The 128130-nt window shown below is 35.3% G+C and overlaps 6 protein-coding genes across 6 annotated transcripts in view; 3 read left to right on the top strand and 3 right to left on the bottom strand.

The window, feature by feature from the left end:
• Positions 1–15850: 15850 nt before the first annotated feature.
• Positions 15851–50117, bottom strand: LOC147070166 ((E3-independent) E2 ubiquitin-conjugating enzyme UBE2O). Its single transcript, XM_085950000.1, has 22 exons — positions 49870–50117; positions 49470–49697; positions 46330–46587; positions 42372–42615; positions 41170–41740; positions 40663–40803; positions 40085–40298; positions 39287–39507; positions 38216–38351; positions 37799–37885; positions 33347–33572; positions 32753–32883; positions 31589–31678; positions 31103–31262; positions 29628–30233; positions 28703–28823; positions 24878–24967; positions 23757–23929; positions 22929–23122; positions 21352–21549; positions 18920–19070; positions 15851–18099 (listed from the first exon to the last, which is right to left on the bottom strand). The coding sequence occupies exons 1-22, from the start codon at positions 50092–50094 to the stop codon at positions 17717–17719; spliced, it is 4848 nt and encodes a 1615-aa protein (XP_085806126.1). The 5' UTR covers positions 50095–50117; the 3' UTR covers positions 15851–17716.
• Positions 34221–37744, top strand: LOC147070167 (uncharacterized). The gene is made up of 2 exons (XM_085949956.1): positions 34221–35674; positions 36977–37744. The coding sequence occupies exon 1, from the start codon at positions 34599–34601 to the stop codon at positions 35247–35249; it is 651 nt and encodes a 216-aa protein (XP_085806082.1). The 5' UTR covers positions 34221–34598; the 3' UTR covers positions 35250–35674; positions 36977–37744.
• Positions 50118–50472: 355 nt separating the features above from the next.
• TBC1D16 (TBC1 domain family member 16) lies at positions 50473–82957 on the top strand. The gene is made up of 8 exons (XM_085950002.1): positions 50473–51628; positions 62850–63046; positions 69815–70076; positions 71354–71593; positions 72617–72761; positions 73971–74077; positions 79325–79506; positions 80499–82957. The coding sequence occupies exons 1-8, from the start codon at positions 50664–50666 to the stop codon at positions 80696–80698; spliced, it is 2298 nt and encodes a 765-aa protein (XP_085806128.1). The 5' UTR covers positions 50473–50663; the 3' UTR covers positions 80699–82957.
• Positions 82958–89456: 6499 nt separating this feature from the next.
• Positions 89457–96272, bottom strand: LOC147070164 (putative sodium-coupled neutral amino acid transporter 12). Its single transcript, XM_085950003.1, has 5 exons — positions 96043–96272; positions 92629–92841; positions 91753–92045; positions 90653–90861; positions 89457–90475 (listed from the first exon to the last, which is right to left on the bottom strand). Exons 1-5 carry the CDS (start codon positions 96088–96090, stop codon positions 89712–89714), a joined length of 1527 nt encoding a protein of 508 aa, XP_085806129.1. The 5' UTR covers positions 96091–96272; the 3' UTR covers positions 89457–89711.
• Positions 96273–100924: 4652 nt separating this feature from the next.
• LOC147070163 (uncharacterized) lies at positions 100925–105710 on the top strand. Its single transcript, XM_085949918.1, has 3 exons — positions 100925–101632; positions 102172–102702; positions 105657–105710. The coding sequence occupies exons 1-3, from the start codon at positions 100925–100927 to the stop codon at positions 105708–105710; spliced, it is 1293 nt and encodes a 430-aa protein (XP_085806044.1).
• Positions 105711–110852: 5142 nt separating this feature from the next.
• The window catches only part of Dnaaf5 (Dynein axonemal assembly factor 5), a 19283-nt gene continuing 2005 nt past the window's right edge, over positions 110853–128130 (bottom strand). The window contains exons 2-13 of the mRNA XM_085950001.1: positions 128035–128130; positions 127295–127437; positions 124768–124842; positions 123604–123761; positions 122829–123032; positions 121586–121733; positions 120612–120776; positions 119749–119940; positions 118826–118974; positions 117463–117655; positions 116849–117040; positions 110853–114373 (exon numbers count right to left, since the gene is read on the bottom strand). The exon at positions 128035–128130 is cut by the window's right edge and continues 88 nt beyond it. Coding sequence (XP_085806127.1) covers positions 114243–114373; positions 116849–117040; positions 117463–117655; positions 118826–118974; positions 119749–119940; positions 120612–120776; positions 121586–121733; positions 122829–123032; positions 123604–123761; positions 124768–124842; positions 127295–127437; positions 128035–128130 — 1846 coding nt within the window. The 3' untranslated portion in view covers positions 110853–114242. The remainder of the gene's footprint in view (positions 114374–116848; positions 117041–117462; positions 117656–118825; positions 118975–119748; positions 119941–120611; positions 120777–121585; positions 121734–122828; positions 123033–123603; positions 123762–124767; positions 124843–127294; positions 127438–128034) is intronic.

The raw sequence follows: 128130 nt of genomic DNA, 5'->3' as shown, positions 1-128130 counted from the left end.
AAAAAGGGTACAAATTTAAGTACCTACTTTTGTAAAAGCTAGATGGAGGAATTTCGAAAATAGAAATTCTGATAATGTAAGTCCAAGGACTCGTTTTCTCTCCTAATTTACAAATAAAAATTGTTCTTTAGATCTGTCAATTAATCTCGACAGATCAATATTAAATTACCCGAAATAGGTAATTTTCAAACTCAATAAATAAATACTTGTCATAGAAATCTAGACTGAAACTAATGTTATACCTATAAGTTGAAGTGTTCTATAAATGTAATTAAATAAATTTTAATCGTAACCACTTCCGGTTACCTACAGTTAGCACGCAAAGTTCTGCATAAAAGAAACGGACAAGCTCGATTTCTGCCATTCTCTTTATGCGCACGTAACTGATCGGTGGTTTTAATGATTCACGTTCCTATTACGCTTTATTTTTAGCGAAAATATTTTCATTTTTTCTTACCGCTAACCCGATAAATGAATTAGTAAATATTTGGACAATCTATGTCGAAAGCACTATAAAGACTTTTACGATTGTTACTAAACTCGTACCACTTATAGGTATTTATAAATTGCTTATTTTTATTCTATTAAATGATCATAATTTTCCGGAAAAGCCGGGAAATAAACGGCTTTTCTGTGATTGGTCCAAGACTTTGGCTTTTGGCTCTGTGGAGGAGGTAGAAAAATCTCTCATTGGACCATTTTTCGCGCATGTACACGCCCAGAAAAATCATGTGAGACCCTTAAGGTCCCTTTTTAACATAGTAAGTTGATAAAATCTATACTTCGATAACAAGTATTTGAACCTTTATACGTAAACGTAATCTCTTGATTAAAAATATAAGTAATTCTTTAGTTATTCAAGAAAACTTAAAATTAGAGTGGGGGGAATGACGTCAAAATCTCGGGTCTTCCCCATTGAAGGTCTATATAACGCTATACATTTCCATCTACTTCAGTCGTCGATTTTTCAATAGTGCCGAGAGGCTGTGCCCGAGAGCGATCTGAATTCGCATAGTTTTTAAATATTTTCTCGATATATTAGCGGAATATTCCCGACGCGTCACAGGTCTGACGTCATAGTGGATGACGTGTGATTCGAGCTGTCAGTTGATAATGTCAAACAACGCAGCGTCGCGTCATCGGTTTGCGATCTTATTTTCACAATCTCATTTTATAAAGAAACATAGTTTTCTAAAGTTTGTAATCGGCGGCTCATAGTCATAAGTGTGTAATCGTACATAAATAAATATAAATAATTATAATTAGTTACTTTTATCTAATAAATGAGTTAAATAAGTTTTATAAAATAATTAAGTAATTATTTGTAATTAAACTAAAGTGTGTAATTGTTAACAAACAATTAAATAAAATAAATTTATTTATCAAAGATAATTTAAACCGTATTACAGCGAGGAGTTTTTATTTTGAAAATAATCTGCGAAGTATTTTACGAAAAACATCTGATACTAAAGAGAGTGACAGATAGTCAGCTGACTTTGACGTTTACGTAAATATTTACGGAAATAAGTTTGAATTTGAAGTTAATTAAATAATTAACAACTCAGACCCCAACCTATTACTAGGTGGTGATTCTAAACAATATAAAGTTAAATAATATCGTTGTAGTGTATTCTAAAAGTGTCAGACAAGAACTTTAGTTGACCACCCTCTCCCAAATAGTTCTGAGCTAGCCAAACAAAGGTTCTTAATCGGTCTTAGGGCAGGACCGGTTGAAGATAAAGTACCTTTGGGACTATTCCGGGACCGGGGTATCGTCACTCAGGTACAATCAATCATGGGATCAGATCTGCTTCTGCAGACAGACAACAAAACAGTGGTGGCATAAATCAACAACGAGGGTGGTACAAAATCTGTCACCCTCCTAAACCTATGCCGACAGATACTAGTATTTACCAGTCTAGCCAACATCACGTTAACTGCTCAATACTTCAGCAGAAATTACAACTGCGTGGCAAATCGTCTCTCCCGCAGACAACTCATTCCCGAATGGCACCTCATCAACACCGCAACCACTCCCCTGTTTCAAAGATGGGGTGTTCCCGAGGTGGATTTATTCGCAAGCGAAACAGCACATGTCATTGCAACGTATGTGTCACGAGACGTGACAGACAGTGGCGCGCTGTTTCACGACGCCTTCAGCCGAGTGTAGGACTTCAGACTGGCGTGGATATTTCCCCCACCAAACATACTTTCACGAGTCCTAGCGCACCTGAACTCAGCAAAAGGGAAGTACTTACTAGTGGCACCGAGCTGGAAACAATGCTTTTGGGGAGTGGACTTACGAAAAAGGGCGATAGTACCTCCTTATACAATGCCTCACCTACATACGACACTAGTAGGTATGGAGACCAACCGTCCACCTCCAAGGACCCAGGACCTGTCCCTTTAACTATGGATAATTTCGGGTGGGGTGGAAATAACATCAAATTGAATGGTGGAAGAAAGGGCACTCCTTACTTCCAGATGGCGGCCTTCGACTCTAAAAACTTACAAACCAGCTTGGAACAAATGGAAGACAATGACATGGGTAACATGAACCTAATGGATCATAATAGCCCTCAACCAATGTAATTGGCCAGATACCTAGACTACATGCACAACATGGAGGGTTTGTCGTACAACACCATCCTGGTGCATAAGTCAGCCATAGCCACATTTTTCAAACCGATTATCATTGTAGATATCAGCATCAACGTGGTAGTACAACACAATATGTTACAGGCAATTTCGGTACATGAAACGAAACCCGTCAAACCACCGGTTTGGGATCCAGGACGAGTGGTAGATCATCTTAGGAAAACAACACCGGTGGAGTACAACCTATCTCGCAGGACAGCTACCTACTCGGCTGCTTCTCGCATCGGGATGGAGGGTTCATGACCTCACACTACTCAGTAATAGTAGACAATGGATTAGTGGATAAAAGTGACCACATAATTGTATGGCCAATGTTTGGCGCAAATACAGATACCGCCAAGCATCGTCAATCGGAATGGAAGTTAGCGCTTCCACCTGTCAAAACATCGACCAAGTATTCTGGTTACGGAAACTCGTCTGCATGTCAAGCCCATGGAGAGGGGAAGGTGGGGATATTTCGGAATCATTTATATCTTCAAGAGGATCACCAAAACCAACCACCAGGACAGTTATAGGGAATTGGATAAGGCCAGTACTGTTGGAAGCAGGGGTACAAGAACCACCAGGCAGTGTCCGCCCAGTGGTGGCTTCCTTAAACTGTAAATATACCCAATAGATGATATCTTAAAGAGAGGTAACTGGCGTAGTGAGTCGACATTTCACGACAACTTCCAGAGAACGATGGATACACCACCATCAGAAGGGGAAAAGAACCCATTAACTTCTCTATTCAACCATATACATGGAAAGTCACGATGGTCTATACCTCGTCAATGAATCATTGTCACACATACAGGAATTTGGCATACCCAACACCAGGTGATAACAAACAGATATCTCAAGGACTTCAAAGTCAAATTCGAATAATGAAAGGAGTTTTACCTACCAATAAAACTCTTATTATTCATGTTGACTTTGAAGTCCAGGTAACTTCTACCTGGTTCCTTGAGTCATATCATAATGAAGACAAAGGGATCCCAAACTCCATACATAAAAAATGGACGCGCGGGTATGACCAGTAAATAGAAACGGAGGAATGACAAACGACAAGAAAAAGGAAAATAAATTAGTAGAATATAACCTCACGTGAAGAAGAAAGAGCAAACCCTATCTCAAGGACTTCAAAGTCAACATGAACAACAAGAGTTTTATTGGTAGGTAAAAGTCCTTTCATTATCATCATTTCAATCACTACTTGATGAAGGCGTCTCATGCTATTTTGTAAAGTATATTAGTCTATGGCTATTTAAATTCTTCTAAAAGTTTGGTCTTAAATTGCCATGAACTTAATTATCTCATCCGTAGGTATAGATAGATAGATTAAAGCCTCATAAAATAGTTATAATTTTTTCAATAACTTATCTTCTAATGTAATTTCACTAAGTACTTAGGTACCAACTTTTGGAAATAAACCCATTAGGTACTGTCATCTTCCTCCATTTACGAAAGTGAAAAGATGCTGTCACTTTTTTTTTTAGGTTTTTCGTCTGGGTTCGGGACTTGGAGGCGGACAAATAATACACCGGAATTGGTCAGAAACGACGAGATTTATTTACGTTAATATCTACTAATGGTTACATTTTTATAATTTCTTTTATGCGTAGCGCGAGTTAATAATGTTTACTCTTTGACTGTCTGCACTCTGTCGCTCCAAAAAAAAAACGGCGGTACCAATACGGCATTGTCAATATTAAATTTTGGCTCCAAACATGTACAACGTTGCCAGTTTATTATTATTTATTTTCGTAATCAACCCTTACTATTTGTCGGCTTGGTACTGATTCGGCTTCTCCAGATTCACTGAGACACCCCAAATGGGGACCATTTGGGAGTGTAACAGTACCTATCTACGGCAGTGCTCCGCACAAAAAACATTTAACTTTCCTGCAAAATAAATATCATCAATACTTTCATACAATCAATACGACTGGATTGGAAAACCTTTTGCAACCAATGCCGAAAATTCTATAGGAACGCTTTCCCTATAAATTCAATAGGAATTTGTTGAATTGAGAAATGACGGAACGCTAAAACTGAACTTCGCCAATGTTCCATTGGCTATTTTCTGGATTTCGGTTAATAAAGAACAATATCCTCAGATTTTCGACAAGGCTATCGCAGTTCAGCTTTCATTTTCTATGACATATATAGGGTGAGCAAAGTTTTTCAACTCAAGTTATAATTAAAAATGATAAGCAGTCGTGCTCGAAGGGTCTTGACCAAGAACTTCAGGTTGCTCTTTCAAATTTAATATCAAGCCAAAATATATAAAACTTTATGTTCATTGAAACAAGCTCAGGTATCACATTAATTAGTTATTATATTGATAAAACAAATAATGGAAATGTACATTTAGTTCTTCCTCGTGTGTTACTTACATGTTACGTATGTATATTTAATTAAATATCAAATAAAAAACATAAACTAATGTAATTTTGGTGCATAGCCCCCACAAGGGGGGGGGGGCGGCGTGGCAGGTCAACTAGATAAGTGAGATAAACAAAAATTTGCTCTACTAGTAAAAAGAGCTATTTTCCTACGCTGATATTATTATTTTTTAATACGAGATTATGGGATGTAATTTTTTATTATTGTGTCAATACTCGACAACTAACCATAATTCAAGTGGATGTATTAATAAATACAAAAAATCAGCAAACATACTGTTACCCCCTAAAGCATGGCATCCTCCGAGGATCCAAGGCCATGAGGCCTGAATCATCATTTGGCGAATTCATGCAGACATGAGCAGATCGACTGCGAGACAGAAATTTCTAGCCCGTAAGCTTAGATGTATGAAATGGTCACCCTTTTGCAACTTCAACAAAATTTAATAGAATCATTCTAGCCCTTAATATAAATAAAATCCTGCATTTTTTTATACCTACATTAATTCTAGAAGCAAGCCAAGTAAAACCTAGCGTCATTATAAATTCTATACTTATTCAATTTTAAAAATACTTACAAGCAAGCTGTAATTTTAAAGCCAATAAATAGCAAACGATTTTGTAGTTACCTATATAACTTAAAACAATCGTCAGCGCAACACTTATTATTACCTAAAATAATAATTATTAATATAATTTTTTAATATTATTACATTAGCCTTCATCCAATTTTGACCAATATTAAAATTCGTATAAGTAAGTACTTATATAAATATTGGAAGCAAAGTTCCCAGCCATGCAATGTACCTAATACCTAGAATAGCTAGTATATTTTTAGTCTTAAGTCTAAACTGATTTGAGATTATTTGTAAAAATATGTCTGATTGATTTTACCTAGTAAAGAAATGCTTGAGCGTAGTAATTATAATCTCAAGAAATGCACAGCCCCTTTCAAAGCATGTACCTAGAAATCCTCAGAAATATGAGACCCAAGGTACCTACAAGCCAGGTACATATGCCAGAGGGTGTGTAGGCTGTCTTTTTGTCATTTTTCAGTGATAGAATTGTGAATTATTTGTTGTATTATTACCTACTTTGATTTTTGGAGATGATCCCAGCCCCTAGAAGATTCATTTGGGTTTCGGTCTCCGCCAGATTAAATTTATATATTTTATTAATATTTCGTTAAATGTTTTATACGCTGTAACTTCACTGTAAATGTATTCCGAACAATAAAAAGCACTGTTTTCGCCGTCAATCAAACACGCATGTCCCCAAGCCAGCAGACGATAACCTTGACCTTACTTCACCACATGGGGGTCCAGTGCAACCTACGCCCCCCCCTCCTTTCGGAGGTGACAATACAATGAAAACCATTAATTTGGATTTTATTTTATCCATTTGGAAAATGCTTAAAGATAGGTAGGGGGGCCACTTCAGGATGTGGGGTCCAGGTTTTGGTGTATAAATTGTTTTACGTGTGGTGTACCGTGAAGTTCTGGGAAGAACATTTTTGTTGACTGTTCATCAATAATCTCTTTTTCGACTACCATATTCATTAGACGTATATTTTGCATGATTAATTATAATAAAAACGTTTTAAGGAAACAAGGCGAATATACGCTCTTACCCCCCCCCCCTCCACCCTCGCATTTGGGGTAAGAGCATCTAGTTAAATTATTTATCATAATTATTACCAGTCGAAGAATATATCAACATCAGGATAATATAATATTTTAAGTGCAACATTTTGATTGTTTATGGTGGTAAATTTCCTTAGGGAACAGAAGATATTAAATAAAATCAAAAAAGTTGGGGAAGTGCGGCATATGTAGCACTATTGTCCGGCAACTTCATCTTGGCTACGTGGCAAATCTGTGAACTACGTACAGCTAATCGAATTTCCGGTTTCAAATTAGGAACGCCCCCAAATTTTTCATTACATTTTTGACACTTCGTATTGGACGCATCTATCAATTTACGTAATTTGAAGCTTTTTATATTCAAAAGATGTCTAAAACAATACGAAATGATGTTCGAATTATTATCAGTAAACTTTTGATTTATTGCGAAGAAGAAAAAGAGTCGTATTTAAAAGGCGAGCTTATACAATACTTTCAACAAGCCCATTTGACGGGTTCCTGTCATATCAGGTATGTCAAAATTCAGTGTTGTAATACTAGAAATATTTCCCCAAATACTGGAAATTATGTTTGTATATTATAAATTTATGTGTATCGTAATCTATTTTATTAATATTTTTAGACGTATAATAATTAAGTATAAATGATCATTAGTTAGTTAATGAATTATCCTATTTTTTCCTAATTATTTTCCTAATTTTTAAACCGATAAGTAGGTACATATTGTTTTAAAATTTATGTAAGGTGGATATAATTTAATTTATAGAAAATTATTTTCACAGTATGTGTTTCTACAACAATTTTACTAAAAATACGATATAAAGACATCATTTGTAAATTATAAAACATGTGATTGGGTCATCAATATAATATTGAATATGTTATATCTTTCACTTCTACTTTTTTACTCATAATTTGTGTTCTAGTTATTTAATTAATAAATACCTGCAGCAATATTATCAGTTAATGTGGGTTCAATGATACATTTCCTTCCAAATTCAATAATTACGCTGTATTAATTAACCTAATATAATAGTAATAATTAAGAGGTGAAATTATTTGAAAAAAAAATTCTATTGATATTTATTGAACAATAATTAGACTTATAAATTAATGTACTTATAAACTTACTGAGAATAGAATTGATATAAACTTAAAACCTAATTTCGCGGGATATGTTTTCTCAAAAAATGACAACACTGTGAAATATTCTATACGCGATAAGAGCGACTTCCTGTTGTTGCCTAAATAATGTTGTCGTACAGTAGTGATGTCACTGGTAAAATAAAATAGGTAACTCGTTATTTTTTAAATATTTTATTTGCTGAATAATTTGAGATTAAGGTAGGTACAATGTAAAATTCAACATGTTCACAGTACATAATCTAATATATAAAAATCAATATTTTTGTTTGTTTGTTTTTTCGTATTTTATGCGCTGCCATACCGTTCATCCGATTGCGATAAAACTTTGTAAACTTATTGTTTGCACTTGCGCGAAGAGTATAGGCTATATCTTATATATAAAAATGAATGTCTGTCTGTCCCGTATGTGTTTCTATACCATTCATCCGATTGCAATGAAATTTTGGTAAGCGGTTGTATGCACACCTGCAAATGTTTCTGAATTAGAAAAATCATCATCTTCTTCTTCTTCTTCATTCTATTTTCTTTTATTCGTATGGTTCCTATACCATTCATCCGATTGCGACGAAACTTTCGTCAGTTATTGTACGCATACCCCGCAAAGGTTTCTAAATTAGAAAAACCATCTAATTCTTCATTATATCTTCTTTTATTCGTATGGTTCCTATACCAATCATCCGATTGCAATGAAACCTTCGTCAGTTGTTGTGGTAACACTCGCATAGGTTTCTAAATTAGTGCAACCATCGCCTTCTTCTTCTTCTTCTATTCTATATTCTTCCATTCGTATGCGTTCCTATTCCATTCATCCGATTGCAATAAAATTTTCGTCAGTAATTGTGCCAACACCCGCGAAGGTTTCTGAATTAGTACAACCATCTTCTTCTTCTTCTATTCGTATGCGTTACTATTCCATTCATCCGACTGCAATAAAATTTTCGTCAGTAATTGTGCCAACACCCGCGAAGGTTTCTGAATTAGTACAACCATCTTCTTCTTCTTCTATTCATATGCGTTCCTATACCATTCATCCGATTGCACTGAAATTTTGATCAAGTGTTGTGCTCACGCCCGCAAAGGTTTCTGAATTGATACAACTATTTTCTTCTTATTTTTCTTCTATTCGTATGCGTTCTTATACCATTCATCCGATTGCGATGAAATTTTGACCAGTTGCTGTGCGCACGCCCGCGAAGGTTTCTAAATTAGTACAACCATATTCTTCTTCTATTCGTATGCGTTCCTATACCATTCATCCGATTGCAATGAAATTTTGATCAAGTGTTGGTCTCACGCCTGCAAAGGTTTCTGAATTGATACAACCATTTTCTTCTTATTTTTCTTCTATTCGTATGCGGTCTTATACCATTCATCTGATTGCGATGAAATTTTGACCAGTTGTTGTGCGCACGCCCGCGAAGATTTCTGAATTAGTACAACCATCTTCTTCTTCTTCTATTCGTTTGCGTTCCTATACCATTAATCCGATTGCAATGAAACTTTGGTGAGTTGTCGTGCGCATGCCCACAAAGATTTCTGAATTAGAAAATCATCTTCTTCTTCTATTCGTATGCGTTCCTATACCATTCATCCGATTGCGATGAAACTTTTGTCAGTCGTTGTATGCACACCTGCGAAGGTTTCTAAATTAGTATTATATAAAATACAAAGTTTTTTGTTTGTTTGTTTCATCCAATTTTGATTTTTTTTACTGCATATTAATAACATTAATAACGTTTTCATATTTTGGATTAGATTTTAATTTAGTGTTCTTTTGTTTGACCTTTACTCCTATTAGAATTGTTTTCATATTGCCATATTGTATTACACTGATATTTTAATATTAAAAAAATTATTACCTCTTATTATTTTTTTAAATATCTAAGATAAATATAACCACGAAGCGACCCTGTGCGAAGCCGGGTACTTCAGCTAGTATATTATAAAAAATGTTCTTTTTGATTTTTATTGTACCTAATTACACAGCCACCATCAAAACGCATTTTAAATATAAATTTTCCCCTTCGTCCTGTAGTAGGTGTCGGTAGTACCAAAATTATATGCTCATGGCTAATTTCGTATATATCCTCTACTTTAGGGTATGACAAATTATTGGCCCTCCCATGTGATTTTCTTACAAATTTTACAGTCCAATTTCATAATTTTTCCAATAAAATGTTTTTCACACTTTTTCGCAAGGCCACAAGTATTTCTTTTGGTTGACTCACTGGTGGAATTTAATGGAATATCAGCATTCCACATTTCATAAGTAATTACAACCCCTTCCTTCATTTGAAAATCGTCAAGCAAATTGTTCTAATAATCTTCTTCGAATATAAGACCTTTACCTATAAAAATCGACAACAGTTTCCTCTTCGGAAGAGGATTTCCATTCAGACTCACTCTCGCCTGATCCACTGGCTGTAACTGATTTTTTTTTTAATTTCTTAAACATTTTTTTTGTACAAACTTTTTTTTTTGTGTGAATTTTTGTCTATCTTCTTAAACTCTTTTTTTGGTTAACGGATGTTTTCAGACGGTTCAAAACATCGTCATAGGTAATTATTATTTCTGCTGCTTGATTTTTTAAATTTTACAGGATCCTCCCCTTTTATCTGCAAAAACAGTTTTTTTACATCAGTAGTTCCTACTGGCGGTTTTATTATTTGACAATCCAAAATTTGTATTCGCTTAGTAGATTTCACTGGTGTCATTCATTCATTAGAAGTAGAAGGTGCTTGAATAAATATGTTATTTTCCTCGCCAAATATTGAAGAATCTGTTGATTTTTGATGTGTTAATTCATCCGCAGATTGTGTCATTGCAAATGATCCCTGATCATTCAGTGCTCGTAATTAATAAGAGTTTCCGTAATATTTTTACTGTCAATCATAGGGTCAAACTTGTCTTAGCCTATAACATTTCGATTAAATGGCTGAATCCTCCCTTTTTATCATCTGGTTTTGATTATTTGGTAGTCAAGTTTTTTCTAGGTTTCTGCGATTATTCTTGAAAATTCATTTTTAGGCAGTTTTGAGCCTACGTGTATGTAGTCTTTGCCATTTCACCAATGATTCGTCCCAAGCATCTTTCAGGAGGCAATTTTAAAATTGTGACATTATTTGTTCTTGCTTCTTCTGTTAAGTTGTCAGTCAAGTGTGACGTATGACCTCATAAATCAATAATACAGGCCGAGATGCTCCTATTTCTGTAAGAAAAGAAAAGTGTTTTCGCTCTACTGAAAAGTTAACATTTTAGATTTAGTGTGTTATTCCATGAAGTACCTATTCGGTCATGTCGATATGTAATACGCACTGCACGGTAGGCATTTAATCTGTGGCCTTATATTTTAAGTAATGTACTGTATGAATCTAGAAGTTGTATTAAAAAATGTTTAGGTACCGTAAATTACAAATTCAATACATTTTTTATTGCAAGGAACTTCACTAGCCAAAAACTTGTCCATACAAAAAAAATAGAGTATATGGGGTAAGAGCATCTGACGCTCTTACCCCATGCTATATTTTTGGTGGGGTAAGTGTATCTAGTTCAATAAAACATAATCATATGCATTAATCATAAATCTTACAGTTGGAACACAAATCACAATATAAACAAAGGTAGTCACCAAATAACACCTTCTTAGCACGAAAGATTGTTGAGATACGATTGATTGAAAAAAACATGTCCAACTTGATTTTTGACTTCAAATGAACGTCAAACTCTTAGTTGTCATACTGGACACATCAAACATTATTATGATGCCATCTTTGGGTGATAGCATACATTTATGTATTTGTAATAGATTCCTATCGACGGCAGTAATTACATGCATTGCAGTAAAAAGTTATTTAACCTATATGCTCTTCCACCGTAGACGCACTTACCCTAACTATATTAGAAAAAACCTGTAGAAATATCAACACATTTTCTATATTAGGGTCATGGCCCCCTATCACTTGGGTTAAGGGCGGTGTCATGGTCTACAGCAGCGTTATTCCGCAGAACCCAATGGTTTTGTGAGATGAAATTAAGGGTATTATTCCCTTCCCCAAACATGCTAAAGCTCAATGCGGGATGCCAAATAAGGATGTTTAGTGTAAGAAAAATAAAATGCATTTTTTTATAACAGTTTCTTTTTTTATAATTTGTGCATATTACTTAGAATTACAACAACATGAATACCGGGTAATTTTACAGTTTTGAGATATTCATATAATTATTATTAGTCACAATTTTGCATTGAAATCTTTATATTAAATATATAATTAGAACCACAGAATTTCAATAATAATTTTCTTGCACTATAAGCGACATAATGTAGTTAATATACCATTAATATATTTTTTGACACAAGCAATTCTGCACCGCCGTGAAAATGATCACAATTTTGCCGATAATCAATTTTTATTATTACAATACAATGGATGAAGAAATATAAACATTAATAACTTAATAAACAGACAAAAAAGAATTATGCGCATTCAAACGGTCTACGAATTGACCATTTCGATTGCGTGGATAAGAAAAGATAAAGTCAAATACCTCATAACACTGACACAGGATAATGAAAACAAAATTTTAAGATCTTAAAATAAAGAAGTACTAATTTATTATCGATACCCGGCTCTCGATACGATTGTTTTTAATATAATTAATACAAAACACGGAAAACTTATGACACATTATTAGCTTATATATTTCACATAATTTAAATATACTACTTTTACATTATATAGTAGTTTTAGACGATCAGTATTTTAGCTTAATCGTTGAGATTGTTAATAGTGATCACAGTTTCGTCTTTTAATGTGTAATCAACTAAAACGGATGGTACATTTATTATACGTTTCTATTTACCGCAGGGTGCAATGCTAGAGCAATAATGCTGCGAATATCGTATATAAATATTGTCGAGTGTTAGTGTTATGTGATACAGTGTTGAAAACATCCTCGATAATGACAAACGTTTCCAATCCGGTTGTAAGGCCCCATCGTATACCTTCAACACCCCCTTCAGATAAGAAATTGATAGCCACCGCGATTCGGCGAGGTCTATTCGAACAGTAAAAAGAGTAAAAAAATATTTTTACTGCCTGCGTAAGATAATAAGATCAGTCCCATAATCTCTAAAATCACATACCTACTTAAATAAAACGCGTGGAGTGATATCTGCGTGTAATTTTTGCAGCTCTATTAATTACAATAATAATACATAATAATGATATCTAGATAGCTTCTTTATCGTTATCATTATTCACTGAAATAAATACTTAATAATTTAAAATCGATATTATAGAACGCTAAGAATAGTTTTATCCGCTATTTAAACTGACAATAATAATTATTTTATAAATAACATACAGAATTGACTGTCTTAGTGTCAGAAATTTCATTTTTAAAAATATACTCTTATATACTCTGAAATGCACACAATAATCTCACCTAGTAGGCAATGGATACAGCCGGCACGAGTAACTCTACTGTAGATCGTGGTGTTGCCAGTCAAACAAAAGTCACATCAGTTGAAACATAATACAATTTTCAGATATTCTTTGAAAGTTAGTCCAGTCACGAAACAATGACCAAACAAAATATGGCAAACAAATCCTACTACGGTTTACAGAAAATACTTCACATCGAGACCCACTCAAAAAAAAACTAGACCTCATCAATGACCTATGGATGGGTATGCTGGGCCTTGAAAGATGAGAACACTGAACATCTTTGAAAACAAAATATCGAGGTAGTACGTAGTGAGGAATGCGTGTTGTTTAATGACCCCCCATTGTATCACACATGAAAGCGGAGTGACTCCATTAAGAAGACCGTGTATCAAGGATGGAAGACGTCCAACCACTCAGGAGGTTACTATTCAATTGGTAGCCCAGATGGGAAAGGGGGGTTGGGAGACATAGACTGTGATGGTTGGGCTATGTCGAAATGGGAGTGGAGACATTTCCAGGATGCACCAGTGACTCAAATTGCATGTATTGCCAATTGTTGATGATGAAAGTTTAAAGATTTCTGGGGTCTAATGGTAGAAGTACCTATGTCAGATTAAGCACAGCTAATGTTTTGGCATATTTTATACATCAATAAATGTCTATGTTGAAGTAAATGATTTAGATGTAGAGATTTGACAAAAAGTTGTGTAATTATTAATGCCTTAACCTTCATCAAAATATGCATATTGTTCACAAATATGCATGATGTTCATGATGTATATATATGTGAAAGTTAATATGGTGTATTGTCGAAGAGAAAAAAAAAAGTTATCTGTACAATTGATATAATATTTGACATGAGCACTTTCTAGAGTTAGCCCTTGCATCTTATCCATAATATGTTCTCTTTCCGATAAGTCAGGTTCAGTATTTCATGCTATTTGGTGACAGTGGCCCATTTAAAGAGTATTATTTTTCTGCTGGTACACGTGACTTTTACGTGAACTGCGACAATGTATCACACTCAAACATTAAAATAATCTATATTTGCTCTACTCAATATAATTTCCGTCGGCTAAGCAATGCACGTTACCCAAGGGAAAAAATAAAATAAAACCAAATTCGAAAAAGAACCACCGAGTTAGTGTTCGAGATAATCAAGTACTATCTATTCTTACGTGGGTTATACAAATTTATTTTCCTGGAGGGAATATTATTTTCTAATTTTCTTACTCGATACACACATTCAGTAATGCAAAAACTTCAATGCAATATGTCATAAGTACTTTTGATGGCATGGTAAATATGGTTAGCGATGTCTGCGGTGACGCTTGATTGCCGGATACATATTATATTGCTTTCGAGACAAAACAGACTTAACACTATGGTATAATATATTAATTATTTACTGATGACAAATTGAGAGTACAAATTTGACAATATATTATTACAAAGTATCTTTGAGTAGGGTACAAAATTTACATCGACAATAAATATGTAGTACATATTATATATTATGTATTGTGACAATTATCAAAGAAAACCCTCCAACGCGCAGCTGCTACTTATTCCAAACATCACAAAAATGATTATTTGTTATTGGAGTACATTTTATCATACCCGTTTTTACCAGAATATAATAATTATAAGCATATTATAAAATGCTAGATCTCTCTCTCACTATTCTCTCTCTATACAAAAAAAGGTACATAAATATCTTTTTAATAAATAAAACTACACCTAATAGGGAACCCACTTCGAAAGCCTTAATTATGAAAACTCCTTGCAATTAACACTACGGGATTCATTATTCAATTTTTTATGTTGTTCAGATATGACATAATATAACATTCATTTTAATGATTAAATGCAACTTGATTCCTTTTACACTGAAGATTAAATTAATGCTACAGTCAAGAAATTAATACCCGCAGATATATGATGTATTAGCAAACAAGATAATCAGTTGAGTGCTATGAATGTAAATCGAATATTATCATTCGACAAGAAACACCGTATTGTCCTGAATACAAGGTGTTTCATGCATGTTGTATTCGATTTCTAATGTCTAGTGCAGACCGAGATAAATCTGTTCCTACAAAATCATTTGTTTGAAATATACGTGTATACTAACGCATGTCCACAGCTGCAACTATGCTATTAACTTAAATGACGTTTGGATAGTAGGTTAAAGGGAAAAGGGCTTCTCTCCAATTTTTGAAATGCACAAACGCAAGTCACTCATTGAAATGTTCAAATTAGACCAAATATAACTTTATTATTTTTAATTTAGACAATCGTCAAAGTAACTCAGTAATAAAATAAAACTTATGTCTCAATGTGTAAGTGATGTAGGGAAGCCCTTTTGCTTTTAACATACTCAATATCATACAAATTTGCGTGCTTTAACCGGATGGCTGCCAATAACGTCTTAAAGCGTGAACTTTTCTGTGAACGGAACGCCGCTCATACAAAAATGATGTCTTTGGACGCACCGCTTTAAACGGGATTTTACTAACGTAAATCAAATAATTTTAAAGATACAAATCATAAACGTTTTAATTTTTTTATGGATAAATGGCGGCATAATCGGCGCACTCTTCATTTATATGGTGAGTTTTTATAAATAAACTTTAATACAGTTTTTATTTTTGCAATAAAATTCGCGGCGTGCAAGGTACCGCCATACATACACCTACCGGCAGTTAAAAAGATAATAGACCACACATCGATACTTTCAATGAAACACTATGAAATTTTCCCAAACATGGCCACATTAGTAATTTCTTTGTCAGTATATTTTCACACGTTTATCGGAATAAATAAAAACATCGACATTTGAATCATAACATTTTAAATGTTCTTGTAGAAATGTTTGTTATGTAACAGTTTTTATACAATCTTGATTTGTTCACTGATAGATGTATTTCGGTTTGGACTTTGACGAAAACATAAACAGTTTTAGAAAACAGCTAAAGTAAAATTAGTCCAGCGTCTATATAAAAAGGTTTTAAGAAATACAACATTGCTAACAATCAGGATGTGAAAGATAACGTGGATGAAGAATACTGAGCAGTGACACAGCTGATAATTCAAGCGTACCTGAATGAAATATTATCTTTCCCATTTTGTTAAAATTGTTATATTCAGGACAATACGGTAATTATATTTACAATCCTACAAAGAACCAAAGATGAGAAAGCCTTTTCTTTTTATTTAATATTTTATATTAAAGTCGATTACGCAGATAGGCGAAAATGGCAGATAGATTGACGATGATAAAGCTGATCGATAATGACGCCATGAAAAATTCCCATATCTAGCAGTAGACAGTTTTAAGACGAGTGCGCTTGTAATTTTGTAATTGAGATCAAATAACTGTGAGCAACAACACATCATAATCATAAATTTTTAGCCGATCACAAAATAGAGAATACACCCTTGCAAACGGAGCTTAATATTGACTGTAGAATTTGTTAAAACTGTAAAATATGTGGAGTTGAGAAATATTACAAAATTCATTATGCAGTTTTTGACGGACAGTTATAAAAAAAATTGTAGCACAAACTATTCGCAATTAAATTATTGGCATACGCATGCGGGAATAGAAATAAGTAATTTGTTAGTATAATTCTTAGAATAGTAGCATATCATAGTGACATATAATAGAAAATCAATCATAAATAGGGTTGAGTTACATAAGATTTTAGGAATAATACGATAAACGGTAATGAATGTAAAATGTGTGTAAAATTTAGAAAACCATTTGAAATAATATGTGTTCAATTAACTGAATTATATCCATTAGTTACTATATTTCTTGGTTAATTGAGTTTTTTTTTAACTGCGATCAGAATTACAGAGTTCGAGATAAAATAGTGTGAACACTTATTTTGGTTCAAATTATTGACTTGAGTAAACCATCTATGAGAATTGCCTCTAAGCTATTTGTTAAAAAAAAACCTAATTTAAAATTTGGCCGAGCCACGGTCCCTATATTTATATCCAAAATATTTCAATGAATAACTAGATGAAAAAAATAGTGTCCAACACCTATGGTATACTTGGTGGCAGTTGAAATGCCAAATAGTGCACACAAGCGACAGAGTTTTCATAATAAGATGACTATGACTTAAAACAAGTACCTACATACTTGTTTAAAAATTATTCAAATAATATGTTTTGAATTATTTTTGAAAAAAGTTTAATCTAGATTTCTTCAAAACTAAGAATATGAAGCTTGTTTTATCCCGAGCTCTTTAATTCGACAATAGAGTGCAATCGATGGCTGTTCATTGGATACTGGCTAAAATTAAACAAACATATTGATTCCTGAATGTTGAAGTTTGCATACGAGATTTCCTCGGAGGGTAGCAAGGGCATTCGCGAATCGAGTACCGGTCCGTTGTGGAAGTTACTCGAGGCGGGACCGTGACTATAACGCTTTATCGAAAGCGATATTGGCACGCTTCAGAGCGTTGCGGTAAGACTGCAGCGATGAGCGAAGCGTTAGACAGAAACCGCGGCTCGCGGGGATGAGCGGGTACTCCGGAGGGCGAGGCTCCGTCCCCTGGCTCGTGCAATGAACGGAGTCGGGGGTGGAGGGCGTCTCGGGGTGGGTACGGTTATGCTCCTCCGAGGCGAGCATCCACCGCTCGAGGCGGTCGCACAGTCCTGCCGCGTGGCTCTTCTGGTGGGAGAGGATCTCTTCGCGGAATACTTCCGGAGGGTTGCCAATCAGTTTGGTGAGCGACTGTACCAACTTGAGGAGCACCATCTCGTTGTACATACGGGAGTTTTCATTGCCCTGCTGAGAACCTGCCAAAATAGATAAATAATGTTGGTGAAATTTTATTTTACTTTGCAATAGAATTTTTCATTGCTGTAGAATCGAAAAATGTTCCAGAAAAAAGCTCTTTTATGGAGATAAGAGCCTTTATTTGTACGGTGTGAATGTGTTGATAGGTCTAATAACATCAATTCTTAGGGCAGCTATTTGTATGTTTGGCTTTCTGTGGTAAATCAGGAATGTTTTTAAATTTTAGTTTGTTGGGAATTTACAAACATTTATTAAACATAAAAACATATTATACATAATCTGATTTACCACAAGAAACCCAAGCGGTCAACATATTCACGCACACACGGATATATTATGAAACTGTAGCTGATTATTATGAAGGTTTCTTAGGATTGGTGATTAAATCGGCTGCAAGTCACGTTGGATTACAGATAATGTGCTCTGAAATTTATTTCCCAAGGAGATAAAAATGACTTACAGAAGACAAAAATCAGTTTTATCATCATTAATCATCATTCTGCATTTAGATTTTAGATGTAAAATCGTGTAAAATCGCAAACCGCAGGGCGCCATTTGCATTTTTAGTGTTACCAATTCCACCATATTAAAAACACTTCGGATATTTACTATCAAAACCAACAGACTCTATCATAAGCTCCCTGACTATCCAACTATATGGTCCAAATCAAAGAGTTTCAATTATTACAAGAGGGTTTAATATGAACTTTTTGAAGTAGTGCGGTTGAATTGATGAAAAAAATTATTATGATAATAACTCCATTTCTGTAAAAGAAGGTTTCCTTCAATGTGTCCAAACTAATTGTGTCGAATATATACCTTTTTGCTTGTCATAGCCTGCCTCGTTGAAGTAAGGCTCGGCGCACAGGATGAGTCCTTGCAGAGAGACGATGACTTGCAGCAGAGAGCTGTCCCTTCCCCACAGCTCCACCCCGTGACCCGACCACGTCCCCAGCAGCGATACGCATACCTGAAACATTCATTCATATTTAACACATACTGAACATTACTCATATCTTGTAAACAAACACAGGGCAAGATATCGTATTTAAAAAATCAGGTTTTTGATGTAACTCGATTCTTTTTGACGGTTTCAATGGGATATGGCGATTATTGTCTTCCTATATTGTATTTTTCAAGGAACTATAATTCTTCCATCTTCCCTTATATTTTATTTCATGATCAGGATATTAAATTGAAAATTTTATTAGAAACATGATTCTTTGTGAACTGACAGTTCGAATTTATAACGTCACTTGCAATGGTGGCGGCTCTCGTGGTGCAGTGGGTAAGGCGCTGGCCTTCCGCCCGAGAGCTCTGGGTTCAATACCCGGTGAGGATACCAAAAATTTATGTGTTTTTGTCAAAGCCTGGGTGTTTGTGATTGTTCAAAATTACTAACAACCACCTTGTACGAAAAAGCAAGGACATGGTTATTAATAATTCTTAAAAAAAAAAAAAAATGGTGACTGAAACTGGACTTTTAAATACAGGACCATCTAGAATAGTAGTTCTCACGTGAAATTTAGCTGTGGCCGCACAATTGACATTGACAGTTCTATGGAAACGTCTCGTGGCCGCACCAAATTTCACTTTTGTTGTTATTTAAAAAATAAAACTAAATTTTATTTACTGAACAAATTGATCAATTTATTTATAGACAAGTCCATTTAATAAAAGACATTTGAACATTTTAGTAAATACCCCTATTTTCGAATGTGAGCCGCATGGGTGCTTCTAAGTATATATATGTCAACTGGCTTCGATAATTGTTTTTGTATGAAATGCATCACACTGAATGATCTTTCACAGTATACAGTAGTAGGAAAAATTGATAATAGTAATAAAGCAATTGTTGCTAATTCTTTGAATTGACTCGATTCTTGGTCAACGTATAACTTAGACCAAAATTTTTCAACCGTGGTATTATTAAAATGGTTTTTAAGTACTTGGTTATGACTCATTTCCAATAACTGAATTTTAACGTTAGCCCAGATAATTAAATTAAATACTGAAAATGATGGTGGCCGCAGCAAAATCCTCTGGTGGCCGCACATGAAAACCCCTGATCTAGAATCATTGCCATGGACATTGCATGACGTATAGTGCTAGTGTTGCCACCAGTTATAATAGTTTGTTATGTTTTTGTGGAATTCTTCCTTTTCAATGTAGAGACATCGCACCTCCAGAAGTACACTGTAGTATGTCAAAATCAGCCATTTTCCAGGAGAGCCGAAACAAACTTTTTGAACCATATTTACGGTACTTGATTTAATGTGTACCTAATGGCTTTACAAAAAAATATATCTTTCTATTGGCATTAATTTAAAGATTAAAGACAGTATTTTTTGTAAAAAAAAAATATTTTTGAGTTACTTCCTTGCTCTTCTAGGAAATTAAAATAAACTCTGGGCTCAACTGTCAAAATCAGTAGTGCTGCCACTTACTGAAAAATGAATTCCCAGAAGGACACTGGAGCAACTCAGTTAACTCAGTGTTCGGCTAGGAACTTGTTTTTTTGCTATAAAGATATTATAAGGACAATGAATGGAGTATCAGAGTTACTGGAGTGTTCTTCTCCTGAGATAGAGAAATAAAAATGTAATTGAATTGCATTCATAACTCAAAACAGCCAAATTCAGACATATGCCAGTGTACTTCTAGGGGTGCGACATATGCACATAATATAATGTTCTTTAGTCTATAATGTCAATTTTTAGCAATTTTCAGTTATTTATTTAAGAATACAAAACATTGTGGACATAACAAATCTAAATTCAAGACGTACACAACATGAGATTTACATTATAAGTCAAAAAACATTACCCTCACAAGAGGTTATGTATGGTACTTGACATAAAATAACACATTAAGTAACAAAGAGACTTCTAAGACGTCCTGAAAACACTTTCTTAACGTCAGTGGAATGTAAATTTACAATGTAAATATGAGATATTATGTTTCATTGTAGTAAGGGTCCAAATTTTATTAATGAGACTGTATTTAAAAAAAAAGTGACATAACTCATCTTTATTTGTACCTACAACTAATTATAAGTGATTTTATGAATTTGTTTATGTTAATTAAGAATTTCGACTAATGTGAAATTAATCCCCACTCCAAAATATATCTGAAACTGAAAAACCATTTTCCATTATTTAGTGTCTAAATGCATTACTATTCTCTGCCTCTCTGCCTAACGTAAATTTCGATGAGATCTAATTTAAAACTCAATGGATTATACTGTTCACCTTTCCGTCTTCATAGAGATTAGGATTCAGTCGATCGGAGCAATAGGAGATGTAGTGACAGAGGGGAGGTGCACGAGGGTACTCTCCGCCCAGTTGCACATCAAACAGAAAGAGACCGTCTTCGTAGGGGGTGTTGGCTGGACCGCCGATCATTATAGACAGCAGGTCCATGCGGTCTTCGTAGCCGCGTACCCACACCTGCAAATACATAATGGGCCAATATAGTTACAAAACTGAGAACCGCCGATTTGTTTTACTTAGGTATTTTACTCAACACTTGATGCCATGATGTCATGGTTATCTTAGATACAGACCCTTTCTTCTTCTTTCAATCATGTCCGATCCTAATAGGATCATATGGGCCTCCACAGAGTGGAGGTTTGTATTGACAGATTTTGTTTTCACGAGAAATGGATGTCAGCCACTTGCTCAACCTATTAGGTCAATACTCTGACTCATACACAACTTGAAAAACAATATGTGTACTTGTCAGACCCAGGATTCGAACCCGAGACCCACGACGCAATAGGCCAACGCTTAAGCCGTGCGGCCATCGTGGGTGTATAGACACAGATCCTATTTACATGTAAATGATTATTATTAAATTAATTACGTCTGCAATCCACTAGTTGCCGAATATCCATATCTGAAGATGTAGGTCACAGGTTCGAATCCTGTGTATGGCAAATTTGCACATTATTTTTTTAAATATGCGTTTCGATCGAGAGCATGTTCATAATAAATGTTGAACAATTTGTTAAGAATCATTTTATCGTTTAAGGGAACGTGGAAGAAACCTCCACGATGGATTAGAGCCTATTTAAAAATTACCGTCTCACCCCAATTACCCCCTTTGTGGCATATTGTATTATTATTGCTGTAATCATCACCAGTCACCATTATCAGCCCTGATTAATCATTGTTGGACGATTACTCTGCAAACTGATTCCACTATTCTTGGTCATTGGATTGCATTGGTATATACATCCACAGAATATTACATCAGAACTATTTCATCAAACAAGCGATCTTCAGGCTTACCTTTTCAATATTTCGTACCTCTTGGGTAACACTGGATGACTAGATTTGTCCGGCAATTGTCTTTTCTTCGAGTTATGTGTCCTGCCTATTAGGATTTTTGGCAACTCTATGATTCATTATATAACTATGTATTTAATTTCCTTTCATACAGCACTATTACTACTAGTTTCTGGATCTCTCTTTTACTGAGTCCATGTTTCACATGCATATCGTCTGCTTAACTTGCAAACTGCTCATCTACATTTTAGCTAAATGTTCAGGAGAGCATAAAACTAAATAAATTTGGGGTTAAACAATAATTTTAATTGTAGATACCGTACCTTAAATAAGTTCTGATACAAATTATTTTCTTTCTCCTGCCAACATTTAGTTTGGAGATAAGCAGTTTGCGAGTTAAGCTGAGTTAAGCGGATATTATGTGAAAACAGTGGATGAACACTTTGCATTTTAGACACAAGAAGACACTATACAGCCAACTAAAAAAACTCTCCAAATTTTATCTGCGGAAAATGTGTTGACGTATGCATAATAATTACCCCGGGCGGCAGATCGGAATTGAGGAGTTTGATCTCTCTACGGACAGCTTGGTGGAAGAGACGGGGTTCGCTGGGCTGCAACAGTGAGAGGCGGAAGCGGTGGCAGCTCGGGGCGCTCTCTATCACCACGAATCCTTCGCCAAACTCACCAACCGTTTTTGAACCACCCACCTCCTCCGAGTTTGAATCGCATTCTACAGCAGGAACAAAGTATTTATCTCAGAGAGGTCATTGAGGAAAATTAATAACAAAAACTTAACTATCATTTTTGCTCCTGTGCATATTGGCCACAAAGAGTGGAGGTTACAATAGAAAGGAAAATCACCCAGCCATTTATACATTAGTCACACCTACAGCAGACTAATTGCAATATACGGCAAGTGAGAATTCTTTATAATCGCGATTGATTTTTAATAACATATTTTTTGTCCTTCACTTATTTTGACATGTATCACATGCCAGGAATCGTCATGAGTGGAATCTCGTGTATGATCAGATAGCAGGGTATGTACCTAGGTAGTACTTTGATTCTTTTTTGCAACACAGAACAAATTTAATGTAATTTTTCCAGTTATAAAATATAGTAAAGTTATAAAATTACTTTTATTTTATTTAGCTTATTAAAAAAGTGTCTTCGCATTTTAAATTGATTGGTTTTTCAAATCCTTCATACTAAGATATTAAAATTTTGCTTATCGTGACCATGTCCAAAACTTATCCCTGTGTTAAAATCTTAGGGTCGACGTTTGTTTTCCAATTTTTACAATAAGTAGGTATAACTAAAAAGTAATTCTCAACCTGACAGACAAATTTCTAGCAATGCGATACCTTTACTCTCTTCGGGTTGAGGTGCTGCCATTTCCGCTGGCGTCTGATCTTTGGCGGTGGCCTCCACCGGGTTTGCGGTCGCTTCGTTTGTTTCCATTTTATTCTCTTTAGTATTTTCCCTGTCCGGTTCGCTCTTGACATCACTCATGTTGACCACCAGAGCGTCGTATTGTCTGAAATATCAAAACAAATCGAATATAGCCTCCGCGTAACGTACTACAGTTTCAAAAACTCTAAACATAGTCAGCCGTATCATAATAGTACACATGTTTTCAGTTTCAGGATGTTAATGAAGATATATTCAATTGAATAATAGAGAATATGTTTAAATATAATATGAAGCATGACGTCACTGTAACATTATACATAATGAAAGGACGAAAAATTATAGATATGTATTATGATTTCAAAAAAAATATCAGGGCTTGACTAAAACTTTTCCTGGTCATCAGTGCAATACACAGTCACATATATAATAGTCTTGTATGCATTTGACAAATGTAAAATTTTTAGTGATTAAAACACATGATTTATTAGTCATTGTAAAGAAGACAAACATTTAAATCCTGATTTATCAAATCATTGTGATTTTTTTATATAGGTATGTCAGTACACACATATTGAATGGAGTAGACTTTTCAGTAACATTGGTTATATTTCTGTGTATCTATGCAAAAAATAAACAGAAAAATGTATTTATTTTGCGACTATACAGTTACAAGAATCAAATTAAGAAAGGTATCTTCTGTCACCATTTAAATATTTAAAAATTAGATAACTTTCGAGCTTACCCTGACAACAGGTAAATTTTGCAAAATGTCAATGAAATTAATTTCGTTTACTGTCAATCTACAGTGTATAAAACACAAAACCAGTTTGCCTTTTCAAGCAGGCGTTTTCAATTGAGCATGTCCGCTGCATGACAAGTGAAAATGGTCAAGAGTAAAATTTAAAATACACGGAAGTATCACATACTGAAAACTATTCATATTTTACTTTCGTTGTTAACTGAGCAGGTATTTTCTTAAGATAACGTGTGATAAGTCTCAAGCCCCGATCGCAACAGTGATGATAGCAAAGTATACAAAAGTACAAAAGAAAAATAAAGACGGGAGGCTCACACAGAAAAGCGGTAAGGCAATGGAGTCCCTGAAGTATTTTCAACGCTCATTACTTTGTTAAGGAAATCAGCTAACACTAAGCATCTCCTCCTGAAAAGTAAAACAAAAAGCGATCTACATGCAATGTTCAAACAACACTATGAATACGTACGTACTCGTGAGATCGTGCATAGTAAAATTGCGATAAAATCTCTTCGGTAAATAATAAGAATGACGGGAATCAAAATGCATGATTGTAAAATGCATCAATTCATTTTGGAGACTGACCATTACATCTCTTGACACGGGGCCAAAGGCTAAGGATAATGAGCAATAAAACCGGTGTACGTATATGAACACCACTCTGGTCTTTGGCACCAGATCCAGTAATAGAAAGAGGTCATTTTCATGACCTCACTCTCAGTTATCGGAAATTAAAAATATTATTGACATAATGAAATAGAAAATAATGAATTGATAGTTTCAAAAGTTGTAGATCCCATGTTGTGGTATGAATTGAGTTAGCAATGTCAGTTTGTACAGCTTTTAAAGCTCTACAAGGTGACCTAATAAATTAGTTAATTAAAACAGCCGCGATAAACAAGTTTCAGTTTACATTCATGTTTCAAATTATGTCAACCCCAATTTGAAAATTTTCTAATAATTTTCGATGACATAATATTTATACTTTAACACATTCGCGGACATTTGTTAGCTAATACATGTTAGTGATATGACACATTTTAAAAATTAGGTTTTTTAAATTTTTAATTTAGATATATAGAAATGAGTTAAGTCTTAAGATACGACACTATCTGATGGAAATATGTTCGCACCGTGACGCAAGTATATAGGGAACACATTACGATGTACAGTACAACATGTCTATAGACGTTCTATCATATCACACTTAAAAAAAACGGTGTCTATAGAACATTAATTTCTTTGTTATTTACTTATTAGCCAAAGCTGTTATTTTAAGCTATAAAAAAGTGAGTAAACATCTTTTGAAACCATAAAAATGTGAGTTAACATCTTTTGACACTATAGGACTATATGTATTAGTCAATTATTAATGCCACACAACACTACCTTTCTCCCTTATCTATTCTCTTGCATAACAGTTATGTTATAACTCCCCAGTAGAAATTGAATAGTCAGTCCCTAGCCTTAGTCTAAAGATAATTAAAAACAAAATATGGAATAGTGAAATAATTACTTGAATCACAAAACGGTTAAGGTTGTGTCAATTTTCATTCCGGCTATTACTCCATTATCAAGACTGTACTATTAATCAATTTTTCATTGCTTGAATATTAATTTATCCATATATCATACAATCATTTATGATACTCTAATAGATTAATCAACACTTTATACCACCGCTTCTGCCAACGTGACATGCTACAGTAGTTGAGCGTTACGAACCATATACACTACATTGGCGTGGTTAGACACATGTAACTTTGCCACACAAAATAAATTTGATATGCAATGTTTGCTTTGAAGGTTTATGAACATAATATGATCGAAATATGAATTTACAATATTATAAATTCATATTTCGTATATTTCATAATTATGTATATACCTACCTAGTTTATGTAGGTACTTTCAGTAGGTAAAGTGTTAATAACAATGGTAATTTTTGGCTTGAACTGGTTTAAAAATGAAAATAGTACATATACTGTCAACTGTGTACGATTAGAGAGAAGGTGCCACTCAAAAGATACAGCAAACTTCTATTATTGATAAAAAATGTTATATACATGATAATGCACTGATAAGTTGGTTTGGTATGTATTCAGTGAAAGAAATAAATTGAAAATTAAGACAACACAATAATTGGAATTTCATAGCTGAAAATAATTGTATGTTCAAACTGTTCATTTGAAAGATAATAATTACAAGATAAAAAGAACTTTTTATATACCACGTTTTTAAATTTTCCGTTGAATCATATAAACTTGACAATTCTATGTATTAATATTTTTTTTTTATTTTACTTGATAGAAATACTGAATAAATATTATAGAATATTGAAATGTCATTTTGACATTTCATATTGACTTCCAGAGTAACGCACGTATATATTAATAATTTAGTTGCTAGGACCCCCTTAGCAACCGACAATAATAACTTTTCATACAAAACAGAATTAACTGAAAATGAATTCAATTCTGCTTAAAAATGGCTAAAAGTATTAAAAGAATGCATTGTCGTTGTGTTCCGATATTTTCTAAAATTTTCAAATGTCTAGCTAGTCGGGAAGTTAGTTAAAAATCTTCAATCGTCCAATACAAATCTTGGACAAACAAGAAAAAAAATGTACTGGACACACAAGAAAAAATCTGTACCGGACAAACGCGAGCTAATAAAAACGTGGTAAAAATTAAATTGATTACCAAAAACTCCAGGTATTTTAAAAATATTGAAATAAATCTACTTAAATAATAAATAATTATGAAGAAGCAGTGACATAAGGTGAGTCATTTCAGCTGAATAAAAATAAGTGATCTCAACACAAGCACAATTCTTGCACTAACTACAAAAGTGTCATGGAGATGATGAAATTCAGAAGAACGCTGTTAAATGATATCATATCGTTGTAATAAATGTTTTAAATTGATTTTGATATAATATAATAATTCGACCTTTAATTGGATCAGTTTTACAGTAGAATTAAACCTTGACATGTGGAAAAATCATTATAAAATATTATTACACCAATATATACAGCTTTTTGCTATAATGGTATTTTTTAAATTATAACGCAGTTCCTATTTCCAGCCTAATTTTTTTCAATATGCGGCCAATAAATATATTATGTATGCACGTGCATAACAGTATCTGGACAAATAAAATAAACAATTGGAAAAGGAAATACTTGACCAGATACAGAACAATAAGGATCCACGTGCGCCACGTAGGTCAAAATGGAGGTTTTATGGTATTTTCAAAGCATTAGCCTGAACATTCCTTAAACGTTGTACATAATCTATTTATATAATTTTGAAGTCTTATTATCCTTTATATTTATTTTAAACATTTGATGAGTGCATAAAGTATTTTTAATACATAAAATAGTATTCATTTAAACCTCTCGATCTAATGTTTTAGAATATAGTCATATTTCAGTACATACATGTGCAGTGGTGTTAAGATTTTTTAGGTTTATTAATTTTTAAATGCATTTATAAAACCATTAGTAAAATTCATTACCATTTAAATAAAAGAAAAATTTACGATAAAAAATTATGTTTATAATCTTTGAAATTTGACAAGAATTAGGCATTTTATTATTCAAAAAATGGACACGATTACTACATTTGACGATAATTCTTAAGATACTTATTAAAGCTATGTCTTTGACCATTCAAATGTGATAAAACATCCTGAATAATGATTGTTTTATAATAATAATTGTTGTAATTGTTGACCTAAGAATAAGGTAGTATTTTTTTGAAATACGCCATTTCTATTGGCATTTCCCAATGGTTAGGCTACAACATACGGCCAGAGCCATAAATTGACAAACTATAACTGAAGTAGGGGAGTAAGATCATGTTAACGCGCGTATTTGAACATGTAATGAACCGGAAAAAAAAATCATTTTTTTCACATAACAATGAAATATTTTGCATTGAGAAGGATTACATAATTATGATTTGTTAATTACAGGGTTATTCGTTGCGTTGTCTAATAATTGGGCTAAAGCCTACTTTTCACCGTAAATGTATCTAGACATTTCTTCGATGAGAATGAAAGGATTCAATGTTATCAGTTCTGCAATGTGCTGGGCGCCGGAATGTTCGGTCATCAGTTGCCGCTCGGTGGCAGACTTACCTGCTGACTTCCGCGCACGCCTTCATCATCTGAATGTTGATGAGGGAGCACAGTTTGAGGCACACGTTTCTTGTAGACAGTTGGGTGTCGGGGGACGAGTGAGTGTGGGCGGGGCGTGGGGCTGAAATTCACAGATTTATTTACTCAGTAACATGGATTGAATGTTGATAAAAATTAAATTTGGTTAAAACTCAATTTAAAGGAAAAAAAATAATGGGGCCAATTGCATTGTTTCAGAGGAGTAGCGTGTACAAAGTATGTCATATTTAGTAAATGCGCAGAATCAGATTTGAGTCCCATCCAGCACCATATTTTTCTTAAGGGTTTCCAAATTATGTATATTAAATATTAAGAGCGTATATAAGTGAAACGGCAAATAATTTTCAACACTATGTGGAACGAAATTTTGCGGCACGTTGCCATTCGGTGAGGCATATTCGGCCTGTTCGCACGTCAATTTCTTTTGTGATGGAGTCGGATGAAAATATTCTTAAATCGTGTAAAGATGACTAAAAAACGTTCCGCATGTACTTGAAAAAGAAAACATGTCAATGAATATACTATTATTATTACGAATATAATAATAAACATAACATAAAAAGGACGCATGTTGAACTTTTATGACAAATTATATTTCATTCGGCTAATGTCATTTTCACCCGCGACCCGCAATCCGCGCATCGCCTAGTCACGATCTTTTTAGACCATGCCTCAGCTGAGGTATTATAGCCTTAATATTTTCATGTTTTATCAAACTAATTTTTTATATTTTTATGTGTCACTTTCATTACATAATTCACTGATTCCCAAACATTCAATAGATATGAAATTTAACATATTATCACTATTAGCTCTACAGTGATCCTGCAACAACTGCTGTACTGATTGACTGCAGTGATTATTTTTATGCGAGTGACATACATACCTTTTAGGGCTCCAGTTGGGACGGAACAGTCTTGAGGCGGAAATTCAGCGCTCTGAAAACTGCTCTCGTAGTCTCCATTAGATGAGACGGTATTGTTGACCGACTGCGTTATGGACTGACATTGGCTCTCCATTCCAGAATCTTCATTCGCGACGGCCTTGTTCGCGGTGGTGGGGCTCTTTTCTTCCTGGGAGAGGTGAGCCACCAAGTCGCTTAGACTGCCGGCGGGGGTGGTGTATTTGCTGATAGAGCAGTCACTGGGAGACGAATGAAAGCGCATGGCGTTGCAAGCGTCGGCCGGATCTTTGAGGTTGGGACTCATAATCGTGATGGAGATATTGCAATTTTTTTCGCCGTCTACTTCCATACTTGAATACGTGCTGTCGATTGAACGATTTCTCACTTCATTCTCGCGCTTGACGCCTTCTATTGAGAATAAAACGTTGGAAAACTGATCGCCTACTAAACTTAGGTTACTAATTTCTACTTGAGGTATGGGTGACACGTCTAGATCTTTTTTCTTCTCCTTTTCTAACTTCGGGGAGCTCTCTTTCTGACCGTTGGCGACGGGACTCGTCGGATTTAAATCTTTTACAGGTTCGGCATCTGAAACAGGGAGATTTTCAATAATGAACAAACTGCATAATTCTGAATGAATTAAAATACCTTGGACAGATGATTTTTAGAATCACTCGAACAATATATTCGTGTTGAACCAAAAATATATGATAGCAAAATGAAATAATTATTTTTCGCATAATATATTTTTCACTAACGCCGTACCAAAAATTGTATCAATATTGTATCGTCGGTGTTTTGTAAAAAGGGCGAATCAACCATTTTGGCGAAATCGAGATTTTAATGAAAATAAAATATGTACCCCACTAGCTTTGTTGTGTAAAAACGGCGAATTTTTATCTCCACAGGAAAGTACTTAAAATCGATAATCGACTAAAATTAAATTATTTAAAATTACGAAATAAAAAGCAAATGTGACATATTAGGCCTTTTAAAATATTATATACTAATACCTATTATAATGACAGTATTCTTTTTAAGCTTTATTATAAACTTGTTAGATATTTATAATCATCTACAGGTAAAAAACAAATAAATGTCAAAAGTTAAAAATTCTCCGCCTGTAAAGTAGCGTTTTGGTTAATTCGCCCTTTTTACAAAACACCGACGGTATGTATGCCACAAACTCTTGCTGATGGGACTTTTGAGATGCCTTCAATTAAATTCTAAAATAATTAACCCCATAACTAACTCATTTCCAATAAAATCAAAGATGCTCTTTTGGCTTAGCAACCTTGTAAAATGTTGTTAAAATCTCAATTTTGTCAAAACTTCACATGCCTATAACTTTTATGCACAGAAACGCTGATATAATAAATATAAAAACATACGATTATCGGTATTTGTCAGTAGTGCTTTTTATAAAGTAAAAAGTCAATGATCGTGGGGAAAATCACCTTTAGCACTTCCGCTGCCAGTCTTGGAAAGGTCCATGACACCATCATCTCTGGAGAAGAGTCTCATGACTTGATTTTGGACTTTGCGAGTTCCGGACGCTACGCCCGCACCGCTTTCTCTGCTGCTTCCGCCACGCTCTCGCACCCTCTCCAGTAAACCCTGCAATAACATATTTTTCAATTATTACACCAAAGAGGCGATCTACCTGACAACTTACATGTCACATCCACTCTTTCTAGTTTCCTGCCCAAACCAGCAAACCTTACTTGTTATGCGGTGCAATAATTGTTTAGAATTGTTATTTTTTACAGGTTTCCTGAAAAAACCTTTACCATGAGCGGGCGAAATAGAAAAGTTGAAAAACAACAGTGTAAAATGTAGAACGATTATGGATTGAGTCATATAATTGCAGAGAAAAACTTTGTCAACCAATAAATTTTAAAATAGCGTATATAAAAAAATAATAGAGAAATACAGAAACTGACCTGGAAGTGATCTTCGTGAAAAAAAGACGTCCCCATGAGTTTGTCCAGAAACCTACAGTCTTTATAAAGATTCAGTAGTTTCCTCATGATCTGAAAGCATTAATATTATACTGACATTATTATAAAGCCAGGCAATAGCCATTGAAGTCAGTCAACATTCGCGCAGAGTTATTGGACCGGGCGAACTCTCAATCTTTACCACTTACCATTAGCTTTAGGCGAGGGTAGCAACTCCTATCATGTTAATTTGAATTTCGTAATTTGAACTTTCTTTGGATTCTAATAAATAAATAATGAGAGAGCTACATACTTTCTGGCAATAAACCTGTGTAAACCTGTGTAAAAGTGTAAGTAGATAGAGAATGCAGAAAATGTGACGCAGTAATTCATATAGGCAATGTTTGTTATTCCTGTGCATGTCAACCAATGACTGAATATGGTAATCCATCATTGTTGTATCTCATAATACTTAATTATTAATAGTCATTTAACAGATTTTTGCTAACATTTGTCAACGCCATGCAATAGTCATGAAATCATCCAAATTCTTCAGCAGCGACTAAATTAGCAGCCGTGAAATACACGATATAATATGGTTCCTTAAATCTTATATAATAGATTTAAAGCCGTTGAATTTTTTTCCATTGCATTCATTGTTTTCATTATTTATTGGGAACGCTTTTTAAGCCTTTCAATGTCATGCTTTGTTATCTTATTATTACAATAATTGTAATTACAGGTGTGAAAAATATTTAGTAAAAATATGCTCCGTCAAATGTCAGTTGGAAATGACAAAAATAAAAGGGGTCTCAGAATAATGCAATAGAATTGAAGAATTGATATAAATAAAAAAAACAATATGGCTATCAATAGTTACATATTATATATAAATATATAAAATCCCCTTACGATGGCCGAGCGGCTTATAATGTCGTGGATCCCAGGTTGGAATCCTGGGTGTGGCAAATACACATACTGTTTCTCAATTTGTGTTTGGAGTCAGAGTATAGACCTGATACGTTGAGCAAGTGGTTAACATATATTTTTCGTAAAAACAAACCTCCACCCTGTGGAGGTCCATATTATCCTATTAGGATCGGACACGATCAAAAGAAAGAAGATAATTGGGTAACGTACGTCACTAGGAAGTTGGAAGTCCATTACCTCTTGATTTTGAAGAGCAGGATTCTGGGAAAACATTTCTTCGAGTTTGGCCATAGCCGCTCGCCCTCTCTCTATATGTGCGGCCGCCCGTGGCTCAAGGCTCCGAGGCACTTTTGGAAACTCTCCTACACCTGAAACCACAATATTATTTAACGATATTGTTTGCACCAAGCAAATGCATAGACTTTGGGAAAGTACTTCTGCCACCCTCATCTTATATAATAATTTATGATTTTAGCAATGAACAACGATTGTGGTGATAACCCAACTTGTGGGAAACCTAAATTAAAATTGTTGTACATACGTACTACCACATGGCCGCGCGGCTTAAGCGTTGGCCTATTGCGTCGTGGGTCCCAGGTTCGAATCCTGGGTCTGGCAAGTACACATATTGTTTTTCAATTTGTGTATGAGTCAGAGTATGGACCTAATAGGTTGAGCAAGTGGCTGACATCCATTTCTCGTAAAAAAAAAAAAAAATCTGTCAATACAAATCTCCACTGTGGAGGTCCATATGATCCTATTAGGATTGGACATGGTCAGAAATATATATGATGTATGGAATGAATGAGTGTTGTAAGAGTGAGATTGTACCGGTTGAAGGGTGGGTGGCGGCAACATCTGAAGAAGGCAGCGCACCATCCACATATATATCGAAGTTGCCATCCAGCGATCCAAAGATCTCAATATTCCGTCCTGAAATAACTCCTTCCGTCTTGTCGACTCCTGAACCGCCCGAAGACTGGGTTTCCCATGAGTCATCTGAGCCAGTCCCGTCGTCAGCCCACAGGTCACCTTCGTCTGAATCATATTCGCCAACCTACAAATCAGTCATTATTGTATGTGTTACTAATGACTTTATTGCCTCTTGTCCACGTGTTAAAACTGTGAACTAACAATCCCCTCCAGTGCAACCAATCGCATTTCCGTTTTCAAATGAGGAATTTATCATTTCATTTTACACTCCCATGGATCTATCAATTTACGTAATTTGAAGCTTTTTATAATAAAAATATGTCTAAAACGATCAAGAGTGATGTTCGAATTATTGCTAGTAAACTTTTGGTTTATTGCGAAGAAGAAAAAGAGTCTCATCTAAAAGGTGAGCCGATACATTATTTTTAAACACGCCTCTAGCACGCATTACCGCCATGACAGGTACGTCACTGAGAAGTCTTCTACATGCTACTACAGCGACTTTTTGTTATCGCTGATTTCTCCAAATTTTCACCCTCCTACCCCCACCCTCCCATTTTTTTAATCGCGATTTTATTATTTTTGTATGAACAAATTTAACCGTCGTTCGTATTTCAAACAGAACGAAATTATTTATGTTGTTAAATGACAGATGGCGCTACGTCCGAGAAGAATTCAAGAGAAGCGCCGTGTCATTTTGACATTTCATTCGGCATATCACAACGCAGTGCGTGCAAAATTTTGTACGATTTATTTTAATTTATCTATTTTTATGTGCGTGTATCACAGTGCACAATGCCATCAAGATGCAAGGGGGGCCATTTGGGCCGTCGAACGAATAAAGCAACAAATATGCAAAATAGTAGAGCAGAAAGAACAGACGAACAAATCCAACAAGATAACAAAAACGTGCGTGTAAGCGTAAGTGTTGCGTGCATCCCAATCACAAGAGGCACGAGCTGAACGAAATCAACAACGACAATTGGAACGGAGACAAGCGCGCCGGTTCGTAGTTAATACACGCAGAGCAAATGACCGACAACGCCAATAAGTACATCAAATATTTACATCCGCTTCGTTCCTTCGTCTCGCATTCGAGCACGAGCCAGATATTGAATATTCTGCTCATCCGAAAGTGCTGATTGGTGCTATGGACAAAGAATGTTCCCATTGCCATGCGCTCAAATTCAAACATGAGTCAGCCGGGATGTGTTGCGCATCAGGAAAAGTGCAACTACCAGAAATTGAGATACCACCAGAACCATTGAACGGCTTGCTCATCGGCACGGTTTCAGATTCAAACCTGTTCCTGAAGTCCATTCGCACATTCAATTCATGCTTCCAAAAGACTTCGTTCGGAGCAACAGAAATAGTTCACAATACTGCGGCAAATGGTCAACAATTCCATTCTACGTTCAAAATCCAGGTATACCACAAAGTAGGCTCATTGCTGCCAATGCCAAACGAACCACATAAATTTTTACAAATCTACTTCATGGGCGGTGAGGACATCAATCATGTGGATGCACGTTGCGGCTACAATAGCCTCAATTCGCCTAATGCCAGGCGCATCGTCGGCGAACTGGATGCCCTGTTGAATGAGCACAATGAATTATTGAAATTCTTCAAAGCACACATGCACGAATTGCAAAGTGACAATCACGCTATTGTCATCAATCCTGATAAAACACCAGCTGGAGAGCACGTGCTTCGATTCAATGCGCCTGTTGTTGACGACATTGCTGGAATCATGGTTGGCGACATCGACGCGAGAAATCGTGATTCGAAGAAGAAACAATAATCTGGAGTTCATCGCTGACACACACCGTTCATACGACGCTCTCCAATATCCGCTAATTTTCTGGAAGGGACAAGACGGATATTGCATAAACATTAAACAACGAGATCCTGTCACAGGTAATTCATTCATTATGAACATCATTACTCATTTTGAATTGAGAAAATGAATGGTTGATGTTTTTTTGTTTTTATCGGCGGTCATCGTCTACAGCGCTCTATTCCTCTTTCTGTCATATATCCCATCCCCACACACTTACGATACATTCGTTATTTTTTATTTAACAACCAAAATATTCACTAGAAATAATTTATATGGCAGAACAACGTTTGCCGGGTCAGCTAGTTACTGTATATTATGCTGTATTGGTTAGGTTTAGCAGAGAAGTTTATTTATTTATCTTAGTGAAAACACTGTTAGATACGAGGGTGGGTCAATAATTCCTTAGAAAAAAGCATTAAAACAGGTTTTATTTTTGTATTTTTTTTTTATTTCTCAACATAATTTCCTTGGAGCTCAATACACTTGGTTAGACGTTTCTCAATTTTTTTTAAACCGTCAGAAAAATAAGTTTTCGGAAGGTCCTCAAAATAAGCATTTATCCGATCGATGACTTCTTCATTTGAAAAAAAAACGTTGTCCACTTAGCCATTTTTTTAAGTTTGGGAAAAGGAAAAAGTCACTGGGGGCTAAATCTGGCGAATACGGTGGGTGGTCGACCAATTCGAACTTCAATTTTTCAATTTTAGCCATTGATCGTAAACATGTGTGAACACGGGCATTGTCCTGATGAATGAAGATTTTTTTCCTGTTTAAATGAGGCCGTTTTTCTTCAATTTTGTTTTTTAGCTGGTCCAATAAAGATGCATAATAATCCCCTGTTATTGTTTTTCCTTTTTCCAAATAGTCAACGAAAATAATTTCACGTGCATCCCAAAATACAGTAGCCATAACCTTACCAGCTGATTTTACGGTTTTCGCCTTCTTTGGACATGGTTTGCCTTCGCAATCCACTGCTTTGACTGTTCTTTCGTCTCGGGAGTATAGTGGTGTATCCATGTTTCATCTACAGTCACAAAGCGACGAAAAAATTCATCCGGATTGCGTTGCATGAGCGACAACAGGGCTTTAGAGGCCACCACCCTACTGCGTTTATTGTCGACTGTGAGCAAACGCGGCACCCATCTTGCAGAAATATTTTTCATGCCCAATTTGTCATGTAAAATAGAAATGACGCTACCTTTTGAGATCCCTGTAACCTCAATCATCTCACTCAACTTTAATCTTCGGTCACTTAACACCATATCGTGGATTTTATTGATCATTTCTGGTGTAATCACCTCTACAGGACGTCCTGAGCGTGTTTTATCCTTTGTTGATGTACGACCACGTTGAAATTCATTTAACCAGTTATAAATAGTTGCAAGTGAAGGAGCAGATATGCCGTGAACTAAATCCAACTCATTTTTTATTTTCTTTGCTGTTAACCCTTTTATATTAAAATGTTTGATAACAACTCTAAACTCAATTTTCTCCATTTTCGATTTTTCCATTTTCCACAAGCAATTTTTTTTTTAAAATGTACGAGAAACACACAACAACCCGACCAATCTGATTGAAACTTCGCAGCATACTGAATCGGTAGTGCCGCTGCATGAAAACAAACCGCTTGCAGTACTAGTCGCGCCACCTGTCGGCTTCTCTAAGGACTTATTGACCCACCCTCGTAGATTATGAGGTGAAATTAAAAATTTGAATTTTACATCATAAATAATTCTAGTAGTCAAACGTCCACTCTACGATGGTTGGCGGCAAAAAGAAAAGTAATAGTTTGCAGTAGCTGAAAATAGTAGTTTGATGTCATACAGTGACATCTATGTTTTCCATTTGTAATCTAACATTACACTAGTACCAACAGTAGTTTAGAGGTAAACTGATTTAATAAATATTGTCATATTATTACTTTTTTTCATACATTAATATTGTATGTGAAATTTTAGTGTTAGGATATGGCTGTGAGACATGGTATTTATCCAAGACCTAATCTCGCCCACGGTGGCCGCGCGGCATAAGCGTTGGACTACAAAGCCGTGGGTCCCGGGTTCGAATCCTGGGTCTGGCAAGTACAAAAAAAATTGTTTTTCAATTTGTGTGTGTCAGGGTATGGACCTAATAGGTTGAGCAAGTGGCTGACATCCATTTCTCGTGAAAAACAAAAATCTGTCAATACAAACCTCCACTCTGTGGAGGCCCATATGATCCTATCAGGATCGGACATGGTCGAAAAAAAAAAAAAAAAAAATCTTGGACTGGTAAGACTGTGGTATTTATCCAAGACCTAATCTTAGACTGGTAAGACTGTGGTGCAAACACCTAAATTCATGAGCTGACACAATAATCATCAGTACTGAATGTGAACATGAATAGACTTGCCAGATGTCAAGAGTCAATTTGAAAATGGGACACCTGCATCCTTGTAGCACATCTGTATGGATTTTGGTGGGAAATGCTCTTGCTGGTGTGTATAATGTATAGATTTATGATAAAAATACCTTAAAGAGATCTTGAGGCCAGCACATGCTGCTGTGTCCATCCACCCACCAAACGTGGACTCTTCCCGATGGAAAATTGTCTATCACCTACAAGAAAAAAAATTGTATGTATTTTTTGCATGATAAATCAGTAATATAGTGGTAATGTTTTACAATAATTTAAGGTGTACAGATTCGATTTCTTCCCGTGCACAGGAAATGTGTATTGTCTATGACTAATACTTGTTAATTTATTGGCGTCTTCTGCAAATTGCAAAAGTTTTGAATTTCGTAATTGTAAACATATTTCATTAATAGTTAAAAATGCATGTTTGCTCAACAAAGTCAGTCCAAGTAAAAAATTTTAAATGTAAAGTCAGCAGTGCTTTCAAAATGGAATGAAAATTAACAGGGTGAGATGGAAACTATTATTGTTACCTGTCCCGCGGTACAGCTGGCTTCGGTTCCCGTGAAGTTGGCAACCCTGATTACAACAGTTCCCGGTCTGTATTGAAAATCCGGATGGTCTTTCAAATCGTATACGCTCACTTCACTCTCCGCAATCACTTTGGGACTAGAAAATGACAAGAAAAAATCAGTTTTAGAAAAATTAACAGAAATATATAAACATAATGGAACCACGATTTTACGTGTCTGGAATTCACATTTACCACTATTTGAGTGTAGTTACTGCAGTATTCAAAATTCAATTAAACTTAAATCTAATTTTTTAAAACATTCAATTCAATGCATGGGAATCATTTCTATTTATAGACATGTCTGCAGTGCTCAAGATCAAGGTTACAGAATGCGATTGTATGAGTTTACTAAAGAAATGGAAAATTCTTGAAAAGGTGAAAGAACATGTTGACATCTGATCTGATATGTGATCTGTTAACACTTTTCAATACCTCAATTTAATCAGTCGTTTTTCACTTTATATCTACAAAGAAGATGACATATAATATTATCTTCTTATAGGATAGTTGAAGATATAATACAGGCACAAACCGGACGGTAATTCCATTATTTGACATTTAATTGTCTACAATTAGTAAGCGTTCTTTCATTACATATTTCGCTGTCACGTGAGATTGTTGTGTATATGTAACGTAATTACATAAGATAATTAAATATTATGGATCTGTGAGTAACACTCAAAAACCGATTATTCTTAATTTCATATAGCACAATCTGATATTCAAGACTCGGGAAATTGACACTCGATTAACCTGTCAAGCGAAAATCAAAGAAATAAGAAAAAAGACTGAAAGAGGGAACCAAAAAAGTGTAATATTTCACAGTAAATAAAATCTAGTAAAATGAAACCAAATGCAAAGTTTGCTAATTTAAAAGTACGATAAAATCCTTTGGGAAAAAGTGTGATGTTTAAATAAAATAAAAATATGATGATTGATGATCCACATGTAAAAACGGACGTGAAAGTGAGAGAAAATATGACTTGACAAAGGTTGAGAGCCCGTGATTTAGAAATCGAGATGTACTAACACAGGTTCTTGGCAGCTAGTATACGTCCTGAACCATTTGACCACGGCAGTCCTCCCGTGGTGGTCTACCCGCTGCACCACTCCATAGTCGCGGTGAGATGGCGCACATTCACCGATGCCCATACCCCCCACCACAAAGTCACCCGGAAAGCATTCCTGCCCATCCAGGTGATGGATGGGAAATAGGTCCGTGGAGGGGATTCCTAATTCTATAGTGCCATCCTTAAATGTGATAAAAATAACACTAAATATTATTATCTTTGTGAATAACAGAACGTCTGTTAGTTTTGTAAACTCAGAGGCTGCTTCAATATCTGATTTTGACACTATGACTTCCAACACCCTAATTAATAAAACTTAAATATTAATAAAAAATAAGACTTTTGGTATTATACACCTTTCTTATACGTCCACTTCTGGAATACGTTTCTCTGATTTGGTCCCCATATTGTTCAAAATGGAATTATTAAGAGATGTTAACTCATTCTATCTCAAATAGCTCGACCATCGACATAAAGGTACAGTAAAACCTCGTTAATACAAATTCCATGGGACCGAAAATCGAGGAAAAATTCGAATTACGAATTATGAAATAGTGTACTTTATTACGATTTATTGAATATTTTTGTATGCCAGGGACTCTGAAATCATTTCGAATTATGAAATTCGAATTAAAGGTATGGTTTTATATGACAATAATGTTCAAGGGACTTTTTTTGGGAAAACTTCGAATTGCGGCGAATTTCGAATTATCAGTGTTCTTACTAATGAGGTTTTACTGTATGACTAATCAACATACCTGCCATACGACGTTGGCTTTACTAGTAGTGCAGAGGATCTCCACGACCAGTTTGTCACCGGGTTTGGGATGTGGCACGGCAGGTTCCTTCTTGGCACTTCTCTTGAGTCTCTTGCCTTTGAGGAATTTGGTAACTAGCTGCGGAGACTTCTTGCCGCGTCCCGATGCCAAAGAGTTGTTGCTGGACGAGCAGTGGGAAGACCATGTTGCGCAGCTGAAATAAATTTCATTACATTGCCACTTCGTAATATACAATACCATTAAAACTTAGCGCACACACAACCACTTTCCACTATAACCACTTTATTAGGTTATATTTCTTCATATAATAATTTCAGATATTATGTTCTAATGTACAAATATATAGACATAATATTACATACAGAGGTATCGTTTATTTCGCCATATTTGATTTTGTACAATGATATATTTATTTAATTATATATTATGCCAGTCTGAATAAAAACCAATTTTTAATTATTGAACATTGTAAAGTTAATGATGGGTAATTGAAGATTATGATTGTGACAAAAATGTTCTGTAATATGATTGTAATAATATGAAATAATATGATTTACCTGTCTGTATCGCTTCCATCCTCTGTGCTGGTGTTGTCCCAATTATCAGAGTCGTCGAGCTCTGCGTGATGCTCGTCAGCAGATTTGTGACTCCCATTCATCGCGGCCAAGTTATCATTTCCGCAATGAATTGAATTACATCTGATAGCAAAGAGTTTAAAGTCATTAACAATGATAATTAAAACCACTAACAACATATTCAAAAGATTCATGGAAAACGCCTTTTACAACTTAATTACACTAGCGAAATTGCATTCTCGCTACTGTTGCATGTAGGGAAATATTCGATGAAATATATTAATATGAAGTATTAAATAATGATCACAAATTATTTCAAAATATTGTGGAAAAATAATAAATTTCCATGTTTATTTTTGTAAAAAAGATATGATATTCTATGGAAAGCTTTTGCAAATGTCAATATACTGATATGAAAAATGTAAAAATATGGTCTTTAAGTGTGAAATACCTACATTCTTCAAATTCGATCAGGATAATTATACTCACAGTCTAGATTTGCGCAGTTTCTTATGCTTTTCGGAGGGGTCGGCATAGTCGGGTGAACAGGAGGGATCGGACGGACTGCTCTTTCCGTTCCAGGCTGAATCGGGAACGGAGAGTCGAGGGCCCATGTCTTCTGTCGGCTGCGGGCTTCCTGATGCCTCGCATCCTTCTCTACGGCCTTCCCCACCCTTGCATTCCGCTTTAGAACTGTTGCATTCGGCCGAATCGAAACTGCCGGGGCAGTCTTTGGCTATGGACTCACTATCCACGATGACAATATCTACATCCATCTTGGAGGGGCAACTCTTATCGTCGGTGCCGTCCTTGCAGAAGTGCTGCTTGTTTTCGAGGGCAGGCAGTGGTTGGGCATTGTGTGCGCACACGATCTTCCCGTCCCTGGCATGGACAGAGAGTCTCTTTTTGGACTTGGCAGAGAGGCGGTAGGTGTGCTTGCCGGCGGCGATCGCGTCTTGTGCCTGAGGATTGTTGGTCCCCGGATCTTTAGGGTTTATATCTTTTGCTTCTCTATTTCTGGGCGGTCTTGTCTGACGGCGGAGGGCTCTGTATGATTTACCTATAAAGTCATCAAAACAAATTGATATGAAATAGTCTTTTTTATTGGAGGCTTTACAATATATGGAACTACAGTAAAACCTTGTTAATATGAACACGGATAATTCGAAATTCGTCGTAATTCGTCGAATTTTTTTTCATTTTTCGGTCCCGTGGAATTCGTATTAATGAGGTTTTATTGTATTAATAAAGGTACTGAAACAAATGATTAAATTAGCTCCAAGAGATTTCATGTTGCAAGTTCATTTATAAGCAAGCTTCAGTTTGTGCTCCAAGATTTAATTAATAACTTAATCCCACGCCATATCGAGATAAAAAAGACTGTTACAAGCCTTAAAGTAGTATTTTTACAAAATAAATATGTCATTTAGATCAGTGGTCAATTCATTCGCTTGCGGAGCACAGGGTGCAAATGTCGCAGATATGATAAATTCTCTTCTGAGTAACGAACAATCATGTAAAATCAGAAATTGCAGTTCGTAAGAAAGTAGCCAGAGTACAAGCATTCAATTGTTACCAATTTAACCAAACTGAAACCATTTGAAATCGCAACTTAGTGTTATAGAATTTACCGCTTTATTAGTATATAACTTTTTGTTATTGAAGATATTATATAAAATTCAATTGCTAACCTTGGGTCTTCTTCCAGTGGGATTTAGTGCAGAAATTGTCATGGTCATTGAGGTTGAGGAAGTTCCTGGCGCCCACCTGGATGGTGCACGGCTCGAAGAGGTTGAGGAGACGCAGGCGCTTGAGGTCATCACCCTCCACTAGGAAGCGCGGCTGCTGCGGGGGGCCACTGTGTGACGACTCACCAAGAGCGCGGCATTGCCACTGCACGCCCACGCTCTCCGTTTCCACTGCCTCCACCGTGAACTGATCGATACGATACAACACAACAATATTATGTGTACATAAACAAGAAACCTCAGACACATTGCTACACCTTATTAATTGAAGTAGCATTTTATTCATTTGAACTACAGTGGAACCCTGATTTTATATGCCTGGATTGATGGCGCTAGTCACTAATGGCCTGATTTTGGGCACACAAATATGACTATGCCCTTGAACTGCTAAGCTCAATAAGATTTAAATAATGATTCTTTTATTTATTAACAAAAGTATAATTCAGTTCACAGAAACCCTACAACAAAGCATGGCCATAGAAGATGGTGAGCATCTAGAGTGGTACAATTCAACATATCGTCGCTTAACCTGATAGCTGCCCGTAACGTAACGTTTACGTCATGCACAGCGGCGATTCAGGCGCCCGTACCGTACGATATACGCCGAGCCGTTCTACGCGCTTGTATGAGTCAAATATTTATTTATTTAATTTTAAAATGTGTAACTACATTTCTGATCAGACCTTGCAAGCAAAAAACATTTGTACGGCGCATACATCGCGAGAATAAGGGAATTTCCCGAGAGGCCAAATCAGGGTTAGCTCAAAATTCCCCTGCACACTGGGATATCTTGTACAATAGGCAGTTGGTATGATTCGATAGTGATGAGTCAGTTGTCGCCGGAATATCATTTAGTCGGGATGCTAATTCGGAATGCTTTCTTATTCAGATTTGCGTTATAATTGGAATGTTTTCAATGTTTTTACATTGAAATTTAATTTCTATTGAGTGACCAAGTGTTTTTATTTATATTTCATATACAATTTGCGTATAAAAAAGTGTTATATTTACGAGTTTTGTTTTAGATTTTACCTACTAAACTTGAATGAAAAGAAAGATTTTCGATGTTTTTAGATAGAAATTGACAAAGAACTAAGTGTTGTGACTATTTTTCATTTGTATTTCGGATTCGATTTGCGTATACAAAGTGTTTTATTTACGAGTTTAGTTTTACAAATTTTATTATTCAAAATGGATGAGATCGACGAAGTTGGTGAAATCGATAACCTTATCGAAACAGTTGAATCTGAAGACGATGGAAGTGATGATTCGGATGTCGAACTTGAGGAAACTTTGGAAGTAGATGAAAGTGAAATTATCACACCGGAATCCACTGAAAGACCGACATTTGAGTGGAAATCGGATATGTTTGAGCCACACGCATTTTCCTTCGATGCTAACGTTTCGGGATGCAAAGCTGATAATTTGACTTCGGATGCACTCGAAATGGACTATTTCAAATGTTTCATCGATATTTCTTTTGTTGAAATGTTAGTCCGAGAGACCAACAGACAATTTGTATTTGCCACAAAAAATATCACAGTTTTGAGTGATCGTCTACGGCGATGGGTAGACTGCACAATTGATGATATGTACACATTTTTGGGGCTGTGTATGCTAATGTCAAGGAATTCACGGAATAAAATATCTGATCACTGGTCTATCCACAGATTGTTATTTTCACCATGTTATTCCGAAACCATGTCCAGGAATCGTTTCGAACTGATGCATCGAATGTTGCATTTTTGTGACAATGAAACGCAGGTTCCCGGAGATCGACTATATAAAATTAGACAGGTCCTGAAGGAACTGAAAATTTCTTTCAAGCAGTACATGTGTCTATATCAGAACATATGTATTGATGAGAGTCTTCTCCTTTTCAAAGGCAGACTTTTATTCCGCCAATTCATCAGGACGAAGGCTAGTCGTTTCGGAATAAAAATTTTTGTAATGGCTGATTGCAAAACTGGTTTTGTCTTAGATGTAATCATTTATACCGGAAAACAAACTGAAATTGAGAAAAATAATTACATCGGTATATCGGGCAACGTGGTGGTAACGATGCTTGGACCATACTTGGAACTAGGGCATACATTGTACATTGACAACTGGTACAGCAGCCCAACGTTATTCAAGTATCTTTATGATCACCGGACGAATGCCTGTGGAACCGTAAGGAGAAACAGAATTGGGATGCCCAAATTTACTAAGAAATTGAAAAAAGGGGAAACCGATACATTCCATACTGACGAAATTATGGCTTTGGCGTGGAAGGATAAAAAGGATGTTACAATGTTGTCCACAATTCACAACAATACTTTCAAACCTACTGGAAAAGTAGACTATAAGACTAAAATTCCGATTTCCAAGCCGGAATGCATTGTTGATTACAATAAAAACATGGGTGCTGTGGATCGTAGTGATATGATAATTTCTTCTGTAAATTCGACAAGAAAAACTGTCAAATGGTACAAAAAACTTTTTTTCCATTTGATAGATTTATCTCTGCTGAATGCCCATGTATTGTTCCAACAAAAAACTGGAAAAAAACAACCGCTGGGTGAATTTCAATTGAAAGTCATCGGACAACTGATCGAAAAACATAAGTTAGAACCAAAAACTCTTTTGAAGCGAAAAGCACCCTTACCCTCTAGGCTAACAGAAAGACATTTTTTGGGTAAAATACCACCTACTAACAATAAAATTAATGCGGCAAGAAGATGTTATGTATGTGCCAATACAAAAAATCAGAAAAGACGGAAAGAAACTAGGTATTTGTGCAAGCAGTGCGACATTGCTCTGTGTTTTGAACCGTGCTTCGAAATTTTCCATACACAAGAAAGTTTTTAGTGATTTTAATGTGTTTAGTATACTTCTTAGTGCTATAAGTATTTATGGTGACATTTTACAAAAATACTATAAAATTTATTTTTCAAAATACTTATATTAAAAAAAAAAAAAAAAATCAACTAATTCTTGTAAGTGCAGTGTTGTGACAACCCTACCATACCTGAAAATTTTCAGACATTTTCACGAAATTGTGTATGAAAAACTTTTTCCCCGAACTTCAATTGAGGTCTCATATATGTAAGTGCATTATATTGGACTTTTCACTATTCTTTTAATTTTTTTTATAATATAATTAATTCCTGGGCCCTGGGGAGTATACCTAGTACTTTCAGCTGGGCTGTTAAAAGGTTAAGAAACAACACCGCGGAAGTCAATTAATTAAAATTTTCAGGGGAAACAAAAAATGTCTCCAAAAATAAGTTGAAAGGTATCAATTTTCAATTTTTTGAGACGTTTTTTGTTTCCCCTAAAAATTTTTATTAATTGACTTCCGCGGTGTTGTTTCTTAAGCGACGATATGCTAGACGGGGCTGATGGTGTTTTTAAATACAACTACTATTCATCGTACCTCTGCGATGTTAGGTTTTTGACGGTAGCTGTAATAAAAGCACAAAACTCAACATAAAGCGGGAAATGATAATAGCTTTATCCGGTTTGATTCAAAACTTTTAGAAACTGTGAGATGGAACAACAGATGCACCGATTCCCTATTTTTCAACAACTAAGGGTTACACACGGCACTGTAATTTACGGCAAATTGACATGAACTACGGTAGTCCTTGCTTGATTCCAATTGGATACATTTAAAATCAAGTTGATGCTCCGCCGTCTACATTGATTTGCAGCGCCATGTGTTTTGGTCCTAAGTTGCGATTTAACTATGTCCCATATACACGATTAATGAGTTTATTGTTATAGGTTTTTATTACTGAGAGTGTGTAGATTGTACTTGTTGTATCGCCTAGTCTCACTCAGCACCCCTCCCAATCTTTCTTGTTTCCCGACCAAACTATCGAACCTTATTTTATAATGTGGTAAATCGACAAGTCACCTTGTGCTCCCGCATTTTATGTTTTCGAGCGGCCTTCATGTCTTTGGTGGTGTTGAGCCAGGTGGCATGATCCAGGGCTCCGAGGGGGCCGGCCACGTACTGACCGGGGAAGTACTCAGGGGCCAGGGCGTGCCCGCTCAGCCCCCGCCCCCCGCGCCTCCTCCGCGTCAGGCAGTCCTCCAGGGGGCAGGTGCTCACGTCGGGGTACTCGAGACGGGACCCGTCTGCGGATGACAGTCGCATTTTGCTGTGCACTATCTGTGAATAAAATTGAGAAGATTTTTTTACCAAGGCAAATTCATATTCTGGAAATGAACAAGTAGACTGCATGATAAACATCAAAAAAATCTCCATCCTGGATACATGTACACACAGCAACAATTGATTGCTATTTGAATCGATGACATCAGCTACATGCTTGAATATTAATGTTGTGAAACACTATAACGTTAGCTAGCACTTGAGGTGTGCAGATCCGATTTCTTTCCATGAACAGGTAGCAGGTGGGACTAAAGCATTTATTGTCTATGGTCACTATCACCAACAATGTTTGAATGAAGCTTGTTGCATCGCCTTGTCTTGCTTGCTGGTATGTTTCCACTTTCTTCTTCTCAAGCTATTGAACTGTGCACTTGCACTTACAGCTTGACTGGCGTGCCATCTGTATTTACGATCATTCAACAGCACAAAATTATAACATTTTCTTATGAATAAGGTGTCAATATAGATGGGGCGTAAAAATGCCAGTATATTTGTCAGTGGGAAATATCTCTCGACTTTAAATCAATGGGTCATTGACTGCTGAAATGTTGATTAATTTTTAATTACCACATTTAAATATCATGTTAATTATATTTAATGTCCAAGTAACGCAAACGCGCTAGTTGTGGTGTCAGCACTAAATGGGTTAAAATTTTAATTTTCACTTTTACATTATGTGTTTGGATCCGGAGTGTGTAGCTAACGAATTGAGCAAATGGCTAAAATATTTTTACTGAATAAGTGATATAAAAATATTTGAATCTCCAGTCTATAATAGCGCAATAGTGCTTGCACAGGTATAACCGAATGTGTGTAGTGAGGAAGTCTGAATCAGTTACATATTTTTTTTTGCATTTTTGAAAACATGGTTCAAGCGCAAACTAATCATCGATTATGCAGTTGCGTTTGTAGCCGATTACAACCAAAAAGTTATTATTGATTGACATAATTTTTTTTAAAATCTATTTATTTTACATATAATTTGTCATAATTATAAATTCCAAGCGTTCACGACATGATATAAAAAAAAAGTGTTAACAATATTGAAATAAAAATACAGGTAATGAATAAATAATAAAATACATGGAACCACACCGACTACCGTGTGAACTAGGTTGATAGACCCTATCTTAAAAACTCATAAAACCATGTCCATCTAAACTCACCTCACGTAAGTGGAATACATCAATATCTGAAGCGATTTGATTGAACATGGTTATTGCTCTTCCAATTGGCAGGTTAGTTCTGCATCTTGAGAGAACAAACAATGGCCACGATTTCTAAGATAATTATCAGATACACACAAGTCAATACTACCGAGAATGGCAGTTTCCATTTACACCGCATAGAAGTAGAAGTAAGAAGAAAAAAAATATGTACTTAGCTAAATAACGATCCCTTCTACAGTATGTAAGCATATGAGATGCCCGGGGTTCCAGCGGCTAGCTCAGGTGTCCATCGAACCCCGGATTCACAAAAAAAGATAAAAAAAAGGATTTATATATGTTGGTAAAATTAAATAAAACACTAAGTCTTTCTCGTGCGGTCTTAGCGTTATATATTTTAATATTTGGTTGGACAACGTTACTTTATAGTCCATTACATATTTTGTTTCTACAATTAGTTACGCAGGTCCGTACACGGTTTACAATGGACGCTTACTAATTTTTTTTTTTCTTTTTCAAATTCCCCGTACCCACGCCGTCCAGCAAAAAGGACTCTCGTGATTGGCCAAATTTTATCGCGTGATGCTTTGATTTGACGAATCACGAGGACCACCCCGGCGCAGGCGCGTGGATTTTAACGTTGCCGGCAAGCGCGGCAAAATTTATTATATATGAATACTTATATTTAGTCTTAAAATTATCTCTCTCATCCATCATCATTTAAACTTTTTAAATTAAATTAAATTTATCTTAATTACACCTCCGCCCAATATGTGATTTTCACACACCGGACGAAGGCCTTTACTTATGAATAAAAAATACTTACGTGGTTGAGCAAGGAATCAGATTAGATGTTTTATGAAGCCGTTTCTAGAGGTCAGGGTTACGTTTCGACTTATAGCTACTAAATGATTATTTTACACCGGGAGAAGCCCGCCTGTAACAGGGGTGTATCACATACCTAAGAGAAAATCAGTCAGATAAAGCTAGGGATAATATACATACAGCCGAAAGTAAAGGAGTCTCAAAAATTTCTCCTGGCCCCGCTCCACCATAAGAGCGTATTTCAACTGATGCGGGGTCATCCGTGCTGTTCATTCATTATAAATGACTCAATCTTTGGAGAAATATAGTTGTGCAATGAAAAAAAATCTACTATGATTGATACGTAAATTTAATAATGTACCTACCTATTTTTGACTCGGCTTCATTTTATTGTACCATAAAGATGCCGAACTTCTACTCTGTTATTTTATCTATCTCTATGAAGGTCAAGTATAATAATGGAAAATAAAGCATCGACATTATGATTTGATAATATTAAAATGCATGAAGGTAGTTTGTATGCAACAATAAAAAAATATTTGATTAGTTATCAATAAGAAATATATGATTTCGGTGCAATTAAACTGTATTTTATCATCTAAATTTTAGAGGAATCTATTGCAAAAAAAAACAAGAAAGGTATTTCACCTCGCAGTCAAGTTATATACCTACCGCCGACACAAAATTAATGAAATTTAAATTGATAAAATATAAGATCCGATTTGAAACAAATACGTACGAATAATTTATTGTGTATCATTACTTATCTTATCATTCATAATTGTTATGAAACTGATCTTGAAACGTATAAAAATGACTTTACAATACACATTTTGACAGTTCGCATATGAGTCAATTTTCTGTGTAGTTTTCGAAGTCGCGGCTTACTTTAGTCGTCCCGACCCACGAGTCCAGGCATACGGCCAGGTCCGCCGTGAACTCTTCGATCGGCTGCAGCCGCTGGCTGATGACTGAGGGCAGGACCAGATTGGTGCCGACCACCTGCACCGCGGCGGACACTACGATGTCCCTGCAATAACCTCTCTGGGTGTCTTTTCCTTTGATCATTCTCCGGACCACGTCGCCGGGCATCAAGGATCTATCGGCCAATCCCACCTGGAAACGTCAAAAGAAGGTTTAACCGAATCTGACGGTTCAATAAAAATAACAATCGGTCACCATAACCTGCCTCACTCGCGTAAGGCCGTACCGCCGATTAAATAATGAGATTTTATCGATTCGATAGCGGTTGACGGGGTACAATACTGAATGTTTTCATAATACTCACTGATTTTTCCGACATCACCCGTTCTATTCCTGAGGGATGCCATACTACGCGAATTTCGCCCTTCTGAATGGGTACATCAATATCACTGTCCTGATCGCTGGAGTTGGCTTCAAAATTCTCTAAAACTAAGCCGAATACTACTTGACCTCTACTGTTAATTTTGAATACTTCATCTTCAAAAAAATATTGAAATTCTGTGGGTAAATTGGGATTTTGTCCCGCCATGTTTGACGGAAATAGTTGAAGTCTCGTTGAAGCAGAATTCACTTGTTTTTGCGTGCCTTTATGTGACAGCTGATCCAACTTAATTGCGCATGCGCCATGCGCCGACGACCACAGCTTGTGCCCCCATCTACAAATCAACGAACAAACTAGGAAAAGCTCCGTTCACAAAAAAATGCTGTAAACTTTAAAAAATAAAATATCATTTTGGATAATAATTACAAAACCGCAATAGTAGATTTTTAATAAATGCATTTCTTTAAGACTTGCCAATAAAACGCTGCATTCTGATGGTAAATAATAATTTATTTGACTTTCAAAACAATCTATATTTCAAGTATTATGAAATACGGAAAAGTTTATTTATGCAAGGCACGCGATAAAACGAGACAGACTATATTGTAGTAAACAGGATCAATATTCTTATCAAGAAAAGTCCTCAACTTGTAATGTTACCGCACATTGGCCCAGTGTTCGACTGCTGTTATTATAGTGTTAATAATAATTGTACAAACGCAGTCGGTAATAATTGAAAATTGTACAATATAAGAATTAATAAGAAATGTGAAACAATGCCTATCGGCAATATATTTCGGCGCGCTTCGAATTATATACTCGGATCGGAAACAGACGGTAAACATTTCGACGATTACGCGGATAATGAGATTTTGTTTTGCAAAAACAATGTTTGCGTCCATCCGCCGACGTTCGTCAGGCAGGAGTTTGACATAATTCACCATCCAGGATATTTGACCGTGAACACGAAAATATTCACCGACCAACACAACAATGTCAGGAGGCCCACGCTGTTTTTGAATTGGATCCCGAATACGACGTTGAAGAGATGTCCATCGACGGTGGAGAAATGTGCATCAGAAGCGAGGCAGATCACGGGGACCGTTATAAATACCGACGAAAGATTCACTGATAATAAATTTTCATATTCAGACGCATACAAAAACCAAAATAATTCAGATAATATTAACAAAAAGAATTTTTTAAACGAGTCATCGGCGATCGCTTTTTCTGACACTTCGGAGTCGGTAAGTTTAAGTTCGAATTCAGATAAATTCAGTGTTACTTCGGCTGAATTAAAAGTGAATGATGGAATCCCCGGACGTGTCACTAGTCCTGCTTTAGAAGACGGATATTGCTCAGATCCAAATCGTTTATGCGAAGACGGTCAGAATATCCGCGGAGAACCCAGAGAGATAATCAACGATCTCGATTCAGAAATCCGACCCCTGCTTCCTGGCGAAATAAAATCAGACTTATCGGATAAGTGCATACGGTCTCTCTCGATGACCTCTGTAAATATAACCATAGCGAATCCGACGATTGAGAATGTCGACCTCACTCCCGATGGGCAAATGTCCGACAGGTTTGCGAGATCTCTCTCCCTCAGCTCCTGCGATGACAACAATCCCAACTGGATGTCCACCCCGGAGTTCTTGGCGCTGAAGCATAATCTAACCTTCCCTGAAAGCGTCACCGCATCTCCTGTTGTCCACAGAAAATCGACACCGAAATGTCGAAGGTAAGAGTTTATACGAATACATTCATTTCTGGTAGTGATACACATCGTCGGTGGTCCTGAAGGGGCCCAAGGCACTGACTGAATAATTTTGAGCCCCACACGATAATAAATAACAGAAAACCCATAAATTCCAACTATTACCAACATACATGGTAAAAATAATGTGTTTTTTTTTCTCTAACCATCCGATTAGGTAGATGACAGTGGTGACACATAATAATATAATTGGTGTATTTATTGTGTACAAGTAATTTAATAAGTACATGACTGGTTTGAACTGTTTCGAGGCCCCTTTAAGTGGATTGCGTCATTGGCGTCAAAGAAAATCGCCGCTGGTCTTAAGTCTGAATTTTTTTTTTTCATTTTTTATTCACTTCATTTGGAGCCAGGGTATAGTCGTGTTTGTGATGTTATCCCACTAAATCCGTAATTATTACTACTTCCCACCACATTCAGGAGCTTCTCAGCGGCAGTCCTCGTAAAGATAGTGGTTAAATCCTAAAAGTTGTAATATTAAATGTTTCTAATATGGTTTCATAAAAATAAATAGACTGAATTTCTACCCTTTAGAGTTTATACATAGTTAGACGAATGTTATCCTTCAATAATATTATGTACATAGGTAGGTGGGTACTTACTGTTTCTATGATAATAATAATTATTAGGTAGGTACCTACCGTTAGCATGACTATTCTAGGAGTAGAGCTATAGGAATTTTATTTATTAATTTCTTTATAGTAAAAATTCAAAAAATCAAAATATTCATATTAGATTCTAATAAGAAATTACCATAGGTACTTATAATTAATAGTAGACATTTTTTTTGTGACTTGAATCGAATGACTCTTGATTGTTTGAGTAATCTTACATGATTCATGTCATCGACTGGAAATCAAAATAATATCAATATTAGTAATGCCGATGACGATGGTAGGTATACAAATAATCAGCGCTCGATATAGAAACGTTTATGAACCGGAAGCGCTCGATAATTTTACGAAAATATTAATTTGCTAGTTTTTTGTTATATACCAACCTAATACCAATTTTAGACATTATTATTATTTAAAGCCGACTTTCTTAAGAGCGTACTTCAGTGAAACGGCAAATAATTTTCAACATTAGGTGCGACGAAATTTGGCACTCGTCGCCAATCGGAGACCGATAGTAGAGGTGTGCGCACGTCGATTTGTTTTGTCATGGCGTCGGATGAATATATTTTTAAATCGTGTAAAGATGACTAAAAAACTTTACGTATGTACTAGAAAAATAAAACATGTCAATGAATATACTATTATTATTAGTAATATAACAATAAACATAACATTAAATGGACGCATGTTGAATTTTTATGACAAATTATATTTCGTTGCGCACGCGTCATTTGCACAATCTGCGCACCGCCTATCCACGATATTTTTAGACCATGCCTCAACTGAAGTATAGCCTTAACAGCGCTCGAAATGGAAAAATTTACGAACCGGAGCGCTCGAGAGTTTTCTGAAGATTTTTACATAGTAAAAGTTTGTGTTTTTTTTCATAAAAATAAGTGTGTTAGATTTTCTATTATATGGCATATCCAGCTCAGACGGTCAAATTATTTATTCCACGAGACGGAGCGATAATTTTACCGATTTTACGAACAGGAACGGCGCTCCGGTGCGTTCCGGTCCATTTCGAGCCCTGAGCCTTAAGAAAAATAAATTTTAATTGCATAATTGACGTACCTACTTAAATAATAACTTGATTGTTTTATATTCTATAAAAATAATTAAATTTACCAACGACATCCGTCGTATATGTAGGAATGTATTATAAATATATACAGAAATACACAGCGTCATGTGTTTTTAACTATTGTATCGAATTATTCAGTGTGGAATGCAGATTTTTTGTATGGACTTTACCTCACGTAACCTCAGCCCGTCTACCGCAATTTAAGCAATACGGTAAGCTCTAAAGGCGAAGTCTAAAACCTATGCGCATAATATTATTGTAATTTCTATGGCATTCAATCCAAAGATATTATAATATATTGTTTTTAAAAATAAAAATTATTTTTATCTAATGGATTTTGATGTGTATAAATGTTTAAGAAAATACATAATATAAACTCATCGTTCAATTTTATATCGTCAGTGAGCTATTGAAATTTCATCGAATTAGTGTGTCGATGTCATAGTCTGTACCTATTTATTTATCAGTCGTAATATCGTATTATATTCTTATTTTCCGTAAGTATACCTGACAAATGTGCTCTTTTTCTCGATCTCCACAACCTACCTCTTTCCGACTTGGCGACTGACTACTATATATTTGGACGGAGAACGCTTTTTAGCGCCGAAACCGAAAAAAACTATTTTTTTACGAAAAATGTGCTGTCAAAAATGGTATTATTACTTTTCCTTCTTTATCTGCCACATACAAGCAGTACATGGTTTGTATGTCCCCATAGGACGTCATTGCTTTGTACTTATATATAATGTATTATTTCCAATAGTTTAATTAGCCAAATTAGTAATATTATACAATATCAACAGACATTGAAAATGTCGGAAGGTGAACTCTGGGATACTAAACCAAATCCTATGGAATGGTACACAAATCTCATTAATCGTAATATTAAGATCGCGTAAATACTTTGTAACAAAACAACACAAAATCTTATTATTGTTTGTAGAAATAGGTGTGTACGTCATGACGTCAAGTTACTTATTAAACTTTGTTACTTATTGAATGTAAATGAATGTAATGATTGTCATAATAATCTTCGAACCGGAGCGATATTTTAAAAATTTCCACGAGATGGAGCAGTGGTTTCGAAGATTTCATGAACCGAAGCTATGGGTGCGTTCCAGTCCATTTCGAGCGCTGAAATATGTACCTACTATGTAAGTCATACTTCCATACCTAGTTGTAAATTATACATATTCACATTATTTAAACAATATTATATTTATTATAACGTTTGATCAATTTTGACATCACCTAAAATATAATATAGCATACAATATCTATATTATGTTATTATACAATCTATATAAGTAATTATTGAACTAATTACAATAACATAGCGTTCATTCGTAAAAAGTGCATGAAATTTAAACACAGAATATAACATTGGAAGGCCAGTGAAACCTCGTTCTATTTTACCTCTGCATAATATGGTTAGTTATTTGAATTTACCACTCTTCTATACAGAGCCGTATTTACTATTAGGCTAAATGGAGTCCCCGAATTATAGGTCCCACGGGGACGAAAGGTAAATTGACGAAAACCATAAAATAGCGGATAAGCTTGTACAATGTTGTGAGTTAATTCAAGGGGTCGAAATGTCAAAAATTACACAAATTTAGGAATTCATAAAATATGGAAAACCAACTTAAGGGCGCAGACACTGTTATCATGTAAGTTTTACGTATGCAGTTCATCGTGGGACACTTATTCGTGCGCCGCAGTACGTGAAACATGAGTTCGTATAACATTTTATCAAATGACGAGTTCTTCGTTGAACATTTCACCGTGGAATACATTTGTACGTCTCTTACGAAATACGGCGATAGTTTGAAAATAGTACTGTTCCAATTAGATTAACCCTAACCTAACCCAGGATGTAATATTGGGGGGGGCAAGGAGGAGAATGTAAATTAGTCCCATAGGCTCTTTTTCTTCTTCATATAACTATTTTTACATATTTTCACAATACACGGCGGTATATTTGTACAGTTTCTCCTATTTTTATTATATTGGAGGCATAACGGCGGTAACCGTTGAGCGTGTCATCAGCGACTGGCGGATTGGAAGTGACTAACAGCGACAATGCTGGACATGTGCGCCTAGTATGCTAAAACATTACTCAAATATTATCGGCTGTGCTACCCGCTTGGTCTAGAGAGCTGCACTATTTATGCCGAATTCCACTAGAAAAAACTTTCTTTTGACTACACTACCACCGACTAGTGGGTGTAGTCGCTCTTTTCGCCGAACGTTTATCGTCGAATTTTGGTTTTTTAATATTGAGGTTCCAAAATATTAATTGAAAATGGACAAAAAAAGTATTAGTGCATTTAACTTATACACAAACCTACTCAACACAACACAGCCTAATTTCTCGTTTATCGGTCTTTTGTCTATTGCACTCGGTGTACCTACACCCACATCCAGAAACGGGCCCTCAGGCTAGGATATTTGGCGGCCCCCCTACCTACCGCTAAGATTAAAGGCAGTGTGAAATACTACATTAACGTTTTTCAAATAGTACTTATACAGTGAATTATTGGCGATTTTTAATACATCTACTTTAATAATGGAGCTGTCAAGTATTGACACATAATAATAAGAAAATATATTGCACAATTATATAATCTAAGACTTTTTTTACTATTAAAGCTAATTTATGATGTGTGTTTATGCCACCCACTTATCTGGTCAACCCGACATGCCGAGCCCCCCACAGCCCGGGCCCCCAGGCTAGAGCCATGTCAGCCCTCTCCATCCATGACTTACACCACTCCGGAATTCGGGTGGAAACCGAGATTTTTTTGACAGTTCCATTAAGGATTGGGTTTCTAAAAAAACCCGACATTAGTGTTTCGAAATTTTTATGTTAGAAATTTTTGCCATGTTTTTATTTGTCTAAGCCAAGGTATAGTTTATTGGCTTTCAGTTTCAATGTTTAAAATCATTCTAATAATTTTCATGTTTGGGGGGTTCCAGGGCCCCTTGCCTGGGTGCGCCACTGACCTAACCTAACCTAACCTAGAAAAGACATCTCATAAAATTCGCCACATGTTGTACCATACGTACAACTATAATACTCCACGGTGAAATGTTCAATGAAGAAATCGTCATTTGATTAAAAAATGTTACACGAACTCATGTTACTGCGACAGTGCGACGCACGAATAAAAGTGTCCTGCGGTGAACTGTTTACGTACAAATTTCCGGATACGCGCAGACACTGCATTGCAGTCGATGTGCGTCAGTGGCGAGGGGTGAAGATAGGCTGTTAAAGTATGTAAAGATTCTAATCGGGTGCAATTGGAATAAAATAATACCTGCGTCAACACACGTCTACGCACGTCAGTTGCTAAGGGTGGACGTAGGCTGTTAAGATCCGACATAAATAGTGCACACTACATTTTGTCAGTCAAACGAATTTACTTTCATTGAACTAAAACTACAATCTGTAGATAATTGTTGTTAGTTTTTAAAATACTATTAAATACTGCCTAACCCTAACCCAAGCCATAATAGATAATAGTCAAAAAATAGTCGGTCATCTATAAAATATCTAATTTAGATATTTTATAGAATAGATAGAAGAATACTTTTAATTGATTATGGTTTGGTTAATGAATTAAAAAAAAAACTAATACCATCTGCAATATGTACTTATTCTTAATTCAACGAAAACAAATAAGTATGACTGAAAAAGTGTGCACTATTTTTGTCAGATCGCCCATAGCATACCTAAAACCATAATGGTTTGGTTAGTCATGGTTTAATTGAATTTTAAAAACTAACCAATACAATTTTATTTGTATTCTTAGTTCAATGAAAATAAATAAGTATGACTGACAAAGTTTAGTGTGCACTATTTATGGCGGATCTTAACAGCCCACCTCCATCCTTCGCCACTGCTATTATTGTTTGTTATGCACGAATTCTTTAAGTGGGTTGGTCGTTTCTTATAAAATACACACTATTGGTGTAACTAACTAACACAGTTAACCAATACAATTTTATTTGTATTCTTAGTTCAATGAAAATAAATAAGTATGACTGACAAAGTTTAGTGTGCACTATTTATGGCGGATTTTTACCGCCTACTTCCACCCTTCGCCACTGCTCTATTACTCTATTGTATTTTTGTAAATAAGTAGGTAGAGTAGGTACTTATCTAAGAAGGTACCGGTGTGTCAATGTTTTATTTTTTGGCTCATATAAATAATATAATACGTGTAGACATAAACAGGCAGTCATAAACTGGTCGCTCCCGAATTCTTTATGTTTGCTGTTGGAATTTTCATTAGAATTTCCATTGAAATCTCCCGGTGAGAAATATGCCACTGGAATTTACCACTCCGTCAATGTGAAATGTGGAATAGCGCCATTTTCTTTGAGTTTTCGAGGACGATAGATAAAAAATAATCGTTCGCCATTTATTTTCGTTAAGTTATATACTTATAATGATAAAGAAGTGGCCGTACGCGCGTAAGTAACTGCATTTTAAAATAACAATGTCATTGAACTAAAACCGGGCGATAAAACATGTACCTATAGCAATTCTGACAAAGCGTGTAAATGTACGCTTTTCAGGGTGACTCATTTACTTCGATTATCTTTTTCTTCTTCGACCATGTTCGCCCCACGGTGACACCACACGACGCCTCCAAGAATCCTTATCGCTCGCCAGCAGCGTTGCCAACTTTGCGTTTTTCTTGACAGATCTATCATTTTGCGAAATACGCACCTGGCGTATGGCGTTAAATCTAGCGTTTTTCGACATGGTAAACAGCTTTTTAAAAGCTAGAATATTACACCAATTTGATTGAAAATCAACATGCTAGCCTCTTGTAGGTACCTATGTATTTTATCTTACCCTTACCAATAAATTAACCTACCTGACTATGTTTTGGTTGTATGACGTAGATATTTATTAATCCATATATTTTGTTCTCGCAAAAGAATGAATTATTATGACCTTTTTAAAGTGTTTCTAAGCTAGTTGCTAGTAAAGTTCTTGTGTTAATTATAAGAAAATTTAGCATATTTTTTTCTGCCAACTAGCTTATTTTCTTACCCCATCTACCTACGTTCCTACCACCACCTGTCATGTATGTACAGCCGTGGATATGCACGGCCGCCTTCCATGACGCTATAAACGTGTCTGAAAAAAGTTATTTTAAGTGCTCATTCCGTCCCGAGACGGAGCCGCGCGGGACTGCTGCTGCAACCATGCACCGTAGTGTTTAAGAGCGTACATAAGTGAAACGGCAAATAATTTTCAACACTATGTGGAACGAAATTTTGGCCGCGTTGCCATTCGTAGAGGGTTAGTCGACCTGTTCGCACGTAAATTTATTTTGTGATGGAGTCGGATGAATATATTCTTAAATCGTGTAAAGATGACTAAAAAACGTTCCGCATGTACTTGAAAAAGAATGTTGTTGAGAACATGTTGAATTTTTATGACAAATTATATTTCGTTCGGCTCGCGTCAATTACACCCGCGACCCGCAATCCGCGCATCGCTAGTCACGATCTTTTTAGACCATGCCTCAGCTGAGGTATAGCCTAAAAGAAGGAAATGAGAAAGAAAGAAAAATTGGACTTGAAAAAGAGGAGTCGGGACTACCCCGCTCCACATACGACGCTGCAAATTTCTCTTATCGGTGAGAATCATTTCTGTGAAACAACTTTTTAAACATCTTCATCAAGTCCCGGACATTCAGATAGCACATGCGGGCATGACCACCAAGACGCTGATCACGTCCCCGAGGACTGGGCGCTGATGGGATCCTAGCGAGCGGAGCTGTTTGCCAAGGTTCGTTCACACACGGGCGCAATTCACAACGCCGACTTGATATCAACCAAGTCCAACTTTGAGGCATTTCAAAGTTTGCTACGTCGTATGGAAAACGGAATAATTCCGTTCCCTCCTTAGGTTAATCACTTTCAACTCATGGCTCCTCTGTTTCGGCAGAGTTTCAGTACAGAGGACACTTCATGTCACTAAAGATAAATGACGGCAGAACAAGTCAAGTTTATTTTCTAAACTCTCTTTAAGCACCAAGGTGCATTGTTGCTACATATTGGTCCCGTGCAGCTTCGTTTCGGGACAAGGAAGTGTGGTACAAAAATCTTTTCATTCTGACACGTATATAGCGTTATGGAAGGCGGACGTGCACAAATCGCGGCAGCATATACAATATGGGATAACATAAATAAGTACCTATATCAAAACCACTAGCAAACAAAGGCATACTGATTCAAAATTTAAACAATATTGTTTTGTAACAAGTCTTCCATGATGCTAATAAGATAATTTTAAATGTGTTTTTAAAAACTATTTTTCCAATTTAATCCTAAATAGCTTTTTCAGAAACGTGTCGTTCTAGTTTTTTCCCCCGGAAATACTATACTTACTTAATTATACTACACAGGCCTCGAATTTTAAATGTTTTATACTTACTTACTAAAATATCTATTTGGTGCAGCGCTCGAAATGGAAAAGTTTACCAACCGGAGCGCTCGACAAATTTTCTGAAGATATTTACATAGTCATCAAATCATGTGTATTTTATAAAAATAAGTGTGTCAGATTTTCTATTCTATTGCCTATCTAGCTCAGACGGTCAACACATTTTTTCCACGAGACGGAGTGATAATTTTACAATTTTCACGAGCCGGAACGGCGCTCCGGTGCGTTCCGTTTCATTTCGAGCCCTGATTTGGTGGCAATTAAAACCCGACTTGAATCTATCGTTACAGTTTGTTTTTTTATATATATATTGTGGTGCGCGAAATCACTTAGAACGCGGGACCCGATTAGGCACAATCGGTCCAATCCCTCTAATACCGAGCCTGTTTTATTACACGTGATGTGGATTTGTCAGTATTTGGAAATTGACGACTCAATTATACAATGTGAATACTTATTAACAATATTGTATTAAATATATTGATAGATTATAACGGGTACGATGTTAGACATATCATTAAGTATGTACACATTAGCAACACTCTAATGTAATAATGTCAATCATCTGCTAAATGTACACATATTATGTTTGTATTTGCGCAGTGCCGAATGATGGAGATAGCTGTTAAATAAGATCCGACACAAATAGTGCACATTATACTTATTAAGGTGATTCATCAGTGAAACGCCAAATAATTTTCTACCATAGGCGCGACGAAATTTTGCACTCGCTCCCATTCTGAGAGAGCATGTAGAGCTGGAAGGACGTCATTTTGCTTCGTGATGGCGACGGCCGTAATAATTCCTAAATCGTGTAAAGATGACTTAAAACGTTACCCATTTACTTTAAAAAGAAAACATGTCAATGAATATATTATTATTGTCACTGATAAAACAATAAACAGAACATTAAATGGACACATGTTGGATTTATAAGACAAATAATATTTGGTTTGACATGCCTCATTTGCACCCGCGACCCGCAAACCGCGCATCGCCTAGCGACGATCTTTTTAGACCGTGTCTCAACTAATGCATGGCCACTAAGACTACAAATTGCAAATAGTGTTGGTTAATTTTTGAAATTTAAAGTTTAGTCAAAAAAATATTCGTTTATCTATAAAATATCTAAAATTATGCCATTAAATCATACTTTACATAATATACATAATTTTGGTTCTTTTATAAATGGAAGAATATTTTTTTTATCTATTATGGTCATTATTATGGTTTAGTTTGGACAGGGTCTAATGAATTAAAAAAAAAAAAAAACTAACCGACACCATCTGTAATTGTATTATTAAGTCAACGAAAACAAATACCTAAGTTTAACTGAAAAAGTGTGCACTATTTTTGTCGGATCGCCCATAGCATGCCAAAACTATTATGAGTTAGTTGATTGAGGCATGGTTTAATTGACTTTTAAAAACTTACAAACACTACCTGCAATTTATTGTCTAACTTCAATGAAAACAAATACTTGCGTATTCTTAACAAAGTTAACTGTGCACTCTTTATGTATGCTGTGGCACCAGGGCTCGAAATGGACCAGAGCCCCGTTCCGGTTGATGAATTCCCCAAAATTATCGCTCCACCTCGTGGAAAAAATAATTTAACCATTTCAGCTAGATATGTCAAATAAGAAAAAAATCTAACACACTTATTTTATAAAATATACATAAAATTGATAACTACGTTAAAATTTTTGGAAAATTACTGAGCGCATAAAATTTACCATTTCCTACGCTATGTACCCATATCCTCTACAGACAGAGTGTGCGAGGTGACATTTTTACAAGGATCGGCTATCAGTCATTCCCACAACTATTTAAGAAATGAAAATACAGGTGATGCAAATGAGAACAATAATTTCCATCAAAAAAGGTAACACATGTATTTCACGGGCGCATATAATATAGAATTCAAATTTTCCGTGATATCAGAATTAGAAACTATACCACGTAAGGACAGGGAAAAGAGCAAAAGTGACTTATGAGCTTCAAAAGAAGGAAAGGCGAGCATGGCGTGAAGAAAGCTAGTTGGAAAATACTCGTTTGAGAAATTATCAGAATGAAAATAGTTATATATTATATTGAAATAAAGATGTCGAAGAAATTTCTTCTGGGCATGCTCTTATTTTCAAATACCATGACTGTAATGGTCGACATTCAATCATGTTAAAATGATATGACACAAAAATAAGCTACCAGGGAACTCAGAAATAATGGGAACCGAAATACATAACGGGTAAGGCGATAGCTGGTAATCGACTCGAGTAAGGAACAAACCGGGTTAAACTTACACACGTGTCAAGAATACGTTTTACGTCGAATACAGAAAACTGCTCTCGGTTTATGCATTTACGCTCATTTAATGTTGGTGTATTACACACTATTGTACGTGCATAATGCGTGCTTCATTTTCGTAGGACACTCACACATTCAAAACCCTGCATCAAGATGCGGCGTATTGAATATAATAGCCTATCGGTATTCTATTTATGATCTCTTCTGTGTGAGCTACCCTCGCGGAATCCAGCTGGGAAGCGCAGTCAGCTCTCGAAATGAACCGGAGCACAGTTCCTGTGTTTACACGAAATTTGTCGGAATCATAGTAAAAATATACATATTTATGACGTGGCGTAAAGCTCGATTTTTTGTCTGTGGCGCCGACAACGTTATGCCCTAAACATGCATATTATAAGTTTAAAGACAATTACCTAGTCCGTTTGATCATCGGAGGTGGCAGATATATATCCTATGCATATAATACGTGTACAAGCATTAAATAAATAATATGTTAATATTTTCGGGAAATTATCGATTGGACCTGTTCGTAATTTTTTTCATTTCGAGCGCTGGAAGCGCTGCTATATAGTAGGTACTACTGCATCGCTATAAAATCGAACATCAATTATTATTTTATCTTCTATTGTATGATCATTATAAATAAATCTAGCGTAGTCGTACATGTAGAATCAGGAGATTGAAAGTTTTTGTATTGTTTTGTCTACAGGTTTTGTGTGGATCTCAGTCAGATGAGGTCGCTGCGGCTATTCTTCAATGACGAGAGCTGCACGTGCGGCCAGCTGGTGGTGGCATCGAGAGAATCTCAATACAAGATCCTGCATTTCCACCACGGAGGGCTCGACCACCTCGCGCAAGTCCTACACCAATGGCACTCGCTTCTGCACAACATTAGACTTACTCCTGGTGAGAATACATTCTTTCTTTTCTTTACACATGTCCGTTTCTTGGGCGGGCCATATGAACTTCTTGCACTCGCCAATATTATTGATATTCGAAGGTTCAATGAATTACTAGATACTGTAAAACAGTACCGTCAGACTTCGAGTGGGTTCCTTTTTTGTAGCTTTTTTGCTAAAAAAAGATTAAGCAGCGAATTTAGAAAATTCTATTCCGGCTCAAAGTCAAGATTTTCTTTTTTAGTTTTTCTTGCCAAAAAAATCCGTTCCGGTTCATAGTCGAGTTTTTTTGGTTTTCTGGTCCAATTAAAATTTCCGTTCTAGTGCTTACCCAAGGGAAACTTAAGAGTTTCCATTTCTGATCAAAATCGACAGCTTGTTCCCGTTTCAAATTCCCTTTATTATTATCTTTTTACTCATTTTTCTTAGTAACAATTTATGGTTTTATTTAAAAATGACAGTCCAGAATTCTCGATCACAACCTCTACTAGACTCCTTACTGGTCGTTGGATTTTTATATTATGAAGGTCTTGAATTAATAATTTGCACTCTCTAATTGGTATACGAAAAAAATGATTTCCATCCGATTCTTTCTCTATAAATCGGTGAAATCAAGAAGGGAACAGAAAATGGTTGACGATACACAGCATTTATTACAAAACCGGTGGTATTTTTTATTACAACGTTTTTATTAGCTCGTATTCTTGTTTGTCCGGCGGTTGTTTGTCCAGTACAAATCTTGCAATCGATTTTTAACTAACTTCCCGACTAGCTAGACATTTGAAACTTTTAAAATATATCAGAACACGATGCCAATACATTCTTTTAATACTTTTAGTTATCCTTATGCGGAATTGAATTCATTTTCAGTTAATTTTGTTTTGAATGAAAAGTTATTTCTGAAGAAATCCGTAATCCAATCCACAATAATTGGTTGCTAAGGGGGTGGTCCTAGCAACTAAATTAATAATATATATTATGTGCGTTACTATGGAAATCAATATGAAATGTCAAAATGACATTTCAGTATTATTTCTATCAAGTACAAATTTTTTTGAGTCAAGTCAAGTTTATATGATTCAACAGAAAATTTAAAAACGTTGTAAGTACGTATATAAAAAGTTCTTTTTATCTTGTAATTATTTTAACATTATGTTCTTTTACGTGATATTATATAATGATATTAGTAACGTCAGTTAACCTCCCTTGAATTGCTATGTCATGTCATAGGTTATACAATAATAAATGTTCTAATACCTAAATTTAATAACATAATCTCGGCCTTTTATCGTTTGTATGACACCCGGCCTAGTTATTATAAAAACCGATCGATAAAATTCATAATGTCATGCTGACACGTAGGCGGTTGCCATCTACTTGGATAGTACCTACCTACCTATTTATTTTCAATATCAATCAAATCGTAATAAAATGAATATCCATTATATTGGTAGATATTCATCTATAATAATATTCAGTTATAAAAACGACATCGGATGGTGCCTACAAACGAAAGTATATAAGTACGTAGATGTATTTCTATTAGGGATTTTCCTCTCCAGGTATTGAAGACGCTAAGATTAGCGAAAACATCAAATAATTTAATTTAAATTTTTTCAGTGTTAATAACAAATAATTACAAGATAAAAAGAACTTTTTATATACTTACAACGTTTTTAATTTTTCTGTTGAATCATATAAACTTGACTTGACTAGCTTAAACGATCAAAAAAATTGTAAGTACTTGATAGAAATACTGAATAATGAAATGTCTTTTCATATTGATTTCCATAGTAACGCACGTATATATCGCACCCGGGGAATAATAGTGCCACAAGTCCAAATTTGTCATTTTTGAGTTAAGTATGCAGAAATGTTCCTAGATATCATTTCTATCCGCACAAACAGCGGCATAATTCTTAAAAATATAATGGTGCCTTAAAAGCAATTTTATCATTATTATATTATAAAATTTTACTTAAATTCAAGCAGCAATAGTGGCACAATGATCGTAACTGACGCAAGTGTGCCAACTTCACGCTTATATAAAGTTGTGCCTCTATTCTTGCGAATGTCTTTTAAAATCTATGGTCTTTATTCGAAGCACAACTCTTTCCAAGTCACTATCATCAGTTTTACAAAAATTTGAAGGCTTCCACCACTACCGATGCTGATAGGGTTGATCCTTGATGATAATTGATTTCCTCGTTATTTTGTTTATGTATTATTGACTTTATTCTATATTTTTTTCAATGTTGTGGTTTATTCGTATAAACTATTGTTTCTTATAATTAAAATGTTTCTCCAGCTATTTTTAAATTATGCTGATGACTTACCTACTTGTTTCAATAATAATTTTCATTGACAATTTTTAATTTATAAGCGTGTCGTAAGCAACCTTGTAATAAGAAAAAAGGGTTACTTTTATTTTGTTTATAGTTATTTGGTTTAAATAAAAATGTTTACAAATTGGCTTTTATTTATATTATATTTTAACAATATCATGTTTCATAATTATATTGTTCAGAGGCAAAAGTTAAAATTTTGAAATTTATAATAAACTGATTTAACACACAAACATAAAATATTCAAACTGCCACTATTATTCCCCGGGTGCGATATTAATAATTTAATAACTGAAAATTAATTAAATTCTACTTAAAGATGGCTAAAAGTATTAAAAAATGCATTGGAACCGTGTTCTGATATTATATTCTAAACGTTTCAAATATCTAGCTAGTCGGGAAGTTAGTTAAAAATCGATTACCAGATTTGTACCGGACAAATAAGAATACGAGCTAAGAAAAACGTTGTAAAAATCCGTTCAAATATTTCACATTTTTTAAATATTTGCTGCTAATTAGCACAATTATTAAATTTTTGCGTAGGTATTTACAAATAGTAGACAGATACTTTCCCATCCCACAATCGAAAAACCAAATTTCATAATCAAAATTTACGTACTACCAATGAAACCAACGTTTATGGCGACCACAGAACAGAATAATAAGATAGAAATGTGAAAGCCAGTCGCCATGGACCAAGGCTTTTTAAAAGACAGTTTAGATTTACGACTTAATAGCGCCAAAAAAACCAAGACATACAAATCCTACTAGAATGTTCTCAAATAATATTAATATTACCTATCAATATTGAATGCGCATTTTGATTATACGGCAAATTTTAATGAAACTATTGAAAATAACATAGTCTTTAACGCGACGTGTTTAAGTTTATCCAGGCGCGCGCACATAAAAATGGGAACGGGTACATTTTGAACAAATATTCATATTACGAGGGTGGGTCAATAATTCCTTAGAAAAAAGCATTAAAACAGTTTTTATTTTTGTATTTTTTTTTTATTTCTCAACATAATCTCCTTGGAGCTCAATACACTTGGTTAGACGTTTCTCAATTTTTTTTAAACCGTCAGAAAAATAAGTTTTCGGAAGGTCCTCAAAATAAGCATTTGTCCGATCGATGACTTCTTCATTTGAAAAAAAACGTTGTCCACTTAGCCATTTTTTTAAGTTTGGGAAAAGGAAAAAGTCACTGGGGGGGCTAAATCTGGCGAATACGGTGGGTGGTCGACCAATTCGAACTTCAATTCTTCAATTTTAGCCATTGATCGTAAACATGTGTGAACACGGGCATTGTCCTGATGAAAGAGGATTTTTTTCCTGTTCAAATGAGGCCGTTTTTCTTCAATTTCGTTTTTTAGCTGGTCCAATAAAGATGCATAATAATCCCCTGTTATTGTTTTTCCTTTTTCCAAATAGTCAACGAAAATAATTTCACGTGTATCCCAAAATACAGTAGCCATAACCTTACCAGCTGATTTTACGGTTTTCGCCTTCTTTGGACATGGTTTGTCTTCGCAATCCACTGCTTTGACTGTTCTTTCGTCTCGGGAGTACAGTGGTGTATCCATGTTTCATCTACAGTTACAAAGCGACGAAAAAATTCATCCGGATTGCGTTGCATGAGCGACAACAGGGCTTTAGAGGCCACCACCCTATTGCGTTTATTGTCGACTGTGAGCAAACGCGGCACCCATCTTGCAGAAATATTTTTCATGCCCAATTTGTCATGTAAAATAGAAATGACGCTACCTTTTGAGATCCCTGTAACCTCAATTATCTCACTCAACTTTAATCTTCGGTCACTTAACACCATATCGTGGATTTTATTGATCATTTCTGGTGTAGTCACCTCTACAGGACGTCCTGAGCGTGGTTCATCCTTTGTTGATGTACGACCACGTTTAAATTCATTTAACCAGTTATAAATAGTTGCAAGTGAAGGAGCAGATATGCCGTGAACTAAATCCAACTCATTTTTTATTTCCTTTGCTGTTAACCCTTTTATATTAAAATGTTTAATAACAGCTCTAAACTCAATTTTCTCCATTTTCCATTTTTCCATTTTCCACAAGCAAATTTTTTTTTTAAATGTACGAGAAACACACAACAACCCGACCAATCTGATTGAAACTTCGCAGCATACTGAATCGGTAGTGCCGCTGCATGAAAACAAACCGCTTACAGTACTAGTCGCGCCACCTGTCGGCTTTTCTAAGGACTTATTGACCCACCCTCGTATTAAATTTATTATTGATTTTTATGGCGGCAGGAGTAACAAAATATAGTTGGTGCTAATTTACTCACATACTCCGTTACTATGTATAGCTTTTAATCGCTTCAACCGCGAACCCCCACACTTTTCCGGGTATTTAAATTTCTCATATCCAGACACTCCTCGCCTGCGGCTATAACGAAGGGTGCACACCTACGATTTACTGCGGCTTGTCACATCCCCAAGTGGTTATTGAGTCATAATTATTTGTTATTAGGATCGTTAGCGTCCGTTTGTGTCGTCCGTGCTGGCTACACCAACTCATAAATGCCACGGGTTTTCCACTGCCATGAATATCGAGAGGAGTGGAGCCAACCGGACTAACACATTGAGAAGGCTGTTCGACAGCTAAAGCTAAGTCACCTGCGCACAATCCTCAGTCATGAGGTCTTGACGAAGATGAAGAAGAAGTAATGTTCCATTCATCTAAATAATTTTGTTGTCGAATATTCACATAAATAATCAGAAAATAAATACTTTAATACTAAGTTGTCTACATTTTTAACGATCTATTGAGAAAACAACCATTTATCCATCTGAAAAACAGATTATTTTACATAAAATTAAATCCCGAAATCCCGATAATTCATAATATAATGAGGAATTGCAAACCCTAGCGGGACCTTTCTTTATTATTATTATTATTATTACAATATGTCCAACAGAAAATCAATAATATCTACCCACGTTTGAAAGATGACGACAGTACAAATGAATGCAGACCATCAGTGGTGTGACAGGGATTGTATTTTTTCAATAATAATCACCTAATACGTTTTTTATTGGCAGCTCAGAAATTCCAAAACAAAGGGTCTCGAATCTGGAATATGGCGCTGCGAAACGAAAACGTTTGAAAACCACTGACGTATCCCCTGAGCCCCAAATTGGTGGGGTTCCCGGAGTTCGAAAAAATAATTGAAATGATGCTGTTAATATGTATAATATTATCCTGCAATAACCATTTTAAATACTTACATATTATAATTTGTGGACTTATCAAATAATTTACTAGATGAACCCAAGTTATCAACTATTTACTATTTGTTACGATAAGAAAATTGAATCATATTTAAAAATCAATCGTATGTATTTGAATGCCTGCCAGAGAGAAGTCACGATCCGAACTTTTTATTATCTCAGTGCGCGACACTGAATTTGAATGTGCATACTTACCTAAGTACCTAATAAAATGTATTTTCTCGGTGTGTGACTATATTTTATCCAACAAATAATTCACAAGATTTAAAAATGTAACATTCTTTTTTGAACATACATAATTTAAAAATACTTTCGAGAAATATGTATATAACCACTATTTTAGTAGGTACCTACCTAATTTAATACTTTGATTTAAAATACAAAATCCGATTACCAATTAGTAACGCAATTAAGAAAGCGTTTCTCAGAGCATTGTAAAAGTATTAGTTAATTTGTCGCAATTAGATAAAATACCTATAGCATAGTGGTCAGTGCACATGGCGCGATTTCCGATGGGAGCTGAGTGTCATATTTTTTTCAAAAAATTATATATTTCTCAGAATTGTTTTAAAAATTATGTAAGTACGTTCAATAAAATATTTGTTTCATTCCAACAACATTTCTCCCCTTCACCCCCGTGATTTCCCCTCATTCGTCCGAAGAGCAGAAGGAGGTTTGTCAATTGCCAATCGTATTATTAATCTTATTTTGAGAGGTGTTGTCTAGTTCAGGCTAAGATACGTCTATAAGTGAACAAAAATGAACATTGTACAAAACTACTTGAAGGGTAAATATATTATGTTTACGGACATCTATCTAAAAACATTTAAAATGTTTTTATATAAGTGCCCATGTTTTTATATCCCACTGCGGATGTCAAAAATAATGGCTAATGTGGCCATATTTTGAGGATAATATTATTTAGTCTTTCACCGGAAGTAGCGACATGTAGTCTAGTGGAATGGGAGACATGCTGTAGGATTATAGTAATGTTTGCATGTGTGGACCTGCGTTTGGTTTTAAAATTTTCACACAACTGATTGTGTATGAACATTTGTGTTAGGTCAAATGTTTACAGACATTTGTATAATTTGTTAACTAAGAGATGTATTTTATTATAATATATTTTTATGTCATTCATTAGCTAAATTTATCTGAACAGGATCTGAAGAACCGAATCTTCCGTACCGGCACTTCATGGTATGCAGGCCAGAGGTCCAGAAGTCGGAACTCCACCCGGAAGAGGGCCAAGTGGTGAAGATAACAGCTGATGTGTTCTTCAACACGCTTCTCAATGCGGAAGGCCAGCTGGAAGATGACCTCACGCTGAGGAAAGGGGTGTTTTTCGGAGGGTTGGAGAAGGATCTCAGGTCTTTCGTCTGGCCATTCCTTCTGCACTGCTTCCCCAATAACTCCACTTATAGGTTGGTTTGTTTTGTTTATAGGTAATAAGACAGGATATCTAAGCTGGCTTGGTGATTTGGGTTACATATAAATTGTACGTATTACATTTCACCGTAGCACAGTTCACCGTGAGCTTTCTTATCGGAAAAAGATGACCGTATACTATTCGGTCTCCAATTTTATTAGATTCAATATGAACATTAATTCAATTTTTATAGCCGATTTTAGTAAAATTCATGAATTCAAGAATGAAAACCTAACCTAACCTAACAAATAATCCAGTATATCGGCTATTTTGATTGCCGCTGGCTTCCTGTAAACCAGGGGGGGGCAAACTGCGGCCCGCGGGCCGCATGTGGCCCGCCGGGTATTTTTTTGCGGCCCTCCATCATTAATTGTACTTCTGATTACGAATAACTTTTTTTATATATTTTTTAAAAAATATTGACAATAGATTAAAATTTGAAGAATTTCTTGTTTCGTAAATGTATTATTTCAGTACGTCTTCCTTGCGTCTCGTCTCACACTATGTAACCATTATTTTCTACGTTGAACATCGATTTCAATAGATATTGATAGTGTGCCGACAGAGCTACTCAAATATCTCCGATGCCCATTTAGAAGCAGCTTTGAGAATATCAACTACAAAATTAACACCTGAATTTAAAAAAATGTTAAAAAATGTACATCAGTTTCATTCTTCTCATTAATTTTTTTGTAATGTTTATTTTTCGTAATAATAAATAGTGTATATCTAAAAATGGTATTTTACTTGCGGCCCGCCGCTCATTTTTAATTCTTGAATTTGGCCCTCCATCCAAAAAGTTTGCCCCCCCCCTGCTGTAAACTGACAAGAACCGTGTTTTATTTAGACATGAATTTTATGTCAGTACTATACGACCCAAAGAGGTTGGACGGTCTTTAACATACGACCATATATTTTCGATTTCACGGTGAAGTATGATACGGCCAATGATTAATGATTAATGATAATATCATTGGATATGGCAAACTGCATACATACAAATTTTCGGATAGGGTAATTTCACCATCGATTGATTCTGTTGGATATTCTGGCTTGGTTGTATTCATAATTATTTATCGGTTGCTTACTAGTGTATATCTGTGTGACATGATAGTAAACAATGCCAATACACGTACGAATCGCCTATGGGTGCCATGGTAGAATGATTTACCCTCTATCTATTGTGAATTTATTAGACTTATTATTTTTAATGTTGCCAATAATTAATGAAAAAAATCAATATTGTCAAAAGCCAACTTGAATTGTCCCCAGGGAGCGAGAAGTGTTTGCTGACATCCGCAGGAAAGAATATTTAGAATATAATAAGAAGAGGGCTTTCCGTATGACACCGGAGGAGCAAGCCAATTTCTGGAAAGCCGTGCAGTGCGTCGTTGAAAAAGATGTCGTCAGGACGGACAGAGGGAATCCTTATTACTCCGGAGAAAACAATCCCAATATTGATGTGATGAAGAACATTCTGCTGAATTATGCAATGTACAATTCACGATTAGGGTAATTTTAATATTATATTACTGTATTACAATGATGCTATTCTATTTTTAGATATAAACTGAATTAATTTGATTTTCCTTTTTTAAATCTATGAGATAGACCAATGCTTCCCAAACTTTTTCTTACCACGGCCCACCCCCCTGCCGAAAAATACATTATTTTAGTTATCAAAAGCTTTTTTGGCATTTTACTATGCTTACAGTAACAGAATACAATAAGAAAAATGTACTATACACAAAGCCTACAAAAACAATTAAATAAGAGGGATGTGGTTGCATGTTTTTACATAATAAATCAATATCGGATTCAATGTTAGAAATGGTATCATAATATGGTATGGTATTATGTAAGCAAGGATTCTTCTCTAAAGTCTCCGTTAAAAGGCATGCCCTGTGCTTATTTTTTATTATGAGTAATGGCGTAAGTGCTATTTTGAATAGGTATATTGTAACATAATGAATTATGGTTACCAACGCTGCTTTTGCAATAGACAATAAGTCACCTTATCCAAAATTCTGAAATACTTTTTTCAATCAATTTCATTTCTAGTGAATTATCTGATCTGATATCAATCAATTCTTCTTGAACATCATGTTTAAAGATTTAGCAAATGGCATACTTATCCAATTGTAACTAGGTATGCATATTGCATCATCTTTTCAGTCAATATAAATATTTTAATAACAATTTTGTATAACGTGTTCCTATCTGACAAATGTAACTATAATACACATTATATAATTGTAAAAAATATTTAAATCAATATTTATACTTATACTGAAACATTTCACGGCCTCGTAGAAGAGCTATGAGTTTGGGAAGCACTGATTAATTGATCTTGGCAAAATCTTTCATTGCGTCAATGTATAGAACATTAATTATTATCTTATGGCTACCACAATAAATATTCCTGAAATCGTCATCAAGTTTATATTATAAACCAAATTCTTTGATTTAGCCTCTTTATACTGACCCCAAATCACTAAAAAATCTCTAATTAAAATAATTTATTGTCTATTCTAGTTATACACAAGGTATGAGCGATCTATTGGCACCAGTTCTCTGTGAAATAAAGGATGAATCTGACACATTTTGGTGCTTTGTTGGATTAATGCAGAGGACAATATTTGTTTGTACCCCGACCGACAACGATATGGATATCAATTTGGTAATCAGTGTTGAATTCTTTAATGTATCATTTAAAATGTAACTAATTGGCTCTCATAAGCTATCATAGGGGAACCGCCAACAATAAAAATATTCTCTACCCTAGTTCATTCTGGTATAAAGAAAGGAGTGTATTACTTCGTCTTCTATGTCTGATACCACATCACTGTTGTTCGCTAATCTTCTTGCATCTTTCCATGTATATCCACCCTTTAGTTTAAATGCTATGTAGCGGTCTTCTAGGGCAGCAATTATGCTGTTGGCTTGAAAATAAAGTAGGCCAGATTGAGACTCTCCCCAGCAGGTCTATTCTATACACAAGGCTGCTTTCGGTCCGCTACGGCAGCTAAATAGAGTAGGAAAGTATTCCGAACGATAAACACAGTAAAATTAATGTGTATTTTTAGCGATTTTTTAATACATTCATTGGAATTGTGGAATTGTCGACTATCATCATACAATTAAAAATTTCATCGCACAATCACATAGGTTTTTTAAAATATTAGCAAAAAAAACCCCGCAGGCGACTTTTTTTTACTATTAGAGAAAATTCGTATTGTGTGTTTATGTCACATATCTGGTCGACTTGCCACGCCGAGCCCCCCCTGAGCCTGGGCCCCCAGGCTAGAGCTCTGTCAGCCCCCTCCTTGCTGAACACAATATCATCACGTCACGTTGGGATAGAGATAGAAATAGTGATTCACTATCTCTATCTCAACATGGCAACACATGACATGATGGTAATATTTTCAGGCCATTAGAATGCAATTACAGCATGACACAGGTACAGCCGTGACTCTTAGACATTCCACGTCGAGTTGAATGTTGCTGCAGCCATTTCCATTCCGATAGCGAGCTTTTTGAGAACTGTTATCTCCTATGCAGTATTTAAAGCTGTTGGCAGTCTCATTGCTCTGCCACATCATAATAAAATAATCGGTATTTATGTAAAAAAAGAACTGACGATCTGTACTTACTATTGAAATCATGTCTTTAATGTAACAACAAATATATTTATCCATTAAAAAAAAACAATGTAATATCATCTAAAACTGACGTAAAACAAACCCTGCTACTGTCGACTGTATCTATACCCACCAATGTGCACTAGAATCCAGGGGGTCTATTAAATTTTTAAGGTATTGATCCCCACGTTGTTAAAAATTCCTCTACTCTTTAAATAGGTATTTGGTTTTATTGTTATTTTCAGAGTTATCTTCGAGAATTAATCCGAGTCATGGTGCCTCATTTCTATATGCATTTAAAGAAGCATAATGATGCCTTGGAACTACTCTTCTGCCATAGATGGATCTTATTGTAAGTGTATCAAAAATCTGTTTTTAGAGATCAGGAATTATTACAACACTTTTATTAAATTAAAATGTGTTCACACCACCTGTGTCCAGAATTTCATAGTATGTATTCTTATATTTACACGTTATCATATTATTTACAATGATTCGTGAATTAATGTATGTGACACAATGAGGATTAAATTTTTTTTACTGTAGTCATGGAGATGTCCTTACAAATGAAAATCGTACAGAGCCCGCAATCAATTTGCGATATAAAATTTCATTGGCTGAATTGTGTATGTATCAAACCTATTCCGAATTTAGCCTAAAGCTTATGCTATATAGTAAATTAATGGTATGACATGACATTTTTATATTATGTTAGATAACCTTTCCCTTACCATGGTAAAAAAATTACGCCCGTTCCCATGCCGTCCACTCAGTGTCCCGCTAGAAATTTGGCATTTTAAGGCATTTTAAAAGCTAATTGATTGCTTCAAAAGGTAAAGTATGTTTTTAAATACTATTTAGTCATCGTTTAACATGTTATTCTGTGTATATCACATGCAATTATCTTATAATCGTGTATAATAATCGGACATCGATAAATGTACGTCATAACCAAACCACGGTGTGTCTCGATCTGTTTTAAATGGAACAACGAACACACGCTGTCATTTCACGGAGAGTGGGGATGGCTAATTCATCCGAAGCGGACGAGGGTGTTGTAAGGTAGAATAACACGTGTGCAGGCGTTCGTTATTACGTTCGCCACATAAAATAATAGATACCTAGCATATTATGAAATAATATTGGCTTCGATATATTTTAATGAACACATTAAGTTTTATTGCTTACATTTTGTCCAATATATAGTGGACAAAAACATATATCTAAATATATATCAAACTCAAAATTTTATGAAAACCTTTTTAGGGCTTCTGAAACTAGGCGCTTCACTTGAAGAGTTAAAAAATACCAACAACATGACGTGTAATAATAATATGTATTTTATATTTAACGAAAAGAGAAGTATGAATGAAAAAGTGTGCACAAAATTGTAGGATTGCCCAAAGCGTACCGAAACTATTATGGTTTTATTTCGGCCTGGGTTTATCTGATTTTTAAAAACTATATAACACCATATTATGTAAATTATTGTAGTATTAGTTCAATAAAAACAAATAGGTACGTATGACTCACAATGCACTATTTATGTCGGATCTTAACAGTCTACCTCCACACTTCACCACTGAGAAATAATATAATAGTATATTATTATGTATATACCTACATCAGATTGAGTATGATAATATTTATTTATATAATAATATTATTTGGTAAGTACTTATGAAATTAGAATGATTCAGTAATCTTAATATGAATTTCTTGTACCTACATACAATCCACCGATATTATGGACATATTATTATATATAGTTAATAATAATATATAATATTATAACACAATATCATGTAAACACAACAGGTTCACTATGATTATTTATTTACATATTAGGTATGTAAGTAGGTACCTACTTTATAATTTTATTATTGGTACTTGTAAAATTAAAAAATAAAAATGCTGCAAACACTATAAAATATTTTTTGCAACTGTGTGTCTACTTCATAAACAAAAGAAACTCCACGTGTACTACCTAGTTGCACTTAAATTGCATTTGCTGACTCATTATTATTTTCGGATGAAAGCTATTATTAGTGATTTATGACGACAATACAATTTATTACGGTTCAACCATGGACCAACAAAATAATGTCTCATTTATAATCTTTTATAATTAAAAAAAACTAATATAGGTAGGTATTAGTAATATCGTCAAAAAAATGATATTTTAGAATATCGTATTAACCGCACCGCACCGCAATTTACAAAGCTACAGTTAACTATAGATACAAATATATTATTATTGATGCTAGTCATTAGAACATACCTACATTTTCTGTAGCTGTCTGATTTCAATGCAGGGTATTTATTTAAACGGGTTTAATATTTGGGTTTGAATACAACATTTGAATGGGTAGGTACATCAATATTATGAAATTTATCGCATTGTATTATTTTCCTAAAATTCTAAAACAGAATGAAATAATATTACCCTTGCCAATATTTAACATATTGCATTGCCTAATATGATAATAGTATAAACATGTAGAACATGTGAATACGCCACGCCACATGCTGTGCTGTTTTTATTTAGCCCGCTCGAGAATTTTTTTCAATTGCCTATGTCCCACAAACTGATGTAATCTTTACAAACCTTGTAGCAAGGGTCTGTATTCTAAATCCGGGAAAAAAGGTTTTATGACTTGACTAGACAATGGTCAATAGCATTGGATCCTTTTCGTTAATTGTTTATGAATAAACGCCACATGTAGCGAAGTTAACACGGTAAAATGAACACTAATAACATTGCGTTAAGGGTTGCTTTGGCGTTTATCGTCAGATGTATTTGAACAATGTATACTTCAAGGTTCGATATATTATGGGAGGCTATAACTGATTGCATTATTCACAGAATTATGTTGAACAAAGACATACATTTCTATCTCTGACTAACAAATGACATTTTAAAATAGTGTCTCATGTTTACATTACTATTATGCGCGTTTCTCTAACGTATATCTTTCTAGATAGCCCTATCACTGTCTTATCGAAATATTGATTAGACTTTCGAAAAATGATTAATTTTACATATAAAACATTCAATTCAACCACCTATATATTTTTCTTTTTATGCCTAAATATTTTATCTACAAATAGCTAAAAGTAGACGTTTATATACATAATAATAAGTGGGGTATCTATGATTTAAGGTCATTTCTAAACTGCGAGACCATCGTGGCAACGGGAGTGTTAAATACTATCGATATAAAATCAAAAATAGACTATACGTGTATCAAATAGTATATAATTGCCATCTTTATCCAGTTTTTCCACCCCATTTCTAATTTGCCATAAGTGAAAAATTACGTTTTTGAATTACCATTACGCGACCCGAGAACTACAAGGTTCTAAGTGTCGATTTTTGGCCAAACTAAAGTAATGATGAGGCAGTCTTCCATGTCACATTATCTACATAATAATATATCAATATGAGGTCAATATTTCTTATATTTTTTCATTAAACCCCAATACTACCGAGTTCTATGTGCACTTTACAAAATATCTGTGGTACTACAGAGTTCTATCATAATCTAAAAAGATCCGTCGTTCTACAAAGTTCTATGTGCTTTGACATTTCGTGGTTATGAATACATTTAAAGTTGTTAAAATGGTTTAAATTGCAATATGAAGAGTAAAATGTTGTTGTTTTGTATTTAAAATTTATTATTAAGACTTCATGCAGTGTATTTAACAATAAACCACGAGTTTTTACATAAACTACTATAGCTTCGAGATACATAAGCTCAAAAATTTTTTTCGTGATATTTGATATCAATAGTAAATTGTGAACTCACTAATAGATGAATAATAATATTATGAAACGTAAGTAAGATTTAATTATATTATCGTTATTTTTTTTAAATTTTATTTCGTTACAGTTACATATTCACAAACTGTCAATTTCAATACCTACATAACTGATTATTTTAATAATGTGAATGTCGAACGAACATTGTACACTTTATTCTTTAACCTTTCGTTAATAATAATGTCTAAATATTGAGAGTATTTGAAGGCTATTTCATTCATTGATTTAATATTTTAGGTTTAAAAGTCTTCCTGGAAGTGATATAAATGTTTGAGATGTTTCAAATCATCAGTAGATGGGGTGAAGAAATGGTTATGTTGTATTCTAAAATCCCTATTCCTGAGAATTCCCACACTATAGAGATTTAGTATATTAATTATACAATATCATTATGATGTTATGATGGATCTGAAAGATATGCCTCTTGCTGGGTTGAAGATTATTCTAAAACTGACGTGAATAATTTAATAGAAGAATTTTTACACAACATTCCCTCAGCCATTAGTAACAACAAGCCAGTTGAAATTGAACAATAAACACTGGGCTTGTTTCATCAACAATAGTTTTGTATTTTTATTAAATTATATTTTCAACTTAATTTTCATTTTAAAATGGTATTAAACAAAAATTACAAAAAACTATTTATGTTTTTCCGAATTTCCCATTTTCCCAACAATTTCCATACATTTTCTCCGGAAAAAAATATTATATTAGATAAGAAGAAGATACTTTCAAGAATTTTATTTATTTTAACATGAAAAGTGAAACTATGTGTCCTGAATCACCAGGATTTCCATACAAATTTCAGTTAGAACCTTGTAGTAAAGGCGATTTGTTTGAGTTTCAGGTAGACAAAGTTCTAACTGAATTTATGATATATAAAATTAACCATTAAAAACTAGTTTTAACGTAGTTTTATTGATAGTTACAATATAGTAGTACCATCATTGATATATTCAACCAAAAAAATAATTGAAAACATTCACAATTAACAAAATACAAGCGTTCAAAACTTCAACAGCCCATAACTTTTTTGCTGCACTTGTTCACTTAGAACCCTGTAGTTCTCGGGTCGCGATTAGTTAATACATTGTGTCTCATTTGTCTCACTTCTTTGGCTGAAGTCTTTGCTACCTGGAATTCTACACTGTTATATAAACCAACATTGTATTTATTTGAATTCGAAGCAGCCAGTTTTTATGACGTGGATCCGTCAATTTTGTTGTGCCATAAACGATTGTTTTTTCAAACGTATCCTGTATAAGTCACTTTATTGTGGCCTCTTCTAACCATTGTGATCCCTAACCAAAGAGCTATGTCCTTCCATCCGGAGAAGTCCTCTACTGACAAAATTTATTAGGTCAGTTTTTTTTGGTCACACTTGCATGAGGTCTTTCTTTCTACCAAACTAGTGCACCTCCGATCATAATATAATTATTATTATACTAGAAAAATTTCCCATCATGTATGCCAGTGACCACGAGTATAAGATACGGTACTCTGTAAAGAAGAAGTGGTACTGTTCGGTTATACGGAATACAGCGGAAAACACATTTTGAAAATATCCGATATACTGGATTATTTGTTAGTTTGGGTTAGGTTTGATTAGATTAACCTAACAAATAATCAAGCTTATCGGCTATTTTCAAAATGTGTTTTCCGTTGTATTCCGTATAACCGAACAGTACCGAAAAAGTTTATAAACCCTGTCAGTATTCAGTGTACTTTTTAAGTTTCTTATTGTATTCTTCAATTTCTGACTCCTGTCTATTTCAGATGTTTTAAGAGAGAGTTCACGGAGGCCGTAGCTCTTCGAATGTGGGAAGCGTGTTGGGCAAACTATTTAACCGATTACTTCCATCTTTTCCTCTGCTTGGCGATCATCGCAGTCTATGCAGATGATGTAATCGCCCAAGACTTGCGAACTGATGAGATGCTATTGTATTTTAGCTCGTTAGGTGAGTTGAATGTGTTATAATTGTTGAATTATATTTTTACTTATAAATATGTCTAGGATTTCATGAGAAACATTGTTCATTCAAATCGGAATATTTTAGTTATTGCTTATACTTCGAATGCAATGTGGTAAAAGATTATTATTTCATATATGAGGAACCAGTCACCTGCACTTTTCATACGATATTGTTGCCTTTGCGAATGACCCATAATACCTTCAGACAGGATACAGAAGCTTTCAAATGAAAGCCGCGAAGTAGGTGTGAAGATAAATAATGTCTCGAAGACAAAAATAATGATAAACTGTTTTGCTGAACCAAAAGCAATCCTCATCAATGGTACTTAAATCGAGGGTCAACAACTACGTCTATCTCGGACAATAAATCTCAATTGACGGTGTTATGTTTGTCGAGATTGCATGTGGAATCAAACCGTCATGGAGCGCAATTTGGATGCCTGAATAATATATTCAAAAGTGACCTCTCATTGTGTCGTAAGTGTTCGTCCAATGTGTACTACCAGTGCTCACGTATGCATATATAGGTACCCTTAATGTAATAGAAATCCTAAAATTACTAGTAGTTTACTTTATTGAATTCGTAATGTAAGCAATAACTTACACTACACTAAGATCAGGTCACATGGATAAAAGATTTGATAGTTTCATGGGGAAGAACGATTCGCAACTTTGCGATGAATGTGCTGTTTGAGAATACATTGTACACATGTATAGTGCCCCAAATTTGAATGAATTTGAAGAACGCTGAGATTTCTCACTCAGCGGAGAAGAAATGATATGACAGTAAAGTGGGTCACAAATATAGCCTCAGTTAATTTTTTTTTTTAAACAATTGACTTGGAATTTGTGCCGTGGCCTGAGAATAAAGATTCTTGATTACTGGCATAATTTAGAATAATGCAAGGAATCGTGTCTAATTTATTATGATATCAAACATTAAATTTTACATCCAATATTATTCTCATCTTCTTCTAGCTATGTACATGGACGGGCAGCTAATCCTGAGGAAGGCGAGAGGTCTTCTTCACCAGTTTCGTCAATTAGTAAAAATTCCCTGCTCCCTTGCCAATTTGTGCCAAAGGTGCGGACCAGGAATATGGGATTCGACACACCACCCATGTATAGAATGCACCGGACACGTAGAAGGAATCCATTGCGACTACACGGGACAATAGATTTATCATAGTTCTTTAGTCTAAGAGATTAATAGTCTTGTCTTTATTTATTTGTCATTCTAATCTTGAATTGGTAACACTGCTGGAAAGCATTTGACAATGACTGGTAGAATCCAAGATGGTGGCCATTAATTAATGAAAGCTAACATGGTAATGAGCATGTGCTTTTTTTTAAACTGTGTCTGTTAACATGAAATTTAGCTGCTGAAAAAAGGTATGCCATTTAAATTTTATTATTACAGCAATATTGTGTATGTGCAGGTGCTAAATTTCGTGTTAACAAACACAACTACTAGAATAGGGCTGAAGAAATACATTAAGTACCCTTTACTGGAAAAGATTGGTGATCAATGGTGAAGTCAATTGATCTCAACTTGTTGCAAAGATCAAATGAAAGATGTTACATGCGTTACTCTCCTAATAGCCCATAGAAGTTCAATAAAGAGTAGATGATGATTGTACCGAGTGACACAGCTATGAAGGTTGTGACTCTAAGCAGTGAGGAATAACGACTTTGAAGAAGAATTTGACTCTTGCTATAAATAATTAAGTCATTCATTTCACGACTAATTCACAAATAAACTTATTCCGCTTTGAAGATAATTATTACGCTAAATAATTAATGTGTTGTATATTTCCATATTTCAAGTATACCTTATTAAATAAATTGTTTACGTAGTTAGGAAAATGTAACAAAATTTTCTTATTACGTGTATAATAATGTAGAAAAAATGTGGGACTCGATAAAATGTCTGGTCTTGTGCCATAATAAGCAAGCCATAAGCAAGCTCTGATTTGTGACAAGAGTATAAACAAACGAATGTTGTAGGCGACCATAGACAATTTTATTATATTATCAGCTGAAAGTCGTACATCCTGAAATAGTTAAATCAAGAAGACAACATAATGAGTATATTATTTCAAACATGTTTATTATTCACAATGAATTATTATAGTAACTTGTATTTTAATAATATCCAAAGAGTTTGACTATAATTATGAGGCAGCCTTATGAAATTTCAGTATTAATAAGATGACATTTTTTGAACGTTTTTAATGTGATGGAGAGCAATATTTACATTTTGCAAATTGGCGGATTGGAATTAAAACACGGTGGGTTGTTTATGGACGCCATCTTTGTTTTAACTTTTCAATACAAATGACATAATATTTAAGATTGTTCATCTAAATATCAAATAGCAATATCTGCATATCGTCATGTCTTTTTCACAAACATAAGAATAATTGATGCCAAAAGTTGATAAGTCTCGTTTAAAAACAACATTTTCGACCCTATAAATCCCCAAAACCCAATAAAATCTGACCGGGCAGTTAACTAGACTGATGCCGCCGGGATCGGATTACGTTTATGACACTTGTTAAATGTCTAAGTACCTAATTGGTGTTTTCACTGTCAACATTGAAAAATTCACGCATATGGTTGAAATTGCATGTACAAAATCCAAGCTTTGTGAAGTCAGTAGGTACCTACCATGGCCGGCGGCTCAGCACTTCATTAGAATAAACAACTTCTTTTGTAGTTTATGAATGCCATGCTTAGTTCGGGAAATTTTACAATGGTTTTCAGATTATTTATGTTCTATGCTTAAATAGAACGTGGTGCGAAAAATGTTATATAACAAGTAATGCTTATAACGAGCAAATTCAATCGGTCCCATCTTCCTCGTAATAACCAAGTTTGACTGTGTATAATATCCGTACAACATATATAATGTATATACATAACATATAATCGGTTGTTAACTCTAAATACCTAAATTATCGACTTACCAACTTTTGGCAGCAACCCCACGAATTTAAAAATTATAAAAAGAAGTTAGGTACCACAGGTTTTCTTTAGAACAATTAATTGTGTAATGAAAAATACCATACATGTCTATGTTAAAATGTGTCAAAAAGTAGAGGTTGCTTGTTATAGCACGGGGCCAGACTTGTTATCCAGTTACAAAAATATTTATATAATTGACATAAAGTGGCCTAATCTTGTGTATTAATTTTAGTTAATATAACAAATCGTCACCGTTCAGGCAAAAGTCACCAACCCTGAAAATGGCAGTTTTGAGTTGAGTATGTCACCCGAAGCGTAAAATTATGTTCTTTAAGATGCAAAAGTCACCACGGTACATTAGTTAGTAAAATTTTGCTTAAATCCGAATTATTTGTTTTTCACTAAATGACTTTCGATAAAATCTTAACAAGCAAAAGTCATTATAGGTGAATAGACATTATTGACTATATAAAAAAAAAAAATCCTTCGTTATAAATATACAAGCAAAAGTCACTATACTATGGATGGTGAGTTTTACTGATCCTTCTTTTGGCTAACATTGTTCAGATTATTAACAAGCAAGACACCAAACCATAATTGAGCTACCTTGCCTCCTTCAAAACGTTCCAGATGTTTTAATTAGCATCAAAAAGTAAAACTACATTAAAAAAATTATTAAGAAGACATGAGAAAATAATTTAATGTAGATAAAATCTTAAAAACATTAAAATCTGATTTTTCCTGCATTTTCAAACTTTCAAATTGCGATATCTCAAAACTATGTTTTTAGGGTTGGTGACTTTTGCCTGAACGGTGACGAAATAAGGATTGTCTATCTAGATTATTTTTGCATTTCTTATATGAGTTTGCTTTTTTTCTATAATTACTGCAACACACACTGTCTATCAGACCACAAAATAATCCTAATCATATAAAATTTGAGAATAACAATCTTTATTGAATGTACACAATTTTAAATTATCTTTCCTTCCAAAATATATAACCAATATAAAAATAATATATAAGACAGCTGAAACCTAAGATAATTTGAACTCGCTTCTGGTAGCTTCAAGTGTTCATTCCAATATTTGGTACTGTTCGGTTAAAGCGGATACAGCGGAAAACGCATTTTGAAAATAGCCGGTAAACTGGATTATTTGTTAGGTTAACCTAACCAAACCCAACCTAACCCAAACTAACAAATAATCCAGTTTATCGGCTATTTTCAAAATGCGTTTTCCGCTGTATCCGCTTTAACCGAACAGTACCCAATATTTTTGATAGTTTCTAGAGTAAATTACAATTGAACTGTAGGATCAAAAAGAAAGGCTTTAATTTTTCTAATCCAACAAAAAATTCCATCGGTTCTGCTTACCATGCCTTGAAAGGAAGACAAATTTACGATGTTATTGTATTCCTAATTTACTTACCTATTTTATTTAGACACGAATATTTTTTTTTTTTCTAATTCGAACATTACTGTCTACAAACAAACGTCATACCTATCTAAATGGTTTTGTAAAATACAGTCCCACGATAGCCGCGCGTGGGTCCCAAGTATGAATCCTGGGTCTGGCAAGTACACATATTGTTTTTCAATTTGTGTATGAGTCAGAGTATGGACAAGTTGAGCAAGTGGCAGACGTCCACTTCTCGTTAAAAAGAAATCTGTTAATACAAACCTCCACTCTGTGGAGGTCCATATGATCTTATTAGGATCGGACATGGTCGGGGGAAAATACGTTTGTAAAATGCTTCATGAACGTTGTGTTATTCGGTCTCAATTTCCGTCAGTTTCCGATACGACAGCTTATGGTGATAATGTGTACACGATACAATCCGGACACGAACTTACAGGTCAGGTTGATTAAAACATTGGCTGGTAAACTATAATACAGTATAACCTCGTTTTTACGTGCCCGGAATTCACGTTTTCCCGGCAATTGCGTGTATTTTTTTCAGTCCCGATGTATTTCAGTACATTTAATACCCGCATTTACGTTTTTCTTTCCCGCGATTTACGTCGGAAATATTCAAAATATGCGAGTTACGCGCACTTGACAATGATTGGGTCGTGAAATTCGAACGATTTTTCAATAAAAATTTTAATTGAATGTTGTTTTTTAATAAAACGTTATTTTTTTAGAAACATAAAATTTAAATGTTCTTTTTTTCAATACCCCCCTTTTACATTTTCCCTCCAATTAGGTTTTTTTTCTTCAGTCCCTTAAAAAACGTAAAATAGGGGTTATACTGTATAATAATTAATATTGTAATAATTTTGATTTTTTTTCGCGCTATCGTCAAAATGTACAATTAACAAAACTGCTACATATATTTTTATTACAGTTTTTTAACTACATTATTTAAATATGAGTCAATTTCTAAATGGCAGTGACTTAATGTTTATGCAGGGCTATTCTAACTAGTAAACACGTTAACACATTTCCATTATTTTTCTTTATCAAAAATAACATGGATATCACCCAGGGCAATTCCGTATACAAGGCATTATCTACAATAGTTGGTACTCATATCATGTGCAGAGCTCGGCCAACTGTGTGTGGAGCTTCTTGCATACGTATCCATGATGATGAGTTGAGGCGGCAACCCTATCGCTAGTGTCGCAAATTAGTATTAACTTACAAAATCGCTACATCTATATGTGTAATTGTCATACTCTATCTCGCTCTAAACCAGTTAACGTGATCATCTCAACCCACATTAAAAAAGATCACATCTGACAGTTTATATCACGGCATAACTAACTGTCGGAAAATGGCATATCATATTTATCACTTTTTCTATTGATGTTAGAATAGCCCTGTATGTTTTGTATTAAATTGTAATACTTGAAAACACTCACCATGTGTATGACTACCCCTCACTCCTTGGAATTGTGTATGCGTTAGTATGTAATAGTCTTTAATGTAAATGTCTGTATTATTATAATTTATGTGTACATATACACATTTCGTAAACAAAATTGGTGTATTATACATAAAAATAACTATTTATAACACTATGCCTTTTAATAAAGATATATATATATATATAGCTTTTGTTAACTTTTATATGTTGCACGTCTGTCTCGTAGCTTTATAAATCACAATTGTGTGTGCGAATTTTTATTTTTTATAACGTGGCGAGAAGAATTAGATAATGAATATTATTTTTATCACCGTGATGATAATCAAAACTGGACTTTCTATTTGAAAACCTGTTACTAATAAGAAATTTGCATTTGTGTATTTTTGGTTAAAATTGCCAAGGGAAAAGTACTGGATTCATCAGGTTCGGCGCATGTTAAATATACCGACGCAGCACAAAGCGACTTTAAGTGAATCGTGTTGTTGCATACATGCGCTGTGACATGGAGTTTTCATGTGATGTAGCCATTTGAGACATAAAAACAAACCAAAATTCAATGAAAACTACCGTAACCTTGGATAAGTACATATTTAATTTGTAGATTGTGTTGGGTTTTGGTTTGTTCTTAGATTTCAAATGAGTTCTTAGAATTCAGATATTTCAAAGTGATATAAAACAGATTGTTTTAGCGCGTATTGTTTTGTGTGCGGATTACCTTAGTACATAATAAATGTATATTATGCGTGATGTCGAGTTCGTTATGTGTATGTTTACATCGGTTAAAATACATCGGGCTACTTGACGAGTACCTCAGGATCTTATCACCGCATGTTTTAATTGACTGTAATGCAAAAAAAAAGCTATAAATTTTTATTTACTATGTGTATTAAAAGAAATTAAGAGATTCTAAAGTATTGACTCAATAAGTATTACCACAAATTAATAATGTTTTATATTTAAAACCTGTTCATTCTCACGACATATCGAGAATATTAATGGATAAATTTTATGAACAGCGTCGAAGATGTTGTCTTGTAATCAATAGATTACGCTAATTTATATTGTTATGCAAGAAATTGTAATACAAAAAAATATATCAAGTATAAATAAATGATAATATGTAATAAAATAAGCAGCATCATAATAATATTGTTTTATTAATTCACATTATTTACAACTTCACAACACAAAATAAATTGAGCATATTATTTTTTAATTACATAATATTTGGCAACACCAATAAAATTGACCACCATTTTTTAATATTGTCTATGACGAAAATACTAATGTCCGCATAGTCAGTCTTTGTGAAAATAAAGACTTTGTAAGTCATGTGCCATTATGATATGGATTAGATGTATATAATAATTGCTATAATCCTTAAAATAATATATTGCAAATATAGCGTAAATATTATAGTTTACAATAATTATACTTAACTAAGATTGTCCACCCATCGGAAATGAATTTAAATGAAACGTATTTTTGAAGATACATAATGCAATCTCACTTTGTCAACCTTTCCACAAAATCACACCTGTTCTTAAATATATTGCATTGCCACCTATAATGTCTTCCATCCATTTTATATTTTAGCTATTCTAAGAATCGTCGACAAAACAAATAGCAAACACAAATGAAGAAATATTTTTATTTTCCCTACGTCTGACACCAGCATTTTCATTTTAAAATACTGTCTTATCGTGAATCTGGTATGGTAACGCAATTTGATGACGTAGGATAGACACAGTAAAAGTAAGGTCAAAGAGAGAGATAGAGAGAGTTAAGGTTCAAATACATTATGATGAACGTCAAATGTTTTAGTCTATGGTTTCATCATTCCGCAGAATATTTTGAATGATCACCATCTCTATAAAGTCAATGACGGAGCTATCATGCTAATTTCATGCTAATTTCAATTAATTTTAACAGTTCCTATGTGTGCATATTAGATGTGGGAAAACTGGTCGATTTTGAAGACTAAGTATACTTACTACCGGTATAAAAAAATACTTAGTATCGAAACTTGTTCCAAAATACTTACTAGTATTTGGAATACTATATAGAGTGTTTGGTGTGCGTATGCGACATAAGTCTCATACTCAACTGGAACTAAAACTAACTCCATATTATTATTTGAAATATCGGCTTCAATAGAATCGCTAAAAATATACTGAGCTGGGCTTTTTGAAATGTCCCATTTATTATAAAATTTTAAACACAAATATAATATTCTTGAATGAATATACAATGATTTTTTATTTCAAACATGTTTTGAGCTGTCATCATAATAAGAATGTGGTCCAATAATTACACAAAATTTATCACCCATTGTTTAAACATAAGCGAGTCGCGGTGTCCGTGTCGATGATGTCATACGTAGCAACAGTAATAACTAGCTAGCGGACGGGGAAATCTCATGGCATGCATCGAACTTTTAAGTATTTTGTAACAAGTATATTGGGCCACTCGTACTGAGTATGGGTAGTATATGCCGAAACTTGAGTACGCAAACTTGTGACAGTATTTCTAACTCACCTCTAGTGCATATTTTAAAATTACTTGCGATATTGCATCCATAGATAATATTTTGAACAAAACACAATCGGTAAACCATAAATAATAGACAACATTCTTATAGAAAATACATAGTGCCAAGCACTAGAAACAAAAAACATGCAATTTTGACATGAGTCGAAAATGTGTAGGTATGCAGAAAATGATAAAAAACGTTCATTGAGTCATGCGGGTGTCGATGTAGTACGGTACGCGCGAGGTGACCTCATTGTTCTGGTGATTTCGGCAGATTTTGCTAACTGACAATGGTCATTTAAAGGGTCAAAATGTGCTACGGGATAATTTTGACTACCAAGAAAACAACATTACACATTTTTTCCCGTAGCGGCAGCTTACTGTGACAGCATGTGACATTACATAACGTGATCATAATATATTTGAACCTTTAGTATAAATAATGTATTTTAGAAAATTTCACACATTTTTTGAGATTCTTAAAGTTTTTGGCGACAGAAAGGGTCAAGAAGCATCACATTTCAATAATCATTTTAAACTTATAAACAGATCATTTTCATAATAATAATTTTGACTATGTTTTACGAAAAAAATTATACTTTTTTAAGTAATTGATATAAAAAAACAGTTCTCTTTTTATTAATTATTAACAATCGATGACTTCTAACTAGGTATGCAGAGATATTTTGCTTATTTGGATCCAAGCATACACTGAGGTAAACAATGTGAATTTGTCTGTCACAGAATTCAAACCAATGGTCTACGATTTCAGGCGTGGACGTTCCGCCACTAATCGATATATAATTCGATACAATACAATATTGCATATTAAAAATGAGGTACAAAAAACTTAAAAATAATATGATTTAATAATATCGTAATCAATAGTTATAAAATAGATTAATTATTGAATAAGTCATAATTATGTACTGGGTCTTGACAGAGATGAAGTGTCTTAATTCTGTTAATAATAAAATGAGTCCATTACTCCAACTCTCCAATGGAAGACAAGCATATTTCTGAATATAATAACATGTATGATGCAACGCACAGGCATAGACTTCGCACATAGCACCACCTAGGCTGCCTCAACTTTATCACATAAGAGGCAGAGAAAGGGTCGCCTGTCGAGCTATATGAATCACTGCTTGATCGTCAGTTATAATTGAGTTCAGCTCAGTCTAGTATCTATCTAGCTTGCCTAGTTCAGTACATTAACCTTGCTTGACCTCTGTAAGCGGATACACTGTATCCAGTAAACCTTATCAAAGTCAAACAAGATAGTTGATTCAGCCAGGTATATGATCAGACTCGCCGTACGAATTATACTGTATCCGCGTTGTAGTAATAATTGTCACTGTAAACTTTAATAAATCATATACAATTTACGACTTCTTAATATAAATGAGGGACGGACGAATAAAAGTACCCCGCCACCATATACAATTCATGTGTCATTTCATTTATCATAATTTGGCAGTAAGAGAAATGTACATTCTATCCATTTTGTACGGCGACATTTATTTTATTTCATTTCATTATAAAGAGGTTGATCTTTTATCTTCTACAAAATAATCATGAATAAATTAAAAAAAATATTCATTCAAGTGAACGAAACATGCAATTCTTTAGTAAATTGTATTTAATTGCATGTAATGTAATTCCTAATTCCGTTACTAGATGTCACCAGTAGCTATTACACTCACCTTTAAAATGTAGGACATAATATTATCATGTTATTCAATATTGAGTTAATATAAAAAATACTCTTAATATATTCTATAAAATATAATGTTGGGCTCTGGGAGAGTATGAAAAGTATCACATGTTTTCGAGGAAATGAAGCGAAACTAATATAACGCAAACAAATGACCATATTATTACAAATATCGCCCAGAAGGTGTGGCGGAACGGGCTCTCGTAAGGATTTCTAGTGCCGATGCCGAACATCTCTCCACATTGTTTCCTTGCGGCCAGTACGAGGAAAGTAGGAATCAAATATTGAACCCCGGCACCCGCATACGATCCGGTGTAGCTAACTAGCGATGTTATATCTTCCATAAAAAGGGTGATAAGTATAGGTGGCAGCACTGTGACAACGGGAAATAATAGCCTTCTCAAAACTAAGTTATAAGAATTAAGTCTCGACATATCTAAAAACATGCATTGGATATTATTTCGTAGAGTGATGGCTATCACGGGGAAACTAGCCGATAGCGTAAGCACGGGAAACAATGCGAGGAAGTAATCGACGACTTTTAAAAACACGCTCTGATCTTCGCTAGCAGACGGTATAAAATTCAACGTGTACAAGTCTTCCAAATTAGCGAAAGCGTACACACCAGTTAGGGCTAAGAGTAAGTAAAATAAGGCGATTAGTAAGAAATCTAGAGACATATATGCGCCGAGGGACTTCTTTGTTTTTATCGGGGCTATCATGCCGGGTAGGGAGTGGTGGCACATGAATGAGTAGACGCACGCACCGAAGAGAGCGGGAATCCCGCGCATGTCAAATGCAGGAGGGTTTCCTTTCGCCCCCTCCGTAGACAGGATCCGCACCGCCAGTGCTATCATCGTCATGAAAGCTGAAACACAATAAATAGTGAGTCCAATTAGTACTCATGGTTATGTGTCAACATCGCTTATGTTGGAATTACATACTCTCAAGCTGAAATTAATTAGAAGTTATCGTATCCTTCTTGTTTCTTGCCCAAATTATCGAACCTTACATTTTATTTGATTATATGAATGATGTTACTCACCTAACCATCGCATGACTGTAGTAAATATCTGCAGGTATTTTGTCTTCTGTACATTAAAAAACACAAAGGGGCCGAGGGCAAACATGAAAGTGACAAGTGCCGTCCGATAGCACTCCAGTCTGGTGAATGCTGCCCCATCACCTGTCTCATTGAAACACGCCACCGCGTCACTGAGACCTGACTCCGTGAAGTTATCAGGGACATACGTACTGAAATAAATAACATTGATTTTATTCATTATTGCATTCTCAATAATGTTGAGAGTTTTGAAAAAAACAATATTTATAGTTAATTGTATAAAATATGTCTTTTAGGCTTGTAAAGCTAAACGGTGTTTTTATCTCACCACAAACATAGATCCCTTCAAACCAATCCTCACCACACTTGGCCCTAATCAAGCGTATCGAGAGGCCCTATGTTTGGTGTGAAGCATCACCAGTTTTTTATATCTGGGAATGTCTCAGGAGCAGATAGCCAAGACTGATATCGCCACTCACTGAAGTGTGCTTTGACGGAATTTACGGAGACTTTCTAATAAAAATTGCCTATAGGAGAGAGGTGAACTAACAAACATAAATGATCGTAATTAATAAAAACATTATACAACAAAACAATACGAACAAAACTATGTGAAGAGATCTTCACGTCCGTAATAAGACGCTGTAATTTTTTTAAATGTAACAAAATTGGTCTTTGTGGCAACCAGGTCGGACAGCCCCAACAGCTGGTTGGACTGATTTAGGCATCTCTTCCCTTTCCATACACATTTCCGCACATTCTCAGAGAATGTGGTTTGCATTCTGTAGATCCCCGCACACTTGGACACGTTGGACGGGTGACAAGTCCAAGCTCAAAGAGCTCGATAGCAATTAAAAGTCAAAAATTGACTAGTGTTGTGGCCAGTAGTCAAAGGTTTTTATCTCGGTGTGGCCTTGGCAAATAAATCTTAGAACACATTTTTATTATGTACTGGGAATATATGTTAGGAGGTGGGGTGCGAGACAGCCAAGGAGCTTAACCGCTTAATGAAGGTGGCTAGGGGGGAGCCCAACTACTTAGTATAGATAGGTACAAATTAAATAGTTTTGGTGTGCGCTTACCATATGACGTCCATCGCCGACTTGGCCACAGCTGCTGAATAAATGCTCAAATCTCCGAACAGATAAACAATCATGGTCGCGTAGAACACCATTCTGCCGAGACGCGTGAAGAACATGGTGGCCATCTCGCCGAGCTCAACGCGAACATCGAGGCCATAGTAGCCGGGGGACATGACGTACGGAGCCAGCCTCTCCTGGTCGTCGGCGATATTCTCCGAACGGTGGCCCCCTCCTCGGTGCATGGGAGTAATCTCATTGGCACTCTCGTCAGTCTCCACATCTTGCTGGATCGACTAGAAATTAATGGGATCACCTTTAAAACAGGACTTCCTAGTTTCATCTGATTTTGTTTTCAACACTTTACCAACTGCTTCCGCTAAGATGGCATGCAAGTAACACAGCATGTAAGTAAGTCAAGTGTTACAAACCACATTAAGACGTGTGCAACTTCACCAAGCAACCTAAATTCGATCAGCTGTTTACTATAAAGATTTAAATGCCTACCTATGCATAAATAATTGATGCAGTCTGTTTATTAAACTGCATTTGTATTGCAAATAATATGCATGCATTAATACAAGTACAGATCGAACTTGTCAGCTTCGCTTTCATATATTTAAGCTCTGTCTTCTAGAACAGGATTTTTCAACGTCTTTAATGTCAACAATTTTTTATAAACAAAGTCTGTGCTGCCTAATGCAAACGAAGATACATTGATTCGGTAAACAAATGAACATTGTATATAAACTGTTCGAAAGCTCCCGGACATTTATGTATATTTAATTATTCTGATTCAAATGAAAAATATTATTCATGTACAGATAGATCTTGAGTCTGTACTAAGTTATAGATATGGTAGAGAAAAAGTACACCTACCGGATTTTGTGAAGCATCATCGATATTTCTCCATCTTAGAACAGCATTTGCGCACGACATGCATTCTATAATGTATGTAGCAGTAATAAAACTGACAAATGCCAAGAAGAGAATTGAAATTGTCCCCAAAGCCCATCCGGCCTTAGCCAATGCGGCGGGCAACGTTAACGCTCCAGTTCCAACGATTATGTTGAAGATGAACACCAACCCGACCTTAAAAAAAGAATCACAATTAGTGGCGGCCGGTGATCTTTTGGATTGTAATTTTTGAGGGTGCGCTGGAAACTTACCTTATTGAAAAATGAAATCAATACAGCGTTGTTTTTATTCGACAAAACTTTATTTATAACTTTTTAAACTGTCTTAATGACATTTGGGAAATTATCTGTATATTTTACATTTAATAAAACATGTTGCAAGTTACTTAAGTCTTTCTTGATTTAGTTTTAAGAAACAATGGTTTCTCTTATAATAGAAAAACACCTCCCACTTTTAACGGTAGCCATCTTAATCGAATATACATTATATTTAACAATTTGGTACACTGCATGAATAATGATCACTATTATTATAAAACTGCACTTTGTGAAATAGCATTATCATTAGCTTATCACTAGAATTCATGAATTAATAATCTTCTATATTATAAATAACTGACATCATTTCGCATTTAGTCAACACACAGGATAATGAAATATTACTTTTCCAGAAATGCTGTAGGGAGCAAGATTATTTTTACTGCCATACTATCTTCCCTCCAAGTATAATGATTTAAATTGAAGTACACCTAAGTCAAAATATCTTAACATACCTACATACTGACATGTTATTATATTCCTTACCTATTTTAAAATTAGAGAATAATCTATTTTATTGTTTTTAGTTTTACAGGCATTTTACATATGAGATTGCTAAATCTGAAACTAAACATATTTTGAAGCGTAAAGAGTAAACTATAACACACCAATAAACCAAGTCTGTTATTGCTCTGTATTCAGACCAATATGATGTCATTTTCTCTGATTGGCGCACAATATTCAGCGACTTTCGCATGGCGAAAATGATTAGCACGGTTTCAGTTGTTTTTTAATGGTTTTAGTTTATACTGAGCTTGGGTTTATTTTAAGTAAACTAAATAATTTTGTCAGGGCACAAATGATTTGAGTGAAGATGACGTATACGGTGCAAATTGTCTTTATTATAGCCTATTGGCAATATGAGAACATCAGTTTATGGTTTGCATTACAATTAGTGATAATATTAAAAACCCACGAAGAAAAAATGTGATTTACGATGTTTCATAACAATGCAAGCAGTGCAGTGCACTTGTATGATGTTTGACCAGCCGCCGCTGGTCACAATGTGATTTATAAGTTAAAATAGTAACAACATTGCAATAGGATAATGACAAGAATTTCATTTTCGACAACATCAAAGGTCAATGTAACACATGGCCTGAGTATAATTTCCAGTTACATATTGAATTAGGCTGATAAGATTGCAGGTCCGACAGTAACAGTGGAAATAATATTTTTTATTAAACTCTTTATTGCAATGCAATAATAAAAATAGGAATCTTGTGAACTTTCCGTTTTATAATTAATAGGTACACGACAACAATTCTGTGAAGCTTTTAGTGTGGTAGCCACGAGGTATTGACAGCCAGAAAAAAATTATATTTTGTAAATTGGGATGAATTTGGGAGTTGTTTTGACATTTCAGTATTATGACATAGCCTGAGCGCCTGTTAATGCTGTTATTGGTTCCATTTTTATGTATGTATGCCCCATGGCCACCACATCCTGAAGTGGGCCCCCAGGCCAGGATCTTTAAAGGGCTCCCCTACCTATCACTAAGGTTAAAGGCAGTCTGACGCTCTACAGTGGCGTTTTCTAAATGGTGTTCGAGGTCAATAAAAATTGAGTGTATTTTTAGCGATTTTTAACACATCGAATTATGTAGTTGTCGAATATCAACATATAATAACCAAAAATTGCATCGCACAACAATATATTTTTAAATGGTAATAACTTTGAAATAAAATAGCGGCACAGGTGACTTTTTTTTACTATTATACAGCATATTTAAGATGTGTGTTTATCTCAATTATGTGGTCGACCTGTCACGCCGGGGCCCCCTGAACCGGGGCCTTTAGGCTAGGGCCCTGTTAGCCCCCCTTGTGGGGGCCATGGTATGCCCCCTCTAAACCCCGCATACTGCACAGACTGACTCCTTCATTCAGTATAATAGGGTTAAGTCGCGACGGCCAGACGTTATAGTGGGCGCGTGCGTATTTGCGATTTTTGTAATTCTTCATATAAATAATCTAAAAAAGTCTTGTAAACTAGTCAGGTGTACTCTTTTTTTCCGGAAAAAATGAAAACCGTCTAATGTTGGTTAAAAATAGAATTTCGAAATTAGACAAAATGACAATGAATATTGATTGGTACAGAACTCTCTCAGTAATCCGTCACCCCAAAAACCAGACAAGTGTCCAATTAGTGAAAGCGGCGGATTATAGTGCATACATACAAAATATGGTAAAAATTAAAACAGACATTTCGTAAAAATAGTTTTTTGAGAAATTTCCACTAGCAAATTACGGTTTTATTTATAATCAAAATCAAGTATTTATTAAATTATACATATTTATAAACTAAATATTAAACAGTAAATCACTTGACACAACCAGCTGTTCAGTGAGGCAGATATTCTTGAAAGGCTTAGGATTCCTAGCTTTCCCTATGCCCAAAAGCTAAATTTTGTGTCTCCCGGTTGCGTTGGAGCACGGCATAATTGTGATGCGGTCCTTGGGCACTTTCCTCCCTGGTACATTACTTTCTTCACGATGAACGTACGTTTTACGAAGGAGACGTTTTCAAAATGAACCCGTCTCACCTGCGTTGTATACTTGTTGTCGTATAATCGAGCGGCGGATTACTGAGAGTGTACTGTATTTACGAAATGATTACACAAGTACACTAAGCTGACTGTGATGGGTGACTTATTAATAATTGTAACATTTTACGATACTAGAACCATCATATCTTGATTATGATTGTATAGTACTGTTTGCAATGTTACGGACTATAGCAGGGGTGTAGACTATACCTGAAAGTGCGGGATAGACCGTGATTCCCAGATCACCTTTATTTATTTATTTAAAAAAAAAACATAGAGTAGGTACATAACAACTTATTAATACATTCACTATTGACCAGATAATTACTAATTAATTACCACATGTAAATATCATGGTAATTATATCTAATGGCCAACTAATGCAAACGCGCCAGTCGCGTTGTCAGCACTAAATGAGAGAAGATGTTCACAACATAACATTTAGAATGAAAAGAACAGGTAAATCAAGTTAGTAGAGAAGAATACAAATCAAACAAAACAGAATTTCTTTACCCATAATGAGTAGCGATTTTCGGTTTCTTGTCGTTCAACTCGCTCCATTTTATTGTCCTCTACTGCGTCCACTACTAATCATAATAGTCTACAAATTTACCGAATTTGACACAGTGGTGCGATAAGAAACATCAAACAAAAATCGATTGACTTCAAACAAATAAAAACAAAATATTATTTCATTTTGTTGTTTGTCTCCATTGTGCCCTTTGACATGTCGGTGTCGCTGTAAACAGATAAATAAATAAATAATGACGTTTATGATGCTGCCACAAGAAAAAAATATATTAAAATGTCTATACTCTCTACCAATACCAAAGAGAACTATACAGTAAATAAATACAAAGTCTCACATAATAATTTTCATTAATTTATCTAAATTCATTTCGATTCATGTAAGTACACTCAATTTTATTATAATTGATTTATATTCAGTGTATAACAATATCAATATCGAAGACTCAATTTTGAAAATGTACTAGGTATATTATCGACTGCTCCAAAGTCAAAATTTGGCATTTTGCAGGAGAATTAATTTCAGTTTTGAAAAAATATTCTTATTCTCCTGTACAGAAATTTCAATTTTTTTTATTGATTCCAGCATACTTTTTAATGGTCAAATTTCTTAATGTACTGTTTTGTTTACATCGACATACTTTCGGGGTACACTATGACTTACTGCCATTTTCCTCGGAAATAATAAAAATATATCAAGGCAGTATGTTGAGTTACTTCCTTATTCCCTGATAATTTTTAAATAAATGTAAACAACTAATTGAAATAAAAATATGTATTAAAGAAAATATCAATAAATTGACACAATTATCAAAAAAATATGAGAAGAAAACATTAAGGCAATTAATATACCTAATGTATTCATGCAAAAAGTCCAGAATAACATAAACGATAGGGTATTTTTACCACATTAATTAACACAATACACAGTTAATGCAAACAAATCAATAAAAAAGACAAAACCAAATAATGGTAAAGAACAATGTTGCTGACAGCTGTTTCGTGTAGTCATCCCATCCTCAGAACAAGCCGCCGGAGAATTGGATATCAATACAAAATAGAAGAACAATATCAATACCAAGTTGTTTATTCATTCATTCAGTCAATTATTTTTATAAATATAAATAAAAAGGATTTCAAGTTATACACATTTATATTTTTTATAAAAATCGATGTTTCTTAAAATAGATATACAAAATATTAAAACTATGAATTAGTCAAATATCTCTTAGGTGATGCTTAGAAAACTTAATAAACTAAATTTTAATAATACATATGACCATAAAATATAATGTAATAATAGGGTGCGGTCCGATACAACAAATTAACATTTCATTACATTTTTTACAATTGTAAGTTTGTCTTTGACTTAAAATAAAAAATACTTTTCTTTTTAATGTTTTCAGATACATATTTATTCATTAATATAGTTGAAATTGTAAATTATCAAAAAAATGTCTTAAATTGCAAGCTTCGTATTTTTCCGCTATGTGTAAAAAGCTTGACGAAGGAGGTGCAATCTCCTTCGTCAAGCTTTTTACACAGTAGATACCATTTTGTCAGAGATTCCCAATGTATCTATAAACATCTTTTGACAAACACGCTTGTCAGAAATATTACAATCATCATTCACAATTTTTAGGAAATATTGTCGTGAGACGGTTGGCCTAGAATTATTGGCATCGGAAGCTCTTATTTGGTTCTTCGGAACAAATTTCACGTACCGAGTGATAAAATTCCACTGTCTTTCATGATCTGGTAATTTCCACAAAGCTTCAAATATTTTTTTTCGTGCTTCATCGCATACATTTGTCATGCATTTAATTTTATGACAGTTCAACCTACAACCTGCTCCCATGTACTTGGCAACCATAACTTCACCTTTTCTAGTTTTATATTCTAAACCTCGCTTATGATTCTTTTTAGATTTATTGACAGCCCACTATCAGGATTTCTCATGCGTTTTCTAACAATCTTTCCTCAAGGTGTCACCTGTCTTTTGTGAATACCAGATGATTGTATTACTGGATGCATTTCATTTTCGATATTAAGCGAATTTTCCGGTCTCTGGAAAACGTAATATACAGTTATTGTATTACCTATCAGGTATTTGTACATCTCATCGGATATTTCAAATTATAAAAGTATGTATTTTCATACCGAGTTTGTTACGAATTCTTCCAAATTAGTAGCATCCGAAGCATCATAGAATATCCCTGTCTTTTCATCAAGGTGCATCATAGGCGACGTTGTATCTTACCTTTCAAAAATAAAACGTCTTATATTTTTTTGTAATGTGATTGTTCGATTTACTAATCTACTTACACTACAAAGAGATCCTCCGCTTACCATTTCCATTAAGAGAGACTGAACTGTCGAGCCGTGCGGACGTGTTTTTGCATCGCTATTATTTCGCTTTCGTTATCTTCAATAAATTTGACCCTGCTATTCACAAGTTTTTGATCCCGTTTCTTTACTAATACCTTCGCCTGCCCTTGGAATACGATTTGTGAAACTTTTGTGTGTTTTCCCCTTGGACTTTCCCGGGAATTGTGACTTTTAATTCATTTAATAATAGTTACCTAATTATTGTAACAATAATATTTATTGTGCGATAAATTGTGTTTGAGTGAGTGACGTGTGACGAGTGTTACCTAGCGCCATGGTCAACCACAAAGGGGACCCCATGCAAGTGGAAGGAATGTCCACTAGGAAGCGGAAGTCGGACGTGGCTGAGGGTATTGGTGACCCCAAGCAGGCCCCCAAGGTCAAGGATAAAAGGCCTGATAAAGAAAAAGAGAAAGACAAGCAGAGCGCTTCCGCTTCAAAGGGCAAGGGCGTTAAGTCAAGGGCTAGTTCAGCCTCAGCATCTTGCGAGGAGATCAGTCCCATGGCTTTGAGTATTCTCTCTGAGTCTCAGGAGAGAGTGCGTCCAGGGCGACGATTGCCATCAAGAGGGCACTTGCCACCCTCGAGAAGGACAGTCGTATTGCCAGAGCAATCGTGAACGCAGTAGCCGCGGAGCTTGAGATGGCAATCACTGAAACGTGGGCCATGGCGATAGAGCTGGAGGCGCACAAAGCAATTGTGAAGGATCGTGCCTCCTTAACGAGAGCCATCATCCAGGCTCCTTCTAATGCTCCTCCCAGGGCTCTTTGGAGTGACGTAACCCATAGAGAGGCTCAACCAACTAGAACCTCCGAATGGCCATGAGTTCCTCCAAAAACTGTTGCCAGGCCGGGGGTGATGTTTTATCCGACTAAGGAGGGTCAAGAATCGACTGCCACAAAGGAAGCGGTCATGAAAACTATAGTGCCTGAAACTTTGGGAGTGCACATCACCGGGGTACGCAAGATCCGGGGAGGCGGGATCATCGTGCATCCCAAAAGTGACGTCGAGGCTAAGCGGCTCATGGCTGCCCCTGGGCTGACTGAGGCCGGCTTAAAGGCCCAAGTCGCGGGGAGAAAGCTTCCCCGCATCATAATTTGTAATGTACCCATTGAGACGACAGAAAAGCAGCTCAAGGAGGCAATTATAAACAATACCCAGGAGGCGTCTGGCCTTGCATCTAAGGGTTACGCTGGAACCAAACTGAGCCACAAGGCGGGACCGAAGACCGAACGTTGTCATATGATAATGTCGATCCCGGGAAAGGCTCGAGAGGCGCTGCTTAATGATGGCAGACTTTTCATGGGGTGGAATTCGTTCCCTGTACGTGACTTTTGCGGAGTTGTCAAGTGTGCAAAGTGCCACTTATACGGACACATGGCGAAGGGTTGCAACGCTAAGGTTACAACGTGCGGCCACTGCACTAGAGAAGGGCATGACAGAGCAGACTGCCCCACCGCTGACGAACCGGGCAAGTGCCCTGCGTGCACGCGCTACAAGAAGCCGAACGGCTACTTGGCCACCGATCCCGACTGTCCCGCGCGCCTACACGCTATTGAGGAGGAAAGAAGCCGAACTGATTACTGTCCGCAATGATTTCCTTCGCTCAGATCAACGTGGGCAGAGGTCGAGCCACATCTGCCGAGCTGCTTGAGGTTGCTCGGGATCAGAATACGGACATAATTATGATACAAGAGCCATACGCCTTTGGTCCCAATCGGGGCCTAAGCGGTGGCCGTATCATACAAGCTACCCCGAAATCTCTAGCTTGCATATTTGTAATTAACACCGCACTGACTGTGTTGCATCTCTCGCATCTATCCAATGAGCTCTTCGCGGTGGCGGAGATTGCTAATAACAGGGAGCTCTCCATTGTAGTTATATTTGCGTATTTTCAGTACAGTTCTTCTACCCTGTATTGCACAAAACAACTGGAGAAAATCTTATATGCTTGCAGAGGCAAAAAGATAATTGTTGGGGCGGACGTTAACGTCCAGTCCTTGCTCTGGGCTCCCTCTGAGACCAGACCTAACAAGGACAGTCCTGAGCCACTCGAGGAGTTCTTGGCCACCTTTTATTTGACGGTGCTAAATGACCCTGACGGGCCGGCTACTTTCTCCACCAGAAATGGTGAGTCACATATTGATTTCACTCTGATATCCAGTGGCGTTGCCAGACGCGCCGTGGACTGGCAGGTCCACACGGACGCGGTGGCTAGCGATCACCGTCTGATCACATTTTTGTTCAGAATTGCGGGAGATGCGGCCCCATTGAGCCAAACCGAGAGCGTACTGCTTCCCAGGCGCTTTCGGACGAGCGGTGTCAATTGAGATGCTTTTGACGTCAAAATTGGTGGACTGGCCTCTGCCATGTCGGCTGACGATCTCCAGCAAAGAGCCAATGACTTGACTGCGATCATTACTCAAACTGCGGAGTCCACGCTGGGTAGAACCTCTCTGAGGCCACCCAACCTTGCGCCATGGTGACCATTGACACATTGACACATTTGAGAAGGACGATGAGACTTGCCCAAAGAAAATTGCAAAGAGCTAGAAGATCTCAGAACGACTTACCCAGAAATGATGAACCTACGGAGATTGCTTATAAATCCGCAAGGGCAAAATTCAAAAAAGAGTTAAACAAAGCCAAGAAAAAGCACTGGCGAGATTTTGTCTCTGAAATGGGGGGCTATGATCCGTGGGGACCGCCTTTCCGCGTAATAAAGCTGGGCTCAAGGCCTGGTAAAGTCATGGCGGCTATGCGGCGCCCCGATGGCACCTTTGCGATAGACAGCGCAGAGTCTGCATCCATACTACTGGAAGCTCTAATTCCACAGGACATACCTATGGCACATGACGATGACAGAACCTGTCAACTAAGACTATCTGCAATGTTTCCGTTGGAGACTCACCATTCTCCTGAGCTTACCCAGTTGGAGGTGGGATTAATTTTTGATGGCCTCAGGGCGGGCAAAGCCCCCGGACCTGATGGGATTAGCAATGTGATTGCCAGAAGGGCGTGGCTTCGAGCGCCTCATGACATAGTCGGGCTGTATGCTGACTGCATGAGCAGGGGCATCATCCCGGACTGTTGGAAGAAGAGTCTCCTTAGGATTATACCTAAGATGAGCACACGACTACCGCATGACCCAAAGCGTACCGTCCTATCACTCTTCTGCCAGTGCTGGGTAAGATATTGGAGCGGTTAATCAGCAGAAGGCGGGAGGACCACCTTAAGAGAATCTACCTTATCTCGGATAGGCAATTTGGTTTCAGACCCGGCAAGTCTACTGAGGACGCCATCAGATTTGCACAGAAATTTGTTGAGGACTCAGAAGGAGTCATTGTGGCAGGCTTCTTTTTGGAAATAGCCGGTGCCTTCGACACCGCATGGTGGCCATTAATTCTGTTTAAGCTTCGGCTCCGACAGATCCCGGGGGACCTCTTTGCCCTAGTGCAAAGCTATTTTAATAAAAGGGAAGTTATATACGACTCTAGCACTGAATTGATTTACAGGGAGACCACCATGGGGTGTCCGTAGGGTTCCGTGCTTGGCCCCTTGCTATGGAATATACTTTTTGACGATGTTTTGACGTTACCTCTGCCATCGGGCTGCGCGCTCGTCGCGTACGCTGACGACCTTCTTTTACTAGTTGGCTCGTCGAGCCGTCCGACACTCGAGCGCGTAGCTAAGGACGCATTATCGAGAATCCTAAACTGGGGTAAGCTTAATAAGCTTGCATTTGCACCTGGCAAAACGGAAGCTATCCTCCTCAAGGGCAGCTCAAGGATATACATAAATAAGCGATCACCCGCAGTGCGTTTCGGCGACTCTGCTATAAGGTTTTCTCGTGAGGTGACCTACTTGGGGGTCGTTCTGGACGAAAAGCAGACCTTTTTGAAGCATGCTAAAGTAATTGTGGCTAAAGCCAACTCAGCCTATCAGAAGGTTGCTCGCCTGGCGGGCAACAATTGGGGCCTAAAGCTTCGGGCCCTGAGAATCACCTACGAGGCTATATTCATGGGCATCGCTGGCTATGCCTACAGCGTGTGGCACACCAAAGCCTCGCTGACAATTGTGAAGAGGGCTCTGCTTAGCGGACAGAGGGCTGCTCTGATTGGCCTTACTAAGAAGGCATATAGGACCACAACTTCGGATGCCCTGGCGGTCCTTGCGGGGGTCTTTCACCTCGACTTGAACGTTCAAATTAGAGGATCGATCACTCTTCTTATGAGGATCAATACAACTCTCGCCGGTGTCCCTCTGACACCGCCACCGAGAGTGGAGGGCGTGAGCTACAGAAATATTATATCTGAGGTGGTCTACAAGACCGCATATGCGGCATGGCAGGCGAGATGGGTGGCCTCCCCTAAGGGCCGCCAGACTTTTCTATACTTTCCAGATGTCTCGGTGAGACACATGACGAGGAGACTGGTGCCGACCCACTGGACTAATCAATTCATGACTGGCCATGGAAACTTTGCGGCCAAGCTGCAGGGGTTTGGTTTGGCAGGACATGGGTCGGGTTGCTCATGTGGACACGACCAGCAGGACGCAGAGCACGTCCTGCGGGACTGTCCACTTATGGGCCCCGAACGAGCGGAGTTGTTTGCCCGGTTCCAACCCCATTCGGGCCCAATAGGACACGCGGACATGGTGGCAACCGAGGCCAATTTTGCGGCCTTTACTAAATTCGCCAGAGCGTATGGGGAGCGGGACACTCTCAACTCCCCTTGCGATTCTTCAAATTAAAGTCACTCCGATAGTTGCCATATAAATTAACATCATGCATTCGCACTTCGGTGCAAGGTTGCATCAGCAGTCCCGTGCGGCTCTGCTCGGGACAAAATGAGGGCTTAAATGCTTTGATCTGGCATACGTAAGGGTTATGTTAGCCGGCCGCGTATGACGTGGCTGCATATACATTGTAACGGGTGCGGAGGTGGGAGTTTTAGACACATGTTACCATCTCCGTTATTATTTTTGTTCTGTTAGATATCATTTTGATGTTACATCGTATAGTATAATATTAGATTGACTTGATTATCGCAGTGATACGTACGCACTTCAAGAAATGTCAATCAACAAGTTTTGCGCCATAGACATAATACTTCCGGTGACAACAGACGTATGTCTGACTTACGGCTGGTACACAAAAATAAGATCCCATGAAAACGGCAGTAATTCAACTTACTTCTGTAATACATGGAAAAAATATTAGTATTTGACATACGACTATTTTTAAATTGAATTTAAAGACAATCGATTTACGTTAGAGTTACCACTGTCTCACAGGAAGATAGAGAAAAATTTTCTGCATAAGTGGACCTAACTCAAAAACCCAAAAAAGGGAGTTACTTTCGTCTTACATGGAGCAGTCGATATGTAATGACAATCCTATGTGTTAATAAATACTTTTTGTTGTACTTGATAGAAAAACTGAACAAATTTTAATATAGAATACTGAAATGTCATTTTGACATTTCATATTGATTTCCATAGTAACGCACGTATATTATTGATAATTTAGCTTCTAGGACCCCCTTAGCAATTAGCTTATTATAGAGTTTTACTTTTACGATTTTTTTCCGAAATAACTTTTCATACAAACAGAATTAACTGAAAATGAATTCAATTCTGCTTAAAGATGGCTAAAAGTATTAAAAGAATGCATTGTCGTTATGTTCCGATATATTCTAAAAGCTTCAAATGTCTAGCTAGTCGGGAAGTTAGTTAAAAATCTTTAACCGTCCAATACAAATCTTGGACAAACAAGAAAAAATTTGTACAGGACAAACAAGAATACGAGCTAATAAAAATGTAAAACAATACTACAAACTCACCTACCAATTTTCATAACATTATTTTTTTCACTGGTTGGTGGAAAGACATGATCTTGGGGTAAGTAAATAAAAAAATATACAAAAAATGACAAAACGTGTTTATTTCATAATTTATTGATTCATAGATCCAACACAGATAGCCACAGGATCTTGCGTTTACCCCTCTATGCCCTGTGTAGTATAGTCCATGGCCCTGTGCATGAGTCCCCTGCTGGCTGACTCCCACACTTCCTACGGGAGAAGTGTTTAAGGCAGGAGGGGGCAAACTGCGTCCCGCCGGGTATTTTTTTGCGGCCCGCCATCATTAATTGTACTTCTGATTACGAATAACTTTTTTATAATTTTTTTTAAAAATATTGACAATAGATTAAAATTTGTTTAGCAATAGTACGCGATCCATTTTCAATAGATATTGATAGTGTACCGACAGAGCTACAACTTGAGATTATTGATCTGCAGTGTGACACTGATTTATGAGAATTGCATCGTCATGAAGAAATCTCCAAATTTTACTATGCCCTTAATTCAGACAAATTCGACCAACTTAAAGATTATGCAAGAAAAATGTTCGTTATTTTTGGATCAACCTATATTATGTGAACAAACATTTTCGATCATGAACCTCAATAAAAATTCTTTACGATCAAATATCTCCGTGCCCATTTACAAGCAGTTTTGAGAATATCCTGAGAATTAACACCTGAATTTAAAAAAATGTTAAAAAATGTACAACATTAATTTTTTTGTAATGTTTATTTTTCGTGAAAATAAATAGTGTAGGTATATCTAAAAATGGTATTTTACTTGCGGCCTGCCGCTCATTTTGAATTCTTGGACTTGGCCCTCCATCCAAAAAGTTTGACCCCCCCTGGTTTAAGGAGTATGCCAGATAGACAGAGTCCATTAATATTGGTTTAAACTTAATTTCTTTTAAAAACCTGACCAACTGATGGTTTCTTTATGATGATGTACATACTTACATAGATCAATGGGATATACTGAGTATATACAGTCACGATCACAGAGAATAAAATTATTTTTGCAAGAAATGTCAATTTTTTTTTTACATATTTTCCCATTATGAAAATGTAGCCATGTTTACAAAGTGTTGAAAATTGTTATGCAACCTTTACAATCTTTGAACTTAATTTAATCTCACGTCCTCAGTCCCTCAATTGTGTTGACAAACGCCAGGTAAACATAATATTTATGAGGATGAGACAGCGATCCTCAAAGTTCAAAAGCCGAGATGCCATGTCTCACCATCACATGAGCACAGGTAGCACGCACACATTGAACAAACAACATTTGACCTCCATATTGGGTCTGTAATCCTAACTAATATTTGTATAAATAATTCTGTTTCAGCTTATAGTCATTGGGTCTCCAGGTTCAAATTCCGGGTCTGGCAAATTCACATAGAGTTTTTTTGACACATTCGCGGACACAATATGTTAGCTAATAAATACATGTTAGTGATATGACACATATTAAAATTTTTTTTTTAAATTTTCGATTTAGATATACCTATATAAATGAGTTAAGTTTTAAGGTTAGATACTGTCTAATGGAAATGTGTTCGCACCGTGACACAAGTAGCAGGGAACATATTTTTTTAATCCAAAATATGACTTCTATAAACGTCGTGTTGTATTCCGTTCCACAGTACAGGACGTCTATAGACGTCCTGTCATATCACATCTCGTTATAATATAAAATGAGTAGTCAGATATGTCAACATTTTGTATGACTTACCTTACTACTCATAGTTGGCTTACCTTCAAATGTCATACCTACTAAGTGTTGATTTTGGTGAATCTAATGTATTTTTTTAAGATATTTTGAGAAATTTTGAAAAAAATAACAACGTAAGTAAAATAGTCATATTATAATTATGACTTATATAAAAATTTATCGAATTTGATTTATATAAATATAAAAACACGTACACAATACGTCGCTATAGGATTTGTTTCCCGAATATCCATTTTTGTCGAAATCGACATTTTAATGCAGTTCAATTTCTTTTATCGAACTCTACCGAAATCGTTTATAAAAACAATATATTTTTATCTAGGAACACAGATATTTTTTTGAAAAACCCGAATACGCCATGTTAAGTTACAATTACTCCGTGTTGTTCTCCCGAATGTCCAACTATTCGTACCTGAATATCCAAGTTAATTTCGGTCGAAATAAATCTCTGGCTGAGTTTTTATTTCCCGAATATGACTTTTAGCCAATCAAACCGCGCTGACGCCGTGCATCTCGCTCCCACATTCACGCTGTCCAGCTCTAAAACAATCACGCCCACTTTCATATTTTTCGGCCGTCCGGAATGCTCTTTCAAATTTCGTCTTATTGATATTGTTTTTAAAGTTACTATTGTTGTAATAGTGAATTCATCAAATTTGAAGAGATCATTTATAGCTGATACATCACCAGTTCGCCCTGAACTTATAGTAAAGTTATGGAAGTGAGTATTTTAACCTAAATAACTGCATTTTGTTTTGATAAATGACACAAAATCCCAACGGTTACATGAATTCTACAGTGTGACCCGGCAACTACTATGACGTAAAAAATAATTATTATTTCAAATTATTATTAATTAAACATTGTTTGTCTTGTATTTCTATGAAAATAAAGGCGATGCTATTATTTATTTTTGAATGCGCTGATAGTTAATTTAATTTAATATGTATGTTAGTAACTATTTATTTGGTAAGTATTATATACTTATGATATTGGTACCTACCTAATATTAGCAGCCAATGGTAATTAATTTATAGATGCTAATATTTTGTATTGTCATTCCAATAGTTAATATATAATATTTATTTGGTGGTTTGTAATAAGTTTAATTGTAAATTATAGAAATATATAGATATAATAATGTACAGATATAATATATACATAGATTTTTTTTTTTTTTGGAAAAAGTATTAATATAAAATTGTTAGCAAGTACGAGTAAGTACCATCATAAGCTATTGGAGAAATCCATGACGTCGGTTAGTAATTGAAGTAGTAGATACTTACTTTTATTTAATAAACCAAAACCGATCGCCGATAATCGCTTGATTTTGAAGAATACTGATGAGCAGGTATTAAAAGGCCAATAGTTAAAGTTTGTCGTCATAAGTATGTCACCTCGTAGCATAGTGGATAATTTGTGGACTGGGTCGTAAACCCAGGAGATGCAGGGACGATTCCTGCCGGGTGTCTTACTTTTTTCAAAAAGATTTTTTCTATTGGTTATAATATATTTTCTCAGAAATGATTTTAAAAATTATGTATGTTCAATAATTAGAATGGTACATTCTTAAATCTTGTGAATTATTCGTTGAATAAAAAAAAAAGATTATTAAAAACTATTTTATTACTTATTACGAAAAAAACAGAAAAAAGCGAATGCCGCATGTTATTATTACCTACGAACTTGGGTTATTACGATCATTAGGTATTTAAATAGTAAAAGTAATCATTAACAATTATCGTGTAAATAAATATAACATTTGAGGTGCGTACTTTTTGACCACTCAGTAATCCGTGGGCCGTGCAGCAATACGCTACGGTCTTAAGTCCCGAACGTCCTTGTTTTGTCCCGAATATCCATTATTCTGAGAGAGCGCTAAAAATTTCCCGAATATCCACAACGAGTACTTGTAAATAAAACGCATTTTCGGTGCATTTACTGATTTATACCAGTATATTATTTTTGGAATTTATTTTTAGATAATGTTGCAATCATACAGTGTAGAAAAAATGATTGATACATCTACTGATATTTCATAATACGACAATGAAATTTGTTTTTCGTCTCCTGAAAAATTGACATTTGGTCTATTCGGGAAACAAATCCTATAGCGACGAATATCTAAACAAATAATCTTGCTTCTAGGTTCAACCACGTACTCCAATAACTTGTATGTTGAGGATTCAGATGACAGCATAAAAGATCCTGATTTTAATATTCAAGAATTATTACCATCTGATGATAGTGACATTGAAGAACCACGCCCATCGTGCTCAAATAATGCTTCCACGATTACACATCACAACGATGTTTTAACCTGTAACCCTCATTCTCGATTCAGAAGAAATAATCACCAAAAACGTAACTTAAAGGATGATACAAAAGCCTTCAGAAATGATAAAGTTGCACGAAATACTGGCAACAGTTACACAACAAGTATAATGGAAGTTATGAATACGAAAAAAAGTCGTATCAGACAAAGCGAACCAGGAAAACAACATTTTCGCCAAGTAACAGTTCAATATTACTTGACTGTTGAACTGTTACGGAAACCAATTTGTTAAGGTTGTACACAAAAAACATTAGGTGACAGTCACAATTTTTTTGAACATGTTTTGAAAAAAAAACGTGCGACTACTTCCGGTATACTTATTCAAGAAGATGTTAGAGGAAAAAATATCCCTAAAAATAAACAGCCAAGAAGATAGCCAAATAGCAAAGACACAATATATACTCTCAATCCGATCATAATATGAGAGTCATTACTCTAGAAGGGACTCTCTGTGTCAGAAAATACTTACCGCCACATTTGACAATAACTGAGATGTACTCTCAATATTTAAAGAGTATAAGCTCTAATCCCATCAGTATTCGTTTATATGTAGAAATATTCCATGGCATGAACTTAACATTCAAACGGCCAAATAAGGATACTTGCCAAAAATGCGCTAAACTTAATATACAAATTAAGAATTCCACCGACGATGAGGAAAGAAATAAAAATCGTGAAAGAGCATCATGACGAAGCTGACTTTGCATATTCAGCTAAGAGTTGTGATAAAGAGTACAGCTTGCAAGATCCCTCTTGTCAAATTGTAACATTTGACGTGCAGCAATGTCTGCCCAACCAGTTGTTGAAAGCTCCCTGGCCTTTTACAAACGACAGCTATGGACGTTAAATTTGACAGTGCATGATTGTGATAATAACCAGGGATATTGCTATGTATGGCATGAGGCTCTTGCTAATAGAGAAGCTAACGAGCTAACGATATCGCTTCATGCCTGTTCAAATACTTAATCGAGGGGCTACATGATAATATTATTAAGCATGATAGCAGTGAAACATTCAGAGACTTAAAACAAAATTGATCACAAATTTTTAGTCCCTCGCCACACACATAATATGGAGTGCGATAGTGACCATCGCATAACTGAGAAGAAGAAAAAGACATTTGGTGGAATGATCAAACATCCTCATGATTGGGCCAAATTAATGTGCGAGGCTGCAAAGAAAAATCCTTTTAAAGTCACTGAAATGACACGTGCCGATTTTTTTAACTACTCGGATCGATTAAAAGGACCATTGCAACTAAGAAAAATAGATACAGATGGGAATAAGTTTGTTTGGAGAGATGTTAAGTGGCTTCAATTCAACAAACATGAACCGGGAATAGTGAAATTTAAAAGAACTCTCGAAGTTTAATGATATCAATGAAACTTTATAATATTCACGTTTGTGTGGCTTTTCACTACTTAAATAACATTAAAGTTTTAAAACAAAAGTTATAAAAATGCTTATTTTAAATTTATATATTTTTTTCCATAAACCAATAAGATTGATGTATAAAATATGTGTTTTATTGCTAATATTAGTCAGATTTACTATGGAAAAATAATAATATTACTTTGTGTGTAGTAAGGTAGGTCAATCAATTTTTGTGCAAATCCAGATAAGTCAATTCCCTTTTTTTAAAACCAATTAAGTTGTAATGAAACAAAATAGTTAGAATACTTCTAGGACATATAATTGAAAGCCAATTACGTGTACTTTGATTTGTTACTCATAAAAAAACATAAATATAATTAGGGGAATGATGTGGGGAATTTTTTGAACTTTGTTTTTGCTATATCTCAAAATGACAATTTGCGACTTATCTGATGTCACATCCCGACCCACGAATTAATAGCGTTCGGTAACAGAGTTTCTGTTGGTCGTATTACTAGTATTTTTTGCCCACGAGCAGTCATTAGCAAACTATTTTTAACGTTAGGTATTATGTTAACAATACCTACATTACGCCGCGATACTAATTTATTTCGATGTTTAGTACAGTTAAGTTTTAAGGTACGATACTATCTAATGGAAATGTGTTCGCACCGTGACACAAGTAGCAGGGAACATATTTTTGTAATCAAAAATACGACTTCTATAAACGTCGTGTCATATTCTGTTCCACAGTACAGGGTGTCTATAAACGTCCTGTCATATCACATCTCACAAAATACGACATCTGTAGACGTCGTGTCCGCGAATGTATGTGTATTTAGTAGACTCAGAGCATAGACCTAATAGGTTGAGCAAGTGGCAAACATCATTTTCTAGTAAAAAAATCTGTCAAGAAACTTCATGAGGCGGCTCAGATCCCACATTAGATTGTAGAGCCAATTAAAAAAAAATAAACTAACACAGAGAGCCTCGTATACTTTCTCCACGGAGGATGTTATAATGTATAATTAGTTACAATGTTTTTCGACGGGAATTTCAATATTTCAACTAAAAATAAATGAAACAAATTTATACATGTTTATGATACTTATTTTTATTGTAAAATAGAAAAATTCTTACAGTAAAGCAGAATTATTAGACATTAATTTATGCTACAAGTGAACCTTGAAACAAAGAGTCTTTGGTTGACAGAACTATAAGAAAATAAAATAAAATAAAATAGAGGTAAGTAAATTTCAGTAGGTAATGAAGAATTCATTGATGATTCATATTGCGGGCATTCTGACAACATAACTAAATCTAAACAAAGCATTAATTGTACATGAAGCTAAAAGATTCACCGATTCTCAATTCGATTAAGTTTATGTGATAATCATAATTTAAAGTTTAAAACATATTATTTTCGATCAACCATTTTAACTATTTAAAATGCATAATACGAGGGTGGGTCAATAAGTCCTTAGAAAAGCCGACAGGTGGCGCGACTAGTACTGTAAGCGGTTTGTTTTCATGCAGCGGCACTACCGATTCAGTATGCTGCGAAGTTTCAATCAGATTGGTCGGGTTGTTGTGTGTTTCTCGTACATTTAAAAAAAAAATTTGCTTGTGGAAAATGGAAAAATGGAAAATGGAGAAAATTGAGTTTAGAGCTGTTATTAAACATTTTAATATAAAAGGGTTAACAGCAAAGGAAATAAAAAATGAGTTGGATTTAGTTCACGGCATATCTGCTCCTTCACTTGCAACTATTTATAACTGGTTAAATGAATTTAAACGTGGTCGTACATCAACAAAGGATGAACCACGCTCAGGACGTCCTGTAGAGGTGACTACACCAGAAATGATCAATAAAATCCACGATATGGTGTTAAGTGACCGAAGATTAAAGTTGAGTGAGATAATTGAGGTTACAGGGATCTCAAAAGGTAGCGTCATTTCTATTTTACATGACAAATTGGGCATGAAAAATATTTCTGCAAGATGGGTGCCGCGTTTGCTCACAGTCGACAATAAACGCAATAGGGTGGTGGCCTCTAAAGCCCTGTTGTCGCTCATGCAACGCAATCCGGATGAATTTTTTCATCGCTTTGTGACTGTAGATGAAACATGGATACACCACTATACTCCCGAGACGAAAGAACAGTCAAAGCAGTGGATTGCGAAGACAAACCATGTCCAAAGAAGGCGAAAACCGTAAAATCAGCTGGTAAGGTTATGGCTACTGTATTTTGGGATGCACGTGAAATTATTTTCGTTGACTATTTGGAAAAAGGAAAAACAATAACAGGGGATTATTATGCATCTTTATTGGACCAGCTAAAAAACGAAATTGAAGAAAAACGGCCTCATTTAAACAGGAAAAAAATCCTCTTTCATCAGGACAATGCCCGTGTTCACACATGTTTACGATCAATGGCTAACATTGAAGAATTGAAGTTCGAATTGGTCGACCACCCACCGTATTCGCCAGATTTAGCCCCCAGTGACTTTTTCCTTTTCCCAAACTTAAAAAAATGGCTAAGTGGACAACGTTTTTTTTCAAATGAAGAAGTCATCGATCGGACAAATGCTTATTTTGAGGACCTTCCGAAAACTTATTTTTCTGACGGTTTAAAAAAAATTAAGAAACGTCTAACCAAGTGTATTGAGCTCCAAGGAGATTATGTTGAGAAATAAAAAAAAAATACAAAAATAAAAACTGTTTTAATGCTTTTTTCTAAGGAATTATTGACCCACCCTCGTACATACGAAAAAATAATGCAGATGGCCAAATTTAAATGTTCCAATAATTGCAATCAACATGTGACATTGATTGACTATCTATCCAAGTAAAATATTGATTTTGACAAAAACGTCAGATGAGACATATCGTCAGAATGCCCGCAAATCATGTAGTACCTAATGCTAAATAAAAGAGATAAAAGACAGAAATAAGAGAAATAAATGCATGCATCTGGTACTGAAATATGTTAGATATAGGATATTAATAACAACTAAATTGGTTTGAAAGTATAATAGACCGTTTACATGTGCATGGATTTAATGCTAACAGTACTGCACTGTGCAACACTTGAAAAATGAGATTGCAGCGACAATTAGTATTTTTGTGTGTAAACAGTTATTATCGCGATAGTTTAATTTACACGCTGTTTCTGGCAGTATATCCATGCATGTGTATAGGCACCATTACGCCGTATTCAACCAAATTTTTTCTAAAGATTATCTTCTAAATCAGAAATGTCTTTTTTTAAGAATTCATGTATTACAATGCGATCTCCTCACTTTACAGCAAATAATATGTATGATAAATTTGAAATTAACTAGGAAAATCAATTATTTTTATACAGTGGCTATATGTTTATTGGTAACACTGTTTTGACTTATTTAATATTAATTCATCCTTTGCCATATTAAAATATAAACAAAATCTTTTATTCATTACAGTTAACTGAAAAAACGGTCAAAAGGAAATATTTACTGAATTTATGAATATTCAGACCATTCTGGCAATATTTACATTACCAAGAACTTAACGAGAGCCAGAACTAATCATTTATTTGACATGAAACTGATAAATTACCCATTTAAAATGTTGATATGCTGGTTGTCAATTTTTGCTGTGTTGTGATTAGAAAAAAATATTTTCCCTATCACGGAAAATAAACTTCACATTTTTTAAGAACATACAATCAATGATTGCGATAAATGTCTGACATTAATTAAATGTAAATTTTGACATGAATGACAAATATGACAATATTGACAGAATGCTTTTATAAATTATGAAATTGAAAATTAGCTTATTAAGGCTAATGATTAAATTAGCTGCAGGTCATTTCACAATACACGTTTGTAGCAAACTTAAAACATGTGCTCTGGGATTTATTTGCCACGGCACTGGGATAATTTTTTTTTTTTTCTATGGTTATTAATTTCACCATACCAAAAACATTCTGAAATCATCAAGTATGTGTTGTTATACAAAACATATTTTTATACCCTCCATTGTAGTAGTTAAATTTCTTGGCTAACTCTAACAATGCATGTATAATGGAAACATTATTTTTCATAGTTGGAAGCATTGATGACGAGATGGCGTCTCATTCACATCACACAATGCACAGTTATGCTATACACTAGTTGGTTTTTTAAAATATACATGTTCACTTAGGTGTTGCCATAATATGTTGGTTATAGTACAAAGTAAAACTACATAATAGTACACAGATATTTTGATGTATCGATATGTATCATATAAATCGTATCATTTTGGAGAAATTGGCGTAAAATTACAGTATAATTAACTTTCATACTATTTCAGCACGATGAAAATTATAGTATAATACTCTAATTATAATATGATTGGCAACACAGGTTCATTCATTCTGTTAATTTAAATAACCGCATTGTTTACACACATATATTTATAAAATATCAAAATGGATAAATAAAAGCTGGCGGTGGCATGTTTAAATAGTTAAAGTATCGAGGTGTTCATCAAGGTGCTCCAGGGCTTTTTTATTTCTGTAAATTTGCAGACTTGCAGTGACCTTTTTCTTCAGGAGACTCGGGTGGGCTTCGCTGACTTTCTTTAGCGCATCTAAAATCATTAACATAAGAATATTACGGCACATAATATAACGTGGAACAACAAGTGTCTATAGATGGATGTATATTTGATGAAATTGTTCGCAGAGTAAAGCTAGGCTGGAGTGCTTTTGGTCGCCTGAATAATGTCTTTAAAAGTGACCTCCCACTGTGCCTAAAGCGCAGTATTCAACCAGTGTGTGCTTCCCGTAATCACATATGCGTGTGAAACATGGACCCTAAGTAAAAGAGAGATCCAGAAACTTAGAGTAGCACAACGTGGTATGGAGAGGTGCATGCTGGGCATAACGCAAAAGGACAAAAAGAGGAATGAGTGGATAAGGGAAGAGACAAGGGTTTGCGATGTAATAGTTTGCTAAAAACCTCAAATGGAAATGGGCTGGACACTCGTAGAAGGGACAATTGTTGGACAAATTTAGTCATCCGGTGGTATCCAAGAAGTACAAAACGTCCGCAAGATAGACCTAGAGGCCGCTAGATCGATGAAATGATAAAGTTCTGCGGAAGTACGTGGCAACGCAACGCACAGGACCGAGAGAAGTGAAATCAGCTTGGAGAGGCCTTCATCCAGCAGTGGATAGATTCAGGCTGATGATGATGATGATGCAACGTGGGAGTTATGTCAATAATGAAATAAGAGGTTTCTTTAAGCTTACAAATCGTCACTTCAATACTACAACTAGATAACTTAATTTTCACTGTTTTTGAGATAGCTATTGAATATGATTCTACATTTTTTCCTTCTCTACAAAATGATAAACCTAGGTAAGTCAGAAGTTAATGGGAACTGTATTCATTTTGTGTTTGAAAATATTAGATAACTTTAAAACCATAGATGCATTAAATAAATAAATAAAATAATATAAGTATTTACAATATTTTTTCATACAAGTGAACATTATTTAATTGTTCTCAATTAGACAAGCACAATTTTCCGTTTTTATTTTAAATAATAATTATAGCCTAGATTTATGTTAATCAAGTAAAGTTTAAATTTCATTTTCCCAACAATGACCAAATCAGAGTTATCTAGTTGTAGTATTGAGGTGACGAAATGTATTTTAATTATCGTCTTTCATATGAAGCTTTTGGGTTCCCCGAAACTTTAAAACTGAAAAGGGTTGGGAATCACTGACTTGGACCAATGACAGATGTCAAAGAGGTTTTTTGACTCGGTTTGAGTTGACCTCATGAATTTCAGCCAAGATACTAAACAACCAGAGAGCTGCTATTTTCTTTTCATCAAATCTTTCATTTCAACATATTGATGTTACAAATTTATGTTCAAAACATGGCTATCGTTTTTAATAACAAATTATAATATTAAATAATAGAATGATATAAAAATACAGCAGTGAGAACACTGACAAAGGTAAAGAGTCTGGCTACATGTAAATTGTACGTATTACATTTCACCGTAGCACAGTTCGCCGTGAGCTTTCTTATCGGAAAGAGATGACCATATACTATACGGTCAATTCTATAGCACGAAGATGAAAAATTACGCATTGTTTGTGGAGCATTGTAGACAATAATGTTCCAATTTTATTAGATTCAATATTAACATTAATTTAATATTGATTGGTTTCAAATATCTGATAATTACGCTATCATTATTGTTATCAGATATCAAATTTGATATGTTCGATTTGATATTTTGTATTTCTAATTTAATTACATACCTATTTTCTACTGTCTTTCCCTTGTACTTCGGTAGTTTTTATTACGTATTTTGTAAGTGTTTTAGGTACAAGTCGGTTTACAGGAAGCCAGGCGGGAAGTACGCAAATTTTCATAGCCGATTTCGGCAAAATTCATGATTTCAAGAATGAAAACCTAACCTAACCTAACAAATAATCCAGTATATCGGATATTTTCAAAATTTATTTGCTGCTGGCTTCCTGTAAACCGACAAGAACCATGTTTTATTTAGACATTTTTAGACACAGTAAGTACTATACAACCCAAAGAGGTTGTACGATCTTTAATATACGACCACATATTTCCGATACAAGATTTCATGGTGAAGTGTGATATGGCAAACTGCATACGTACAAATTTCCAGACACGAAAGAGTCTAACAAGTGAGTTAAAAAGACCTTATTTTAATAAATTATAAGACAATATAGATAAACAACGTCACAGGATTTTCGGTATTTTTTGACACCTTTGAGAGTTTGTTGTTTCTTTTCAGTATTTAAATTTTGGTTTTAAAAAGAATTTCGAAATTGAAAAAATGAAGAGAGACTTGACACAAAATCGACATCGACTCGTGGTATTTACGAGGTTTGCAATTTTTCTGTTGTTTGTTTGTACGTGGTTTGCAAGTTTAAACAGAAGGTTAAAACAGTGGTTAAAGTGTTACGACATTTTCATGAATAGCATTCAAGAATCTTACACATAGGTCGATATTTGATAACAAAAAAATTATTACAATTGACAATTATTAATAAAGTGATTAACGCACCGAGAATTTCCGCCTGGTAGTTCTCCTCTGGGGCGTCCAAGTGAATGAGCATCGCGCTGAACAGAGCGTCAAGGTGCGCGGCGAACGTCACAATATCGTAGGGGATCGGCCTCGCCAGGAATAGAACGCACAACGTGTAAACGGCAGCTGAGCGGACTTTGGCCATACTGTCGTCCAAGCGTTTCAACACAACTGGAACAGAAAGATAATAAACAATATTTGGCATATGTAATGTCGAAAAACCTCCTATTATGTTATGAGATATAAATTTAGGAGATACAATTATTAATTATTGAATAAATTGAAATACAGATTTAAGTTGTTTCATTTAGAAATAGTGAAACACCAATTTTATGTTTTCGAAAGGACTGACAAAAAAAACTAAATACAGAAAAAAAACATATTGAAATATTTATTCACTTTTTTATTAAAAAATCATACAAATTGATGTGAATTGATATTATGTTATACTTGTCCACATGACAATAGGAAAAATGAGACACCAGTCTTTGAGAATTAAATTTTGTTTATTATTTGGTTTATTAATTAGTTTTTGGGATTTGCCTCAATAATGATTATCATTAATGTATTAAAGGTTTGATTCATTTTCTTACCAGGATAAGTCTTGTGCAGGTGCTCTATGGTGAAGCAGTCTCGTTTCTTCGCCAGTTTGGTGACACAGCACACCGCTCGGAGGGCATACTGCCGCGTGCTCCTCGAGTTGTCGTCTATTAAGCTGGCCAATAGTGGGAAGAGTTTATTGACGTGGGGCACCAAGCTTTCTTTCGTGGGGAACAAGTCCACAGTCTGAAATTAAATACGCACCAATAACAACAATATCACAACTAAGACAACGGCAAAGCTAAATCTGTCTGATAAGATGATAAAAGCCCAAAAATCCTGTGAATAGCTGCCGTGCAGTTTGACACTAGTCAGGAGACTTTTTATGAAAATAGAAATTTACCACGGTCTGGGGTCTGGGGTCTGGGAACTATGCACTGATGGTTGGTAAGGAATTACAATCTATCATAGCATGGCGAAATTCACAACTATAAACATGGTTAGGTACATACTTTGTTATGAAATTGTGGAGTTTTTGTAAGAAATATTTATAATAATTTTTTCCATAGACCTGCTAAAATAATTGACAGTCTCTCGGATGAAGCTTTAGGGCTCCGTACGGGGCTGCGCCATCAGATTGAGGTGTACTGGTCTATACCAATACAATATAACATAAAAACAAAAATATAACAGAAAAAATACTTTTAATAACAAATAACTACATTAGAAATAAACTGAGCTTGTATGAAGTTTGATTTATACCCATGTGTAAGTTTCTGATTCATTTTATGTTATCACATAAATTAATAAAAATGAGAAAGATTGGAAAAAAACAATGTTTCGCACTATTAACAAAGTAATTCCACCATGATCTCATACGTTTTACGGCAGTTTCATATTTGGCTGACTAATTAGATTTATGAAGCAGAAAGGCCAAAGTACACCATGATTTGCTTTACTATTTTAAATCTCGCTAACCCATTCATTAAGTTTTTACTTTCAGAAACAACAATCTCATATTAAATTCACATTATTATTTATATTACAATATTATTTATTCCATTAAACTTATGTATTTCCAAGATTGAACGTATACAATATTAACAATAAATGTCTTAAATAGTATAAATTATACTAGAATTATTTTTGACCGATTTTATCAATGTTATTTGTAAATATAAAAATTTTATATTAACAATGGAAAAAATGCCAATCCCGGGACCAGTCCCGTGATTGTCAAATTGTAATCCCAAAATCCCGGGATCAGAATTTTGGCTCGGGATTGGATTTCCTAGTTACCACAATTCAGCTCAATGTAGTCAAGTCCTAAATGCATAATGATAAAAGTTTGTCAATTCAGGGCACGATTGATAGTTGTGTGACGAACGTGACACAATGATATTATTGATTCCATACCTTTACACATTTTCCAAAGTCTACATCGTTGTCGGGCTGATAGGCGGTTTCACTGTCTTGAAGTATAGCGCACAAACAACACACTGCGGCAGTTCTTATTGCCTCTGCGGAGCTCCCAGCTGCCCATACCAAATTCGGTTCAATTGCATCTACAAATTCAATATTATTCACCAATCAGAACATCTTCTTCAACCGTTATTGCCACACCATGTGCAGCCTGTTTCTCAGCATCTGAATACGATTAAATTGCTACGAACATGTGAAACAGAACCTCCATAAAAATAGTCCAGATAATGAATGGTAAATCCATATTGTAGAATCATTGATTGTGAAAAATTGTCATCTTCTTTAAAATAAATAAAGTTTAGGAAGTTACAGATCAAGCAACACTTTTGCAAACAGAAAAATGCAATCGGCAATCATTTAAATTTTGTTTCTAATCTATGCTCACAATGCTGCTGGATTCAAAGGTCCCTCAAAAGAGCATAGATGTATATTAGAAATGATTCACAATATACCGGCGACGCAAACATATGAAAGTAAAAATAAATCATACCGTGTGTTTTTTGTAATGAATTCAAACTAATCTCAGTTTCTTACAGTTATCAGAATACTTTCATTTTCGAGCGCAAGCATAGAGTTTTTAAATCAAGTGTTTATAATTTGTATTCAATCAAACAAATGAAAACATGCTACGCAAAGGAGATGTCGACAGGTCTAAATTCATTAGATCCCGATTGAGAAATTCACCAAAATCGGCATATTAAATGGCAATATTGTAATAAACTCTTTTTTCAAGAGATGAAACTGACAAGACAACTTATTTCTTTGTTCTAATGTGGAAAGATTGAAACAGTAATGAGACAAATGAAGCAACAATGGTGGACTAGTAAATTCAACAACACTGCGAAAAGTTATAGTACCTTCTAATATCACATTGAGGAAGGCTTCTAGATGCTCCGTCTTGGACAACTTTAAATTCTCATCTCGGTTCAGCAGAACGGAAGAGAGACTAGTGAACAGCTTTAATTTGACTTCTGCTTCTATTTCTTTCGACGTGAGAGCCTCGACTAGAAGCGGCGACAACAAGTGAAGATGGACTCCGATTGCAGGCCCTAAAATATAGACAGATTAATTATTGATACTCAATTTCATTAAATGCAAGTGGAACTGTGGTGGATCACATTAAAATTATGATTTGAAAGCATACCATCTGTAAAATATATATATATATATATATAATATATATATGGGCCATCAAAGAATAGAGTTAATATTACAGATTTACAAAAAATTCACTTAAAGTTTGACAGTGCAACAGTGAGAAGTCCTCATTTATCTACAGACTCTGCAGGCAGCCATTTTTCAATGCACATACGTACAGAATATTTATTTTGCTATGGCTATGAATTCACCCACATTAAAAACGTTGTAGAATTGGCATCAAATGTCGTAATTCTAGTTACAAGTCGAAACTCTGCTGGTTCGACCCTCAGTCGGACTGGTTGGTCATTGCAACTTGGTTTCTATGACGGAAAATTTCTCAGCTTACAAAAAGCTTGTGGTATCTTACGGCGAGTGAAAAAATCTTTTCTCTTCAAGGTTTCACCGTAATGGATTAAGTCAGAATAGGAATCAGCGCATGCCAACCAGGGTCTTGGCAGGTTGCTCACGGGAAACTCGACACAACATTGAATAGTGTCTAAAGTTCATTACGGGCCTTCATTATGTCGAGTGGCGAAGGAAAAAGCAAGTCGAAACTCTAAAGATTAATTTTCCAGATTACCTGTATGTATCAGAATTGTCTGAAGAATGCAACGGTCCGGTGTGTAAAGCGTCCAAGTGCAGGCATCCGATGTGATGTTGGCCAAAACAGGCGTGACATATTTGCAGAAGAGGTCATTGATATCTGAACCGCATCCGATGGTTATTCTTAATTTGTCCAGTAAACCTGTTTAGCGAAAATAAGTATTATAAAAGTAACCGTTCAGAACATAAAGTTTGATAAGAGATATCATTCTTCATTGAATCGATAAGTAGTAACATCCACTGTATTGATTTCCCTTTGGGGATTAGACCGAAACCGACTTTAGATGCTCTTATAACTAGGTGTTTGTTAACATGAAATAATATTAAGATTTAGTTGAAGGTATTTTATGTTTGACTTTGTTGTAACATTTTATTTACCAGACCTAGTTGATTACAGATTACATTAATGGTGTGACTTTACTTATGCAATGATTGCAGTGGTGTTTTCATTTATGTGATTATGCGATCATCGCATTGCATCTGAAGGCTCTGAAAACAAAAACGGCACTTTCTATTTTCGTAAAATATTGATAACAAAAGGGTATAATTTCTTTCTTATATGTATATCTTATAAACAAAGTATTCTAAAATGTTGTGTGTATACTAATAAAAAATAACATTTTTTAATAGTTTTTTCAGAGGTTATACATACTTATAAGAAAGAAATGAGACATTTTTATTGATTTGCCAACTTTTTATGAGAATGGGGACTGCCATCTTTGTTTCCAGAGCTTTCATTTCTTCAATGTGAGTGCTTCCTCGCTCGATTCAATGAGCAGTTGCATTATACATGTACCTGCTAAGGAAAATAGACCACTGCGATGACTGCAGCGATCATCGTACTAACAATTAAATTTAGTTACGATCATCGCATAAGTAAAATCACCACTTAATGAGTTTTGAATTATACAAAATATGATTAAATCAACTGTAAGAATGATAATTTCTTACACAGGGCACGTATTTCCACATCAGTCTCAGAAGGCGTGGAGTAGATGGTGAAGAGGACTTTAAACATGTCATGGCTGACACTCTGACAATTCTCCCCGCACAAGTTCATCAATGACTCGCAGACCCTCGCTAAACTGAGCTGCTCCTTCTGTAAAAGAAGACAGTGATATTTTAAAATAGATATGAGTGCGGTGGTCGGTTATGTTATAACTTATAATATTATCATCTTCAAATCATTGGAAACATCTCCCTCGGCCTTTCATAAAATTGAATCTATGCCCGGACGGGTGGTGTTTAAAGACACATTTTTATGAGGGTACACGAGTGAAACACTAAAACTTGCTAGTTTTCGAGACACTTGTTTTCATAATAAATATTTTATCTATAAAACAATATACATATTATGATTCTTTCGAAAGATACATAGATATTCATGTGAATATTACGTATTTTTTAAATACAATTTGTTTTTCTACCCAATCTTCAGAGGTTATGTTATAATCCAATGCAAACAATCATCAAATCGTATCGAAATAAAAGCGGTAATCGTCTGGATTTTTACAGTTGCTATATTGTAATAATATTTAACTATTTACAAGCTGAAAGCTATTTCACTTGCACCATTATCAAGACAACCACCTGTAGAATTCAATATGTATAATTTATATGTATTATCATTTTGTAAAATGGAATTCTACTAAGTAAATGCTAACTCAATTAATATTAAATTTATTAGATATTTTGTTTTTTGATTCACTTCGAAATAAGATCGACAAAAGATAAATAGCTGTATGTCAGTGTATAGCTGTGTATCATGTATAGCTGTGTATCAGTTGAAAATGAAAGCGGACGAAACCGGTTTTGAAGATTATTAAATTAAGTGTATAAGTACTCCATATTGTGTTATATATTAATTAATATTCTTTATTCCTTTTTATTGTATTACATGTATAGATATTTTTTACATGGTTTTTTTAGATTGTATTCCCCAATTTTGTAGGAATTTTTTCATTTTTACATTTTTCTTTCCTAGGAATAAATCCCATGATATTATTTTTACATAGTCTTTCGTATTAGGGTGCCACGTAAATCGAGAAATTAGTGTATAATAAATACTTTTGATTACTGTAGCGCATAGGCTAATCACTGTTGGGTAACAATACTTTTTTTCTACATAAACAAATAATACACCATGCAGATTTTCAAAAACATCTATTGATAATTATTATGTAATAAAACTCACCTTATTTGATCTGGTAGCCACAAGTTTGGCGAGCGATTTGGTGATCTTTCTGAGATATCTAGGATTGATATGGTCCACGCGCGAGCCTCTCACAATGTCCGCCAACACCGTGAGGCAAGGCCAAGACTCTATCTCCCCCTTGAGAAGTTTCCACCAAACGTCTGGACCGACGAAATATCCAAAGTATTCAGCGGCTCGGTGAATCTGTTTTAGAGTGCAAACAATAAATTAATGTTGCAAAAATATAACCTGACAAAAATCCTGTTTAACGTGGCAAGTGAAAATTATAATGCTTCAATTAGTTGCAATTTTGATTTCGCATTGCAGATTAATCACACTTCTGTGCTGCGGTTTAGTTGCCAACGCCGCACACTTGCATCAATTTAGATGTAAATCAAGTAAAACCTTAAAATAGAGAATTCTATAATGGAACCAATTGGCTACGAAGATGTGATGTACAGTAATTACACCGGGTCAATATGATTATCGCTAAAGTTGCTATTTGTCAACGAACCCCGCCCCTCATTATGTCTTGTTTCATGCGAAAAATATTGAACCTCAAGCTTTTGTGGTATGTTTATAGCTAATGCTTTAGTTGAGTCATTTTTTTTTTTATTTACAAACTATACATGCAATGCTACCAACGCAGAGTATTCATTTTTCTATAGTCATCATTTCAACTATACTAAAAACGTTCCCGAATCACGATCAAGTTCATATTACTCACCCCATTATGGTAGTTCAGTCCCGTTGGAAATAATATTTGTTCTCATACCTCTACTGCGACAATGGGGTCATCAATTTTAGCTCCTTTGGTGAGACATCGAGTAACTAAAGCCGCGTGCTGCAGGATTCCTGTCTCGGATGTTATCACCAAAATGTGCAATAGTTGGGCCGAACGTATGCGGGTGGCTGACTGCCAACCTTGCAGCTCTGAAAAAGTCGATCCATCTTATTAATGAATAGCATACTAATTTTCAATTGACTTAATCTTGTTTAATGAGCTTTACGGTAGAGAGTCATGACATCTTAAGAAGAATAGCAGCCGTATACTGAATGTCGACAACAGAAGTTTGCGGCAGATATTGCATGTATGGTGCGGTGTTATGACTTTAGGAGTAACAGGGAGATACGAGAGCGTACCAAGCAGCCTCTTATCACGCAGAGAGTGAAGATGCGATATTGGACCTGGTTCGGCCACGTACTGCAGATGCCTCAAGAGAATTTCAACTTGGCTTGCCTTTTTGTCATGCCAACAAGATTCCGGCGTCCTTTAAGGTTATTAAATAGATGACCTGAGAAAATACAAGAAGACTGGCTAGCAACAGGGATTCTTGGATGCGCTGTGTGATGTTCATATGTTCCAACTAAGAGGTGGACATTGTCGAAAAAGAAGAAAAATCGATACAGCTTTGTTATGATGTAATTGACAAAATTGTTCCGACCATGTCCGATCCTAATAGGATCATATGGGCCTCCACAGAGTAGAGGTTTTGTATTAACAGATTTTGTTTTTTTACGAGAAATGGATGTCAGCCAGTTGCTCAACCTATTAGGTCCATACCCTGACTCACACACAAATTGAAAAACAATATGTGTACTTGCCAGACCCAGGATTCGAACCTGAGACCCACGGCGTGATAGTCCAACGCTTATGCCGCGCGGCCACCGTGGGTTTGTAATTAATTTACGTACTTGGTAAAATATTAATTGAGCCCTTGGCTAAAATAATAGCAAGGTCAGAATAATTCTATTTTCACTCCTGTGCACTCAAATTTTGGGGCATTGTCCAATCTAACTATTAAAAATAATTTCGTCTCCCCATCAACAGCCTGTCAATTTGTTTAAACAGAGTATTGAAATATATAAAAACATCAAATTTGAGCATGCATAGCAAAAATGAAGCTGAACACATTATGTACATCACAATAATTGTTACCGTTCAAAATAGCTGGTATAATTTTGCCCACATTCCTTTCCACGAGGGTCCGGCAGCCAAGATTCGGTCGGGTAACTGAAAGCAAAAAATATCTACATTCAATCTAGTCAGACAGAAAACAAATTCCATCTAAATTCATCATATGAATACATGTATTAATTAAGGCGCCAAGTACCAAAAACAAAAAAACTGACATTTTTATAGAAAAGTGTTCTACATACTAACGCCAATAACTTCAACTATGGTCTAAGTGCCTCAAGCAAGTCAAAAAAATACAGCAAAATATTTAAACCTGTCGACATTGTAAGTCCGTTGGCCTGTTTTATTTATAATGGTGTAAATAGCACTACAGTGGTCAACCTCAATCAATATAAAATGGCTGACGATGGTGTGTTAACACTTGCGAGTCCTTAATACCTACAATTATAGAAGCTGCTGTGATTGCTTCACACTGTAAAACCACATTTTTCAAAAGGTCTGCTTCATGAAATTTTACTGCAATGACTCGGTATTTTGTAACTACAGGCAATACTACTTTTTGGTACTTAGAGCCTTAATTAATACACGTATTCAATTATCTAAAAAAATTTGGTTGAACATAATATCTATTGCCCTGTTGGCTTCACCGAATGGTGGGTTAGTTCAATACCTTGTGAGAACAAACATCTGATGTTTCACAGATTTATTACACAGTTATCATTAACAAACACACCAACATTACCATGGCATTCTTAGAGCATGTTTGCATTCATACACCTACACTACACTTCATCAGAACACATATCATCTCTTGATAATGGCCTCTGCAATGAGCCTGAAATGTCGAGGAAAGAAGAAGTACACACGGTGGAAACCCAAACTTCTTCTTATTGTGCCATCCCCTAGCGGAGGTCGGCCACCATCAAGGCGATCTTATCTTTGTCGTCTGCTACCCGGAACAGTTCAGTGGAGCTGCACTCGTACCAATCACGGAGGTTCTTAAGCCACGAAATGCGGCGCCGTCCTCTGCTACGCTTACCGTTGATCTTTCCTTGAATGACAAGTTGGGGAACACTGTACTTTTGTCCTCTCATAATGTGGCCGAGGTACTGTAGTTTCCTGGTTTTAATACTACGTAGGACTTCTCGGTCCTTCCCCATTCGAACTTCAACATTTGTCACCCGGTCAGTCCAAGGAATTTTGAGTCTATATAGCCACATCTCGAAAGCTTCAAGTCTCCGTGACATCTCTTGGTTTAGCGTCCATACCATAGAAAAGAATTGAGAGAACATAACAACGTACCATACGCAGTCTCAGACCTAGGTTAAAGTCTCGATTGCTAAGGAGGCGTCTCATTTTGAGAAAGGCAAAAAGGAAACCCAAACTTCTATTACAATAAAAAACAACCATGAAAGTGTCAAACATTATACAACATTACCAAGAATTGAAGAGTTTAGTCACGTACATCAGCTTTGAAATTTTGATTTGATCTCAAATTTAATATAACACCTTATGCAGTGGATGCATCATCATCATCATCAGTAGCTTAACAACAGGGTGGGTCCTAGTCTTCTTCAAGAACTTCCTTCATCTCCCCCGATCCCGGGCCAGTGTCTTCCGGGTGTCTGCACTGACCGCTCTACCATCCTTGTTGACACCGTTAAACCACCAAAGTTTGGGTTTGCCAGTAGACCTCCAACCGTCCAGTTTGCTATCCAACGAATACTTCACTATTCAATTTTGCCTATTATTCTATTATTACAGATGGCGTTTGTAACGCATTTGGATACGTCGGCTGATTCATAAAGACACAACTCAGTCAGATTTCTTTCTAAATCATATAACAGTGTCCTCGTAGACAATATATTTATTGGGCGGAGTTATGAATGAAGAAACTATCTCAAACTTTTGTAATATTGAACTAACCACACCAAAAGGCCTAGAATGCGATCAAATCATTCAGAGGTTCTAACTCGAGTGTATTTTCAAAATGTGGCCCACACAAACTCTCATAAATCATAAAAAAATTCATTACACTTGTTTTAAATTTTCTAGTAGTATTTAAAATTTGTCATTATCTTTTTCAGCTTCGATTACTTCACAATCGACACTGCTCGCATATTGTGCTGCCCTGATACTTGACGATATTTTTCTGTCAAATTTTAGTCTCACATTCCTTTCCTTCAGGTGATTTTACATTGCCGCAATTATTAAAGAAGTTTCCTTTAACTGTGCAAAAAGTTTTTAACCCATTAATTTTCGGAAGGTATTAACATGGCGGTACCCGGTGGGCCGCGAATTTCGAATGAAAAAACATATCTTTTTGGAAATATAGTGTGTCGACAATATATTAAATTATTTAAAACAATCGACCAGGGCTAGTATAATTATTATTAGTATACATGCTCATTTTCTATGACCGGTCTTGCACACAAAGAATTGTAGAACGCGCATATGCGCTTGTGGCATACATTTGGTTAACGCACATAATTTAATAAATTTAATTTAATTATAAATAATATATCGGATGAAAGAATAGAATGTTCACCTGGTGGATAATGCTTGGGGGGCTCCAGCAAAAAGTCAGTCTGCGGTTTGAGTTCTTCCTCATTCTCGGTCATGTATTGTTTTCCAACATTATCCCACAATGTATCCGCTTCTAAACGATTTTCTTCGATCACATCACACATACTGAAAATTTCACAAGAATTAATTAGATTTACATAACAGAGAATTTATTAACATTTAAGGATTATTATGTATTTGTTTTTATATAACTGTTGTTAGATGTCGCCATTTCCACATAGTCAACAAAAATGCCAATAGATGCTAGAGATCCGGGAACACTAACTATACCACGACGATTGCTGCGGTCACTGTGAGCGAGCGACCTGAGGATAGTCATCTGCCATCCATCAAAACTGATTTTATTGTATTTTGTGTCAGTGTACATTTACCATTGAGCCATAGTGCCTGAAGATGCCGAAAGGCGTAACCCAGGTCACAAAAAATGACAAATCGAATACTACAAATTTTAAATCATTTAGAATTTTAATTGAAATTCAATAACAGTGCACTCAGTCGATAGTATTATTTCAATAATTACGAAACAATCAATACAATTGATTTTTATAAAATAGGTAATTAAATCAGTTTGGTATTGCCAGAATGCCAGTGTTACGTCAGTATTGAAAAAAAGCAACACGTGAATTTAACATCTCACTGTCAATATCTCCCATTAATATTTGAAAGATTTGAGGGTGAAGAGTTGCAAATGAAGTTACCAACCCGGTGAGCAGGAGTGGAATCATCCGGTGCCAGTAGGAGTAGCGGTCTCGATAGTTGAGCATCCAGTTGCCCACTTCCTTGGTGACCTGCAGGCGC

The sequence above is a fragment of the Rhyacophila brunnea genome, unplaced genomic scaffold (genome assembly GCF_057557595.1).
Source record: "Rhyacophila brunnea isolate RB1 unplaced genomic scaffold, BYU_Rbru_1.0 scaffold_22, whole genome shotgun sequence".
NCBI lineage: Eukaryota > Metazoa > Arthropoda > Insecta > Trichoptera > Rhyacophilidae > Rhyacophila > Rhyacophila brunnea.
This window is presented reverse-complemented; position numbering and strand designations above follow the sequence as displayed.

Excerpts from the sequence above, each read along its gene's own strand:
- LOC147070167 (XM_085949956.1), top strand. The coding sequence starts at position 34,599 with ATGGACAAAGAATGTTCCCATTGCCATGCGCTCAAATTCAAACATGAG.
- LOC147070163 (XM_085949918.1), top strand. The coding sequence starts at position 100,925 with ATGGTGACCATTGACACATTGACACATTTGAGAAGGACGATGAGACTT. Across the intron at positions 101,633-102,171 it reads CACTCTTCTGCCAGTGCTGG|CTTAATAAGCTTGCATTTGC; the intron begins GTAAGATATTGG and ends AACTGGGGTAAG. Across the intron at positions 102,703-105,656 it reads TCAATACAACTCTCGCCGGT|CTTATAGTCATTGGGTCTCC; the intron begins GTCCCTCTGACA and ends ATTCTGTTTCAG.
- LOC147070164 (XM_085950003.1), bottom strand. The coding sequence starts at position 96,090 with ATGGAGCGAGTTGAACGACAAGAAACCGAAAATCGCTACTCATTATGG. Across the intron at positions 92,842-96,042 it reads AAAATCGCTACTCATTATGG|GTCGGGTTGGTGTTCATCTT; the intron begins GTAAAGAAATTC and ends TCTTTTTTTAAG. Across the intron at positions 90,476-90,652 it reads TACAGTCATGCGATGGTTAG|CTTTCATGACGATGATAGCA; the intron begins GTGAGTAACATC and ends ATTGTGTTTCAG.
- LOC147070166 (XM_085950000.1), bottom strand. The coding sequence starts at position 50,094 with ATGGCGGGACAAAATCCCAATTTACCCACAGAATTTCAATATTTTTTT. Across the intron at positions 40,299-40,662 it reads GATGGAAGCGATACAGACAG|CTGCGCAACATGGTCTTCCC; the intron begins GTAAATCATATT and ends AATTTATTTCAG. Across the intron at positions 19,071-21,351 it reads ATCTCTATGAAGACGGAAAG|GTATGCGTATCGCTGCTGGG; the intron begins GTGAACAGTATA and ends TGAATGTTTCAG.
- TBC1D16 (XM_085950002.1), top strand. The coding sequence starts at position 50,664 with ATGCCTATCGGCAATATATTTCGGCGCGCTTCGAATTATATACTCGGA. Across the intron at positions 72,762-73,970 it reads ACGATATGGATATCAATTTG|AGTTATCTTCGAGAATTAAT; the intron begins GTAATCAGTGTT and ends TGTTATTTTCAG. Across the intron at positions 79,507-80,498 it reads ATTGTATTTTAGCTCGTTAG|CTATGTACATGGACGGGCAG; the intron begins GTGAGTTGAATG and ends ATCTTCTTCTAG.